This window comes from Rissa tridactyla, chromosome 22 (assembly GCF_028500815.1).
Source record: "Rissa tridactyla isolate bRisTri1 chromosome 22, bRisTri1.patW.cur.20221130, whole genome shotgun sequence".
Classification (NCBI taxonomy): domain Eukaryota; kingdom Metazoa; phylum Chordata; class Aves; order Charadriiformes; family Laridae; genus Rissa; species Rissa tridactyla.
In genome coordinates this window covers 6321447-6450309 of record NC_071487.1, presented here as the reverse complement: position 1 = coordinate 6450309, position 128863 = coordinate 6321447, and the positions used below count along the sequence as shown (strand labels likewise).

General features: G+C 54.1%; 4 protein-coding genes and 1 long non-coding RNA gene across 20 annotated transcripts; 2 read left to right on the top strand and 3 right to left on the bottom strand.

Annotated features, from left to right (window-relative positions):
- Positions 1-8028: 8028 nt before the first annotated feature.
- On the top strand, positions 8029-30356 carry BTBD2 (BTB domain containing 2). 2 transcript variants are annotated; one of them, XM_054181831.1, is made up of 9 exons: positions 8029-8639; positions 14775-14894; positions 18229-18385; positions 22032-22137; positions 22934-23131; positions 26337-26529; positions 28215-28302; positions 29360-29506; positions 30060-30356. In XM_054181831.1, the coding sequence occupies exons 1-9, from the start codon at positions 8029-8031 to the stop codon at positions 30219-30221; spliced, it is 1782 nt and encodes a 593-aa protein (XP_054037806.1). In that variant the 3' UTR covers positions 30222-30356. The 2 variants fall into 2 exon arrangements, with proteins under 2 accessions (XP_054037806.1, XP_054037807.1); XM_054181832.1 differs by lacking the exon at positions 30060-30356 and adding an exon at positions 29759-30047 and having other exon boundaries at positions 8154-8639.
- Positions 30357-35990: 5634 nt separating this feature from the next.
- On the bottom strand, positions 35991-82443 carry CSNK1G2 (casein kinase 1 gamma 2). Of its 3 annotated transcripts, none has more exons than XM_054181836.1 (13): positions 82195-82443; positions 52176-52672; positions 44398-44438; positions 43785-43854; positions 43211-43359; positions 42485-42719; positions 42179-42264; positions 41648-41732; positions 41393-41541; positions 40824-40910; positions 38968-39072; positions 37133-37239; positions 35991-36582 (listed from the first exon to the last, which is right to left on the bottom strand). In XM_054181836.1, the coding sequence occupies exons 2-13, from the start codon at positions 52360-52362 to the stop codon at positions 36528-36530; spliced, it is 1356 nt and encodes a 451-aa protein (XP_054037811.1). In that variant the 5' UTR covers positions 52363-52672; positions 82195-82443; the 3' UTR covers positions 35991-36527. The 3 variants fall into 3 exon arrangements, with proteins under 3 accessions (XP_054037811.1, XP_054037812.1, XP_054037813.1); XM_054181837.1 differs by lacking the exon at positions 82195-82443 and adding an exon at positions 64580-64872; XM_054181838.1 differs by lacking the exon at positions 38968-39072 and having other exon boundaries at positions 82195-82433.
- A 2996-nt stretch (positions 82444-85439) lies between these two features.
- On the bottom strand, positions 85440-107504 carry SCAMP4 (secretory carrier membrane protein 4). Of its 12 annotated transcripts, none has more exons than XR_008463332.1 (9): positions 107412-107504; positions 101566-101774; positions 101213-101268; positions 98293-98421; positions 95169-95325; positions 90497-90598; positions 89430-89547; positions 86946-88697; positions 85440-86907 (listed from the first exon to the last, which is right to left on the bottom strand). XR_008463332.1 is itself a non-coding variant. In XM_054181896.1 (8 exons), exons 3-8 carry the CDS (start codon positions 101217-101219, stop codon positions 88521-88523), a joined length of 690 nt encoding a protein of 229 aa, XP_054037871.1. In that variant the 5' UTR covers positions 101220-101268; positions 101707-101774; positions 107412-107504; the 3' UTR covers positions 85440-88520. The 12 variants fall into 12 exon arrangements, 1 of the variants encoding a protein (XP_054037871.1); XR_008463327.1 differs by having other exon boundaries at positions 101707-101774; XR_008463333.1 differs by having other exon boundaries at positions 101566-101777; positions 107412-107503.
- Positions 107505-107594: 90 nt separating this feature from the next.
- On the top strand, positions 107595-111180 carry LOC128900588 (uncharacterized). The gene is made up of 4 exons (XR_008463338.1): positions 107595-107813; positions 108736-108887; positions 110508-110582; positions 110711-111180. It is a non-coding gene; the product is annotated as an uncharacterized LOC128900588 (long non-coding RNA).
- Positions 111181-112785: 1605 nt separating this feature from the next.
- On the bottom strand, positions 112786-127927 carry LOC128900788 (nuclear receptor ROR-beta-like). Of its 2 annotated transcripts, XM_054182310.1 has the most exons (10): positions 127817-127927; positions 120297-120382; positions 120055-120196; positions 119290-119703; positions 117839-117960; positions 117375-117507; positions 116237-116344; positions 115813-115923; positions 115338-115450; positions 112786-114792 (listed from the first exon to the last, which is right to left on the bottom strand). In XM_054182310.1, exons 1-10 carry the CDS (start codon positions 127821-127823, stop codon positions 114631-114633), a joined length of 1398 nt encoding a protein of 465 aa, XP_054038285.1. In that variant the 5' UTR covers positions 127824-127927; the 3' UTR covers positions 112786-114630. The 2 variants fall into 2 exon arrangements, with proteins under 2 accessions (XP_054038285.1, XP_054038284.1); XM_054182309.1 differs by lacking the exon at positions 127817-127927 and having other exon boundaries at positions 120297-120596.
- Between the last annotated feature and the right edge of the window lie 936 nt (positions 127928-128863).

The window sequence follows — 128863 nt, the reverse complement described above, 5'->3', positions numbered from 1 at the left end:
GGCAGGGTCACAGTGCAGCACCGTGCCCTCTGCCAGCAGCAAACAGCGGCACAGAGGCTGCCCACTGCTGAGACCCCGGCCTGTTTTCCACCCCCCCTTATCTGTCAGCTTGTGGAGGGGTGTTGCAGATGGAAGTATTATGATTTAGCAGCGATTCAAAATTTATTAATGATTTGAAGGAGATCAAGAGGTTGAATTTTAGCACCACTGAATCATTAACTGATTTAAAGATTTACAGAATGATTTAACAAAATAATTGAACGGCGACTTAATTACAGATTTGAAGATGACAAGATTGGCACTGACTGACTATAAGGTGTAGCCCAAATCAATACATACACCTGTGAGCAAAAGCATATAACTCAAGTTAATACATATAAGCAAAAGCTTCTAAGCACGCGCACGTGGGTCTCCAACTGCTGGGATCAAAGATCTCTTAGTAGTGGGTGCCTCTCGCGCCCTTTTGACTCCTACAAACAGAAGAACGTCCACGTTCTGTAAAGCTAGTGTCTATATCAGACGCGTAAAAATGAAGATGTGGATGAAAGAAGCTAGCCTATAATTAAAAATTTCCCTTTTCCCTGAGTTTAGAGTAAATACAGTGCATTGGCATTCCTCAACGGGCAGTGACCGAGACTGGAGAGGGGTTGACTCGCCCTGGTCTAACCCTGGGGGTGTCAGCCTGAGGTGGCTCCTGACTCAGGGAGGGTGCTGGCCATCAGCCCCTGTGAGCCAGGAGAGCTCCAAGGGGCTCGCGAGAATTGCTCCTTATAGAATCTGAGATAATTGAATTTCAGCGGGTACTTTTGCACTCCGGCCCAGCTCAGACAGTGGAATATTCTGGTATTTCCCACCAGCTACACAAACCTAGAACTTGCGCGATCTTGGGGTCCTGGTATCCCCCCCTCTGTGGCCACGGAATCACGGAATCACAGAATCTTCAGAGTTGGAAGGGACCTCTAGAGATCATCTAGTCTAACTCCCCTGCTAGAGCAGGATTGCCTAAAGCACATCCCTCAGGGCTGCATCCAGGCGGGTCTTGAAAATCTCCAGAGAAGGGGACTCCACAACCTCCCTGGGCAGCCTGTTCCAGTGCTCTGTCACCCTCACTGTAAAGAAGTTTTTCCGTGTATTTGAACGGAACTTCCTATGTTCTAGCTTGTGCCCATTGCCCCTTGTCCTGTCACTGGGAACCATTGAAAAGAGCCTGGCTCCGTCCTCCTTAAACCCACCCTTTAGATACTTGTAAACATTAATCAGGTCCCCCCTCAACCTTCTCTTCTCCAGGCTAAAGAGTCCCAGCTCTTTCAGCCTTTCCTCATAAGGGAGGTGCTCCAGTCCCACAATCATCTTGGTTGCCCTTCGCTGGACTCGCTCCAGTAGTTCCCTGTCCCTCTTGAACTGGGGAGCCCAGAACTGGACACAGTACTCCAGTTGTGGCCTCACCAGTGCAGAGTAGAGGGGGAGAATGACCTCCCTCGACCTACTGGCCACAGTCTTCCCTATGCAGCCCAGGATGCCATTGGCCTTCTTGGCGACAAGGGCACACTGCTGGCTCATGGATAATTTCCTGTCTACCAGGACCCCCAGGTCCTTCTCCTCAGAGCTGCTTCCCAGCATGTCCGCCCCTAACCTATACTGGTGTTTGGCATTCTTCCTTCCCAGGTGCAGGACCTTACACTTGCTTTTGTTGAACCTCATTTGGTTCTTCTCTGCCCAGCTCTCCAGCCTGTCCAGGTCACGCTGGATGGCAGCACGGCCCTCTGGAGTGTCGGCCACCCCTCCCAGCTTGGTATCATCAGCAAACTTGCTGAGGATACACTCTGTCCCCTCATCTAGGTCATTAATGAATATATTGAACAAAATTGGTCCAAGTATTGACCCCTGGGGGACACCACTGGTTACAGGCCTCCAACTGGACTCTGTGCCGCTGATCACAACCCTCTGGGTTCTGTCACTCAGCCAGCTCTCGATCCACCTCACTGTCACCTCGTCTAGCCCATACTTCCTCAGCTTCCTAATGAGGATGTTATGGGAGACAGTGTCAAAAGCCTTGCTAAGGTCAAGGTAGATGACATCTACGGCTCTCCCCTCATCCAGCCAACCTGTTATAACATCATAGAAAGCTATCAGATTGGTCAGGCATGATCCGCCCTTGGTAAATCCATGCTGACCACTTCCAATAACTTCCTGTTCCTCTACGTGTTTGGAGACGACATCCAGAATGAGTCACTCCATTACCTTCCCAGGGACAGAGGTGAGACTAACCAGCCTGTAGTTCCCTGGGTCCTCCTTCTTGCCTTTTTTTATCCATATATTGTCAGGAGTGATCAATTATCGTTATTATTTTCAGATGGTGGGAGCCGGGCACACTAAGGGCGTCCCATAGTGTTCTGGTCCGTTGCTCTCCGCCTTTTCTTTCATGTTGGACCATTATGTGATGGCCCATTGTATTATTACATTGCCCAGGTGGGGAGGAAATCACGCCTAGTACCGAGGGGCCTAAAGGGAGCGGGGGTGGGGGGGTTGCACCACCACAAGGGAGAAACTGAGGCACGAGGAGAGTGTGTGGTGGAGGGCTGGGGGATACGGGCAGCAGCAGGGACTGGAGGCTGGTGATCAGGATGTGGGAGAAGGGCTGCAGGAGCCCTGCTGGGCTTTCTTCCATGGTTAGGGAAGACGTTGAATTTACTTTTTTAAAATATATTTTAATTTTTAAGGTATTTTCTGGCCTGGTATAAGTAAGTTTTCCAGCCCTGCTGCCACGCTGGGAGATGGAGCTGTGAGCCCTCTGGATCCTGCTGCCGTGGCTGGCGGGGACACCCCACCTGGCATTGCTGTCCCAGCAGACCCCCCCGTTCTGAGGATGGGGCTGACAGCTCTGCTGTGCACCAGTAGCTGCTGCTCTCAGCTCTACAAGCTGGCAAGGGTGGCTACGAGCTCTGGCAACTCACTGCCGAGAAGCCCATGCTCACGGCTTGATAAATGGCGCTGCTGCTCCCTGCAGCATCCAGAGCCAGGTAGAGCCTCCCCTCCCAGGCTGCTCCAGGATGGCCTGTGGTGGGACCAGAGCTGAGGTCCCCTGGATGCAGAGGACAAGAAGAGCATATCCCATCCCGCTGCGCTGTTCCAGCCTCTGTTGAACAAAGCTATTGCTCCCTCCTGTGCCTGCGGCCACCGTATTGTGCCCCTGGACATTTTACGAGCATCCAGGTCTCAGTTCTCCTTTTCTCCCCCCGTTGTGTACCCTGCTCTCCTTCCCCTCTTGCATGTTGTCTCACCTGACCTTGAGCCCTCGGCTGTCTTCTCCAGAAACCCTTCCTCTCCTGTCCCTTGCTCATGGCCTGTCCTGCAGCCGATCAACCTTCCAAGATGCTGGGTGGATCCCAGGCAGGTGGTGTCAGAGAGACCTTTGCTGTGGAGGCTGGTTTAGGTTTTAATCTATAAAATTTATTCATGTGGTCCCTCTTTCCCCCAGTCTCTGGCTTCACCACTCTCAGAAAGCACCCCATGGTTGGAAACCACCTCAGAGCATGTGCGGAGAAGGGCAGCTCTGAAAATAAACCGACACTGGGTTAAAATAACCTGCGCTGCTATGGTGCTTGAGCATTAGCCCAAAATAGGTTTCCCCGCTGGGATAAGGGTGCTATAAATAAGTCTGTGGTGATTTGCATTGGAGAAAAGCCCCGCAAGCAGGAGCAGTGGCGATGCCACCCACACCGGCCTGGTGGCACTGTGAAAGCAAAGGGGCCACTGCAGAGCCGCCGGGGTGGCCCGGGTGACGTAGCAGGTCATCTGGGCTTTGGGTGACGTGGTGGCTTGTGTCAGCTCTCCAGTTCTTAGGATTTACTTGAGCCATCAGGTCATGATTGGAGACAAGCACCCGTGGCACTTGGGTGGCCGATGGGGTCACACTTGGCTTGGGCACAGGGCACCAAAGAAGGTGGGCAAGCAGGCAAAATGTCTTCAGCATTTTGGGTCTAAGCCTGGCTATACTGGTGACAGGAGACAATCTGGATGATTAACCAATGTTTTGATTCACCATCAGCTCAAAAAAAACCCTGAAGCGAGGAACATCCATTCCCTCAGCCCCAGACTGCTCTCCTAAAGGGTCAGTGAGCCCCAAATCCCGCTGGGCACGCGGCGAGGAAGGTGTGAAGGGATCAAAAAAAGGTTTAATTTTTCCTTTTTGTGCTTTTAAAATGTTTCACAGGATGGGGCAAAACGCTGTGCATTTTGCAGTGAATCCCCACTCCTGTCCAGGCAATAAACACAAACCGATTTGGGCTGGGTTTTTTTGTTAGAATGTGCCATTTTGGTGTAATTTTGTGGCTGGTGTGCAGGTTCTCCCTCTGTGGCCATTCCAGGGAGGGACGTGCGCCCTGGCAGACCCCGGGTCTGGCCCTGCCCACACTGCCTGCAGTCAGTCACTGCTCTGAACGCCCTGTGATGGGCCGGTCCCTCTGCACCAGGACGAGCCTTGGTGGCACCGCACGGCACGGCCACCTCCACCGCCGTCTGGAAAAGGCCTTGGTCAGTCTGGTGTTTGGGGGCTCAAGATGGTGAAGTGTGGCTTTTGGAGAGTCACAGGTTCCGGTTTCCCACAGGATTTCAGCTCCAGGTGGAATTGCAGAGGCCCTGGGATCTGCAGTCAGTCAGCAGGAGTGGAGCAGTGCTGGGTTTTCCCAAAGCCCGGGAAAGCATCTCTGGCTATGCCCCTCAGAGACTCCTCTGCTGCCCATTGCTGGAGTGGGTCATGGGCCTCGCGATTCATTTTCTCAGCTGGCTGAAGGCTTAAATAAAGGCTTGTTGCTAAAGCATGGGGGTTGGCAAGTCCCACTGTAGCCCTCCTCTGGCTGACACCCAAGACGTGTCTGTCTTTGCCATGTAGTCGTCCTCGGAGCTTTGGTTTGTCTTAACATAACTCCTCTGAGATGAGCTGCTTAGTCAAGTAAGAGCTACCTCTGCATTCCCAGCTTTTGCTTGGACTACATATTCCAAATGTGTGAGGGTTTTTGCCTCTATGAGGTAAAGAAAGGCCACGTATCCTCTGCCATTGAACGCTGAGTGCTCCAGTCCCACTGGTTTCGTTCCAGCTGCTCACAGCTTGCCCTTGTGCAACCAAGACCCTTTATTTCCAGACCTGTATTTGGTCAGCCTTCATCTGACACCACCCGACTCACGCTGATCCCCCCACCCAGAGTTATTGCTGTAGTTAGGCTTTTTATCATCTTGCGATTACCCCATCTAAAACAGCACTGCCTTTTGCTGAGTGCCTAGTTTGTGAAGAAATCTGTTGGCTATCAGATCCAGAAATAACGGTGCCGTGCCATTTTTAGGAGCGTTTGTTCTCAGATTTATTTTGGGGATGTTAAAGTCTCCCACATGGCACTATTCTTGGGCTGTATTTCTTTTGTCTAATACACCGCTGATCACTGCTGTGTTGGCCCGGCGACACTGTAGCAAACACCTTGCCCCATCCCACAAAGCCAAGGTGGCAAGTGTCCCACGCAGATTTCTGCGCTATCCGTGTTGTCCCTTCTTGTTCCTTTACATGGGCCCTGAGCTATGCCTCTGGCTGCCGCCACAATACGATTCATCCTTCTTTATGTCACCATGCGCCCAATAAATAGGGTCTGTCTAACGAGCCGCAGCAGGGCTGGCATGGTGAGGCACAGAGAATGGTGGTGGTGCCAGAGAGATTGGCCTTGAATGGGGAGGGATCACGGTGCTGCAACACTTGCTGGAGCCCAGGTCAGCTGGAGAGCTCTGGTGGGCATCAAACCTCCTCCCCACATGATGGAGAACCATAAGTCCTCCCTGGCACATCAAGCCCCCGGAGACACCACTGTTTCTCAAGGGTGGCCCAGCCGTGGATTCGCTGGGATTTGGGAGCAGGGAACGCTATGGCTGAGAGGCTTCAGCTTCCACCACCTCCATCCCCACCAGCATGGGCTGGCCTGGAGGTTCCTGCACCTCCCGGGCAGGGCAGGGGGCTCTTGGTGACCCTCCTAGTAGCACTCCTGGAGCTGAAGGGCTGTGGGACCATCCAGCCGGTGCCCCCCTGCCCTGGGACCAGGGTCCGGGTCCCCCCTGCCAGAAATGAGAAGTGTCCACCCGCCCAGGTGGGCGCACGCAGCAGTCTTTAGCTCCCTCTAATGTCTACGGCCCGAAAGAAGCATCCGAAAGCTGAACAGGACTGAGCAGGGACCGGGCAGGCATCCAGATATCACGTTTGTGGGTAAAAAGTGTGACGCTGACATGCATGGAAGCAGCTCGGCCAGCAAGAGGGTGTGAGTGCGCGATGTGCCGAGCAAACGGCGTGGAAGACAAAAGGATGTTGTGTTTTTAAAAGAGAATAAGTCTGTATTTAATGCTCGGTTATTACTAACATAAGAAAGATTTCACAGGAAAAAGAACTGTTCCTACTCATTCCTGCATGCACAGACCGGATGCCAAAAGGGACTCTTAGGACGGCCAGCATAGCTGTGGCTACAGGAGCTTCCCAAACTTGTCCTCGTGAAGGGTAACACAGCCTTAAAAAATGCAGCAGAAACCTGCCAGCAGGTAAGGCAGCAGAAACAGGTATTTGATAACATGATACAAAACCAGGTCGGAAGCTCTCGATCAAAATCAGTGGTGTAACACCACTGCTGCCATGTGCCACGTCAGCGTCTGGCCATAGCGGTTAATCGGTGAGATCCCCGAGCCATACGAGGGTCTGGAGGCTTTGAATCAATACAGATAGCACATCTTTGTGTATCACAGAAACTGTAACACAAAGGCACAGAAAACAGAAAGGGCAGACGGGACATCTCCTTGCTGAATCAAGGACTACACGTTTGCTCCCAAACGCACCTCCAAGAGCTAAACATAGATGAGGGGACAGATAACAGCGAAAGGGGGAATGTAATTACCCCATGAAGAATAAATCACTTTAACAGTTCAGTTACTGAGATCACGGCAAGGCACTGGCACAGCCTCTTAATTAACCTTCTGCTTTTCAGGCTCGTCCTGCCCGTCCCCCCCCGCCATTTTCCACCTCACGCTGGATGGTGAGATGGCCATCGGTGGGGACCCACTGGCCAGTGCCTTTCCGCTGAGTGGATCTCACAGGATCTCTGTCACAGCAGGGCACGACCAGGTGAGGGATCAGGCCAGCGCGGATCTGCCTGTCCCCGAGGAGAGCTGCGGCTCCCTGCTATGCGCAGGGTAACACCAATAGTGCTCTCGGTAAGGTGGTGCTGCAGGCCCAGTGTCAGCAACGGTGGCCTGTCGGCCTGAGCTAATTATTCTGAGGAATTGCTGGGTGACACAGATCAGGGTGTCCTGGGGATGGCCGAGGCTTTAGAGGAAAAGCTGCTTTGTCAGAGCGGGAAGGGAGCGACCCTTGTCCCCTCCACATCCCCCCGTCCCCCGACCCTACCTTCAGCCCCCGACGGCTCCTCTCCCTGGCCCAAACCTCCCTCGCTCCTCAGCCCCCAGCACCAACACCCTTCGTCACCACAACCCTCACTCTCCCCTCCATTAATTGCTCCCCCTGGCCCCTCATCCCCCCGAGAATGACCCCCCTCATGGGATGGCCCCTTCACCCACCAAAACTGCCCCTCAGGGATCACTCCCCTTGCCCCCCTCCCAAATTGCTCCTTAGGGGATCGCCCCATCATCCCCCAAACTGCTCTTCAGGGATCGCCCCCTCGTCCCCCAAATTGCTCTTCAGAGATCGCTCCTCATCCTCCTCAGGGATCACCGCCTCAGGGATAGCCCCCTCTGCGATCCCTCACACTGCCCCTCAGGAATCGCCCCTTCATCGCCCCAGCCGCCCCTCGGGGATCGCCCCCTCATCCTCCTCAGAGATGTCCCCTCTTTCCCCTCGGGGGTCGCCCCCTCACCCCGCTCAGGGATGGCCCCGCTCCCCTCACGGCCCCGCACCCCGGCCCCGCCCGCCCGCCGCCCCACGCCTTCTCCCCGCCCCGCCGCCGCCGCTCCCCCCTTGGCCCGGCCGGCGGCGGCGCCGCGCCGTGCTCCATGCGCCGCTGCTGCCCGGCTCTCTGCATCACCACCCGCCCCGCCGCCCGCCGCTCCGCCGCCGCCGCCCGCCCCGCAGCCATCGCCATCACCGCCCCCCTCCCGCCCGCCGCCGTGTCCCGCCCGCCGCTCCTGGTGCTGGTGCTGCTGCAGCGCCGCCCCGCGCCGCGCGCTCCTGCGCCTCCGCCGCACAAGATGGCGGCCGGTGGGAGCGGCGGGGGCCCCGGGGGCCTCTCCTCCTCCTGCCCGCAGCCGCAGCCGCCGCCGCCGCCGCCGGGCAACGGTGCCGCCGCCGCCGCTGCCTGCACCAACGGCGCTCCCCCCTCGCCTCCCGGTCTCACCTACAACCAGTGCGGCGCCGCCAACCCGGCGGCGAGCGGCGGCGCGGGGGGCCCGGCGGCGGCGGCGGCGGCGGCTGTGGGGGCGGCGGGGGCCGGCGGGGGGGCGGGCGGCCCCGGCGGGGCGCTGCAGCGGGAGCCGGTCTATAACTGGCAGGCGACGAAGCCGACGGTGCAGGAGCGGTTCGCCTTCCTCTTCAACAACGAGGTGCTCAGCGACGTCCACTTCCTGGTGGGGAAGGGCCGCGGCTCCCAGCGCATCCCGGCGCACAGGTGGGGCCCGCCGAGGAGGCGGGGAGGGAACGTGGGGTGCCCCACGGATGGGGACCCGGGCGTCCGAGGTGGGCTGTGGGGGACAGGCGGGCCGTGGAGCCCTGTGGTGGCCTGGCCAGGCCGTGGGGGTGGCCCGTAGGCCGTGCTGCGAGGTGGTCGGGGGTCCCGGGCCTCGGGCCAGGCCGTGGAGGTGCTGTGGGGTGTCTGGGGGTCCCCCTGCACGTCTGGGGGGTGATGCGGGGCGGAGGGGGTGGTACAGGGTTCAGGCTTCCGTGCCTCCCTTAGGGAAGGAGAAAGGGGGTTTGGGTAACTTCACCCCATGTTCTACCTGGAGCTCCGGGGGATGCGCGGCCTCGGCAAGGCCCAGCTCCGCTCCCAGCGGGATGGTGGGAGGCACCAGCACCGGGGTCCCCCCAGTTTGGTCTGTGATGACCATTGCTGTCGCCTCAAATCTGCCCTAACCCTTGATCAATACTGTGTTTCTTCTTGCGGTTGCCAACCTGGGTGACGGGGTCCAGTTTTCGGCTGGGAGTGATTTCCCTGGAGGGTGGGTGCGACTGGGGCAAGCGCTGCGGGGAAAAACCCCAGATCCCTGGATCTCGCTCAAAAGCAACCCTTGGTTTTGTGGGTAGTGGAGCAGAGGAGGAATAGTCTCCAAGGCTGCCTGATTTTTGCTGACAGATACAGGGATTGGTGAGAGCACTGGGGATGGAAAGGAAAGAGCGATGATTTTAGAAGCCAAATTTCTGCCACAACATTTTCTTTTGAAAATAACCTTTACTGAATCTTTTCTGAAGCCCTGTATTTTGGAGGGGTAACCCGCTACTATGAACCAAACCCCACGATTCTGGAAGAGCTGTATTGAGAATGACATCTGGGCATGTGGTAACTGGTCAAGGTTAAAGGCCGAGCTGCCATTTAAGAGTTTGCAGCTTTGAGCTGCTCGGAATTTCCTCCACCTGGAAAGCGCAAACCCGATGTGGCCGATGGATGTTCAACTGCTTCTTGGGGCAGCTCCGGTGAATGGATGCATGCCACTCAACCCACCGCTCCGGGAAGGGCCTCCTGGGCTGCTCGGCTCTACCGACAGTGAATGCAAGAGCCTTTCGCTCAAAGATGGGACCTGTTTTAATTGGGGTGGGGGAAGGCTTATTTGGCGTCCTGAGCGCTTGGCAAAGGGAGCCTCACTCCAAACTATTTTGAACTATCGCTTTTCTCCTAAGTGCTTGCGCTGCTGGAATTTTCCCCTTCAGATTTCCTCTTTTCTCTCACTTTCTGAATGAAACACACTTCTTCTAGGCTGGTTTGAGCATTTAGGGTGTCAGTTCTGTTCTTTTGTAATTTGAAGCTTAATTAGTATTTGAGTAAGCTTGTCCCTGTCCTGAGAACTAGGCTTGCTAGGTGGGGAGGGGCGATGTTCAGCCCAGAAATAAATAGAAAATAAATGAAGCTTTTAAAAAAAATAGCCCCAAAGTGAAATGCTGCTTAATTGCTCTGAAATCCGTCTGGTGCTCTGGGTGGTAAAGATAGAATACAGTGTGTCACGCTGTGACATCCCACTTACGGATTATATAGATTTTAGTAAAAGTTGCCTGTATGATATTACAGTTGGGATATCCTGATGATTCATGAAGTACCGTGGTTATTTCAGAAGCAGGGAGCTTAAAATAAAACCACCCAGACCCCTTCTGTGCTCAGTTCTCCCACAGCAGCCTGACAGCAGAAGATATTTTGCGCTGGAATAGAATCTCAAAGCAGCCATGAGCTTCATTTGAGAGGCACTGTATTGCTTCAGCGACCGGGGCAGATGTTCGTACTTCGATGCTAGGTGTCTGAAATAATGCACAGTTAACAGGTAAGTATTTCTCTACTCTCTGGTTTTATTGTGTTAAATTTTCAGACCAGCCCAGGTATAAAGCGTGGCTGCAGTAGGAGCACATCCTAAATAGGGTTCTTGGACAGCGGCTAGTGGTGCCGCGAGGAGTGGTCTGCGATATCTTACTTGTCTCCTTGGCTATGGTTGCGTGGTATGTTAGAAATTGCCAGTTTTGGCGGCAAACTGGTTAGCACAAATAATCTGAGAGTTGCAGTCCTGCAGGAGCTGGAAGTGATAGTGCAGCTGCTCCCTGGTCAGGCTCCTTGGGAAGGAGCATAGCAGAGGTGGTGTATTTGTAGGCTGAGGTAGCTAAATGGCGTATATGTCGAGCGATCATGGTTGATATTGTCCACATGTGGTGGTGGTGCTGGGAGGAGGTTTCTGAGTGTGAGATAGCTGTAGGTTCAGGTGCGTTTCTAAGAGAGTCTGGCAAGTTCAGTTTGTATAAAGCAGACAATAGATATCTCACATAGCGACTAAGAGCAAATATTCATTTTGTGTGTGAAAGCCCTGTTAGTAGATAAATAGCATGAGTGGCTGTGCTGGGTTCAACTGAAGGTTTACCTATCCAAGCAACTGTCCTGTGAGGCACCTGCAGCCCTGAGAAAATCAGATGTTTTCCACCTTCATGAGGCTCCAGACCCTGTGGAAGTTGCTTGCCTACCCTGGAGCAAGCTCCATCCTTGAGTGTGTTCCCTCTTGCTGCTGAATCAGCCATGAAGAAGATGGAACAGCCTTAAGTTTTTTTTGATGTCAAGGCTAATAAACGCTGGACGGAGCAGGCTGCCTCGAAGCTTCACAATGCTAACGTGGCCAAGGTCAACGCATTGATTCGGCTGAGCAGTAACAGGGAAGGGGTTTTTTTGGTCTTTTTTCAGATCTGCTTCATCAAGCACAACATCAATGAGATTAGAAGCATCTAAACTTCATGAGCCAGGAGCTGCATGGGTGTGATAATTAACCTTGTTAATCGGCCAGAAAACATGGCCCAAAAGGGAACAGGACAAGCGTGTGGCGATACACCCCTGGGTATTCCAGCCTGGGAGATCTGGAGCTCAGGGACAGTCTGAGTAGGTTTTTGGCTGCTGTTTCCAGGCGTCTCTCTTCTGAGCTTGTCCTGTCTTTTTTTTGGATGTGTATTAACTTGCAGTACCTGCAGTGTTGTGTGCCGAGGTGTCCCAGCGCTCGACTCCTGGGGTTGCATGTGAGGGGCTTCTCCTGGGGGTCTCTGAACCTGCCTCCTGCTTGTTTCACCTGCTGTCTCTGGTCCTTGTGCTGAAGGATGCAGCAAGCAAACGATCCTCATTCATTAGCTTCTTGTCATCTATGGTTTCACCGAGCTCCAGCACATCACGTCTTGTTCTGTTCCTGTGCCAGCTCTTCTGGAATAGACATTTTAAGATTTCTCCACAGTGGAGCGGGTGGAGGAGGGAGGTGGTGTGCAGCGGTGGGATAGTCGTGGTTCTTGAGTGGTTTATTTTATTATTGGTATTACCATAGTGCCTGGAAAGGGAGCAGGGCTGTTGGGTATACAAATTAAACTAGGTGAAAGGTGGAGATGCCAAGGTGAACAAGGAAGCAGTGAAAACTGGTGGGTAGGAAGCTATCGGTAGTGTAATGAAAGACGTTTTCTTGCAGGCCTTCAAAAGCCTTCAGAGTCAACTTTGGATCCTCGTGAAGACAAATCAAATTATTAAGCTCGTGGAAGTTCCTGTGACTTGTTGCTGAAAGTCAGTTCACTTTGATTCTTAGACGTGCAGAGGGAATGATGAGAAATCAAGTGTTGCTTTCTTAGTTCTTTTGCTTCGCTTCTGCTGATTTCTCTGCATCTTTTCAGTAGTCTGCGTTATTATGTGCACCGTGCCGTTGTTTAAAAGTAACCCTCTGTTTGAATTCTTCCTGTGACAAAGGTGGGTTACTATGCTGAGCTTAGGGTACCTGCATTTCCCTTTTGAGAGTTGCATGTTTGCATCAGGCGGTGCACCCTGGGGTTAGGAGAGAGGCTTGCTGTGCCGTGGCCGCTACAGCGCTTCAGAAAATAGGAGGGGAAAACAAAAGAAAGTCCTGTTACTCTGCCAGTTTGGCTTAATAGTCGTGTTTCTCCCATCTGAAACAAACCCCGTTTCTTCCTTTTGCAGACCTGAGCAGTTGGGGAAAACTGTTAGACTGTGTAAGAGAAATGATGCACATCCCTGCTTTTCCTGGGGGGTCTTTAGAATAGCTTTAAGTGTTCGTTTTAGCAAGAGTAAGAAGACACCACGAAGGGAGAGGGATTTTCTTAGTTGTGTTCTGTTAATGTTTTAAGGAAACTTAAAATTCAGAGTCCTGTGTATCTCTGGCACCTACTGGGATCCCTTTCGGGCTCAGCAGTTTAAAATAATCAGGCTGACTTGTCCCCGAGTGAAATGGAAGCAAAAATTTGAGAGGTGTTTTTTTAATTAATGCCCTTTTCAAATTGTTTTTGAAGGCTGTCTGCTCATCGAGGATGTATACTCAGAGATAATGCCTGCTATTGTCTCGCCACCATCACTGCTTCTGTAGGAACAGAGATTTTTGTTTCATCTAGCAATTTTAGTATTGTGAACGAGTTTGGTTTTGTTTGTTTGTTCTAGACATTTTTCTTCAGAATTATTTGATCGAAATAGGCATGTGCGTACTTTGGGTTTTTTTTAAAAATCACTGTGGTTTGCCCGTAGCTCTCTTTAACTGATCAGAAACAATACAACCCGGCTTGTCAGCCCAACAGTCTGTCATGGCAAACAAGCCTGGCACGTCCACGGCGCTTCGCTGTATCATATCTATGGAAGACCTCCTCTGGATGGGAGGGGAGTGAAAAGTGAGAAAATGACAAATTTTGTTTAAAAAGAAAAAGGCTTCTGTGTCACTTCCTGCTGCAGTGAAATCTAACTGAAATTCCCCTTTAGTGATGGGCTTTCCTTGGGGTCCAACTACTGGAGATTTGTCTCGTGTTTTCTGTCCTGTACGGTTTTCTGCTTGCAGTTCCTGATGCTTCTCTCTGTGGAAGTGTGCGTCAAACTCCGCTGCAGCAAGGGCCCCTGAATTTTCCAGCTTCTTCCTTTTTGCAGTGGGTTGGAGAAGTGGCTGCAGTAATCGCTTCTGCAGCCTGGTCTCCTCCGCTTCCCCACGCTGCTGAGCTGTCACCTGCGTGGCCTGTGCTTTATGACACCAGGGACAAGATTGCTTTACTGGGAAAAACTCAGTTCTGCGTTTTCAAACAATGACAGTTCTCAAAATGTCTTTTCCAAGGCATAAGGCAGGTACAGCAGCTTAAATATACACAGGCCTCTCAGCAGCGCAGGCCTGTGCCTCCTCCTAAAATAGGAGTTGGTGTTTATCAGTGAGGGAAATCATCTTGTTTACATGGGAGTGCTGGAATATTATTTTTGGTCTCAAACCTGGTTTGTGGGAATTCTGGCTTCCTCTTTCTTTAGGGCCGATAACGTGCTTCTTGCCGTTAATTACCACATAAACTCACAGCAGCGCGAAAAGGGTTTGTGTGCACCTAGCAGTGCTAGTTTGCTCTGGGTGAGATTTTCTCTGCCTTCTAGGTTAAGCCGAAAACAGGTTTGGAACGGAAGGAGACAGCAGGAAGGAGACAGCAGCGTGCCTGGGGAAGGCAGCTCCTGTGCCAGCTGCTGCAGGAGGTGCTGGTGTCCACAGCTCCCGGTGACGCTGCCGGGGCACTTCGCATGTTTTGAGAGCTTGCCCTGCTGTCCCCAAGGATGTCGTCCTGGCATATGGGGAGAAGGGAGGAGGATGGGTAGTGTGTATTCACAAGTTTTCCATAAGCGTTTTCAGTACGTGACAGTGGGGAGTTGCACCAAGACTTGAGCTCTGTTCAATGGAAGAACTTAAATTCCTTAACTTTGTCCTTTCTTAGCTTCTCAACCTCGTGAATGGTCCATAGATTTGTACAAGGACTTTGCAAAGCAGCTGCATATATTCTGTTCCATAATGCACGAAATCATGTCTTTGGGGAACCATCACTGTGTTGTATACTGGGACGGGCTCAGAGTGAAGTCACTTGTACCTCTGGTGTTTTTGCAGTAAACGAGCAGAAAGCCTGACACTCCCTTCTGTTGCAAAACACTTTTGCTTTAATGCTAGGAATTTGCTTTCCCTTGGGGTTGGCCTTGGGGAATAGTAACTAGCCTGGGATTTTTTTGGAAAGTGAATATGGTTTAACGTAAGTTTTTGTTGTTTTGGTTTTTTTTTCCTTGTTTGTTTTTTAACGTTAGGTTTGTGCTGGCTGTGGGCAGCGCAGTCTTCGATGCGATGTTTAATGGTGGAATGGCCACAACTTCTACAGAGATCGAGCTGCCTGATGTGGAGCCTGCTGCCTTCCTAGCTCTGCTGAAGTAAGACTTTTCTGATGTACAGTATAACTGGAATGAACAAATTGTTTGTGGAGATGAATATTTTTAATGAAAGCAGCAAACCATTTGGTGAAGCGGAGGTCATTAAGTTTCTAAATAAAATGCCTCTTTGTTGATCTGTTCAAGGGCTGGTGTTAAACCCCTCTTTTCCTGGGTAAAAGTCTAGCTCAAAAACATTTGACTCGCTCCATGTTTTAGTTTAGCAATAGTTCAGTGAATATGCCCTCCTGCTGCTGCTCTGCAGTATGGGCAAAACCGTACTGGAGAGTTTATAATTTTATAAATATGTAGTTATATGTAGTTACACCATGCAAATGCCCCAACAGGGAGGTGTTCTGGTTAGCAATCGGAGTAAGTGCATGTGCTGGCCTTTGTAGTTAAGTTGATACTCACTTGTTCAGACATTGTCTCATAAATTCTCATTCGTGAATTGGTTTGATTTGATCCAAATGCTGTTTGAGAGAAGTGGGGAAAGGCGATCCTCTTAAAGCTCTGGAAGTTACAAATACTTGGAGCTCATTTAGGTTATGGGCAAACGAGCAAGTTATAACAGGTAAGCAAGGGTGTGAAATCAGCGTCAGCCATTCTGTGTGGTATCTCTCCTTGTGTCTGTTTTATTCCTCTCTTGGAGAACTGCTTTTGAATTTACATTTACAGCATGCATTGTAAGTCTGCGTGCTGGGGGAAGGAGGAGGAAGGGGCTGTAAGATGCTATTCACCAATTTCTTTAAGCTCGGCTGGTGCTGTGTAACACCCAGCAGCAATCCTGAATGTATGCTGAAAAGTCATTGTCCCATTTCTATAGGATTTCTGTAACCTACTTCCAGGGGTTTCCAGTCCTGTGCTCTTGACATGTTCCCTGCTTGCCTCCTATCAGGAGCAGTGTCTATATATAGCTTTGGCACACTTTTTGCTTTACCTTTAAAAAGTGCTTTAGTCGTGACTGTGCTATCTTAGATTTTACAATTGATCTTCACTGGAACGAAAGACCAGAAATAATAGGGAGCCCCTAGCCCCCTCCCTTTTGGCTCATTTTAAACCAGGCACCAGCACATGGGGAATCCCTGTAATTGGCACATGACTCTCTTATCAGCCAGGCAAATCTCTCTGGAGTGCAGAGCTAGTATCTGTCTTTAAAACTTAGTGAAGCTAAAATACTGAGTGAATTAGAGGCAAAGTCATGTGGTTTCCCTGCCAGTGCTGAGATTTCAGCACTTGTATAAACAATATGATAATTGAAAAGACTAAGGTGATGAGTTTAGGTGGATTTCAACAGACACATTTATATTTTGTATAGGAGAAATTGTGTGTGGATTATAACAGTGCCTCTAAAGTTTGCAGTTATGCTACAGTAGCCGTGCACATGGTCCAGTGATATCTTAGATGCTTAAATCTAGAATCAAACTGTCACTTCTAAAATGCTCAGAGCTTAAATGTGCCAAAGGAAGTTTGGGTGCTGCGTTCCAGTAGGAAGCTTACCAAGAATGTGGTATGAACCTTCCTAGAGTAAAACCGAACCTTCCTAGAGTAAAACCAATCCCTCCAAACACTGATCTGAAATGGCAGCTGATCCTTACATATGTACTGGGCTTGATCCAAGCCCTGACCTAATGTTGTAGGACCAGGAGCTTATCAAGGGACGAAGTGCCCGTCCTGAATGTTCAGCAGAAGGTCCCTTCTGGACACTAGATCATGATTGTATTTATCTGCCTTTAATAGGTCTGCTATAATTCCTTAAAAGATCCTTTTTTGTTATTATTGTCATTTTCATGATAACACAAAGAACATTTTTGATTGTATGGGGTTATAATCTAAATGTTCTTTTAAATTGATACTACACTTTTTCACAGTTCGAGCCTCTCTTGTTATCCCTCTTAGAGCACACTGTTTGGACTATTGTAAAAATAAATACTAACGTAGTCATTGCAGTAAATAGAACTAGTTGTTTTTAGAGCAAATGTTTTCTTTTAATCTCGTAATAAAAAGGATTACTTAGTGAAAGTAGGACTGGTGAAGGGGGATGTGTGCAAAATACGTTCGTGAGCCTGTGGCTTGATGCTGTTATTAACAGATGCTCTAGAGCGGCACAAAAGCCCGCTTTCAACAGCGACGAGAGCGCTTCCCTTCCTCTGAATCCCCCTGTCTATGCTCCTCTGAATTGCATCCTGGCCCTCTCTGGCTGGAGGACCAGGAGCTCCACTGCAGGTCCCTCCAGACGGGGACGCTGCCTGGCTCTGTCCCTGCTGCTGCGTGAAGCCTCCAGGAACAGCAGCCACACCACATGTTGCTGTGCCCCCTTCGGAGAAACACAGGAAAAGAAATTGCTGGAGTCTCCAAAATATCTTGTGGAATAGGAATGCCAAGCACAGTTAACAAGCTTAATATTACGCCTCTGTGCTTTGTGCCTTTCAGATCCTGATTGGCAAATGCTCGACTGGTTAAAGGAAAAACAGTAAACAAAAACCTCTGCATGGGATTAGGACTAACGTCAAGTGTGTAACTGGTTTTCCTGGGCTCAGCCTGTCAGTTCCTGCTGTCTCTAATCAGCATGCTTGGGTATGAGGCGGCTCAGTCAGGCTTCCTATGAAGACCTTTGTTTTTCCATGCGGTATGAATGTACTTCCTTGTTTTGGCCTAACGGTGACGGCTGATGCTTTGCTAGCAGCATGGCAGTCCTTGTTTTTCATTGCAATTAACTCTTGCTTTATGCTGAAATTATATTGTGTGCTGTACTTGAACATCTATACAATGAAATGAAACAGCACGGTATATAAAGTGAAGAGACGAGGGGAAAGTGGGGTATGGATAAAACACCTCATCTGCAGTGGATACATATGTTTGAGCTGATCGCTTTTGAAATAGTACGTAAAATGGAGCTTCTCTTCTGAAGTAGGCAGGGTTGAATTTTTGTCCTTGTTTAGTCTAATCAAACAGCCAAAACCGTTAATTTTAAGGGGTGCCCTTGGCCAGAGAGTGTTCTAAGCTAGCGTAAGTGGCAGAATAAACAGCTCTCTGGTTGTGGGATGCTAGGCAGTTTGACGTGCTTCAACAGATATTCCAGCTATTTCATTCATTAAAAGTTGTACCATAAAGAGTGTGTTTAAAAAAAAAAAAAAAAAAAAAAAACAAAAAAAAAACGCTTCTCCTTGGTAAACCAGAGTCAGTGGAAAGGATGTGAAAACTGTTCCATCTCTCAAGTATAGGAAATGGGGCCAGGATGATGAGCAGACAAACATGTTTTTTTATGCACTGCCAGGGTTTTTACCCTGTTATCTTCTTGGCTTCACTAGAGCAATGTTTGTTTGCATGCTTTCAGATTTCTTTATTCAGACGAAGTTCAGATTGGACCAGAGACTGTTATGACAACACTTTACACAGCTAAAAAATATGCAGTTCCAGCCCTTGAAGCTCATTGTGTGGAGTTTCTGAAAAAAAACCTCCGAGCAGACAATGCATTCATGCTGTTAACACAGGTGAGTTTGCAATCATTTGCATTAAGTCCCTTAAGCAAGGTCCATCACGGTAGGAAAACAGAAGTTTTTTGAGTGTTACGGAGTTGATCATCCGAAATGGAGCAGTTCTGTGTCATTTTGCATTCTTCCTTACAGAAGTCTAGGGCCGATGAGCAGATTCTTACAAAGAACAATGAAATACAGCAACTGTTGCTGCCATTTCAGATCTGCTTTCTGTTTTGGGGTGGCAGGCGATTCCTTCCATAGTGTGAGCTGGGGAAGAAATTAACAGGGTGGAAAAATTTCATCTGCCAAGAGGAAAAGTGAAATGAGAGGATTTTTGCTTGTTCAGATTCAGGAGTGATATAATAAGCTTTCTCTGCTTGCTACACCTAGCCAGTCAGACGTTCTTTGAAGGAATTTTTGCAATAGTTTCCCTGAAATGGGGGTGAAAGACAGAAGATGCAGCTTTTTCATGAGTGCTTCAGTTTATTTTCTTTGGAGAGGAACAAAGCCTGTTCCAGCTCACCCTCCCACTGTACTGAAGGCACGCAAACCTGCAGTTCCAGTGCAGCTGCGTTTCTTGACTCTCGGTGGGGTCGGTTGCGCATCCTTGTGCCCCTCTGTCTGATCCAATCTGTGAGGGCCAGACTCCTCCATATTCCATCTGTCTCTTCTAAGCAGCAAACTAGAAGACAGTGTTTACAATTTCTGCTTAGTTTGGAGATGATCAGACTTTGCGTGCAGGTTGATTAAATTAGCATCGGTATCCTTTCCGTTTTCTAGCCCCATCGTTTCTTTCTGGTCCCTGCCACCCTCTCTGCTGACAGTTGGTGACATACCAGTGACTTCCACAGCGCAGTGTGTAGTGTTGCCAGGGACGCCCTGCTCTGGGTGGTATAGGAACGAGAAACAAATAGGCATTGTGTGTGCGAGCTTCTTTCCTTTAGAGAATGGGCAATACTAGCTCTGGAGGGTATTTCTGATCAGCCAGCTCAGGAAAGCTGCCATGATTTCTGGTGTTAAACAAACCTTGCAGAGGAGTTTTCACAGCTGCCCTGATTTGGGACCCTGTGCACTGAGGTGGCCTGGCTCTGGGGGGTTGTCCTGCCTTGCCCAGCGTATCTGGCTGCTGGCTTTTTTCCTCCTTGTCAGGAGTACAGGCATCTTTCAGGGTCTGACTCTAGCTATCGCATCTGTGGCAGTGTCTACACCAGCAGTTTTCGCAGAAATTGAAGCAGCATTGGCCTGAAGCAGTCGCTGCTGAGCACTTTGTTTGTTTGCTGCAGATAGGCTGGGATATTATTTAAGTTTAAATATTTGGATCAGGTTCTTAAAGTAGTTCCACGTTCCATTGCTCTCGTAGACGCTCTTCGCTGCTAGGATTCAGCTAGTGCTGCAAAATACCGTGTCCCTCTTTACACATCCTCTTTTTAACTTGGCCCTTTTCCACATGCCGTAAACAAGCAAGGCAGCCTCTGAGACACAGGGGGAACCACACTGCATTTCCCTGGGGAAGATTCCAGACTTAAAGATCCTCACTTGGGTGATGGTAGCCAGATCCGCACTCCCTCAGATGCGTGGCAGGACAATTGTAACTCTCTGACTGCAGCGCTCCCATTCTTTGGGTTCAGCAGCCTGCAAGCTGAAAGCTCAGGAGCCGTTATCCAAGGGCTGAGAAGAGATCTTTCCTGTAGGCTGCGGTTTTGAAGAGGCATCTTAATGAGCCATCACCTCATGAGGATTAGCGGTGTCAGCTTTATGGTGGTACTGTTTTATGCAGGGATTTTTGCGGCATGCTACGTCTCTGCAACCTGACTTTGCAGCTTTGGCAAGGTAACGCTTAGGTTCATGGTGACTTCCTTACAAAGGTCCTTCTTTGACCAAAGGGGAAGGTGTTCCTAGTTTTTCAGGTATCAAAAACAAGATACTACTGCCTGGCACTCCATCAGCTGCACTGGGGCAGCTGAAATGACAGATGGAGACAGGCTTTCCTGGTTCCTTTTGTTTGCGGCTTATCCATTATGATTAGTTGTGAGTCGTGATTTGTATCTAGCTTATGTTCTAGTTTTGTAAACTAGACGTGTTCCAGTTTATGTCGTATATTGCAGTATATCAAGTCTCTAAAATGGTTGAGGCTGGTGTTCTTTGAGAAACCTATCTGTGTCTTGGGCTGCATAAGGCATCTCAGTGGATCTGTTCTCAAAATGCTCTTGGTTCTGGTCCTTCAGTGTGAAAATTGGCCTCTGTTTTCTGCTTTTACTGCAACAAATTGACAATTTGCGCAGTCAGTTGCAGACCTGAGATGCATCTTGTACAAAACATTTCCCAACAGGCTTCAGATTGTGGACCTAAGACCGTAGAGCCGCAAACCTCCTTTGCGTGTATCATTACTGAATCCTGCTGGTCCAGCAGCCGTGTCATCGACAGCGTTTCAAGCAACTGCTAATCTCTGGCAGAAATATCAGTGGCAAATAGCTCTCCGGATTGATTGTGCCTCATAGTAAACCGTGATCCTCTTTCATGCCAGACGTACATGCAAATGTCACTTTGATCAACAAAGAAATAATAGCTTGCCAAAAGCCACTGTGCAGTGAGAACTCTGCGAGTGTAACGTAGGTTCCTCACGTGTCGAAAGGGAGCCGCTACAGTAGTAAAGTCTGAATCAGTCGCAGCTCTTGGATGCCAAGAGTGCAAGGTGCTGGCAGGGCTCCAGCCCCAGGAGCAGGTGACGACTGCTGAAGCTTCCCTGCTCCCTGAGAAAATGGGGAGCTGTTTCAGCTCTCGGCATCGAAGGTGGGCCTTGCTGAGCTCTACAGCCCGTTAGCAAGTATGAAGTGTGATGTTAAGGGAGTTCCTCCCTAAATAGCAAAACCAAAGCATTGGAAATAAGAGGTCATCCTAGTGACTCTTGTGTGTTCCCACTGCCTTTCCAACCTGAACAATTCTATGATTCTATGTCTTGGCAGTCTGGGGGCGCCTGAAATGGTAGTGAAATTGTTACAAGACTGCAGTTACCTTGGGCAGAGAGATTCTGAGCCACTCTCCAAGCTGTGTGCAGGCTTTGTTTGGAATAGTAACCTATTTTGGGGGGGAGTTCTTCAAGGTAACTAGATTAGAGTAGCTGTTTCTGTGCAAAACGTGCGAATGCACTAAGCAGGCTGTGTACCCTGCAGGGTTTTGCGCATCTCAATGGGACACAAGCAGTGTGCCTGCTAAGGCGGTTTTGCTAATACATGAGGTCAGGGTGACTATATTCGTATAGAATAAGCTGTCTCCGCATATCCCTAGAGCGCGCAGGCCTGGAGTCGTTGGGCAGAGCTTTGGTCTAAATATAAAAACGCTGTAGTAAAAATTACTTGTGCTGGGCTGACATGGCCGGTATGGCGCTAGAAAGCACTATAGCCACGTTAACTGGTGTGATGCTAAAACAAAGACGTGCCTGAAGACATGTACAGCTCAACCAGAACTGATGCCAAGCGCAGATTTTTCTAGTGTTTGCCTTGTCATGCTTAACTGCTTGTGAAAGACTGCTGCAGCCCAGCGAATTCATCATGCAGTCAGGCATAGTATTGCTAATGAAGATGGGCTCTGGGAGGGAAGGGGGGGGTCCTTAGTGTAAACTTTAAAATACCTTTTGTGTTAACGACTGCTTCTTCGTTACTAGGCAAGACTTTTTGATGAGCCTCAGCTGGCCAGCCTTTGCCTGGAGAACATAGACAAGAACACATCAGATGCCATCAATGCGGAGGGGTTTACAGACATTGATCTGGGTAAGCTTTTTTCCCCTCCTCCCTCTCCATGCTTTCATAACAAGCTGGCCTCGAAAGTTATTACAGGTTAATACTTGGCACTTCTCTTTTGTGGCTTTGCTGTTCTGGAGCGATCTGTTGAACGGTCTGGCACCAAGTGGCTACAGACAAGGCATTTGCAAAAGATCATGCTTGCTTGCAGAAATATCCTGGAATCTGCTTACTTTGGTGCAACTTGAGTTTTCTGGGCATGATACAAAGCCCGTTTCCTCTGTTGATGTTGGCAGGTTTTGGGTGGGTGTAACTTGCCTTCTTTTTGTGGAGTTGGCATTGTTTCATGAGTCTTCGTCAGGTTTTGGAGTTAAAAAGGTGTTGCGTTTTTGGAAGCGAGAACTGGCTATTTTAATTATCATATGCAGTTTCCAAACTTGCTGGGCACAGTTAATAAACATTAAAATTCAGACTTTAACCTTCTTCTAATGAGATGGACCGTGGAGGTAAGGCACGGGTAACCTTCTGGCTTTCATGCTGCTTGCTTCATCCAAACTTGACGTCAAGTAAGTTGCAACTCCTTCTACTGCACTGCCATTAACATGCCAATTAAATGGGCACTGTTTGCTGCTCCAGCGAGTTACTTGCTTATGGAATATGCAGATATACCTTCCTCAGAGGCTGCAGGCAGCGCTTTTGGGAGACCCTGTTTTTCCAATTGCTTCTCTTTTACTTATCTTGGCTGTATGTAGGGTACTTCTGGCAAGGTAAAATCAGGTGATTTGGGTTAGTGCCTAAAGTTGTCACTGTCTGTCCTGCCTTGCAGACACCCTGGTTGCGGTGCTGGAGAGGGACACCCTGGGGATCCGGGAGGTTCGTTTGTTTAATGCAGTGGTTCGCTGGTCGGAGGCTGAGTGTCAACGGCAGCAACTTCAGGTGATTCCAGAGAACAAGCGGAAAGTACTGGGCAAAGCGCTTTCTCTTATCCGCTTCCCATTGATGACTATTGAGGAGTTTGCAGCAGGTAACTGAACAAAGGCATTTCTGGCAACCCTGGTCTTTGCTTTCTCTGAACTACAGAGGATCGAGTACATGAAAATGGATTTTCTCTGTGTACCCTGTAGTAACTTAAATTTGAGATTATCCTCCGTTCGCACTGATCTACAAAATGTACTGTGTAAACACTACTTTCATCCATAATCATTCACTCTTTTAAAGACTACGGTGCTCCATTGGGTAGGAGCAAGTCAGATCATAGCTGTTTGTACTCATAGTATGTTTAGATGGTTACTTTCTCATTCAGCTGAGAGCAAAGATCCACACAGGGGTTCGCATGCTTTCCTTTCTTACTATTCCAAGCGTTTAAACTACATGAAGCTAATGACTTGCAGATAATTGGTGTTGATTGTACCCTGCTCCTGAAGAGAAATGAGAATGTTTCTCCCCATCCTCTATTTGCTGCCGCCTGTGATCCAGTGGCGGCATTGGCCATGTCTTGCTGATGCCCTTCAGAGCAGAGCCCCATAGCAGAAAAAAACTTTCAAAATGTTCTTTGAGATGTAGGGTTGGCGTTGTTTAGTCTGCGTCTCAAAACGTTTTTCAAGTTTACATTAAGATCTTCATCTACAAAGATGTCTAAATCATTTAACAGTTTTAACTAAAGATTTTTTTGTTTTGTTTTCATGGCCTGTTGTCTTTAATTTTGTACTCTGGTGGTTCTCCAGGGACTGAAAACTGGCAATTGGCTCAAATAGTTTTCATGCTAAAAGACACTGTGGAGCCATTTTCAAAACTGAAACTTGTTTTAGGCTGCAAAGGAGCAAAAAGGGTCATTGACACCACTTCCTTTGCACATCACATCTCAAGGCAGAGATGGCGTCAGCGTATCAACAGTTAACGTACATATTTCAAGATGAAGATGGATATTAGTAAGAAGTAAATCTGTGGTTAAAACTTGGTACCCGCTTTCTATTTTGCCCGTCACAGCAGCAGTGCGGTCTTAGGGACGTGAATCTCTTCAGAAACAGCTTGGTCAGGGAGGCAGAGATTCATTCATCTGAACTGGGTAACTTTCCTTTGTGTTGGCACTGGGTGAAAACACGGCACATGCTGTTCCTCGGTGTGCACCGTGCCAAACAGCAGCTCTGAGCAGATCACAGCCTTGTGATCATACAAGCATAGAATGGTTTGGGTTGGAAGGGACCTTAAAAATCACCCAGTTCGACCCCCCTCTGCCCTGGGCAGGGACACCTCCCACCAGCCCAGGTTGCTCCAAGCCCTGGCCAACCTGACCTTGAACCCCTCCAGGGATGGGGCAGCCACAGCTTCTCTGGGCAACCTGGGCCAGGGGCTCACCCCCCTCACAGCAAACAATTTCTGCCTCACATCTCATCTCAATCTCCCCTCTTCCAGCTTCAAACCATTCCCCCTTGTCCCAGAGTCCCTCCCCAGCTTTCCTGGAGCCCCTTTAGGGACTGGCAGGGGCTGGAAGGTCTCCCCGGAGCCTTCTCTTCTCCAGGCTGAACCCCCCCAGCTCTCTCAGCCTGTCCTCCCAGCAGAGGGGCTCCAGCCCTCCCAGCATCTCCGGGGCCTCCTCTGGCCCCGCTCCAACAGCTCTGTGTCCTTCTGCTGTCGGTGCCCCAGCGCTGGAGGCAGAACTGCAGGGGGGTCTCCCCCGAGCGGAGCAGAGGGGCAGAATCCCCCCCTCGCCCTGCTGCCCATGCTGCTGGGGATGCAGCCCAGACTGCGGGGGGTTTCTGGGCTGCCAGCGCACGGTGCCGGGGCGTGTGGAGCTTCTCCCCCACTGACACCCCCAAGTCCTTCTCCTCAGGGCTGCTGTCCATCCCCTCATCCCCCAGCCTGGGTTTGTGCTGGGGGTTGCAATGACCCAGGTGCAGGACCCTGCACTTGGCCTGGGTGAACTCCATGAGGTTGGCCCGGGCCCCATCTCTGCAGCCTGTCACAGCAGAGGTAGGAGAGGGAAACCGTTCCCCGCAGCCCCCTCCTCTCCCCAAAGAAAAAGGATTTTTACAGACAGTGGTTTCACCAGTTTATTGTATAATCTGGTGTGAAATATGGGAGTTTTGCATGAAGATGTTTTAACTGGCAAATATGTCCCTCCCCTCCCTTAGAGCAAGTAATTTGAAACATTTGAGAATTGAATTGCAGCAACACGGGATAAGTTTAGACATGATCAATGACGGCTAATTTTTGCTGAGCAAAGTATCTGTAAGCTCATTTATCTGTTGGCAGTCCTTAAATTCTTTCATCTCTACCCATTGCAGCCTTGGACCACATTATGTCTGCATAACGCTGTGCTGAATTTAACCAACTACAAGTCGTTTTGGACCAACAAGTAGCTAGGCATTTGCTTCCCACACTAACGAGCACTTAATGCTATTGTTTCTCGGGTATGCAGTAGTCTTGTTTCTGTTAAAGTCCTTTTGCAAATAGAGATGCAGAGCAGCTTTTGACTCTTAAGCTAAAAGACACCCGGTTCCACTTTTGAAAGTATTCAGAGTAGTTTCCAAAGCTTGAGTTCAGCATCGCTTCAGGAAAAAAACATCTAATTACCAGAGAAAACATGAGAATGTGTTTTAATTCTTCGAAAATTGCTAGCTTTTTTTCCCCTAGATTCTACAATAAAGGTATTAAAAAAAAAAAAAAAAAAAACAAAACCAAACAAACCCCAAGCGGGGATTAAATGCCTGAGGGAAGGAGGGAGTCAAAGGTGGCACGAGCTGAACCACCTTTGTCTTGATGGAAAAATACTCCTGTACTTTCTGAGTTGATGGTAACCAGGTGACGTTCCCTCCCACTACCCCTCATGGGCTTTTGGTGATGCCTCGACAGTACTGTTACGAAATACAGGTGCAGATGTATGAAAATCCCTGTCTCTTACCAGTATTATCATCTCCCGAGGGAGTGGGGAAAGGATTAGCTGCATGTTTTTAGGTTTTTAGCCCAGTGCTCTGCAGAGCCGCACGCTTAACCATCATTTCACATACGTGCTGCGTACAGCGGCTCCGCAGTCCACGACCGGCGTGCTGATAGATGGCAGGCAGCACGTTTCTGCCTGGGGTTTGACTTCCCGGCACACCAGCGAGATCCCATGTGTGATGTGGGTTTGGCCCACTCTTAGCTGCAAGTCGAGTTTGCCTCCCCACGTAAATCCCCAAAGGATCCCTTCTGGTTTCTGACAGCATCGCTGCTTTCGTGCTCCTCTGCAGGGCCTGCCCAGTCGGGAATCCTCACGGACCGGGAAGTGGTGAGCCTGTTCCTCCACTTCACAGTCAACCCGAAGCCGCGGGTGGAGTTCATCGACAGACCGCGCTGCTGCCTGCGGGGGAAGGAGTGCAGCATCAGCCGATTCCAGCAGGTGGAGAGCCGCTGGGGGTACAGTGGGACTAGTGACAGGATAAGGTCAGCTTCTCTGCTAATTCTGCTGCTGATAGATTCATGTTTACTGAGCTTTGAGCCTACCCTAGACCCAAATCTGCAAGGTTATGTGCTAGACCCCGACTTCTACCATATAAACGTAGTGCGAAGCCTGAAGGGAAGGCATTTTGCTGGGCAAAAGCATCGCCTGATGCGTTAACCTGCACGTGCAGCTGCGGGCTGCCACTTCGCTTCGGTATTGGCAAAAGTTTCCAGCAAATGTGGCCCTCCAGCGCAGGCCTGCTGTGGGATTGGTTCGCTCCTTTTCAAGTGGGTTCCTGCAGCTGTACGGGCACGTAGCGGTTGGAGTCACCAGGCAGCTCCTGGCTTCCTCCTGGGCCTGGGTGTGCCGACTCCATCAGGTCAGTTCCCTGCGCTATTGTAAATGTGGCTTGTTGAAGCCCCTTAATCTTGCCTATTTGAGGGAAGGATTAGGATAAAATGTTTGCTGCGCTTGCTTTTCTGCGAGCCTCTAGTTTGTTTAGACCTAAGCTTGTAGAGAAACAGTAAAGCCCAGTCATGGTGACAGTGGCGTGGCTAGTGGGGGGGGGGGGGGGGGGTGTTGCAGGCTTTGAGTGGCCAAGTTAGAGCAAGACAGGAGGTAATCGGAAAGCCTTGGTTATTTCCTGTTTCCTCTTTGTCTTGGGTGGAAGGAGGACTTAGGTTAATACAGTTCTTCAAAATTGTCAAGATTTTTCATCAGTGGTTCTCTTGCATATTGATAGAGCTGTCGGTTGGATCTTTTGTCCATTCATCCTCTTACAGGAGATGGTAATCGGTGGAGCTGCCAGCTCCAAACGCTTCCTGCTCTCACATTCAGAGACATTTTGGAGCTTGTAGTTGACTTTAGCCGCAACTGCTGGCGGGGTCGGGGTCAGTCTCCAGCGAAGCTTGTGTGCAGTTTCAACACTGAATGTTTTATGCTGGCTGCAGAGCAGTGGTCTCCAGCCTGCCGCGGGTGTCTGGCCTTCAAAAAGGCAGGACCGAAAATGTTGGCAGATCGGTGAAGAAATGATGGGGGCAGTTTGGCAGGCACTGAGGGTTTCTGCTGCCTGGGCAGATGGAGCTGTAGCGGGGCAGCGGGGTGAATGTCCTCCCCTTGCTGCTGTGGGCAGCAGGGGTTGCTGTGTTAAGGAGCTGTTGAGTCTTATTTTCTGCTCTTGGCTAAATCTTGAGTGCAGCCACTCTGCAGCAAATACTCAGAAGCACATTAACGATTCTCCTCCAGCGCTCAGCAGTGAAATACCTAATGACACTTCTTGCTGTTACCTTGCTGGAACGGCTGCTGCTGCCGTGAGGGTGGGTGCTACTCCACGTGCCGCAGGCCTTTGCCTGGCTGGCTTTTTCGGATGCCGACTTCGTACCGCAACCTCGAAAACGCTTTCTGAGCCTGGGCTCTGAAGTTCAGTGAGGGGATTGTGCAGCTCTGTATTTTACGTGAGCAAATAAAATTACTGCTGGCCCATTAGGACAGTGAAAGGTGTAAGTTTACACACGATGGTTTCTGTAAAGGATTTCAGCTATTAGTAAGAGTTGCCCTAAAACTGTAGTATGTTTGACTAAGTCATAGGTGTAATATTAAAGCGAGTGAAGATATTTGTGTGTCATCCTTGTATGAAAACAGTACAGGAGTGGCAAGTTGGTCTGACTTTCCTGATCTGTTCCCGCAGGTTCTCAGTAAACAAAAGGATATTTGTAGTTGGGTTTGGATTATACGGATCCATACACGGGCCAACAGATTACCAAGTAAATATACAGGTAATTCTTTCTGCTACGTTAAAAATACTTGCTGCTGTAGGGACTAATTTACACACTTTAGTGAACATGCAACAAAATCTTAAGTCAGAAGGGACTGTACTTGTTCTCTAGATAGGGTGGTTGGCAGATGTAGTGAGGGACAGATGGGTTACCGGGGATAAGAGGGATTATTGCTCTCGATTTTATGCAACCTCCCGTTGCATGCGTCACTGCAGTATCTTCCCGAGTCCGCTCGCAGCCTTTGAAAACGCGTCTCGGAGAGTTGTGACGCAGTTTGAGAAGAAGCCACGCGTGTTTTCCCACACCGAGCAGGCCAGGCCAGTTCTGCCCTGCAGGTGCTGCGGCAGCGGTTGGGTGCTGCGATGGTGCCTGGGCCGTCCCTTGCTCTGAGCTGTACAAATGCAGTGGAGCAGCCACGATCCAGCAAGGGACGAGAAGAAAGCAATTGCTGGGCCTGTGCTGGGCCTGTGCGGTGCTGATGGGTGGCCTCGTGTCGTCAGTGTCCCATTTGCAATGACGAGTAGGACTGAGGGAGACTCAGTTGTCTGAAGTCCATCGTGATCTTGTTCAAAGACCAGGGTGGCTTATGGAAATCTTGTGTGCCTTGTTCTGGGTGCGCGTACGTAACCCTGGTCTGGATCACTTGGGAAGAACCGTCCCCAGGAAGGTTATTCCAGCACAGCACGGCTGATGTGATGAGCACAGTCTGTCAGCACCCCTTCCTCAGTTGTCAGGGTCTCCTCCTGGTGCCCCTGAGCTCTTGGAGGAGAAGGGCAAGCAAAGACCCAAGTGCAGGACGTCGGCCTGCTGTCTGTCCCCTGCCAGGCTTCAGGGTAAGCGGCGAGTGCCTTGGGCTGTCTGGGACCCCAACCCACAGTTACTCGCTGTGATCACAGTGGCGAAGACGGACAGAAGCAGTGGGGTAGTGCAGTCGTAACAGGGCTGGTCAAACCCCGAGTCCCTCAGAGTCGGTCCAGTTCAGGGGACGCACACCTGCGCTGGCACAGGGCAGCGTTCAACTAACGGTGCTGATTAAAAGTTACCGCGTGTCTCGCAGATCATCCACACAGACAGTAACACGGTCCTGGGGCAGAACGACACGGGGTTCAGCTGCGACGGATCATCAAACACTTTCCGGGTCATGTTCAAGGAGCCTGTTGAGATTTTACCCAACGTCAACTATACGGCATGTGCTACTCTAAAGGTACCATCCCGGGGTGGCGCGGGGGGAAGGGAGGCTTATAAGGATGGGTGGAAGCAGGCAGGTTCTTGCTCTGCGTTTTTCAAGGCCTGTAGTATAATCTCGAAGGTCTGCTCTTGTTGTCCTTCATCTGGTGGAGCGATGAATGGTTCACCCCCAGCATTCAGAGCTGGTTTTTAACTTGTCTTGCAAGCATACAGTAATTAACAGGCTACATCAGTGACGAAGTGACGGGATTTGTTTTGGTGCATACAGATGAACGGTCAGTTCTGCGGGTGTGTAACCCAGGGCCTGCCTGCAGTGCCTCAAAAAAGTTGATGTTTAACTGTTGAGATCTGGTTAAACGTGGTGTTACGTTCCGGCAGAGACGAGGACTTTGCTCAAAATACCTGAGGTGCGAGAACCAGAAAGCAAAGGGAGGTGCTGTGAGGTCTCCAGAGCTCGTCGCTTCAGGGCGGGCTGTGTGGCCAAACCTCCCAGAGTGGGCCCGGGCGGCGCAGTCCCGCGGGGCTGCGGCCCCTGTCTTGACCTGTGCTTGTTTCTGTGGCCATCGCAGGGTCCAGATTCCCACTATGGAACCAAAGGACTGCGCAAAGTGATCCATGAATCACCAACAACAGGAGCCAAAACCTGCTTTACGTTCTGTTACGCGGCTGGGAATAACAACGGCACTTCGGTGGAGGATGGACAAATCCCAGAGATCATCTTCTACACATAGTGCGGCCGTGGAGCTGGCTCTGGACTTTCCTGTTCTCTTCCCCGTGACCTTCCAAACTAAATTTCTGGCTGAGTTTGACCACACCGATTGGAGCCACACTAGCCAAAGGTCTCAGTAAAATCATTTCAAAGCTCATGTTTTGCCTTGTGCTAGTGATTCTGCTGCTATCACGTACCAGACTAACTGGTATACCGGTATCATTTGTAGGTTGTCTGTGGCTAGTCATTTTTCACTTTACTGATTAATCCTATCTAACAACATGCGTTTTTTTGACTGTAATGAATGTAGATGCTTTTCCACCGGTCAGAAGCATGGAAACGAGTGGCTCTGGTCGTGGTTATACTTGCTGTGAGGAGATAAGCCTGCAGAAGACAGCCCCGGGCTGTGTGGCGCGTCCTCTTCTGCTCTCGCTCAGCAGCGGAGGGGAGAAGGGCTGCCACGGCGGGGCTTGGCCGGCCTGTGCCTGGCGCCTCCCGCCCGCCATGGCACATGTGGCTGCCTTCAGCAAAAATTACGGAAAGTGGCCTTTTCCCTGAGGCTTTGCTGTTTCAGCGCGACGCGGTCTTGAGGGAAGACCTCAAAACTAGAGCGCCTCTGGAGAGACTGCGGCGTTTTCGTGCTGTTCTCACTAATTTGCGACAATCCTTTACCTGGGGCAGCTGGTGATGGCAACCTGCGGAGCCAGGCAGGGGCAGCAGCTCTGGCTGGGCAAGTTCTTTCCTCCTCCCCTGTGTGCCGGCTGCCGGGACGGGGCCGGGTGGTTGGTGCTTGTTTCGGACTCCGTAGCGCGTTTCAAAAGATGGGTGATCTCAGATAAGCCCCGGGCAGCTTTCAGCAGCAGGGAACCCCTGCTAATTGTGACTGCGCTAATCAAATCCTTCGCGGCTAGTGCCGGGGTTTGGCAGTTGCAGCAAGGAAGGGAACTTGCCTCCCCCTGTTCCCGTGCGCTGCTGCTGTTTTCATGCACGTTTCAATGCATTTTCTCTTCGGTCCTTTCCGTGCATTGCTACCCCCCCCCCCCGGAGCCACTTCAGACCAAGTAGGGAGAGAGGTTTGATGTGCAGCTGCCCGGTACCTGGTAACGCAGCAGACAGATGCGGATTTATGGAACAGTTTAGGAAACATTAAAGATTGTTCTCTTTGCCTGTGTACGTTTGCCCAGTCTGCCTGTTTGGACAGGCACGGGAGGAAGATTTACAAATATCGCCTGGCTTTGAGCATGGTCATCTTGCAGTCGCCCCCTTCTTACCTGGTTGAGGGCCGGTTGCTTTTCCCCAGGAGCAGGTACAACTTTAGCTGAGCTGGAAAGGTTTGTCCTGCCGGGGAGGAGGTGGGGGGTTTGTACCTGCGGCTGCCTGACCAGTGCGACGCTCGCTGCCCACCACGAAGACGACAAGACTGTTTCCTCCCCCTCCTCGGCAGCTTGTAATTAAAGCACCGCTCGGCAGCGGGGCCGGAGCCTTCCCAAGCCTGCGCGGGACTCGCTGGCAGGGGTGGAGCTGCCCCAAAGCTGAGCTTCCCCTTTTGCCAACCTCGGCTCCAGGCACGCGGAGCCCTTGTAACTCGCCGGGCAGCGCTTACCACCATGTTTAACTGCTGGAAGTCGAAACCTGGTCATCCTTCGCTGGAGCGGGCAGCTCAGTGCCTGCTCCCTCGCTGGGGAAAGGATGTCTCCTCCTCTTGCTCCCCGTGGTGGGGTCAGTGCTACCTGGCTCTGTCCTCATCAGCTGCGCAGCAGTAACGCCATCGGGAACACCCTGCACCTCCTAACCAGTAGCTATTAGAGATGTCAATAGTGTGTTACGTTCTCTAGGAAGACGGTGTAAGATGTGTATATTGTAAGCCTGCTTCGAGGTAGGATGTTTTTAATATGGCCAGTACTAAAAACAAAAAGATTAAAAAAAAAAAAAAAAAAAAAAAAAGAGATGGGTCCATGACTTAGTTATTGAACCCGACTCTCTGCGATGCAGAGGGTGCTGTGAGATGGATTTGACGGACCCGGCAGGCTCCTGCCCCTGTGGGAGGCAGCCCCTCGGTCTGTCCGTAGTGGTGAGCACTCCGGCCTCCGTCCCTCCAGGGTTGTGGGAGCTTCACTACGCGCCCCCAAGGACTGTGTCGGGGCCTGCCCCGTCCCTGGAGGGGTTCAGGGCCAGGTTGGCCGGGGCTTGGAGCAACCTGGGCTGGTGGGAGGTGTCCCTGCCCAGGGCAGGGGGTGCCACTGGGGGGGCTTTAAAGGTCCCTTCCCACCCAGACCAGTCTGTGATTCCATGATTCGCCACCTTGGGGTGTCGCTGTACAGAGGTGGCAATAGCGGAAATAACTGGGATTTGAAAGAAGCAAAGCTGCGCAGGGGGCTGTGGAAGAAGGGGGACGGGCGGGCGGCCCTGGCTTGTCCCAGGCGGGCGCCTCCTCGCTGCCTCTTCCCTGGAAGCATCTGGTTTTACCACTGTTCTCTTCCCCTCCTGCCCTTGCCCCACGTGGCAGCTCTGGTGGCTTGTCCTGCTGGGGGAGGCCGGGCACCGACCTTGGCTACACCTGAGCAACTTCTGTTCTTACGGCTTTTCTGCAGTTTGATGCAATTTCTGGCTTTTGTAGATAGATGAATGTAATTAATTGTTGGACATGCCTGTTTCCAAAAGTATGAGACATCCTGTTGTACCACGTCACCTTTTGAGCAGAGCTGGGACTGTCTTGACTCCAGTGCTGTATTGATGAATGTATCCGATGCTCTCGTTCAGTGTTCACACTCCGCTTTTGGCCAGCTTTGTGATTTGTAAATAGGAAATCAATAAAGACATTCAGGTTGTCTTTACAAAAGTTTCTTCATGATTTGAAGAGAGCTGGTGGCTGCTGGCGCGTCGGGGGGGGACACGTGGGTCAAGCTGGTTCCTCTGTGGTGCGTGGGATGAGCCGGACTCCTCAAGAGTCCTTGGAGAAGGGCGAGTCAAACCTTCTGGGGACTGAGGTTGTCACAGAGCCTGTGTCTCTCTGGGGGCAGAGCTGGGGGGGGGGCCACGTGTGCGTTTTCCTGTCTGTGTCTGTGATGGGTTTAGCCTGTCATTTTATGACTGAATTTCTTCCACCTTGATGGAAGGGTTTTTTGACAAACACTCACTAAAAGCAGCCCTGGCCTTTGCAGGGGTCGGTCTGGCTCCCTGAAAGCTGGGAGGGCAAGTAAAGGGCTGTTCCCCTGCCCTGCCTGTGCAGGCAGGGCTGGCAGCGAGAGGCTGCAAGTGGTGGGTGATGGCGCAGGACCAGGGCTGGGCTCTGCCTCCCCTGGATCCGCTGCAGTGCCCAGGCAAAGCCCCTTCCAGCAGCTCCCAGGTGCATCACTCAGCACCGTGGTGGCGCTGGGGCTCTGCCCTCAGCCAGGGAACACCGGAGCTGCCTGGTGACGGTGATCCCCTGGGCCAGGCTGTGGGAGCTGCCAGCCCTCGGCCTCTGCTAGAGCACTTGCATGGGGGACACGGGAGTGTCAGGAGCACCAGGGACCTCACCCTTGTCCCTCTGCTTTCGCCCTCCGCATACGCATTGGCGCTGTGCTCGAGGAGGGATGAGGGATTGTGTCCGTCCGGTCCTTCCTGCTCCTCAGCCACGAGGCCAAGGGCTCCCAGACCCGCAGCGGGGCTGTGGGCCTTCAGGCTGGAGCCCCATTCGGAGCCGGCTGGTGTGGGGGTGCTGGGTCGTGGCTGGGAATCGGCCTCCTGAGCCACCGACTTCCCAACCCATCGGCTTCTTACAGGAACATCCACCAGGAGCCCTGGGGAGAATCGGGCTGGGCAGGGTGATGCCCGCAGCCGTCGGCTTCCCTGCTGCGGTCCCGGCCTCCCCCGGCCGCTCCTCACAGCAGAGGGGAAGGAGGGCTGGGTTCTTCGCTCCAGGCCGTTTGGCAGCAGCACAGGCCAGGTGCCAGGGCCAGGCACCGAGGGGCCAAGGCAGCTCCCGCCCGGGGCCGGGGAACCTGCTGCTGGTCCAGCCCCAGCTGGAAAGGGGGTGCCAGCAGTGTCCCCACCCTCAGGGCTCTACAATCAAGCGTGGAAGAATGCATAGGGTTTTAAAGATTTTTTTTTTTTATTTTTTACTTGTTTTATTAGAAAAAAAAAAAAAAAAAAGCCCCTAAATTCTATGGCTTCCAGGAAGCATCAGAGACATTTAAATGCCGTTTCTGTACACTTTGTTTTAAAGCAGTAACTAAACTCGCCGTGGAACAAACGCCCTCCCGTACAATCTCAGTATTTGGACTCCTCGCTGGAAGGACAGGAATTCCAGGGGCCCTGCTGCCTCCTTGGTGCCCCCCCGGCCCCGCAGGCTGCGGACAGAGCTGGGCAAAGGCAGCCCGTCCATGTCCCATCCCCCCCCGCCCCCCACCGCGGCTCCTCTTCGGCCTCCGCTCGGGCCTCTCGGAGCCGATGCTCAGAACAGGTGCCGCTTCCAGTGGAAATTTAAGGCGATTTTTTTTTTTTTTTTAAACATTTTTTTGTTTTGTTTGCCTCGTTGGGGAAACAGGGTCAAACGTTGCACATCACACAACCCCCCCCCCCCCCCCAGCGGCTGGGGGACACGGGGGGGGGGGCTGCTCTGCCCCCCCCCCCCCCCCCCCAACCCCGCTGCAGCCCAGGAGAAGCCAAAGCCGGGGTCGATCCCGAATTTCGGAGGAGGAGGGGCTGTGGCACAGAGCCCTCCCCAGGTCCCCACGGGTGCCAAGGCAGGGCATGGTGACATCCCCCCACCAACCCCCCCGGTTCAGGGCCTCCAGCCTCGCCCCACCAGAGACGGTCAGTTTGGACAAATGTTTCAAAGCAGCCACAGATGGTTCCGTTCCCACCCCACCCCCCCACCCCCCCCACCCCCCCTCCCCCAAAGCCTCAGCCCCTCTCTTGGGGCAGAACAACAGGGTTTTGGTAAAGATAAGTGTGCCCCCCCCACCCCCAAATATGCCATGACCAATACACACAACAGCACAGGGGTTCAGTCGTGGGGAAGCTGCAGTGCCCTGGGGGGTTGAGAAATGGGGGCAGTGGGGGGGGGGTGTCTGTGTTGGGGGGGGGGGTCTGTGTCTGTGTGTCCGTGTGTTTGTGTCTAAGTTGCAAAAACTCCAGTCGTCCCTGTCCCTCCCGCCCCGTTCCCCCCCCGCCTCCCGCATCAGGCCAGGCGCTGGCACAGCTGGGAGGACGCCACGCCAGCGGCGCCCGCAGCGCCGGACCACCCTGACACCCTTCGCCGCGCTCATCGCACGCCTCCGCCACCCACAATGCCACCCACCCCGGCCACCGCCCCCCCGCCATGCCCGCGGCCACCCCGGGGGGGGCTCGGACACGCGGCAAATGGTCTGTAAAACCAAAGAGCCGACAGAAACGCTGCCCCTGCAAACACCTAAAGATGCGGCGGAAACACACGCAGCCCTCGGGCATCCCAGCGCCAGCGACGAGCCTGCTCTGCTTTCCCACCCTGCTCTGCCCCCGACGCGCGCGGGTCTCAGCCAGACCATCCTCAAGCCAGGACACCGCGTCCCCCAGCCCCTGGGAGTCACTGACCCGTTCCCGGCAGGACCAAATACGGCCTGTATTGCTAGCAAAAGTGCATCGGAAAAATGAACTGTAAACGCATCTCCTCCCTGGCTCCCCCCGCGCACGCCCCAGCACCGCTCACCGTACCGGAGGCTGCACCGCTCCGTCACCGAAGGCATTAACGAAGGGGAAGGGGGGGGCCCAACGGGGGACGTGGAGCAGGGGAGCCTAAAGGAAGAGCAGAATTCAGTAACACTGAAGATGACGGTCAAAGACTGACAACTCAGCACTCTGCACTGAGACTCACTTTAAATTAACTTAAGAGACAAAGAAGCAACAGGAAAAAAAAAAAAAAAAAAATCCTCCTTAGCCCACTGCTCTCGAAATTGTCTTCTGCTTCTTCTGACAGCGACGGTTCAGAGTCTGTAGAGTTGATCCCCATTTTCAAACTAGTTATAGACTCAAAAGCAAGTGACGCTGTGGATTTGTTTCCTTTTTTTTCTTTTTTTTTTTTTTTTTTTCTTTTTTCTCTTTTTGACAGACGCAGGAACTTCAGCGAAGTTGGGCTTGGTTCGAGTAAACGGCCACGCGCCAGGCGGGTGGCGGAGGAAAGGACAAGCAGTTTGGGGAGGCCCCGCTCCCCGCCTGCGCGTGGGGCGCTGGAGGAGGCCGTCCGGCTCGGCCCCCCCCGTCCCCGGCCGAACCGAGGGGCCGCCGCCGCCAGCTCCGCAGGTCAAGATCCAGCCGCGGCCGGAGGGAGAGGAGCCATCGCACTCGCTGCTCCACCCGGCCCGGAAGCTCACTTGCGACGCTTGGTGGTTTTCCTCTTCCTTCTCTTGAAGAAACAGCAGCACCTGGGGACGGAGGGGACGCCGTCAGCGCCCGCTGGATGCGGACGGGGTCAGCACCCCCATGGTGAGGGCAGAGCTGGGGGGGACACACGGAAACCCCTCGGCATCTTGGTGAGCCCCATGCGGGCAGAGCCGTTGCAGGAATGTCCCCAGCACACGGCAGGGGCTGGACAGCAAGCACCACGATGGCCACAGTGAGTGACACTGACCAGGACAAGGGACACTGGCCACGGCACACAGCGCCGGCCACGGCAAACACCAGGCAACAGAGCTGGGGTCAGGCAGGGGCTCCTGGCGAGGGAATAGCCCCGGATTTGTGCGTGGCCACCTGCGCTGGCTCTGGGCAGGACGCGTGAGCCCTGGGACCGGGCAGGGGGAGGTGAGAAGGGGCTGGGGGTGGTGGTGGCCCTGGGGGGGTCCCAGGGAGAGCAGTCATTGCTCTAGAGCCCAGCTGCTCCTCCCCAGAGGGGACGGGACAAGGCATCCCACGGCAGCTGCCGAAACCCTCATCTGTCCTGACCCGGTGCAAGGGACAGCGGGGCCGTGTCCTTACTTTGTATCGTCTGTCACCTCCACCTCGGTGGGGGCTGTGATGGGGGCGTTTGAATGTCCTGCCGTTGGGTCGTCTGTGTTCAGCTCTCCGTTGGTGGAGCTCATCACCTGGGGAGAGGCGAGCGTCAGCGCGGGGCAGCCCACGGGGCACGGGCCGGTCCTTGGCCTCGTCCCCCACCCACAGCAGCTGCATCCCGGAGAGGTGCAGACCCAGGAGGCGGCACAGACCCCCCCCCGTGCCGAAAGCACCGAGGTCCCCACGCAGGGCAGCAGGACAGGGCCCTCGCCCAGACACAAGTGCTCGGCCTCGGCGCTGAGCTCTCCCGAGCAGCCCCATCGCACAGAGGGGTTTGATCCCCTCGGTGTCTCTGGGAGGATTCCGGCTCCCAGGAACCCCTGCACACCCCACCGGGAGAGGGGCTTAGTGGCAGCCAGCTCCAACGTGCCCAGGAGACACAAGCCCGCAAAGCTGTTAGCTCCGAGGAGACCCTGCCATGGCCGAGTGACAGCTCCTGCTCCCCGTCCCCAAACCCCAACACCGCTGGGCCCTGCGGGACTCAGCCCAGCGCCCACCCTGCGGGCTCCCACCGGCATCGAGGTGCCCCTGGGCTCCTGCCCGCTCGTCCGGGCAGCGGGACCATTCGCGGTGCCAAGGATCCAAGTCACCAAAGCAAGGACGGGGTTGGCACAGGCAATGGGGACTTGCCTGAACCCCTCTCCTGCGCCCACTGCCCCCAGGCACAGCCAGGAGCTCCCTGGGGATGCGCAGGCCAAAGGATCGCCAAGCTGCTCGTCCCTGGCAAGGAGGCTCGGCCTTACCCAGACTCGTGGTGGAGCTGCCATCCGACAGCCACAGTGCCCAGCCGGCAGAGCTACGTCAAGCTACAGCCCCCCGAAACAAGCCCAGAGACCCCTGTGCGTCACCAACACCCCCCTGCAGTACTGGGCGCAGGCAGAGGACGGGGGGGGTTTGCAGAGCAAGAGCAGGGAGCAGCCGCCGTGGCAGGGAGGGGACACGGGACAGGAGGAGCTGGGCAGAGCGTGAGGATGGTCTGCCCCAGCCCTGTGATGGCAGCTGGGCCCAAGCCCAGGACCGAGCACTGGCAGAGCTTCACCGTGGAGCAGCAGGAACGAGCAGCAGCGGCGGGGACGGAAGCGGAGTCGGAGGAAGCAGCACAGGTCCAGCCGGGGGCAGCCCACCATGGATGCCCTGCCATCCGCGTGGGCTGGACCCCACCAGCCCAAGGGGGCCAAGCGGCAGAGGGCAGAGGGCTGCGAGGGCAGCGAGCACGCGGCCGACAGCACGAGCGCAGGACTGAGCGGGGAGATGAGGGCGAGGAGTGCTCAGGGAAAGGGCTCGAAGCCGTCGCTCCAGTCAAACAAGGAGGCAGAGGGAAGTCCCCACGTGGGATAAGGCCGCGGTGTCCGGCTCTGCTGGGATGAGCGGCACTGGGGGGCAGAGCTCGGTGTCCAGATGGTTGCTCGTGCTGCTGCGTGGCACACAGCCAGCGCTTCATCCATCTCTAATCGCCCTCTGAGTCCCACTGGCAGCGCCAAGGGAGCCCGGCAGCCCCTGGGAAGCGGCGCCAGCCTCGTCTGCGAGCCCCGAGCGTCACGCACCACGGGGACAGGGCAGCACAGTCCACGTGCTGCAGCCTCGGCAAGACCTTGGGCATGCGCGGCCCCGATGCTGCCCTGTGGCGGGGGAGTGGGGCTCATCCCCTGGCATGGCTGGCAGACAAACGTTGGCTTGTGCCCGGCTGTACAGGCAGGTCGCGTGGCGCAGGTTGGCTCTGCTCCCTCCCGCCCCTGCCCTCGGCGCATGGTTGCATGTACCTGGACGGACCCCCCGAGCCTGCCGGCTGCCAGGTGAGCTCCCAAAGGCTCCTCGGCAGGCTGCCCACTGGCCTGAGGATCCCATAACTCCGTCCCCTCGGGCGGCTGCTCGCGACAGGCAGGAGGAACGGAATGAAAAGAAACAAAAGAAAAGAATAGAGGAAGAATGGGGAAGAGAAGGGAGAGGTGGAGGGAAGGGGCAGGGAGAAGAGTGGCAAAGGGAGTCGAGAAAATAAGACATGCAAAAGCAAAAACATGACCGGAGCAGCTCGAGTTTGTGATTGCAGAGGGCACTCGCGCAGCACCATCCTGGCAGCTCCCCAAGAGCCATCCCTGCGGTGACACCGTGGGTCTGCATCCTCCCTGCCACAGACACACACACACGCCCCAGCAATGGAGCTGGGCTCTCCCCCCGCACCGGGCACGTCCTCTCCGGGCGGCTGAGGACACACCGCCCTGCAGAGCACAGCCAGCCCCGCGCAGGGCCGGCGGCTGCGTTTCAGAGTGTGCTGGGACAGCAGTGCCGCTCGCTGCGCGGGGAGATGCAGTCGGGCCGAGGAGATGCCGCCGGCCGCTCTCCTGCGAACGCAATGTTCTGAGGCTGACGCAGATCTTTGCGGGGCGATTGAGTAAGCGAGCTGTGCTGCTCCTCAAGGGTACCAGGCTCCTTGGCTCTCCAACAGCGGAGGAGCACCTGGCTGCCAAACCCTCGCCGCGGTGGGTGTGGCACAGCCCCTCCTCATCCCCGGGTTGGAAACTGCTCCCACGCTGTGGGCGTTTTTTGTGCTTTTCCCACTGCCCTCGAGAAGGGATGTCAAACATTTCTTGGAGGATGGAGGCCGAAAGCAGATTAAGATCTTCCCAGGAATGAACCAGAGACGCTTTGAAGATGTCACCCTCTCCCTAAGGAAGTGCTGCCCAGCGAGAGCCAGGGCTGTCCCAGGCTCCTCCTGCTCAGCCCACAGCAGCAAGGGGCTGGGCCGACACGTGGGTGAGGGAAGAGAGGGTGCTGCACCCTCAGCTCCAGCCCCTTTGCAGGTGCCCTGCTCCCTGTGGAGGTTCAAGGCAAGAGGATGAGGGTCTGTATGGGGACCGCTGGGGAAACGCGTGAGGTTTGCTCTTGATGGCAGCAGTCCCAAAGCCGTGTTTCCTGCACCAGGGTAGGACAGATCACCTCACCGGAGAACTGCCGGGCAGCTCAGCTTCTTTCCCACAGAGACCCAGGCAGGGAGCTGCCTGCACAGCTCTGTCCGTCTCCCTTCCCTGCCCTGGGCTGCTCCCAGCTCAGCCCCATGTGCCCTACTGGTTCCCACGGCAAAGCCAGCCCCTCTCTCCAGCACGGGGCCACACACTGCCCAAGCTGCCCCACAAATCCACCCCTGCGGCCCAGGCAACTCCCTCCCATGTCCCGTGTCCCCACCTTATTGATGAAAGTGGCACCGCGAACAGAGCAGCAACTTACTCCCTCGAGGATGCAGCACCCAAGACATTGTCCTTAGCACACGGTGGCTCAGCCCGTACCATGCCCACACCCACTGGCCAGTGCTAAACCCTGCAGCTTGCCAGCTGAAGCCCAGGCCTGGCTCTTCCCTGCCGTGCCACAGCCTCCCACGGCTGCTTCCTCCCGCTTCTGCCAGGCCACCTGGCTCCAGGGATGCCGCCCTGGTCCCCCTGCTAGCACGGGCTCAGACCTGCAGGGAGGACGCCCTCCCACAGACAGCACTGGGGAAAAAAGGATGCTCCAGTCCCTGCCACCATCCAGAGGCCCCACTGGGCTCCATGGGTCCGTGGAGCAGAAGCCCGAGCTGTGCGCGACCGTGATGCCGTGCCCCGGCTGGGGCAGTGCCACCGCTCACCTGGTGTTTGGTGTGTGGCTGTGCTTTGTCTCCTCTGTTCGGGGGCTGCACCTGCACCTCACTGTGCATCGTGCCGATGGGCGTGGGCTGGGAACACAAGGACAACATCAGCCACGGCACAGCATCCCTCCTGCCACCCCACACTCCCTGATCCAACATCTGGCCAAATACGCAAAACACCCCAGAATCAGGGCCTGATCCCAGCCCTTTCCCCCACCCAGCAGCTTCGTGCGTGGTGTTTGTCTGCAGCGAGCACCCGGAGGGTACCAATGGCAGAAAGCGAGGTGGCAACTCGACTGCTGGGTTCCCCTTAGCTCCAGCAGCTTCAAATTTCTGTGTCACAGCTTTAACTCATTGGCACAACAGCCCCAGCTTGGAACTGGCTCTCAGTGTCTGGTGAGGACTGGTGGAGCTGATCTCTTGGGCATGGATGTGCGTGGCAGGGATGACTGCCGACCTGCGTCCTCCCTGGCTGCTGCCGCAGACCACGCTGACTCCCCCACCATGCTGCCCACTGCTCCCTGGGCACCGTCTGCCACTTCGCCTGTCCCCGCTCCCTCGCCACTCACCAAGGGTTTTCCTGCCCAGTCGTATTCATAGTCGAACACGTAACCGTTCCTCTCGAACAAGTCTGTGAAGAGCTTCCGCAGGTAGTCGTAGTCTGGCTTCTCAAAAAAATCCAGCCGCCGCACATAGCGCAAGTATGTGGCCATCTCCTCTGTGGGGACACAGGGGGCTCAGTTGGGGCAGGGGGACAAGGTGCCAGGCCAGCAGGCTCTGGGGCCAGGCGCGGGCCAGGGACAGGCCATGCAGAGTGCCCTCACCTGGGAAGTTCTCACAGAGCACCTCCACTGGAGTGGCTCTTTTGGTGTCGCCGATCTTCTGATACCGCTCCTTTAGCGTGTCAGCCTGGCAGAGACAAGCAGCAGGTCAGCATGAGGGCCAGGCATGTCCCTGGGAGGGGGAAGGCACTGGGTGCCACCAGACTATGAACGGTTTCTTGGTCCCCCTTTTCCAGGTACAAGGGAGAGCTCATTGCCAGGGAATCCCCTTACCCAGGGCAGGTCTGGAGGACAAATGCCAGGGAGTACAGTTCCAGGACACCCACCACGAGAGCAGCTGGGATACCCGCAAAGTGGGAGGGACACAGAGAGGGGGACACTTACAGCCGCTCAGCACAACGAGGGCCTGGCACAGAACTCAGAGCAACAGCCCCTGTATCTGGTGGGCTGCCAACCCTCCAACACCCCGGAGGCCAAAACTTTCCCCTACCCAAACCCTGATGCTGCCCATGCCAGGGCAGAGCCAGACTCACGGGGCAGCTGTGCCCAGGGACAGTGGGAGCTGGCGGTTACCTTGAGGCCTTGCCAAGGGAGGCTCCCGCGGAGGAAGTACATAAACATGTGCCCTAATGCTTCCAGGTCGTCCCTGCGGCTTTGTTCTGCGTGGAAAAAAAAAGATATGGGCATGTTTCCACTACAGCCACCTTCTCTGTCCCTGCCAGACCCTGCAGCACCCCAAGTCCCCTGGACAACATCACGGGCTGAAGAGCAGTAGAGGCAGTCTGTCTCCAGTCCCACCTCTGGCACGGGGGAGCTTGCACTCTGCAGTCCCCTTCCCTTTCCCTTTCAGTCAAGAGGCAGGGCACAGTGTGCACACACCTTTCCCGAGGTGGGTGTTGATGCTCATGTAGCGTGCTGTCCCTGTCAGGCTCTTGTGCTCTCGGTAGGGGATGTGTTTTTTGGTCTCGGGGTCAATATACTCTTTGGCCAGGCCAAAATCAATGATGTGGATGGTGTGCTGCCGCTTGCTGCCCGGCCGCCCCACCAGGAAGTTCTCTGGCTTGACGTCTCTGTAGATCAGGCTTTTGGTGTGGACGTACTCCATCCGTGTGATCTGGGGGCAGAAGGAGACATCAGCACCATGGCAGAGATGCACCATGCATCCTGCATGCATCCCTGCACCCTCCTGCCCTGGGCCCAGCTCTGCTCTGATTGTCTTGTCCCCAGCCAGCAACCCTGCTCCTCTCAGCCCGTACCTGGGTTGAAAGGACGGGGACCCGTCACCCTGGGTTGAAAGGATGGGGACAACAAGTCCTCCAGCCCTGGAAGACACCCTCGGTCTGGCCGCATCTCGTCACAGTAAGAGATGCTTGGTTGTGCTCAGAGAGGGGCTGTGTGAGGGTGAGGGAGAGTCCTCCTACATCAGGGAGAGGGAGACGTATGGAGGGAGGCGGACGGACTGGGATTTGCCAGCAGCATCCCCTGCAGACTGCCGGGCACATCCCTTCTTCCCCTCTCCTTCCCTGCGGATCCCCACAACAGCCAGATCACCGTGCCAGGGTGAGCCACGCAGAGCTGCAGGCAAAGCCGAGGTGCTGCGCTCACCAGCTGGATCGCGATCATCAGGACGGTCTTGAGCGTGAAGGTCCGATCACACAGATCAAAGAGATCTTCTAGGCTGGGTCCCAGCAGCTCCAACACCATGGCGTTGTACTTCCCGCAGGGGCCAAAGTAGTAAACCTGAGGAATTCCTTCTGCAAGAAACGGAGCAGGGGCTGTCAGGGCTTCCCACAGGGCTGAGCAGCACTCAGCCATGCTGCCATGGCCATGCCATTGCTGGAGCCAGGATGGGGGGCTGCAGATGGGGGGATGTCTCTGCACTGCCCTCCCTCCGCGCCGCAGCCAGCCTGGCTCTGCTGTTGGCAGGAGGGAGAACGAGGGAGCTCCATCTGCATCCCTGACTGCTGTGGGGGCAGTGGGGGGAAAGAACTAAATAAAAAGGGATTAAAGATTAGACGTGGCTCCGTGTTAAAATCAGCTTCTCCCAGCCAAGCAGATGGGCAGGAGTCCCTCGTGCCGGGAAGCAAATTTGCGGCGTCACATTTATAGGAAGCCTCCCTTTCCCAGCCCTGTTGCCTGGGCGGGCAGCTCCCCGCGGCAGCTCAGCCCAGCCCCATACCTGCATTGCCGAGCTGTTTGTAGAACCGATACTCCAGGTGCAGCTGGGGGGCCCGGGATTTTATGGGTTCCTTGGAGGAGAGAAGGAGAACGGTTAAGGCTGTTGTAGAGAGCAGGATGTTAAGGAGGTCTGGGTGTCAGACACCTCCTTCACATGCTGGCAGCAGCTGGACTGAGAGCAGTTGGAGTTGACAAAAACCAGTATAAAATGGAGATGAAGCCTCAGGGGACAATGAGAGAAAACCAGCCCATAAGGGAGCCAGATCCACCCCCTCCAGAGAGATCGGGGCACTGAGGTAGACATTAATGGGAGCAGGTATCAGTGGGGACCACTCTCGCCTGGAGGTCTCTCTGCCTCCGGCACTGTCTGAGCTCAGCACAGGCCGCAGCGAGGTCCTGGAGAAGCAAAGACCCAGCTCTTCTCTCCCCAGGCCCAGATCACCCCACCTGCAGTGACGTGTGTTTCTTTGCCTGCCCTCAATTCCTAGCAGCGAGCACAGCCCCCCACGCAGCCACCCATCCATTACCTACCGCAACCCACTCTAACAGAAGGGCAAACAATCTCCTTCCCAGGTGGCCTGAACAATCACCACCCTGAGCACGGAGGGACTCACCAATTTGATAGCTACGTATTCATTCGTGTAGAGGTTCTTTCCTGCAGGGAGAGACACGAAAAAGGCAATTGAAAGCAAGTGAGCCTTTGCATTAACCCCACGTCGCACCCGCCACAGTCCCCTGAGGGCTCCTGGGCTGCAGAACATCCCAAACAGGTTCGGTGGCTCCCACAACACATAAACAGTCCTCGAGGCATGAGCAGGAGCAGGAACCCACTGTGGGAAGTTACAACATGCCTGTTAATTACCCCAAGATGGGGTACGTGGATTCCTCTGGGATGGGCAGGCTGCTGGGGGGCTGGAGCCAAGTCTGCTGGGAGGGGGCAGCGTCCCAGTCCGGGCCTGCAGGGATGGGACTGGCCAAGGCACGAACAAGGCTGGGACTTGCTGCTTCTCCCAGCCACATCCCTGCATGGAGAGGCGCCACGCTGCTCTGGGAGGGCTGCCCAGAGTTGGGGGATGCTGCTTTGTGGGCAGTGGGACCACGAAGAGGGTGGCAGGGAGGAAAGGCCCCCAGGAGCACTGGGGCAGCTTGAGGCATTGAAGACACCGCAGGTAGGTGGAAATCCCTTCCCCAGGGCTGGGGTCACTCCTGGGGTTGGCACACACGTGTGTGTGTGCACATGCCTGAGGCTCAACCTCATCCTTCAGGATGCTCCCACCCACCCGAGGGTGCAGGGGAAGCCAGGAGCAGACCCAAGCACGGCCCAGACCGAACGAGGAGGAGCTGAAGGCCCCGATGTGCCGTGGGGAGGGCCAGACAACTGTCCCCAAGTGCCCAGGAGAGCTGAAAGGGCAGCTGTGCCACCCCAAACCCCTGCAAACGACTTCCTAGAGTTATGGGAGTTTTCACACTACAGAAAGGCTGAACTAACGGTGTCTGCGCATCTCCCTCCTCACCCCAGAGAGCCAGGAGGGCAGGAGGAAGGTGTTACACCTGGGAAGTGTCAGTACAACCTCCGCCTCAGGTCCATAAAGGCAAAGATTAAAGAGGTTTGCAGAAATATCTGAGCGCCCTTCTGCCAGAGCCCCCAGGACACCGAGGAGAGGGGAGTTACCCGCAGCAGGTTCCCCCCCATGGCACGCAGAGCCAGCAGACGCGCAACCCCACTGCCTGGCATGTGCGTATCTGATGGAGCTGCATTTGTCTTCTCGGATTTTCTCCAAGCAATTTGCTCAGGGAACAAGCTCCTCCTGGCATAAGATTTCATCTGCTCCAACGGCTGCGCTCCACCTGAAGCAGCAATAAATCCTCGCCGGGTGACATCAGAGCCAGCTGCTGAGTGCCAGAGTCGGCGGCAGGATTATGGGAAGAGGGATGAATGGGAGATATTAATGGAGCGGCTCCTCGGACGAACAGGCTCTGCAGCCAAGGAGGGGTTCAATCCTGCTGCCTCGCTGACCCTCTCCCATCCCAAGGGACCTCTGCCAAGCCAATTTGTCTCCTGCCTCTGCAAAACCAAATGCCTTCAGAGCAATTAGGAAGTAGGTGATTAGGCAGGGAAAAACGTCTGGCTAACACAAGCATATACCAGACCCAGGGTTTCTGGCCCATCATGGACCCACATTTCCTGGGGAGGAGGTGGGACATCCCCCAGAGCCATCCATGGCTCCAGAGAGGAAACTCTCAGTTCATTGGGAACTTGACTGGGGCAGTGAAGAACTGAAATCCTGATGGACCCCAGTGCAGCCCCCTTGCCCCTGCCATGAGCACAGTCACCTCTCAATGACTTAATGGGGAGAGAAGGCAGCAAGCCGGCAGGGAGGAGAAGCACATGCAGGCAGCCTATCTTCCATGCACCGGGACCTCTGTGTTTTTCAAACAATCACAAGGGAGAGCAAAACAGCCCCACACATCGGCTGGGATGTAGGGGCAGGCAGAGCCCAGGCAGGCAGGCAGGCATGGCCCTGCCTGTGACAACGGCACAGCGTCCCCACATGCTCCCCAGCTACGGTGGCCTCCAGCCTTGGGGCCATACAGTTCAGTCCAAAAGAAAAAATCACTGCTGCCTTCAGTGCAGTAACATGCAACCAGAAAACTCACAGGTGGATTTTTCCTGAGGTTAGGCTGGGTCTGAAGAGGGAAAAAAAATAACACGGCAGGATGCCTGCCACCGCGCCAGAGGCGCACTGCAAAACTGGCCCAGCACAGCAAGGAGGGAGAAGGGAAGGAGGCAGGAGCATCCCCAGCAGGGCTGTGCTTGGAGAGGTCCACCCCTGTCCCTGTTACGTGGCATCTGTCCTGTTCCCACCGCGCTAGTGACCCTGTGGCTCGCCGGTACAGAATGCGATCAGGAAAAACACTCTGGGAGCTGGCAGCCCTCTCCTAGCCCAACAAATGGGTCCAAATCATTTGATACCCCCATGGTTCATTCCTTCCTGTGACACTTGGAGGGCTTGGACAAAGCTGCTGGAGAAGATGGGGGAGCAGAGAGAGCACGGACCACTGCTGCTGTCTAACCACCACCATTCTCTTCCCCTTCCCCGATAAATAAAAAGGTGTGAAGAGCACAACCGGCCTATCATGAGGGAAAAAAAAGCAACAGGGATGAAAAAGCAAAAGAGCAAGGAGGCAGGGCTGCAGGGTCCTTCCCCCAGCAGGGCCTGGCCCATGGCAGGGAACTCCTCGCTCCAGCTCCCGGAGCAGGTCCTGCAGTCACCCCCACGCTGCCCGCTCTGCCGAGCGCTCACTAACGATGATAACCTTAACACCTGAAACGTGTTGGAGTCCACAGACTGCCCCAGCAGGGGACCCAAGCAGGCAGCACTGCAGGCAGGATTCACAGAAGAAAAGGTGCTTTTGAAAGAGGAAAAAAAGAGAAAAGTGGCAAGACGAGCAGCAGAAAGCAAATATTTGCGCTTGCAGAGAGGCCTTTGCCCAGCTCAGTGCTGGCGGCGCCTCCGAATCCAGCTGCCAGCACCTGCAAGACACGGCGTGTCCGATCAGAGCCAAGCCAAAGCCACCCATTGGAGGAGGCGGCCAGATCCGGGCTCTGTATCCCATTTAAAAGTCGGACATGGCTTTCTCTTAACCCTGTGCTAACACCCAAATCATCCCCCTCCCAGAGGCGGATCTGGCAGCACGGGGATCCAGCACCTGCTCCTGCACATCACGGCGGCCTGAGGAGGAGCCAGGCTCTGCGCCAGGCTCCCAACTGGGTCCCCATCCAGTGCCGGCCCCTCCACCTGGCACTGCCACTCGGTTGTGGCACGGCACGGGGCACAGCACCACACTGATGGCACTGGGAGCCTCTGCATGCTACGGCCCGGCCTGCAGCAGGAGAAGGGAGTTGTGCCTGGGCACTAGGACTGGCAGTTTGGCTTCTCTGGTCCCCAGGCGATGCAGTTGAGGAGCGCGGGGGAAGGCGTCAGCTCGGTGCAAAGGCATCCAGGCACCAGCCCAGCACTGCAAGCACTGCAGCCGCGGCGAGACAAGCTGCATCAGCCCAAGCAATGACAGTTCCTTGGAGCACTGGGTTTTAAAAAAGTTATTTTAGAGTTTGACCTTCCTCTAGAGGAGGTTCTGAAAGACCAAGAGGAAAAACAACCACGAGCTATGAGCAAGGGAGACAAGAGGAGCAGTCAGAGCGTGGGCTCTTTTCTCCCACAGCCTCTTCCCAAAACACCCAAGAGCCGCCTCTGGCACAGGGTGGGTCTGTGGCTCCGACCAGCCAGCATGGCTGAGCCCTTCGCCATACGTGCACATGTGTGGAGGTCTCCATGGAGCCGAAGACAGAAGGGTGTCACATGCAGCGTGCTGACCCCAGCCCGCGTTTTCTGAAGGTACCTTTTGTGGACCCCGACAAGTTACCATCTGTGAGTAGCCGGGAAGATGCAGGCCAGGGGTGAGAGACACAGCTCAGGAGAGCTTGGGAACGTCCCCAGCGCTTGCACGTGACCATTCAGCTGGGACATGGCCCCAGCCCAGCTGTAGTAGTGACCTGCTGTCACTCATACACCCACAAGGACCCACCCCCCTTATTTTCCTCCCTCCAAAACACTGGTTTTACTTTTTAAAAACAAGTTAATTTCCAGCCTTTAACTTCGAAGGAAAACAGCTGCCATGTTTCCAAGCTGCCATTAGAAATGAATGCACCAGGCTCGGGGAGAGGGGTGAGCATGGGAAAGTTGCAGAAAGCACATTTACAGAAGCTCATTGTAGGAAGAACAGAAGCAGAAACCTTCGCCGGGTCCCTCTCCCTCCCCACATCCCACTCCCAGCCTGAGGCTGCCCCGGGGCAGCTCCATGGCACAGCCTCGGGCCAGGCTCAGGAGAAGGCCATCAGGGAAACCCCTGCCCGGGCAAGACAAACAGCAGCTCCTGGTTCCAAAGTACGGCTCCGAGGCAGCCCAGCATCAGGCAGAGCTCAGGGAAGGGGAGCTTGCATATCACCCAGCTGCTCTGGACTCAATTTTGACCTTTCTGGTGAATGTCTCGGTTTTCCTCCTCTCCTCTCCCCTATCCCACCCCACCCCAAAGCACCACCAACTGCCAAGAGGCATCTGCTCCAACAAAGCCTCCCTGCGAGCAGTATTTGCTGGCCTCGCTCCTGGGGGTGCAGGGAGCTGGCAGAGGCAGTGGCCATAGCCTGATGCCAGGGCACACAAGCCACCAGCCACGCTCCAGCCACCCCTCCTGCCTTGTGTTTCAGAGGGCAGCATTCACCCCCGGCATGGAACAGGGCTGGCTGCAGGCAGCAGAGGCGTAGGGGGGCTGCTCAACCAGGGCAGGGGGGAGCCGGGGGGCTGTAGGCAGCGGGTGCTGCCCTGGGATGCCTTTGGAAAGCCCCAGGAGGAGCTGGGCTGGCACTTGCCCACGGCTGCAAGCTGGCAGGGGGAAGAATGAGCACGTCAGATGTGCTGGCCAGGGCACAGCGTCCTGCTCAGCCCAGGGTGAAGCGGCAGGATGGGGTGCCCAGTTGTGCTCATACAGCGAGGAACCGGCCAGCAGCGCTGCCTGACTGGGACGGGGACTGGCACTACGTTTGTGTACGGCCTGGGATGCCAAGACCAGCATGAACGGGGAGGGGCTGGATCCAAGCATGGCTCTAGCAGCCAGGAACTCCTGCCCAAGTCATTCCCCTTCTGGCTTCCCACAAACGCCTTACGCCAATTTTTTTTTTTTTTTTTCAGTTTTATTTTTAAACAAATCACTTTTGAGTTTGGATGCCTCCGTAGCTGGGAAGACACCTGTCCCCACCTGGGGCAGCTGAGCTGAGGCACCCGCAAGGACAGAACGGGACCTGTCTCGGCGCAGTGGTGAAACTGGGCAAAGCGTTACCTGTTCCAGGAAGACAACTTCATCTTCCTCCATCCCCCAGCGCTGGGAGCTGGAGGAGTCACCTCCCAGCACGCTCTTGCAAGATCTCCTGGGTTTTTTCACTAAAGGAAAAAGTCCAAAGAAGATTCGGGAGCTTTTAAACACTGAGCTACACTTTGGCCTCTGCAACCAGCCTGCCCCGAGGACTGAAAAATCCATTCCCAGGGGAAAACTGAGTGTCCACAGCAAGCACCGGGAAACATCCCTACTCATGCCACCACTTCACAGCACAATCCCTCTGGTCCTTTGCCATTTATCTGCAGCTGGAGGAATCCCTATTTTCAGTGAAATCCTGAAAGCATTCCTGAGCCCTGACGCAGCTCAGAGGCACACCTAAGGAAGAGATGCGATTTGAGGAGAAAAGCCACATAGCTGTGGCTTCCACTGCTGTGAGATCTTGTGCTCAGGCCATTAGCACGTTACAGCCGGGCACTACAGGGTGTGCCGGGGCGGCAAAACTGCACAAAGGGACCAGAAGCTTCTCTTGCTGGTGGCAAGGACAAATTCTCGCAGCGAGAATCGACCGTTGCAGAGCCCAGAGCAAGAGCTCTCTGCTTGTCCCTTCGACCACGAGCAAACTGAGCCCGACTGTTCCCTGCAGAGGCTCTGCTCTGAGCAGCTCAGACTGCCTGTTTCACAGGTGCTCCTTGGATCCACGCGAGACTCGTGTCCACCTTGATGCTGTCCCCAAAACGTGAGGGGAAGGCCGTGGCAGGGGATTATGCCATCCCTCAGCGCTGAGCACAGCAGGCAAAGCGACAGCCATGGCCCTGATTGTTTCAGACTCCTGCTTAGAGCAGGATTTTGGAAGATCTCCCCCAGAAACACGTCCCCATTGTAAGATGTTCACTGGCAAACAGGGAAAAGGAAGTGGAAGGACACAGGTAGGCGCTGCACAGCTTGGAGCCCTCCGTCCACCCGCTCCCAGACAGCCCTGCAGGGAGGCACTGGCAGCATCCCCAGGGGCTGTCCAGATCCACCTGGGTAGTGAAAGCAGCGTTTGGCGCAGCAAAGTCCCTAAATACCTCTCCTTCCACAACACCTGGGTCTGGAGGAAGGAACAGAGCTCTTCACAACACCGGGAGAGACAGACCCTCCGCTGCTGAACGCGGGAACCACTTGGCTGGATTTTAAACACAGCATTTTTCCCAAGCTCTGCAATTAAGTGGCGATCCCACTGGCGAGTTCAGGAACAGGACGGTTTAGCCTGGCACCAGCCAGTCTGTCATGCTGGGAAGAGCTAACATTAACTCCCCACAGACAGAGGCGGCACAGCGAGGTGGGTAAACTCACCCCACCCTCCACGCGGGTGCCTGAGCTGGGGCTGCCAGCGGCACCTCCCGACAGCCTCCCACCTCCTGCTCCTTTTGCACACAAAGAGCCTGCCGAGATGACCACATTTACTGCAGGTTTAGCTCAGAGCTTGGTTTGAAAAGGCGCTGCTTAAAATATCACGGAGCAATAAGGCCTACAGCCGTCACAGGCTCCCAGCCTGCTCTGGGGACAGGCTCTCTTCCCTCTTCCTAGCGCACGAGCCCTTTCCCAAGGCACTCGCAGCCAAGGCCAAGGCTCCGCCTGACAGAGACTCCATCAACACGTCCAACACGCATTCCTGGAGACATCCAGACTGCACTGCTGGCACAGCAGTGCCTGGCACTGCCAGGCCTCTCACAGCTGCCTGATGCCAACCGAAGAGTTAACAGCTTGCTGAAAGCCTCCTGGACACAGAGTCCTTGGGAGAGGAGCAGCCTACCCACCCTCTAAACAAGAGTCTGCTTGAACCATTTCGTGATAAACTTGGTTCAAAATGGAAAGTGACCGTGGAAAGTGTTTGGGTTTTATTTAGCCCTCTCTCTCTCCCCCAGGTAAGTTTTTAGGAGTCTCTGAAACAAACAGTTTCAACAACCAGAGAATTCACCCAGGATTAAATACTGACTCTCTTCTCCAGATGCTCGCCCTGGCAGAGCCAACACCCCACAAGCCCCCACTCTCCATCCGCTGTCCTGAGGCATGCGGAGCAGTGGGAGGGCAGCACCCCTTGCACAAGTAGGGCAAGATCTGGCGAGCGCACGGTGGCGTCTCATGAAACACTACTCACTAAGCGCTCCTGGACTGGGGGGGGACACCCAGGCCTGTGTGGGCCACTGCCACTTCCAACAGACAGGACTGAACTGTAACGCTCTCCCTGACAAACCCGCAGAGCAATAGGTATGGGGAGGAGATGCAAAACACCTCTGCAATCAGTCCTTCAGGCTGCGATGGGCTTTGAAAGATCAAGCACAGCGTGAAGGGGCTGAGGAAAAAAGGAAACTGCGAAAAGGAAACACCATATGGCCAGTCAACACCCTTGGTGCCGACAGTCACAGGCACGTGCCCGCTCCTCCTGCTGCAGGAGGCAGATGCCGGGGCAATCCCTGCACAGGGAGTTATAGCGAGGACAGAAGAAGGCCCTTCTCACCTAGACGAAGCTCCCCAAAATTGCCGCATCCAATCTTCTTGCCGACCCGGAAGTTGGGACCCACCATTAAGACTCCCGAGTTGGTTCCAGCACTTCGGCTTCCATGACTGCTCCTTCCTCCACCTGTCTTGGACATCCTTTTACCTTCCTCCAGGTCCCCTTTCCCTCCTCTCTTATCAAAATCCATAAGTTTGTGATACCCCGGCCTCTCCACGGTTACGCTGCTGCCATACAAATCCCAGAGCTGCCGAAAATTGAGGGGTGAGGAGAAAAGAAGCAGGGTTGTTCTTGGTTAATACACCATCACGGTGAGCAGTGGGAGGGCAGGGTGTGGAGAAGGAGGGATAAGCGGCCGCCCACGGGTGCTGGGCTACTGAAATGTTAGTGCTTTCCAAGGTCCCGCCGGGATTGTCATCGTCGCCTGTTACAGGGAGTTCTTTGGTGGAGAAAACATCCTGCGGAGAGGGTTCTCCCAGTGTGGCTCCTCGGTCTCCCAGCTGTGGAAAGGAGAAGGAGAAAATTAGCACCAGGAAACAAGGAGGCAGAAGACAACAGGGGGTTGCAGGTTCTGGGCTCTGCAGAACCCCTCCAACACCTTCCCTGCATTACAAATAACTCCCACTACAATGAAGGGTGCCGCAACTGAGGGGTGGGAGAAGCTGGGGTACCAGGACTGTTGCAGGGTGCCCCATGTCTAAGATGCTGGCATAAATAAATAAATAAAAATCTGGCCACAGCAGCAGGCGAACTGCTTGATGAGTGTCTCCATGTTGGAGCCAGCAGAGAGTCAGCTGAGGAGAACAATGTCCCCACGGGGAAGGGCTGCTGGCAGCAGGGAGCCCTTCGGACGCACCTGTCAAGGCGCTGGAGGCCAGGCTGCTGCTGGCCAGACCCCAGAGTCCCCAGGAGCAGAGGACACACGTAAAGCACCGTGTTACGGGGCAAACCACGCCAGGCATGCAGTTTCCTATGAAGAGGATATTCTCCCCATGCGGCTGCTTGCTGGGACGGTCCCTGCGGGTCCAGAGGCTGTGGCCAGCTGAGTCAGAGCACTTCCCCCAGCACCAGCCTCCATTGCGTCTGGGACGGGACTTTTGTGCCCAGCGATCCTGCGCCAGGACATGCGGGAGAGGACAGGGTTTCTAAGGGGCATGTGGGGAATGACCACGCTCAGAGCTCCCACGACAGCCCTCCCAGGCCTGCTGGGCTGGGGTAAAACACACACCAGAATGGGAAGGCAGGACTGAGTAACAATCGTGGAGGCGAGCTCCCGATTGCCGCCGCTTCCTCCGCTCTCACTAACGAACCTTGATTTTAATTGCAAAGCTCGGAGTGAGGCATGGTGGGCAACAGGGCTGCTAGCCACCGCCTGGGCAAAAGCTGCTGTGACACTCACGGACAGTAACTGATGGCTGTGGATGCTCATTTGCTCGGCGGTCCTGCAGCACCTCGCCTACCTCACGTGCGCAGCTCTCAGCACTTCCCAGTGAGACTGGTGGGAAGCCCCAGGGACTCAGCCCCGCAAACAGCCAGGGCTCCAGCTCAGCCCCTTGAACCTGGGAGCCCATTGCAGGGGGGCTGCACTAGATGACCTTTGCAAGTCCCTTCCAACCCAAACTATTCAAAGAATCTATGACATCAGCTCCGCGCAAGCTCCCCCCCGTGCAGCGTTCACATGGGTACAGCCCACCATCGAGGCCAAATGGGCCCCTTGCTCCCTTCTGGAGGGGTGGGATGACGAGTATCATCGACCAGCTCCACGCTCAGGGAACCAGGTTCCCAAGAGGGAGCCACGCTCTCCCTCCATCCAGGACTCCCACCGGAGCTGCCCGAGGGGAGGTCATCCTTGGCTTCTCCTCACAGGGAGACCCATGAGGGAGGCGGATGGAGCGTGCCAGGAGCAGGACAGCCGGGAAGCTAAACACGGGCTAGAAAGCACAGAGGGTCAAGCAGGAGCCGGGTCCACGCTGGGAGGCCACGTGAGAGACAGACAGACAGACTGACCGACACACGCACGCACATCCTGCTTTCCCCCCAGCATTCATCAGCTCTGGTTTTGCTCCCAGCTCAGCCCTTGCTGCGTTTTGAGCGAGCCGAGCTGGGAGGCAGCCCCCACTCCTCCCTGGCTGCCCCCTCAGCCCTGCTCCACCTCTCACCACCTTCCTCCGCTCCCCTCTGGGCTCCTGTGATGCCCACCAAGAGCCCGCACTGCCGTGGCCTCATTACCTGTGGGTTAAACAACCAAACCCACACCCCTCCAGCACTCAGACTCCAGGAAATGAGCACACTGCAAGTCCTGACACTTAGCCAAACCCTGTAAAACTTTTTATTGGCGCTCAATAGCTATTAATAACAAAAAAAGGCTTCTTGTACTAAAGGGTGCATGGGGGGAAATGGGGGAGGGTCTAAGAGCAACAGAAGGAAAGAGACACCCAAGGCGGAGCTCAGCATGGGAGAAGGACCACTGTGTAAGGGTCCGTGAGCAGGGGAGCTGCTCCCTGGGGCTGCCCCGCTCCCAGTCCTCGTCTGACACCGAATCCTGGCCAGGGTCCACCACACTGTCCCCAGCATCCCAGCAAAATGCTGCTGCTCTCCAGGAGGGACCAGAGCAGCAGGCACTAAGGGTGCAGGGCCAGCACCTTGACGTTGTTGTGGGTGCACAACACCCACCTGTGGGACCTGCTTGTTCCAGTACTGGGGAACAAGGCTTTCACGTGGAATGGGAGCCCGCTCCTTCCCCCGCAGGCTCCGACCTCCAGGCCAGCACCTCCGAAGCATCCCCAGAGCACAGCAGCCCCAGCACAGCCTGGCCCTCCAAGGCCACCCGCAGCAGGCCAACACCTGGGGACCATCCTGCTGCACCCAGCACACCTCGGATGAGGGAAACTGAGGCACACAGAGCCTTCCAGCTTTCCCAAAGGCAGGCAGCCACGAGCCAGCTCCTGCCCTGACGCTCCCTTCCCTCCGGCAGCCAGCGGTTTCCGTCCCGTGCCAGCAGGAAGCGAGGTGGGAGCGGCAGCGGAGCAGGGCTTCCCTGCGCTTTGTTCTCCCCCAGCCCCGAGCACACACAGCCGACACGTGATATCCTGCTCATTCTTTGCTCTCCCAATAATTTCCGCTCCGGGTTCGGCACATGGCGGTGCCCTCCTGCCCGTCTCACGCTTCTCCCACCTCTGCTGGCCTCGCACAAGGGCACCAGGGAGCCATTTCCCCTGTGACCTCCCAGCTCCTGCAGCAGACAGCGCAGCACAGCCCTTCCAGGGCTTTTCGGGACCCACCTTCCCCAGACATGGTTCCAGTCACACAGCGGGGAAGGGGAGGCAGGTGGCAATGTGCAGGCAATGATGCTTCATACCCCATTTTCATTTTGAATCAGACCTTTATGTTCAGTCCCAAGGGATTTCAGGCCCAGACTGTTTGCACAGAGTCAGGCGGCCAACAGCCAGAGCAGAGGGAGCTCCAGCCCCACGCTTGGGATTATTTTTTTTTGGAAGAGTTATGGGTCAGTCTCTGCAAAGGAATTTCAGACAATGGAGCAAGACAGAGCCCTAACAGAAAGGAAAAAATAAATACGGTTTCCTACAAGCACTGGGAGACTGTCTTCCCCCAGCCCAAACAGGCAGCAGCGTAGCGTGACTCTGTCTTGGGAGCAGCCCAAGGCTCTTGGGAGCCCTGAAAGAGCCTGGCTCCAAAGCCCGATTTCGAGCAGCTGGGACAGAGCAACGACCGACAAGGCCACGGCACCGACCACTGAGCTGGGGCTGCGTGACAGCCAGCTGCCGTGCCGCAATTCCCCCTTTCCCAAAGCCAGGCAGTCAGAGAAGTCGCTGAACCGTGTCCGTGTGACTCACGCCAGAGCAAGTGATGCTCCTCCAAACTCTGCCCACCAGCCTCCCCCATGGATGAGCCATGGGGAGCTGAAGAATCTATTTTCGCATCCAAAGAGCGCCAAGGAGAGGCAACAGCTCGCTCCACCTCGGTACAAAAGCAGAACCCACCTCTCTCTGCGGTGTCAGTGACTGGTCAGGTTTTCCACTCTGTGCCATAAAGAGATCTCTGGCCTTTAAAATTGAGAACAACCTAATTAGAAACAGAAACCTTTGGTAAAATCCCAGGACTCCCACTGCTCTGGAGCAAACAGCCCTACAAAACCTGTGTTTGTTAAAACACAGCAGCCTCTGGATGGGCAACAGGGACCCAGACCTGCCCCGTCCCTCCACCCAGGGCAGCAGCACCGCAGGCAAGATGCCCCCGATAAAACTGGTGGCACATTGTTGCATTATGAACAGGAATCCTCATCAGCCAGGTCATCACATCGATGCAAGCCGCCTCATAAAAGCACCTTCTAGGCTGGATTTGTTGGCCTGGTATCAAATCTGATGCAAGATGAGACTAAGAAAACTTCTTTCTCTCTTTGGGGGGAAAAGGAGGGGGGAGGTGGAATAAAAAAAAAAAAAAAAAAAAAAGATCGGCCTGAAGTTCAGTAGAATAAATTCCAAAACAAGCTGTGGTCTTAAAACAAATAAGCACTGGCCTGCAGCGTTTGCAATGCAAGTGCTCCAAGCCAGGGAACCTGAAAGTGAAATAAACTGCAGACAAGTGCAAGTGACTTCAGCATCTCCCCAAAACAGAACCGCACAAACACTGAAAGTACCATAAAGGGGGCAAAAAACACACTCAAGCGACAATCTGAAACCCAAAGAAGGGGTTTGTGTTGGGTTTTGTTGAAATATTGGGTTCTTTTTATTTGCCATCTGGTTTTGAGCACGCCAGGCCTGCTCCAGTCACATTTACAAACTTTTCCCTGCAGCCATGAAGGTGAGAAAAAAGGATTGGGGGTGGGGAATTGCTTGTTGTTTCCTTAAAAAGAAAAAAAGAATAAAAAGCTGCAATTCTAGGGCTAGCCCTTGTCTCTAAGACCTGTGATTTGAACTCATATATCAAGGCTCAGGAAGTTCCTGGCCACATTTGCAAGTATAAAATGCTGAAAAGTTGTATTTTAAAAAAATTTCTTTCCTGTATAGCGAAACCTCGTGGCTGCCAAGAAAGCACTTGTACAATACCATCTGGGGCACATTGTTCTGGGCCCTTTATACACAGTGTTCCTGCCCGAAAGAGGTTACAATTAAACGGGGCAAGACAAAAGAAGGGAAGAAGAGGAAAAAAATAGCGACCCGGAGCAGGGAAGTGACTGGTGAAGGTCAGGGAGCGGGTCCGTGGTGCTTCTCGGAACGGAGTCCAGGTGTCCTGGACCAGGTGGCACCCCCGGGTGGCTGCAACGCTGCTACCTGCCACAGTGGCCTGACCGCACCGAGCCCTGATCTCCTCCCGCCTTCGGGATAGTTACTTGAAGCTGGTTTCCCCGTGTACTCTACACTTTGCGAGCAAAAGAGAAACGCAGCTGCATCCAGATGAAAGAGAAAGGAAAGCTTCCTGAGAGCACAAAAAAGAAAAGCTCTTGACACTACGCAGCTCCAAGTACAGATCACGGCCAATTAAAAGCTAAAAATAATCACAAATACCCTGATGTCCCAAAGGACGACCCATCAGCTGGCTCCCAATACAAAAATCCAGACCAAAAAGCAACTGGTGGCCTTACACAGCTGAAACCAAAACCCAATAAATTTTAAAAGTTTAAGAGGCAGATGAAGTCTTAGGAGATCAAAAGTCTTAAAACAAAGCAAGATCCGACATCTTTAAAGCAAGCTGCAGACAGTCCCAGATGATGTCTACAAAGGTTTGTAGTTCAAAATGTATTCCAGTCTTCAGTGCCGGCAGCCAACCCTGCTCATGACAAAACGGGGAAAAGCTGTGCCATGACACAGAGGCTTCCCAAAACAAGGGGTCACAGAAAGCCTCCTCAGGCTTCCCCAGGAGACCCCTGTAATGGGTACAGTCAAGGCAGAGGTGGGAGTGGAGGCACCGGAGGGACGCGGGGCAGCTCCCTCCTCCTGCGGGCGGGCAGGAGGATCAGGGCACCCCTATGCAGGCACCCCAAGAGCTAACGCAGCAGAAAGGCTGGAAGGCTCCAGCATTTGAGCAGCCCGCAGATGTGCGAGCACATGGAGACCAGCCTCCAGGCACCAGCACAGCGCTGCCGGGGCCCTCTCCATCTGCCCCACACCCCACATGAGGCCCCCAGAGATCCCAGACAAGCAGGACAACTCTTGGTACTCAGACATGGCTCTGGCAAGGGGCCTTCCAGATTGAGCAGAGTCAGGAGGGGAACAACTCATCTGGGGGGTGAGCAGCTGCAGATGCTGAAGCAGGGGGGGTAGGTAAAACACCCCCAGAATTCATTCCAACCTTATGCTATGAACTGTAGTGGTACAAAAGATACAAAGGGTCCTCCTGAGATAGAGGTTTGGGCCCACACTTGCATCCTCCATGGGGTCACCATTCCCATGTGGAGCAGAGGCCAACACAGGCTGGAGGAAGAGGACCGCAGCTTGCGGACAAAGGATGTTCCAGCTGCTCCAAAGGATGGGAACTGGCCACGAAGTCACCTTCTCCCACCAACTTCGCTCTGGACAGAGAGGAAACGAAAAACCTTCTGGAGCATCCCAGTGCAGCAGAAACCTGTCCCGCTGTGTCTGCGGTGTCCTGTGTTCCACAAAGCTGGCTGAGATCTTCCCTCTGGGCTGAAGCTCCTCACTTCTGCTCTTTCAACAGCTGAAAGCTTCGAGGAAAAGCCTGTCCATACAGCTACCACAAAATGGGAAATTCAGTGGATTTTCCTGCATGTAAAAATAATACAACTACTTCTCTTATTCTGGAAATTCCGTGTCCAAACCGTATTTGTCCAAGCCCAAGACTAGCACCTCTTGCGGGACAGCCAACATGATCAGCACAACCAGACAACCTGTACTGCAGCGACAGCAAGCACATAGACATGTGTAAAGACCCAGCTTGACCCACTGTTATTTAATCGACGTTTAAGAACAAATACAAGCAAACTGGAACTAGGCGACCTTTAAACTGAGGTGGGAGCATTCACCACCTTCGGCACCAATTTAACTTCACCAGCTCGAAATTCCTCTCTTCCACAACTGACAGAGCACTGTAAAGCTGGGCGGTGACTCACTCCCAGACCCGCAGCAGTACCAGGAACCCGCTCCCCACCACTTCCCTTCCCTTTTCTCTCTGCACACACCGACACCAGGGCTGCAGGAGAAAGCCTGGCTTGAGACGGCCGCATCAGACCCCATGATAAGCCCTGCTCCTGCTTCTACCTTGGAGAGGTGGCATCGTGCTCCAGAGCGTGCTGCTGAGCTCCCTGCAACCCAAGCCTTAACATTTATGAGAAAAATCCACACTGGGTGGATTTTTGAGGAAACAAGAGAACTGGGGGGGGGGGTTTGTGGTGGGTTTTTTTCTTTTAAATGAAGAGTCCTTCCAAGACTTGGACATGGGCTGTTTACAGCAGCCTTTTGCTTGGGCAACAGGAAAATCGTACACTGGAAGCGTAAGTTCCTCTCCCTGCCTTGTGCTGTCGGGCTCAGGCAATGCAACGGGCTCCAGAGGGATCTCCTGAGCTTCCTCTGCTCCTAGGCACGTGTCTCTTCTCCAAGCCAGACATGGCAGCTCACCATCAGCTCCTTCCCACAGCAGCAGACATGCTGAAGAAGCTCGGGTCCGCGGGGTGGGCTGTCCGCAGCTGCTTCCCCAGGAGGAAGTGGGAAACCTTGCTGTTTGGAGAAAAACCCACCCTGCCCCCCACCCAGGGCAATTTCCATGGGCTGGAGAGGCAATGAGGCTGTGCAGCGCTTGGAGCTCGCTCCACCTTGTGCCTCTACCACCTACAGCTCCAGTTACGGGAGACCCAAGCAAACCTATCGGTGCAGCAGAATATTCCTTATGGCAAAGGCAGATTGGCTTGTTCTGGCCCAATTTCCTCCCAGTCCCTCAGGAAAAGAGGAGACTGAGTGTTTCAACTGAGGATTTCAAGGCACCCGGCAGCAAAGAGAGTTCTGGATACAAGCATCTCACTTGCCATGGCCCAGAGAGTTGTGCCAACCCCGTCAGGACAGAGGACCGGCGTTGATTCACAGGGGACAGCCCCTGTGGAGGAGTAGGAGCAGCAGAGCAGGGGTGAAGGGACCTTTAGCCATCCTGGGAAATCCCTTAAAAATCAGGAAGTCCTGAAAGCAGCCACTTTCCCAGCAAGGCACGATGCCTGTACAGTTTCTGCTACTCGCAGCCACGAGAACATCATTCCCTGACCCCAGCAGGGTCGGGTTAAGCGGAGATGGCATCCAGGCCTCCTCACAACATCCAACGCTTTTCCCAGCTTACAGTGAGGCAGGAGCCAGCACAGCTCTGTTTACTCCGTTTCCTCCTTTGTGCGTTCATGTTGGTGTCAGCACAACAGGAAGCTCTTGTTAAATAGTTTGTTACTTAACTGCTGATGCAGAAGCCACCGGGGAACCCAGGCGTAACATGAAGCACGTTTGGAGAGGTGGGGGAGCCTCGCAGCTCAGGTTCAGGGCTGGGATTTGAGAGCTCTCGGCTCTGCCACCGCCTGCCTGCTGATTTGGGCACGTACTGACCTCCTGGCCCTTCACATCCCAGCCGTTACACTGGGATAACAGCTCCCCCACATCTGCCTTGTCCATCTGAGGTCCCCAGGGAGATGCTTGGCTCTTTCTCAGCTTTTGAACAGTGCTAAGAGCTCAGCAACCGTCCCCCTTGCCTCCTCCAAGGCATCCTTCAGGGAAAAGGCAGTAACTGGCTGAAGAAATTCTCCCACCGAACAGCAACACCATCCCGTGAAATCCCGCCATACCTGCACTCCCATTGCCCACGTGCCAGGTCATCAGCCCACCGGGGGGGAACACCCAACGGTCACAAATCTACTTTTTGGATCCTCACATCAAGCCCGCCAGCCTGCTGGTCCCCAAGAGCAGCCCTCGTCCGAAGCCCTGCAGCCCATCTCCTCAACTGCTTCCTTACAAGCCATTGCATCCCTCATCACACAAACACGGACACAGGTTCAGGTCTGTACAGTGCTATCAGCCTGAGTCATCGATTACATAGCAGACACAGTCCTATCACCATGGGCACTGCACCAGGAGCGTTTGAAGCGCAGTTTCCCCTTCGACACAGCGATGATTGTGGCTGATTTCCCCCTCCAGCAAACAGAGACACCACAGCACGGTTTCACTTTTGGCCCCGCAACGTTTACAATTAGAAATTTGCAAGGGGCAGTTTGTCCAAAACATGTTTTTTTCCCCCATCCAGGTTGTTTCTTGAAAAGAAAAAAAAAAAGCCAAGGCTAATGTTTCTACCAGAATTTCTACTAGTGTTCAAGGGGAAAAAAACAAAAACACCACAAAAAACCCTAAACTGTGGCAGCAAAGCTTTTAATCCAACATGATCCGAGCATCCTTGTTCCAAACCTCCCCTCCCTTCCTGGCTTCCAAGCTCTTCACTGGGAACACGCTGTGTTGGTGAGGAGGGAGGACTGCACCCGCACGCCCCGGCACAGCGCAGCCCCCAGCACTGGGTGCTCCCGGCAGCATCAGCCCCTGGGGCAGCGGGCACCACGCGCTCCCGGCAGCGTCAGCCTCGCCAGAGTCCTCCTGCTGCTTCCACTCGCTGCGCCCCATGGCCGGGCTCTCTTCCTCGAGGGGTCCGACATGGCTGCCCCTTGTCTTAGCACCATAATTAAAAAAAAAAAAAAAAAACAAAAAAACCCCAACCACTAATAGAGGAAATAATCAGACACACCATCACCTCCAGCTATAGTTAACACAGAACAAACAAACGAAAAAAAGACTTTTAGCAAACGAAGCAGGAATGCGTTGAGCCTCTGAGATTAAAGCATTTCCTGCTGCCAGCGCAGACCAGCAGCCAGCCCGAGCACCTCAGCGTTTCACCCCAGTATCCAATCGTGGCTCTTGGCCACGTCCAAAAAAATATCCAAGCCAGAAAAACACCAGGATTAAAAAAATATAATCCTAAAAATAATAACAATAATAATAAAGCATTTGGGTTTTTCCCCAGAGTTGAGCTGTGCTGTGAAGATGACGGATTTTTCTTCCTGGCTTCCTCTTCCAGCACTCACATCTATTAAGCTTTTCTCTAAATTCGAAGTGTTCTGTTGTTCCTGGCTATTCCCTTCCCCAGGAGAATTTTGAGATGCTGTGCACTCTGGTCAGCTCTTAACCTAAGACAAATCAAGCTCCAAATTACTTCTAAGTTATTTTCTCCCAGCTTCCAAACACAAATATAGCTTTTTAATGGATTCCTATGAATCTTCTATTTATTACTTTTTTTCCCCCCCTCTCTCTCTCTTTTTTTTTTTTTTTTTTTTTTTAAAGAGAGAAGGTTTGTGCCACATCACTCCCTCCATAATGATGAGAAGAGCAGAGTTTCAACATTGCAGCAGAGAACTGCTTCTACCCAAGAGGTGTCCTGCTCCACAGGTCAGAGGCCTCACCGATGCCCGGCTACAGCGAGTTCTTACAACACAAACCCAGTAATTTCATTTTCATTGAGATCTTTGGAGGATACCAGCTGACATATTCAAAACCATCTGATGCTTTAAAAGCAACATCTCAGCTGTCCCTCAAAACTCCAGCACCGCTAACGGTGCAGTTGGTGCTGGATGGGCCATCCATCCCAGACTCTTGCTGCCCAAGGAGCCATATGTGCTCACCAAGCTGGGGCGTGCACAGCATCCCGCTGATCCAAGTCCAGCATCCCAACAGCCCCAAAAGAGAGGAGGAACAAAACTGAAATCTGTTCTCTAAACATAATGATATTAAATAAGTAGTAAAAAAGAGGGAAAACCACTAGTAGCGGTGTGTTCAGTTTCCGATGGAGCCCAGAAGGCAACGCTCTGAAGAGCTGGCAGGAGCTCACGTGAAGGTGTACATTCCCTACGCTGTTGTGATTTTAAAACAGTTGCCTCCTTTTTGAGAAGAGCACAGAAGAGCCGTACAAGCCACTTATCAGAGAACAACCCTGGACTAGCAGCTGGACGACTTCACCCTGAAGTCTTGACCACTCACACCACAGCTCAGTGAGGAGGAGGAGGAGAACTCCCTGCCTGGCAGTGAGCGGGCAGGCAGGCAAGGATGCGGGTGTACGGCATCAGCTTTACTGAAGAGTCAGCTCTCTGCCAGCAGTTATTATTTTGCACCCAGAAATACCCAATGAGGAAACAGGCCCCACTTTAACCAACAGGAGTGGGGCCGTTTTGATGCGTGTTTGCCCCGGTTGCATAAGCAGAAATGGAAATCAATGTGGTTTCGACAGTCCAAATTCAGAACCACCCAGATCCTCAATGTTTTTTAACACAAACAAGCTTACAGAGTCAAAGAATCGTAGAATTGTGTAGGCTGGAAGGGGCCTTTAAGATCATCGAGTCCAACCATCAACTTAACAGTGCCAAACCCTCCACTACCCCGTGTCCCAGAGCACCACGTCTGCCCGGTTTTCAAATCCCTCCAGGGATGGCGACTCCACCCCTGCCCTGGGCAGCCTGGTCCAATGCTTGACAACCCTTTGGGGGAAAAGTTTTTTTCTCATATCCACTCTAAAACTCCCCTGGTATAAGTTGAGGCCAAGAGCTCTGCTAGGGAAACTCCTAAGTCTCTTAGTCACACAGCCACAAAGAAAACTTCACACTGCATCTCTCCACTGCTGTGAGCTGCTATGCAATCTGCAACCAGCGGATGCAGAATTTCACTCTTTTCGTTGGATCCCCGTCCAAAGCAGTTACACCTGGATGGAAAATATTAACTATGTTTTACCAAGGAGCCGGAAATACCATGATGGAAATTTCAGCAGCAGCACAGGAACCAAGCAAAAAGCTAAAAATACTTCTCTAGGAAAAATAATAATAGTAAATACACGCATGCTAAAATAAGATCAGGTCTGAAAACTAGACTGGAAAAGATCAAACAGCACGAGTCAGACAAATCCATCTGAGAACGAAATGCTTAAGAGAGTCTATTCACCTGTTTGGGTTCGTCAGCCACAAATTTAAACTTCCAACTACAGAGCTCATAAAGTCTACCATAAAACACACTGAAATTTATGAGAGAGACTGGAAGGGAAGCAGCTTTTTGGTTGACTGTACAGACCCCACAAAAGAGGTCTGCACTACATGCCTTGACCTGCCCCTTGTGTGACATGCGATTGGGCTCAATTAAGCCCCAGGGCAGCCACCTCCTGGCTCTCGAGCCACGTCCATCTCATGAGCCATTCCCACGGTCCCCACATCGGATCCACACCGCATGGAAACAGCAGCAATGCCAAACCACCATGAGGTGTTGGGAATGCAAAACCCCTGGCTGCAGGAATGAATCAGGTAGCAAGAGATGCCGAGACCAACGGAGGTCCCAGCTGGGGCTGGCCCACCTTCCCATCCTGCCGTTGGACCTCTGGGATCTTACCAGCATCTTCTACTTGCTCTCTACTCCAGTATCGTTTCTCCAAGACCAGCAACAGCTGTCCTCATGGCTGCTGGGCCAGGAGAGGTTCTAACACACTGCTGGAAGACAGCAAGATTGGCAAATGACCCAACTACAGCTCCAGCCTGCTGCCCCGCTGCTTGTACTAGTGTCGCTTCGGTGTTCCTGCTCACAGATGGAGCAATTTCTGTCTGAGAAACTGCAACGTCCTTCGCTATTGCTGTATGAGGGACACTGTAGGTAGCAGATGGGTAACCAGAGCAGTAAACCCGGTTCTGAAAAACAACAGAAAAGACACAGGCTCACCTTCTGCCCCTGCATGAAGTCAATTACCCAAGGCTGTAATTCTGCAGAACCTATCACATCTTAACAATTCCGCACAAAAAAAGCCAATTAGGATGTTGAAGTGGTTTCAGTTTTACTAACGTAGAGTTAGTAGTACTGGAAGAAAGGAAGTTCATTACAGACAAAGCCGAGTCTCTGGCTGGGAGACCTTAAAAGGACAGTAGTCAGAGTCCAACTCCCAGCTCTTCATCCCTTCCCACAGCCCATATGCTCCAGCGGTTTCTACGGGACGCACACAGGCACCCCAGCCAAGACGCTGACGATGCCTTTCAAGCCCCCGCTCGGCACCACGGGAGCTGGATTCAATATGGCATTTCATACACAGAGTCACTTACTTGAACAAGTGGTCTCAGCCATCAAGCCCCTCACATGTGCTGGGTTTTGCGGCTCTGCCAGTGGGTTTTCTATTTAAACCAGATAATACATCCACAATGCAGCAAGCTCCGGTTAGACACCGGATACTAATTAAATCCATGCTGCTGCTAGAAAGCAGAGCTGCAAAGGAACCAGCTGCCTTCCAAAAGTGCACTGCACTTGGCCAGCAAAGACCTGTTTACTAGTCCCATGCCTTCCCCTTCTCCTGCTCTCCCCTCCACACATTTACTGAGGTTGACGTAAGAGCAGAACCTGCTTCTTTTCCAACCAGTTCCATCCCGCCCAGTTCTTGCACTGATTTCATTGTCACAAGCATGCTCATCTTGGGACAGAGCCTGCAAAGGTTTTGCTTCTACAGTCAAGACCTGATACTGCTATTTACCCACTCACGCCCAGAGGATGAAGCCCAATTCTCAGCTGTACAGCCAACATCGACCCCAAGAAACTTCAGAGCAGAACAATCCAGACAGATCTGACTGACACACTGGGAAAGGTCAAGTCCCTAACGCTTGTCTACTGCAAAACCTGAGGTTTGCTTTCATGCCTGGTGACTCCTTGCAAAACAGGCTCCCTCTGCAAAGAGGTATCCAAAGAATTGTCTGTGTCCCAAATCACCGAGTCATGTTTGTGCCCTGGGAAACGGAGAAGCCCAAGGACAGCTACTGCTCAAACAGCTGTTGAGCAGAGACTGCAGAGACAGAGCCTAAAGGTGTTCTTCAGGGTGGACAGCCCCATTCTGTACGGAAACCTCTGCCACCAGACAGAGATCCTTTTTAACCATTTTTGCTTCAGCTGTAGGGAAGAAACTCTGACAGCTCAGCCACCCTTTTATTGCCCTGGCATGCAATACAGAAAGGGAGGCCGAACAAGGACAGATCCAGACGTGTCCCAAGCGACTGCCAGGCTTGCAGCACTGTGGGGATCCAGACGAAGGGTGACTGACTCACGAAAGCTGCGCAGTGCCTACAGATGTGGAACGGAAGCTGCACAAGCACGTCTGTAACAGGCATCACTGTGCCCTCTCCATCCTTCCCCCAGCACTGCGGAATCTTCAAGCGCAGGTTTAACCTCAGGTAACGACACTGGTTCAGCGGCGAGAGGCAGGCAGCAGTGGTGGAACCTGAGGCACCTGCAAAGCCTTTCTGTGAAAGGGATGATCCTACACTTGTCACAAACACACAAATTCACTGTCACCACAACCCAGTTCATCAGCCTGGTTGTGACAGTACCTGTCATGGCCATGCTCCAGGAAGAAGGCAGGAAAGCACTTCAGATGTCAGGTTTCCAAGTAAGGCAAGGTCCCTGTCCACCTCCTTCTGTCCCATCTCCAGAGCTCACAGCCTGCTTCGCAGTCACCAGGCAGTGGCAAAAAAAGAAAAGGCTTCTAGACAAATAGCTAATTTTCACCCAGCAGCTTGGAACAACCACTTCCATTTCATATCTCACATCTGAGGCTAGAACACCTCCTTCTGCCACTGCAGCCTGAAATAAGGTTAAGACCATCTCTACCAGCACGCTACTTCCTCAGCCCTGTCCCTGAATACTCCCATGCCCTCAAAAGCTAACACTTTTCATAAAAGCAAGATAAAGTGCTGCTCACCTTTCTCTTGATAACGGATCTTAGTGCACATCCGGCAGCAAGCACAGGACTGGATGTGAAACAAGAGTTGCCATCGGTTTCACAGACAGAACGGAGAAAAGCTCTCTCCCTGCCTCCACTGCAGCTGGAGACGTGCTGCACCTTTGCTGCGCAGCACCAGCCACGGCAGCGGAGAGCCGCCCTGCCTCCTGCCAGGCCACCAGGCAGGGGCTGCGCACCCTGCCCAGCAAAAGGAAAAGGTTTAGGGACAGCCTGCTGCAAGAGGACTTTGTCAGCAAACCCAGAGGAACAGCAGGTACAAAAGCAGGAGTCAGGAGAGGAAACATGAGAGAAGCATGCCGATAGCCCAGCAAAGCAGGGAGGGGAAACACTGCAGCAGCTGCGAGGCCATGATGCGCCCACCTGAGAGCCGGTCCTGAGCCCACCCGCTCGTCACCTTCTGGAGCCTGCGGCCACAGAGACCCACAGAAACAGCCGGCGCTGTTAACACACCTCACCAGAGCAGGAGAGCAGATGTTCTGGCAAGTGACCGTCCGTTTCCCACCCTGCTGTGGTGGGCCTGCTTCCCAGCCCGGCATCAGGGCTGCTTTACATTGCTTGCTGCTAATAAACTTTGGGGTTTTCCCTCCCTTCCCCAAATTTGCAGTTGTGCATGAGTGCACACACGTGTATTTAAACAGTAGCCTGAAGCCAGATGGTTGAAACACCAAACTCACAGAGATCTCTGAATCCCAATCCGTGAAATCAGTTCTTCCGACCAAAGCAGGGAGATGGGAAGGCGCCTTGCTCTCCCAGCCCTGTCACAGTCCAACCGTCACCACGAGGCCTGTCCATCAATAAAGCCTCATCACACACGTCATGCTGTGTATGGCGCCATCACTTCTCTCCACTCCCCCGAAGGCAGAGCTGGGTCCGCAGCCCCCACTACGGCCCCACTGAGAAAGACCTACAGCAAAAACTTCCTCCTGTTTATGCAACCCCAGACCCCTGAGGACAGAAAACAAACCAGGACATGACAGCAGCTATCCTCACCATAATCTGAGAACCCCACGCGACCAAGGGGCTGCTGTGCCACCTTCACTCCTTGTCAACAAGCTGCAGAACAAACCCCAGCCCATGGCAGGCAGCTCCAGACCCACACCCATCTGTGCAGCCGGTGGACAACACAACAGCTCCCCGCTTGCTGGTGACACAGCTCCTTTATCAGTTCCCATAGATGAGGGGGTCAAGAGCAGCTTTCAACCAGGCACCGAGGACGGGTGCATCCCTGCAGCCCCGAGTCACGGATTGCTCTGTACGAGAGCCTGATGGAGATAAACGGGCTCGCTGGTGAAGCGCAGCGCAGCTTCCCCACGCTGCCAGACTGCAGGCGAACCGCTCTCCCACTGCCAATGCCTGCCTCTCATCCGCCCCCCTCTTCTGCAGGAGCCACCGCGCTGCTATCACGGGCATCGTTGGAGGGGGACGCTGCCCATGGTACGATCCATGCCTTGCCACGACAGGATGAGGCTCCAGAGAAAGCCCAGGCAGAGGTGTTTTGGTGTGGATGAGTCAGAGGGTCCAACCAGATGGTGGGACAAGACCTCCCCTCACGCGCCCTGGGAGAGCTCCTCCTGGCTCCGCTTCGAGCACAAACCATGGCTGCATCCCACGGGCCAGGCAGCAGAAGACATGGGAAGATGCAGCCATCCAAGCATGGCCGCAGAGGGAGTGCTGTCAAGTGGTGGGAGACATTCAAGAGCAGAGGAAGAACGCGATCCTTTTGAGGATGTCCTCAGAGATCCAGCAGCCTTGAATCCCACATGCACTTCCTTCCAGCATTGCAAGTGATCCACTGTAGCTAGGACGAGGGGCTCAACATCTGTTCTCCAAAGGATAAGGACGTTTCCCAACCCCCTTCCTATTACAAAAACAAATTCCTGGATGCGTGTGGCTCCCCTTCCTTTCATTCCGCAAGCCTAAGCTGGGTGACAGTCTTAAAACCTTTCATCCACCTGGAGGAGATTTCCTCCCTGGGAGGAACTCGACTGAACACCAGCGTGAGTGAGCCAGGCACTCTCCTCCCTACAGAGCAGGACACCAGAGTGACACACCCAGCACTCTGTCCTCACAGCCTTCGGACAGGCTCCCAAATAACCTCAGGAGCAGGAGACTCGCAACAGAGCGCTGCCCTCAGACACTCACACCGCTGGTCTCCCCACAACACAAATGGCTTGAAACTGGCCGGAGCTGACTCAGCATCACCGAACAGTTCAGAGTATCCCCACTCGCTCACAACTTCCAGGGAGCGGGAGATCAAAGTTTAGCAGAGCACTAGCGCTCAGTACTTCCATCTTCCTTCCCTGCAGCCCCTAAGCAACCACAGAATGAGCAAAAGTGCTCCCTCCGCTCGCCATCTGTACGGCCTCCTCACGTACAAGGCACAGGGGTTCCCAGCGCCCCACAGGGGCTGTGCCCTGGAACCGGGAGGGAAAAGGCTCCCTCGGAGCAGGGCAGACAAGGAGCCCAAGGACTATCACCAGCACATTGCACCAGCCTGACAATTTATGTGTCAGGGCACAAACCCGCTCTGACAGCACGTGATGCTCACTCTTCTCCTGGACGTCACCATCTCTGGAGGGCAGGACATCCCTGCTGCCCAAACTGGAGCCACACTGCAGTCCACAGCCGACTTTCTTCTCTTCTCTGAACTGCAGCTTTCCAAGCGTCCCGGCATGAGATATCTCCTCTGTCCCATCAGACTCCAGGCTACCAGGGAGCTCTAGACAATACCAGGTGTGGACACTGCCATTTCAAAGTTTGTAATTGCCACTCCTGACCACAACTGTCATGCCAGGTGGGACACCCCAGAAGAGACATCCAAGACCCTGCGCTGGCAGCCATGCCATATGGCTCCAGGGGCCGGGCACACACCTCCTTCTCTCCCAGCAAGCTGGGTAAGAACACAAGCAGCAGCACTAGCCATCTTATCTTCCTGATGTCCCTTGTCACAAGCTCCAGGGACTTTCCATACGCCTCGTGCAAACGATAAATGCCCCCTGGTTCTTACACTACTCCTTGCAGGAGCTGGCTTGAGGTAGTTCACCAACGGAGTGTCATTGCAGAAGTGGGAGCGGAGGCACATAACTGCCTAATGTCACAGAGAAAGCAGCTGCAGAAGAGGGAGAAAAGCCTGGTGGTCCCTGGAGGCTGCTGTGCTCTCTAATGTCACCTGTGCAGAAGGTGTCCCTGACCATGGGTCCCTTTCTCCAGACCAGGGCAGTAACCTGGCCTCGTGCAGCACTGCCCGCTGGGTGCTAGGAGCGGGTCAGAGGCCTGGCTGCAGCGTTTGCCAGGTTGGGTTCAGAATTGTCTCCTGGTTCACATTTCCAGGAGGCGGATAGAGCAGACACCCGAAGCCAGCGCCTCCCTCCTCCTTGCCAGTGGAGCCACCCTGGGCAGCCACACCTCTTAAAGCCATCAACCTTCTGTCAGGGGATACAGAGGGACACCAGCAGGCATTATCTCCTGCTTCCCTCCCTGGTTCTGCCACTGCAGGGCTCTCACCAGGTAGCAGCGGGGGAAAGGAGGGGCTCCCAGCCCTGACAACTGGGGAGGGAGGGAGTATTTTCTGTACTGCCCAGAAAACTCAGTGCAGAGCCAAGGAGACGCTGGGAGCACTCGCAGTGGATCTGAAAGCTCAGCAGTGCAGCCTAAGCCAGGAGGAGACGCTGGCCATCAGCCAGGCAGCTCAGGGCAGCCCCGCTGCCCCAGTGAGGGACAGGGCCGGGAACTCTGTGCTGCAAAGCAACCAGCTCCTGCCAGGAGAGCACAAAGCCCATCTGGGCGGCTTTGAAACACCAGATGGTTTTTCCCACTCACCTTCATCAACACTTCTCATGGGCAATTGCTGTAATACAGATTTGCCTGGTACCTCAAACAACAGGGCTTCTTCCCAACTCTGCTTAGGGACCAGGGCAGGGGAGGAAGCGGCAGAGATGAAAGCAACACAGTACTGGAGGAATGAAAACCACAGCCTGTTTCATCTCCCACCTCCAAGATTTGGGATAGTTACTCATCCCGCAGGGAACGGGAGCAAGTTGAGCACACTGTGGCCTTCAGCTAGAAGGGGTCTCCAGAAGGAGTTACTAACAAGCCACTCGCACGCCAGCCACAGTTCACAGCAGGGAAACAGACCCACCAGGACTCCAACTCAGCAGATTCCAAGTGTACATCCAGCCTGGCTGCCAAAGGCTTGTGCACCGCAATGGTGAGATATGTGTGACAGCAGGGTTCCCCCGCTCCTCAGCCCATCTGGGGACTGTCACTCTGCAGAGATCTGCTTGGCCTCCTGTCATGCGTATCGCTACCAAACCCTTTTCTGTCAGCAGGATCTGGGTTGGCATAGGCACTTTTAATAGTAAGATATTTTTTTTTCCCCTTAACCCGTATCCTCTTGACAGAACCAGGTTACGAAGCACCTGCACCGGCAGATCTGGGGTAGCCTTTTGCAAGATAAGGGGTACCTGGATCCAGTTATCTCTTCGATCACCAAACTACAGCTAATTGCAACTTTCCCAACTCCCCCAGGGTCGCAAGGAAGGGGGGGACCAATGCCAGCTCTGCTCTGTCCCAGCCCAGTCACTTCACTCCAGAGTGGGCCCTTCACCCTGGACAGCCCCCAAGCAGGGTGGGCGGAGGGGGTGTCATTCCCACTGGTGACAGGGGCTGCTTCCATTTCTGGGTTGCAGAGCTGCAGCTCTGACAAGCCGAGCTGTCCCACATTCAAGCAAACACCCATTTCCCTCTCTGCTTTCTTCCTCAGGCTGCTCGAAGCCCCACACATTTCCTCTCAAATTACTGCCAAACCTTAAGAGTTAGGGGGAAAGAAGAGGGGGAGGGAAGAGAAGGCTTCCAGGGGGCGTTCACAGGGAAACCTCTCCCTGAAGAGCTGTCAAACTCCTTGTGCCGAGATGCCGGAATCACTTCCCTAGTGCAGTCACACAGGAGCTGCCTCACTGCTGCCCTGGCTTACGTATGCTGCTCCCAGGTCTCCACCCCAACAGGGACAGCCTTCCAGGACCGACAGCCCAGACTGCGAGGAGGAAAGAGCAGCACCGTGCAGTTAATCTTTCCTGCAGAGTAACTGGGGCAGAGGGATGCTCTGTGGCATGACAATATCCATCAGCTTACATGCAAGCGTCAGCAGCATCTTCAGAGAAGCAACAAGCGATCCATGAGGCATTTATTTTCCCGCCCCCCCTATTACAAGACCAAGCAGCTCAATCCATTACACATTTTTCCTTGCAACCTCTCTCGAAGGTAGAGAAGCGACCTGCTTATTTTACAGATGGGGAAGCGAAGCAAGATGAAAATCTAACGCATCTGTGGTCTCACAGAAGAAAAGGGGGGTAGAGGAGGGCGATTTTCAACTAACAGCGACTAACTGGTACAAATTCCTAAGACCTAGACAAATACCCTAGTCTCCTGGCTTGCAGGGAGGGATAAGCTTCAGAACAGAGGGGCCGGAGACCTACATCCCATTCCTAGTCACGCCACAAATTCAGGATTTGTTCAGCATCTTTTCACTCCTCCATCCCTCACGTAGAGGGATCAGATTCACAACCCTTTACTAAGCACCGTGACAGCTCTGTGGATTAAGGACTCTGTCCGGTTTGCCACCAACCTCCACATCAGAAAGCCACCTTCCGAAGGTTGTTTATCACCTTCCCTTGTTCCCCACCTGCATGTATTTTGCACAGGATCAGAAGGCCAGGACCAAAACAGGAACGCCACAGGAGTGGCTACAGGTGAAAAGACGGCTACAGAAGTAGCTGAAGGCTGAGAAAGGAAACTGTTCAAAGGGTTTATCCAAAAGACTACTCTCTCTCAAACAGGCAGATCTAGTGTGACCTCACTGATTCCTCCCTTTACCTTACCTGCCCAAGACCTGCTCCTCTGGGCCCTACACAAGGACCCAGATTTATAAATATTATAGATATATGTTATATATAAATGTGTGTATTAAATACATGATTATATAATATAATACCTATTATAATATTATATATAAAATATAATAATATCCTATATAATTATATATATAATTAAATATATAATTTATAAAGTCAGAGGGATCACCCACACACAGGATACACCCCCCCAGGAGAGCCCACTTCATCTTGCTGCTATTAATACCTGGAACATTATTTACCCGAACAAACTGTCCCTTCTCCCTCATTTCTGGGCTCTCACATCTCTGCTTTGTCCCAGAAACCGCAGCCAACACACGTTCATCCTTCTCTACTACACACTTCCTTCCAAAACCCAAACCTTCTCTTTTTTTTTTTTTGAGTTAATTACTCATGTTTCTAGTTCGTGTCCCCTCTTCCAGTCCCTGCAGACAGGACACAGCTCCCCTGGCTCCCTCATTCATCATGCAGCCAGTTTGTGGGCTTAAACCCATCAACGCTCATTATGGAAACGGGCCAAGACTTCCCACGATGCTGTTGGGTGCCTACCTGCAGCCAGTCCCGTGGGCGAGTGCTCAGAGGGGCTGCCAGCCACGTTCTGAAACATGAGCCCCTCTACGGCCTTTCAAACTGGGAACACAGACAGAGAGGGGCTCTGGGCTGCAGTGTGGACACTGACAGCGCCCTTGGGTTGAGTGGACACAGCTCAGTTATCACCGCTGAGTTATCACCACCACCACAGGTGGTACCAGGCACTTGCAGAGTACACAAAGGGGGGAAAAAGTCAGTTTTCCATCTTCTCATTCAGGCCTTGATCCCCCCCAAACTCCAGCACCACTCCACCCTCTGAGCTGGATGGGGCTCCAGCAAAAGCCTTTGCTTCCCCAGCACCAACCCCATCACTAAAAGCCAGAGCCGTGCTCCAGCTGGACTTGGCTCTCCTTAGCAAAGCTTCAGGCTGAGATCGCAGGCTGCCTGTGAGCCCTTTGCTACACCGAAAGGAGGAAGTTCTCAACCTTTCAGAGCTGGGATGAACCCCGCACACAGGAGCCCGGGCAAAGCCTTCCCCTTGGGCCGGCTCACAAACAGCTGCATGCCTTTAATTTTGCTTCAAGAGCAAACACGTTCTTTCTGTATCCAAGCAAAATTCAGCTAACATAGTCAAGGATGGCCAAAAGCATCCAATCAAGAGCACAGAGCAGAAGTCGGGGCAGAGGGTTACCATGTAGCTAAGAAGCCCAGACTTCACATCCAGACCCAAAATTATTAACCTGCCCTTTTCGCAGAAAGGGGCTGCCTCACCTACCTAAGGCAGCTGGGAACAGACAACCATGTCCTCCACCACTCTACCATCATGTCCTCACACACCACAACCAGTCCGTACAGCCTAAGGAGATGCCAGCATAACCTGACCTGAATTTTGACGTACCCCACAAGCGTCCCAGCACACAGCTCCACACAGACGCTCTCTGCCCAGAAACATGGGACAAGCTCAACACTGACCAGCAGCGACAAACACCCTGACACGTTTACCAGAGGCCACGCGACGGTGTTTGTGGCACACTGTGAGAAGGACCACACAGAGAGGTGAGAGAGGACAGGATAAGCCACAAACACCTCACTGAGCAGATCCAGGGAATGGGAAATCCTGCCATTAGCAGGATGCACTGCAGAGGATTTCACAGCTAATGAACTCTCACCACCAAAGACCACAGAGAGTGCAAAAGCAGCAGAGCATTTCTTTTCCGATAAACTGCTTTTATCATGAAGTTTACGCATGCTTCAGCCTGGCTGCCCACGCCATCCCCAGCTGGAAAGCAGCTCCAAACCTGTGCCTTTAAATCCTGCTTGGCAGCGGGAGTGCAGGACTGGGGCTGCTGGAGCAGACACACCCTGCACCGCTGCCTGCTCCAGCCCTGGAGCACACAAACATTTCCTCCTGGCCACTCCTGCGCTTCGGCTCCAACAGAGCAGCCTCGGTACCTGCTGGAGCAGGAACATAGGCCGTTTTTACACAAACCTGTAAATACAGAGACTTAAACTCATTTCCTGAAATTCCCCAGCAGTGGACATTCTTCCCTCAAACTTCTTCCTTCAGGCAAATATTTAGAGTCTAACAGGCATCCCTCATCACAGGCACAAGTTAAATATTGTCCCTAAAACAACAGCAAGTGCCTTTAAACGATTCTGGCTGGAGAATCAGTGCTCTGGACTTTGATTTCTGGCTCTGAACAAAAATAGGAGCAAAGCACTGAGTATTACACTCCTCCCAGAAGTCGGATTTCAGGCTCCGCACATCCCCTGCCAGGACCACAACCAGCAGTGGGAACCGTCCCCTGCTCGTGCATTATCACCCCTCAGGTGTCTGCTGTCACCGAGCCAAACCCGCTGCAGTGCATCCTCTGCGCTGTGCACAGGATTATTCTGCGTCTCTTTTCCAGGTCTGTGCTTATATGTACACACAGAGACAGAGGAGACCTGCTGGGAGCCATGGGCGCCATCCAGACTGCAGTGAGGGCATTTGCACGCGTTGCCCTCCCCTCTCTGGCTGCACCACCTCCATTCTCAAAGGCGCCCACCTTTCCATCCAGCCATGCCTGGCAAACTGATCTCTCCGGTGCAGAAGATGCTCTAGGCTGTTCCTGCTACGCAGGCAGCTCAGCTCCCTGACAGACGTGCTAGCTCTTGCAAGAAAATATCTCGGCATGGTAGGAGCCCAAGAAGTCAGCATAATAAGTGGGAGAGAAGGGTAAGGAGAAAAAAAATAAACTAATGCAGTGAGGTCAGTACACCTGAAGTACGGCTGCACTGGGGATCTGGGATGCTGTGGGCATTTTGCACACAGAGGAGGGGAGCAGAGCTCCCACCGTGACTCTGCAGCCAGCCCGAGCTGCCGAAGTCCCTGCAGCGCTGGCCTCGTCTCACCCCAAAGCAGCCCCGCGATGCCCCCGCTGCTGCTGAGCCAAACCCATAGGCAGACGGGGCTGCTCCGTCACCATGCTGCTCACACACCTCCTGCTGAAGGCAGGCTCGCTTCTGCGCCTCACAGCCGAGGGAAGGGAGCCCCTGCCAAAAACCACCTGAAATCCGAGTTTGCTCCAATGCAAGGGGTTTGCCCACCACTTCTCCATGGCAAAATGCCACAACAGAGTTACTCAGAGAGCTTTAGCTAGAGAAAGATTACTGCAAACACAGCACAGGTGTGCCTGAACAGCATGCTGCACAGTAACTCACATTCACAGTGTTTATTCTATAGTCAGCTGAATTCAGCATAGTGTGTTAAACGAGCTTCCCCTTCACTCTTCTGAACTTGGTGCCTGCAGACCTGGTAAGCCCAAGGAGCACCTGGCTCAGCTCTTCCCACTCCAAGCAGCAGGTCTGGGAGGAAGAAGAGGGGCCTGAGCTGCAGAGAGCTGCTCCCTGGCAACATCCCCTGCTATCACGTGAGATGGAGAGCCGTGACAGTCTGCTGTGCTGGAATTCCTCTCTACTCCCTTCCCTGCATCAAAATACCTAGTACCTCAGGCTGGAGAATCTGCTGGGGACTCTGACAATCTCTTCTCGGGATCCCCTGATCAAGCAGAAACCTCTATGAAAACAGCATGCATTTAAAATCAGCTGCAAGTTACCCTGGAGGAAAATGTTAAAGCTCCATCCCTCCAAGCACTTCCTATTCCTTCCTCTGCCACTGAAGCACACTGAGCGACAAGCTCCAGCAAGCAAGTTTGAGCAGGAATTCCCAAGGCTCAAAGCGGAGACTAGTCTGTACCTGTCAGCACCAACACCTCCGGTGCCTGTCCTGTGGCACTCTGACCCCACACCCACCAGAGGCGACTGCTGCTCCTCGGGTCCCAGCTGCGAGCAGTCCCTTCCAACATACAGACCGCAGCTCCTCTTCCAGCGCTTGTTCTAAGTCGTGTCCTTAACATTCTCCGTACTTGGGAACACAAAAACCAGGCTTCAAGTCAAGCCTGCATCGCCTTCAGGATAAGAGGAATTGGGATAGCTGGGGGTGGGGGGATTCCAGGAGAGCCTTCGCCTGCCCCTCGCCCACACATACGGCACAGAAGATGCTGGAAAGCACCATCTTCTCCCTGCATCACACTGGGGAAACCAGGCAGAGAGTATAAACTTCATCACTGCCAACAGCCCATGCTAAAAAAAGGAGAAGAAAAAGGGTTTCTTGCTTTGTTGCTTACACCTCAGTGCTATCTCAAAAGCAAAAAGCAGCAAGATTTTCTACCAGAAAACATCGGGAAATGACAAGAGTCTGTAAGAATGGAGCTTCCGAGTAGTACAAAACCATTACACCTCCATCCCGGTTTTAACTTGGATTACCGCAGACCTTTCAGAGCCCATCGTTGAGCCCCCCGCACCCAGGCAATACCACTTAGACTTTCCAGCCTCCAGACTGGGGAGGGGAACAAATCCCCAGAGAGGTGACCATGCTCCCTCCTGCACAGGTCTGCTCAGCTGCAGACCGGTGGGGCTGCAGAGCTCTTCCAAAGGAAAGCTTCACAAAATCCAAGTTCAAGACCAACCTTAACCCCTGTTTATTAACTTAAGAACATCCCTCTCAGGCTGACAAAGCCTGTGCATCACCTGCCAATTGTCTAATTCACCACTTGGAAAGCAAAAGCCAGGCCTCCCTCATTAAAAAACATTACATAACATTAAGTAACAAAGGGCTACAGGACACTCTCTGGTTGGTGCACATGTAAAAGTGAATGATTAAAAAACTAACGCTTCTTTCCTCCAGATTCTCAGTGTCTCAAACACCCTGGGAGCCCAACGAGCACCTTATTTCAAGACCTGGCTGCAACAGCATCTTGGCTCATCCCAAGCACTGCTCTCGCGTTCAAGTTACTGCCACCGCTGCCCACAGACACTAAACAAAACACAGCACTTCCCAGCTCCGTTTCAAAGCACTGTCCCCACCAGACGGCGGTGGAGCTGTATTCTGCTGCCTAACGTCTGACGGTGTAGAGGAAGCCGAGATCTCAGCCTGCAGCACAGGTAACGCTTCGCAGGCCTGAGGCTCAGCTCCTCCAGACCTTGCAGGAGAGAATTCCAGCTTCCTTCATGTCACCATCTTAGTGCAAGTCTTTTTAGCAGATGAGATCATGGAAGCACTTGGTTTTACTGTCACAGGTGAACCAGCCTCAAGACATAGAGACCTTCATTTCCTACAAGTGAGAATGTTTATGCTGCAACTTTTTAAGTGACACAGGGCTGACTGCAGGAGAGGGCAGATGTCAGCAGGTTATCGCTTGGAAAACGTGACTGTCACCAACCTTCCAGCAGAAGACTTCATGGGCACTAGGAAATCTTCCTGGACACAGGGTGCACTTCTGACCATCACCTTTTTGGAACAAAGGAAGTCAATTTAAAATCTTTCAAGGACTAATTGAATTCCTCTACTCCAGAAGCAAACTCTCCTTACTGTGAGCTGTGAAAGAAATCATGAACATCTTGCTCCGTGTAGCATTTTAAAACGCCCTGCAAAGTCTGACCTACAAGTTTCAGCTTACCTGCTTACCTGAAGCACCATTTCCTAAATCGCACAGCATGGGATCACCTCAGAGCTTAAGAGTGCGCTGATCTGCTGCAACGTTACCATTGCAGCAAGCGGAAGACAGATAGACTTTCTGTGGTTTTACAGGCACTGTACTTGCACCCAGCATGCGCTGTACCACCTCACCCTCCCCATCACAGCAGGGCTGGTGGAACCCGCAAGCCATGGAGATCACAGTTCTGAGCACCTCACATTGAGACAAGCCATGAAAGGGCAGACCCATGTCTCATGCCGGCTGCCAGAGACATCCGGCAGCTGGCAGTGTAGTAGAGCTGTGGCAGGAGGTATCCTGGAACATCTCAGCTCAATGCATGCTCTGCAGTAAGCTTTTATTTAAGCCAGTTATTAGGAATAATGCAACATAACATGCAAGGTGGGGCTGTCAACAGGAAGGGCTGCAGCCTGTGCAGGGATTTAGGAGAATTCCCCAAGAGATGGAGGGCAGTTAAAGTGAATCTGGGAGCCAGACGGAGAGCCCAAATACTCTGTGTTCAGCTGCCCCAGCAGAAAGTCACCTTTACACTTTCCTCACAACCGAGTCCTGCTTCATCACTACAGCGATGGACCTACCGGAGACACAGACTGCCGGCAGGAGGTATAAACATCCATTCTAATAAAACCCCAAGACTATTTATAAGCACATAGCTTTTCTAATGGGAAGATAACTTGTTCTCCAGCAGAATCCCAGAGTTGCCGAAAGATCTGCTCCCCCTCCTTCCCATCCTGGCTCACAGGGTACAGCAGGACCGAAGCAGGCTCTGAGCTGTGCCACAGCTGGGCCGGAGGAAAGAGGCTCAGTTTCACAGCTTCTCACCGCACCCAGGACAAGCCAAGTCTGCCTAGTCAAAGCCCAATTACAGGGCTGTGGGCAGAGTTGTTCCCACAAGCTCTGACCAAAAAGCCATTGTAAGCACACAAAGGAAGCTCCTGCGTTGGCACCCGAGTCTCTATCCTTCTCAGCAGTACTATGAGGGGAAGAGGCTTTGACTCCTGATGCAGCTGGAAGTCACAGGAGTAGCTCAAGGCAAACCAGGCCGCTGCGTGCTGGGACCAAACCCCAAGTTGACTAGCTCTGCCAAGCAAAAGGAGAGCGTCTCTTCTACAGCCCCGAGGTCTGCACCTCTCCTGCACACTCCCAGGAAGGAGCCAAAGCACAGCAGGGGCTGCTGCTCACCAAAGGCTTCCTCAGCACCTCAGATAAGCCTGTAGCACCTGTCGTGCTGCAGTTCCCCTATCCGAAAGGCAGAGATAAACAGCGTCCTACCCAGACTGGCTCATGTGAGGACCGGTCCTTTTAGCAGCCTGTAACGCCCCCAGACCGGAGGCTAGGCACATACCTGGATGGACCAGCCAAAGGAAAGGTCTGTTCCAGCACAGCTCATCAGAGCTCCTCTTAGCTAGGAAAACCACGGTGGGGGGGAGAGAAGGCTACAGAGCACAATCTGGCCTGAATCCAGTAAACATGTTTATTGGCAGTTGCTCTCGGACACCGTCTCTTCCAGCCCACTGGGCTGGAGGGGGTGGGGGGAAAAATACTGATTGTCCATGAGCACAACCCTCATGTCATTCCCATTGATCCGCTGAGTCACTCCCGTATTAACAGTTTTGACAACACTCAGGCTGCACAGGAGCTCGGAAACGGAATACAAAACAAGAGGCAAGGCGAAGCCTCTCCATGTACCAACACCAGTGGAGAGAAGCACTCGCAGGGCAGAATCCAGAAACCCGCTGAACTGCAAGTGCCAACTTCCTCCTCTCCACTCGCTCTTCTGAAGAGTGCTGCAACAAGAAAACCAAACACAAACCACGCTGCAAGGGCAGGAACACAGAGCTCCATTCAGCGCGCCCAGAGAAACTGCCCAGAAAAAAGAGTATCCCCAGCAAACCACCACCAACTGCACCCCAGTCATTTTGATGCACGCGCAGACCAGAGCGGCAGCTGTTTTTGCAAAGAAACTACAGAACTGATTTGTAAGGCCTTACAGATTTGTAAGCTAACGAGGAGGAGATCAAATCCCGAGGCAGACTGACATGGGAAGGCAGCCGTTTCTACGAGCAAACAAGACAATCACCCCCAGGGAGGAAATTGGGGGCTCCCGAAGCGTGCACACCACCACAGACCTGACAGAAGCTGCCACACAGCTGCCAGGCAGCTGGGGTTAGACCATCCTTGTCTGCACCACAACACTACAACCCATCCAGAGCCCCAAAAGGTGCTAAGCGGCGATAAAGTCATCACCGAACAACATTCCTATCTGTAACACGCTGAATTAAAACAAAACCAACAAATCTTTGGCAAGTTCCTCACACAGCAGTCAAGCCTACCCCGCCACAGAGAAGGCCTCGCCACAGGATCCCCATGGAGGCCTCCTGCCCTAATTTACAGCAATTCTTTTTCAGACGCACTAGCAAACACCAAACGTTTTCTCCAATCTGTTACATAAAGTCCCAATTTTTAAACCTCTGTGCGGGCAGTGGGGAGATGGGGGCACGCTGATGGGACAGTCCAGCTGGCAGATGAACTTACACGCTCCTCAGAATTCATTCCCAGATATTCAACCACTTGTTGTACAAAAGGAAAACAAATGGATTAGTTAATGAGGCAACTTCCAAATACATTGGTGCAAACCACTTGCATGCTTGCAATCATTTTACACGTGGTTTAACCTGGGTCCCGGTTACCTCTAGCTTGTTTAAAACAGACTAATTTCATGATAACTTGGAAAAGGTTTAACAAACTTCATTTTTTAACTTCAGAAATACACCTAACATGTCCCCATGCCGCCCAGACCACAAGCCATTCCTCAAAAGAAAAGACACCTTTCTCAAACACCCCCAAAACTTCACACTGTTTGTCCCCTTAGCTCCAAGAGCCTCACTCGGTTCCCCTCTGCCAGCCACCAGACAGGAACCACAGGCCTCTGGTGGCCCAGCTCCACAGGAGCTGCTTCTCATCTGCAAAGCTCTCCTCTTGGCTGCCTTAGGAACAGCTAAAGTCAGCTCCTGTCTGGTGGGGGCAGAAGGAGGAGGGTATTTTTTCCTGTTTCTCACATTCATCCTCACCAGCTTTGCTAAAGAAAAAGACAAAGCTATTTTAAATACCAGATTCAGCACAGTCCCTTTCCCCAAATAAACACTTCCCAACCCCTCCAGAGAGAGGAAAGCCACATACAAAGGAGCCAACATCCTGCGAGGCTCCAGCTCCAGCGGCAGGCCAGGGCTGGGTGCAGGCCCGGAAGACACAACCGGGGGAGGCCCGACCCCCCCCCTTGCCACCACCCCGGCCTCAAACGGGCTTGAGGGGGGATTGCGATCCCGGGCGGACCCGGACCCCCGCCCAAGGGCTACGAAACGGGCATCGCCGGGAGGAGACGGACCGAGGCGGCCCTGGGCCCCCAGCGCCACGGCCCAGCCTTACCCCCACAGCCCCCTCAGCCTCCCGGGGCCAGCCTGACCCACCCAGCCCCACCTGACCCCCTCCTCAGCCCCACCATCGCCCCGGCCTCTCAGCCCCCCTCCCAGGCCAAAGCTCGGCCTCCCCCCGGCACCTACCTCGCCCCGTGGCCCCCACGATGCCTTCCGCCCTCCAGGCCCTGCCCGGCCCCCACAGCCCCCTCCCGGGCCCGGCCTCCGCCGCCCCCGCCTAAGGCGCCGCCCGGCCCGGCCCCCCCCTCCTCTCCTTCCCCGCCGCTGCCTGGTCCCGGCTGGGGCGAACCGCAGCAACAGGGCAGCCCGGCGCGGCCCCGGTTACCTCGGCGGGCCCTCAGCGGCGGGCCGCGCTGCCGCTGTCCCGCGGCCGCCTCCCCATGGCGGCGCCCCCGGCCCGGCTCTCCTCACGCCTCCCCTCACCACTCCGCGGGCAGCGGCCAGCCAGCCACAGCGCTACGCCGCCGGCGTAGGCTCCCCGCGCACCCATGCGCCCCCCGCCACACCGCCGGCGCAAGCGCCTTTCCTGAATACCAACTCCGAAGCGGAGAGGCCCGGCGGAGCTCGGCGCAAGCGCAGCCGACGGGAGGGTGGTGGCGCAACGGCGTTGGCGTAAAGCGCGTTCGAGAATAGGAGGTTTGAGGCGAGCGGCAAGAGGGCGGGCTTGCGGCGGCTCGGGGCGCTTTACGGCAGCGCCGCGCTTGGCGGCTACCGGCGCGGCCCCCACTTAACTCCCTGCAGCCCGGCGCGGGGGCTCGGTAGGGGGCCCAGGTCCGCTGTGGGGACAGGCCCCCACGTTGCTTACATCCTCCTGTGCGGCGCAGCCCCCGGCATAGGGCACAGCTTCCCCATAGGGGCCAGGCCCCGCTATAGGGTATCCTATAGGGGTGCAGTCCTCTATAGGGGACGGGTCCGTCTGCAAGATGTGGCCCCCGGTAGAGGGGAGAGCACCGCCAGAGCAACCGACATCCCGTGTAGGGCACCGTTCTCAGGGTGAGGTGCCAGCCCCACTGCGGGGAACAGGCCCCAGCATAGGGCACACAGCCCCGCTATCGGGGGCAGGCCCCGGTGCGGTTATATCGACCCGGTTACAGGGGACAGCCCCTAATACGTGGCTGAGCCCCCCCATTAGAGTACAGCTTCCCTCATGGGGTGCACCCCCCCATAGGGGATAACCCCCGATACAACATACAGCCCCGCTATAGGGCCCAGACGGCACTAGGGCCTGGCAGGGCAATCTCCGGGGAGGGCAACTGGGTCTGGGGGGGTCCTGCCGAGGGGGTGCGGCTGCGGGACGGGTGGGCAAAGTCCCACAGACTCCTCCGCCCCACCCCACCCTGTGGGAGCAGAGTGAAGCCAGGGGCTGGGATTTTATAGACGTTGAAGCCTTTTGGGGGACAGCGGCGCCGAGCAAAGTCAGCGCCGTCCCTGCTGCCTCCCAGGGGACAGAGCTCCAGGCTGGTGGGACCCGCTGGAACAGGAGCTGGGCGGGCACACAACCCCAGTGCCACCTCCAAAAGCCTTTCGCCTTCAGTTTTGGAGTTATTCTGATAAATCATTTGGCCATAAAAATTCTCTCCCTGCACTCATTCGGCCAAGGAGGGCACAGCTGGGAGAATCGTTTCTCTCAGTGGCACGAGAGCAGCCTTTCAGGGTAACGTTGGAGGGAGGAGGCACCCCTGTACGATCCCGCTACTCTCATCTTCTTCATGGGACAGACTCACCCCAAAAATATTTTCAGGCAATGGGCAAATAAGTTTGTGTGGCTTTGGGTGAGACTCAAGTCTTCAGCCACCAGCATCACCCTAAACACCCATTTCAGCGTTTCCAGCTGCTTAAATGGATTCTCTCCCAGTTCCAGGGAAACGCTCTCCCCCCAGCATTTGTCTAAAGTACTTTTTTCCCCTATAGGTGTTTGCTTCTGGAAGAAAACGCTATGATTGTAGAGAATTGGGAAAATAAAATGAGCTTCTCTGCATGCAAAGCCCAGATGTTGCTATCCTGGCCCCATGCTGTGACACGGCACTCCTGCTCCCGGCTCAGGAGAGCAGCCAGGGGCTGTGACCCATATCCCACCGCTGGAGAGAATAAAATTGCCCCCGAAGTACCCGACAGCAGAACTGTCCTCCCATTTCCTTTTTGCACCATCCCACCACCATGAAAGAAAGAGGCAATTTCAAGCACTTTGAGAACACGCATGAGAAATGTTCAGACATTTGGCTTGAGAATTTAACCCATCCTCTGGAGCTGGAGAGGGAAAAGCAAAGAGTTTTGATTTTATTTCAAGGCAAATCTCCAGCGGTGAACATGCGGTGTGCCAGGCATGGTCTGCAGACACCTGTACAGCTCATGCTACAGAACTGGCTCAGCACCGACGAGTTAGCAAGAAAAGCCAGGGAATTTCTGTGGGGAAGGCATCCAGCTATGAACCCTGCCCTCCTCCCGCGGGCACGAGTTAATTAGGGCTAATTTGCAAGCAGACAACGCAAAACTAACCACTCTTGATCATGCACGGGAGAACGAGCTGCTCAGGGGCGGGCAGACGAAACCTTCCTGCCGTGAAACATTTGCGTTCAGGGCCTGGGAAACTGAAGAGTGAGAGAAACACATCAAGAACCGGACAAAGAAAAAGCCAGGCCCCTCGCCGTGTCCCGTCCAATAAACCCCAGGTGAAGAGCCCCCACCCCACGCGGGGGATGCTGAGCCCTTTAGGGAGCGAACAACCCGTCGCTCCTGAGTGCCGAGGACCTGCCCGAGTAGCGGCTGGAGCAGGAGCTTAAAGCTGTGCCTTCTGCTCAGACTTTTGAGGGCCTGGAGTAAAGAATTTGAGCAAAAGCCATTTCATCCTCATGCTCAACACATCACTGGCACAGCAGCGAGCAGTTGTGGGAAACCACCGCCGGTGGAAGCGAGATGCTGATGGCTGGGCAGGGGGTGCCTGGCACAGGGCTTTGGAGATAAGGAGGACACTGAGATGAGCAGATGTCGTATCGAGCAGCTGTGATGAAAACAGCTCTTCTAGGATTAAATATCTGGTACAGAGCGGAACTGGGGTATGAAGCCACAATATGGTAGTTTGGGGCGATAAATTCAGCTACACACTAAACCGAGTGATTCAACTCACCTTCGCTGTCAAACAGCCCGTTTACTCCAGGGGTAACGATCTCCTTCTGGGCAACAAACGGGAAAAGGCAGCAGCCAGCGCTGCAAGGAGCCGGCACGAGTCTCTGCACCGCTAAGGAGAGGCCAGGACACAGACCTCGACCCTCGGGAGATGCAACTTTCTCACCGCCACCCACGCCTCTGCTCTCCCTTCCCTTCGTTACCAAATGAGAATAATGGCAACGCCTTTGGTAAATGCTTATCAGGCATCTGTAAGAGCACAAACCACAGCGTGCCACTCTCACGCCGGTCGCCAACGCAGAGGATGGGCTTCATCCGTAAACGTGCTGTTCTTTTAAGGAAAAAACAACATGTGGTGGGGAGACTTTGGAGGAAAATAGAGATTTCGCCATTTCCCTCTGCCAGATAATTCTGGTTACCTAGGAACAGACACACTTCTCTAATGCGGCCAGTTCTTCTCATCAAGCACAGGATGAGCATTTATTGTCTTGTGATCAGGAGAAAAACATAAACAAAACCCAGAGCTCCACAAGTGACATGAAACATCGCACACATACACGCCACATGATGCCGAACAAAACCGGGAGCCAGGTCCAGGTTAATTGTGTTAAGAAGTCTTAGAAATCTAATGTAAACATTTAAAAACATACAGAGGAGTCCAAAAAAATAAGCCACAGTAGTTCAGGCAGCGCGTTGAGTCAACTTTCTGGAATTACGGTTTCTGGCATCAAAGAGGATGGAGGGGGGATGAGGGATCTGGCAGATCCCACCCAGAGAGGTTCGACAGAGCTCTGTAGAGACCTCCAGCAGTGACTGCTAATGGGGTGCGATTCTGGTGTCCAGCTCTAACCATTTTGGCGGGCAGGCTCCTAATCACCCTTCTGCTTGCATCAAGCATTTTCAACATGACTCAACGTGGGTGCTGCAAAACAGCCTCCCAGATTATCCAAGGGGAGAAAAAAAATAGAGAAGCCAAGCATGGAGTCCCCGGCAAGGCTTCTCCTTTTGGTTCCTTTGAAATCTCCAACCTGACACACTAAAAAAAAAAAAAAAAAAAACCAGACAGACACCAATCGCTTTTGAAAAATTTTGGCAAGAGGCTGAGGATAGCGAGGGGCAGGGCTGAAGGGAGCGTGATACACGGGTGCACCATGTTTTGGTTTCCAGGCACAGCCAACATCGCGTTTGGCCCCGTTAACCTCCCCTCGCTCCCCTGTAGTGCAATCGTATTTCCAGGGAGTTAATCGACAGGCAGTTCTTTTATCACTCTCTGATGGCAAGCAACAAAGAACACTTAAAATCACACTTGACACGTGACAAAGGCACCTAAAAGCTTGACAACGCGATGAGGTCGTGTTCTGTTAAGAAGGCTTCAAGCGCTCGTACTTACAAGCACATTGTACACTCGCAAGAAAAAAAAAAACCCTCGTGTTTGGAGCACATTAAATAGCCCAGACCCAGCAAACGGCTGGTTCTGCAGCAGGGCATCAGTGTTGCTTGTAAACTGAAATTCAGGGAGGTTCTGCCCTCTGATTCATGTTTGCTTTTGCTTTGGCCCTAGTAATAAAGGTGTCATGCAGACTCCAAGCTGTACTTCACTTAGTATTTACAGTATGACACAGGAAAAGTTAACAGAGCAAATGGGAAGTTCTGCAGGGGCAATGCAGAAGGAAGAGTTCTCCTTCGTGAACTATTATTTTATTAGATAAGGCACATATAGAGACAGTTTTCAAAAGATCACTTGCAAATCAATTCCACCTAGCCAGGACAGCCTCCCTGTCCCTTGCCAGGAGCCAATTTTGTTTTCCAGTTACTCAGTGTGAATTTGGAGTGACTCCACTTCCACCATAACATCTCCAGCATCCCATCCGCCAGCCGGCCAAGCTCTGGGGCTGACCGAGGGGGTGCCCAACACCTCCCGGCTCTGGGGCTGACCCAGGGGGTGCCCAACACCTCCCAAGTCCCCGCGGTGGAGCACTCTGTCCTTCACAGGATCGTTGGCTAAAACTTTCAGAGCCAAAGACTCTGAACACTCACTCCTTATAAAAATATTGGGAACTGACCTCCCAGTTTTGACAGGTTTGAAAAAATTCACAGCAGGCCGTTGAGGGAGAAGAAAAAACTGCAGCCTTTGCTGCTTGGATCACTGCAGGACACGGGGGAATTGGATGGCTCAGGCTACAGGAGTCCTGATGTACACGCACAGAATGGAGATGAAGGACGAGACGGATGCTAGCTCTCAGGGAAAACAATCCCTCCCAACAGCTTTATCCTCTCTCTAGCCGATTCTGGGAGAAAGGCAAAAATCTCTCTCTCCCTGCTTGTACCTGGAAGGAAAGCGCTGCTGGCTACACAGCCGCAGACCTGGTCTGCGCCGCTAGCATCAGTTACGAGGACTAACAAGCTTTCCTTGGTCTACCAGACCCCACTGCATAACATCTGGATTTCAACTACATCAGCAGAAAGGAGAATTAAAACTATTAATTGTAACGGAATTCCTCCCAAACCACATCGGGGCCCCAGATCAATAGTTATCTTGCATCCGGCTACTGGCTGGGAGCCCAGAAAAAAGGGTGTCCCAATGGGGCCAGGTGTGTCCCAAAGAGCATTTGTTGGGTCAGCACAAAACCTGGATGGAAATTAGATGGTGTAGAGATCTCGTGCTGCCTACCTCTAACAGGGTGAACATCCCCCAGGTAGCCAGCTCCAAAGCCCAGCTTTCCAATAGTTTCCCGTGGGCTTTGAATCAGGCTTTTAGCGAGCAATCATTAACCGAACGAGATGAATCTGCACCTTTGAAGCACACAGATCCAGCAAAAACTTTTGGTAGCAGAGAAAGCAAGGCTTCTAGCATAACAAAAATCCTAGCCAGACAAATGAGGACTCTTGTGGACTTCACATCTGAACAACGCTCACCCACAGCAAGCACCGCTATCTAAAGGATTCTTCACCAGAGAGTGCAAGCAAATGAGGTTGTGGACTTTACAAATACCTTTGATATCACTAGTACCAAATAATTTAGGTGTCGCATTTCCCTTAGAGTGAAAAATTCCAGATTATTCATCCAGGAGAGTAAACACCAGTTGCTACTAACGCTCTGATTGTGTTAGTTACAATTAGAGACGACTTGGCAGCATCCTGTGCGTGTGATGAAAACTAAGCAGGGAGGCAGGAGAAGGAGCAATCGCGGTAGTGTTCATCGTCGTGGGGAAGTCAGCCTTGTCCACATCTGGTCACGAGAGGATTCCCTCAAGCCAGGGCAGTGAATGGTTGGTTCCTCAGTCTGTGATGAGGCAAATACTGGTAACTCAACACAAACAAAAAACTTTCCGATATGCCGTGCAGAGCTCCGGAGGTGGCGAGGGCTGACAGCACGTATCTTCTGCGGTGATGAGCAGACAAAAACCAAAAAAGTCCCCAAGATGACTGGGGTGCTTGGCAGGGGCGGGAATGCAAATGATCTTTTCAAATAACAATAATAAAAAGACCAAAAAGAAGAGAATCCAGGCAGTTTGCAGCTGTTGCTGCTTAAGGCCATTGGTTTCCCGGGGGATAGTTGGGCACTGTGGGATACTCTGGCAGGCTGTTCCCAGAAAAATTGTTGTACTGGGCCTCCCTGCTGGGGGGGTTCCTCCACGTGCCACTGTTCCACTCGTCCTGAGCTTTCTGAAAGCTTCCACCACCCCCTCGGTAGATTTTATGTACCTAATGAATGAGAGAGAGAACAAGAGAAAAACCAGTAACAGGCACCCAAACCTCCTCCTTAGAAGAGCTACAGTCACTTTGTTACTGTATTGTGTGTTTGTTCCTCTCTCTCTGTAAAGAACTGTATTTCTAAGGAACAAAAGCACTAAAAAGGTAATAATATAGTGAACAGAGGTGCAAATAGATAATATCAACCCAAGACTTCGACCCATTTCAGCCGGACTCCTGGGATTCAGGTTGGGAATCCCACAGCAAGGCAGCCAACCCCGGCCAGCGGGCTGAAACCTCTGTAACACTGACACTGCTGCTTCAGCAGGGCTTCTGTCTTCTCTCCTCCTCTGCCACCAGTCTACCAAAGCTTTCCAGACAGTCCTACTTCCAAATCTTTATTTCTGCAGAGAACCGAGGACCACTTCCCATCCGGCCATGCAGTCCCCACTGCAGGCCACCTCGAGATGCTTCACCTTTACCATCAATGACCATCCCCAGGAGCAATGAAGTGCTTCAAGTGATGTAAAGGAACATCGCCACATGAAATGGTGACGACACTCAGCCCCAGCTGTCTTGTGTTATCCGGATTTGTCCTCTAGATACTCTGAGAGACACCAACTGACTACACTGTAAAACCTGTAAAAGCAGGGATGGCTTACGGTGGCTGCTCAGCTGCCCGTTCACGTTATTGCAGCATGAATTGTGGATACTCCAAGGCAGAGAGACATCTGAAACACCTACCCTTAAAATGCAGATGAGCATTGCGACCGCCGACATTGTAAACATAATGGCAGGAAACAGCATGAACACAGCAGCTGCCACATTGGCGCTGAAGAAAGTAACGGCTGCCAGCCATCCGCTGGAAGAAATAGAAAGAAAAAAAACAATATAGCCCCCTTTATAAGTGTCCTTATTATAAGAAAAACTGTTTATTCACACCCAGAAATTACCAGGCAGCTTTAAAGCTCTTGAAAATGAAAAGAACAATGAAGAAAATGGACAGAATTAAATACAGGTATTTCTCCAAGACCTCAAATCTCGCTTGCCAGCATCCCTCGCTAATCCAGTCTCAGTCCTTTAGGGGACTGCACAGACTTTGGGAAGAGAAGATTTATTCCCAAGGTGCTTTTGGTTGTGCAGAGGTCGAGTGTCTAGAGACCGGGACTGGGACCAGGGAATAGGATTTCCACTGCATCTCTATTCCTTTGATGGCAATAACCAGGTAGGGCAACTGGAGAGCAGAGCACTTAAGAAAACAAAATGCTATATGGAGTGCTGGGACTTTCTATTATTTGTAGTTTCAGCAGGAATTGCTCCCAAGTCTCTAGAGACAGAAAGTTAAAATGCCAAACATAACATAACCAGGGACAGACACTAAAATGCTCCCGTTTATTTTAGGACGACTGTCACAATACGTGCTCTATAGGCCAACAGTGAGTCATCACACACTGCTCACCATGTGCTGCGAATAATTTGAGGGCAATGCTAAGGGAGGATCAGATGAATCTTGAAACTGGCTGGTTAAATGGTAAGAAGAAATGGACGTTGTAGGAAGGTGCTAAAAAGAACTAGCAGGTGAAGGTACCCGGCTCCTGCCAACACAAGAACTCTTGCAATAACCAGCAACGGGAACAGAATTGTGCACTCCAGAATTATGCCACAGAGGAAAACAGAAAGCTTCTTCCCCTCCACCCCACACAGACTCCCACCAGTTTCTCAAAAGTTGATAGAAACAGCCCGTAGCCTGAAGCTCTCAGGCAACGGGAGCTGAGGGCTCAGGTATAAGGCCGTAGGAGCATCCTGCTTACCAAGCTCCCCATCCAGAGAAACCAATCGCCTGCAGGATCGTCAGAATAAACTGCGCGCCAAAGACGAAGAAAAAGGCCATAAAATTGAACGAGCTGTCCGACCTGTGAAGGGAGAGAGGAAGTTAGGGGGAGACTGGCACCTCGTGTTGCTTCACGCTGATGTGTGACCCCATCACGTACAAACCCTCAAACGTGGTATCTCCGAAGAGATCCCTCTACAGCTGCATACTTTGAAGGCGACTCCTCTTTCCCTGGCAGTGAGAGCACACAGATCCATCAATCATCAGCACCGAATCTCTTCCAGTAAGCCTGGTTCCTGCAATTGCTCTACCCAAGTAATCGCATATACGATGACACCCGAGGAGAGGCCATCTCCTGCAGAACACAGTGCCCGAATCGTTTCTTTCACCAAATATCTGAAGACGGCACAGCCTCACACCTGCGCAGCTCAGCACTGGCAAGGAGGCACAAGGGGGCCTGAAAAACGGCAGGCAGAGTTTGCCCACACGCTAAAAGTGACCATTGAGCATGAGAATTCCAGCTGGGAATGTCTCAGTAGCTGCTCATCATCACACTTACACACCCACGGTCAATAATGCAGCACTGGGACACGGCAGGAGGAGAATCAGCCACGTGAGAAGCGGGTGGTGCCCTGGCTGGGGAAACGCAGGAGCATGCTTTCACACCACTGCGGGCTCCACACCTTCAGGACGTACAGGTTGAGAGGGTCCCGAATATGTGAGGTCCTTTAATCTATGCAGGTATAACAGGCAGCACGAATATGATCCCAAACAAGACGGCTGACAGGTATCTTCACGGTCTCTCCGCCATGGGTGCACAGCACAGTCTTGCCCAAGTTTTGGCTCTGCCATAGAACTGCAGCAGAGCATCTTCATCCCATTAAACCAGCTACACTGATGAGCCAGCCTCTCACTTGTAAGCCCAGGCACATCTACAACTCCCCACATTATTGTTTTTTAATGCTACAAATGATTCCCATCCTCTCAGGAACTCAAAGGGCCCAGATCCTCCTAGAAGCTATGCTAAGGCACATTGAAGACGTGGAGGTGATTCGAGACAGCCAGCACGGCTTCACCAGGGACAAGTCCTGCCTGACCAACCTAGTGGCTTTCTACAATGGAGTGACTGCATCAGTGGACAAGGGGAGAGCTAGGGATAACCATCTAACTGGACTTCTGCAAGGCCTTTGACACGGTCCCCCACAACATCCTTCTCTCTAAGTTGGAGAGATATGGATTTGATGGGTGGACTGTTGGGTGGATAAGGAACTGGCTGGATGGTCGCATCCAGAGGCTGGTGGTCAAGGGTTTGACGTCCAGATGGAGAGGGGTGACAAGTGGTGTCCCTCAGGGATCCGTACAGGACCGGTGCTGTTCAATGTCTTCATCAATGACATAGACAGTGGGATCAAGTGCATCCCCAGCACGTTTGCCAACGACACCAAGCTGAGTGGTTGCAGTTGATGTGCCAGGGGGATGGGACATCATCCAGAGGGTCCTGGACGAGCTAGAGAGGTGGGCCCGAGCAAACCTCATGAAGTTCAACAAGGCCGAGTGCAAGGTCCTACACTTGGGTCAGGACAATCCTTCGTTATCAATACAGGCTGGGGGCTGACGTGATAGAGAGCAGCCCTGCGGAAAAGGACCTGGGGGTACTGGTGGATGAAAAGCTGGACATGAGCCAACAATGTGTGCTTGCAGCCCAGAGGCCAATGGCATCCTGGGCTGCATCAAAAGAACCGTGGCCAGCAGATCCAGAGAGGTGATTCTCCCCCTCTGCTCTGCTCTGGTGAGACCCCACCTGGAGTGCTGTGTCCAGCTCTGGAGCCCTCAGCACAAGAAGGACATGAACCTGTTGGAGCGGGGCCAGAGGAAGCCACAAAGATGATCCGAGGGCTGGAGCACCTCTCCTACAAGGACAGGCTGAGACAGTTGTGGGGGGTTCAGCCTGCAGAAGAGAAGGCTCTGGGGAGACCTTCCAGCCCCTTCCAGTCCCTAAAGGGGCTCCAGGAAAGCTGGGGAGGGGCTGTTTGCAAGGGCATGTAGCGACAGGACGAGGGGAAATGGTTTTAAACTAGAGCAGGGCAGGTTTAGATGAGACATTAGGAAGAAGTTCTTTACGCTGAGGGTGGTGAGACACTGGCCCAGGTTGCCCAGAGAGGGGGTGGAGGCTCCATCCCTGGAGACATTCAAGGCCAGGCTGGATGAGGCTCTGGGCGACCTGGTCTAGTTCAAGATGTCCCTGCTGACCGCAGGGGGCTGGACTAGATGGCCTTTAGAGGTCCCTTCCAACCCAACACATTCTAGGATTTACAGAACAGATTTACAAAAAACACTTCAGTTGCTTATGAGGCAGCTTGGTGCAAGGGGGGATTTACAGAAGAGCTCCAGTCATTCCAGCTCCTGCTCAAACCCTGGAAGTATTTAAACGGCTATTATTGGAATTATTAATATCTTAATGTTTATCAGTATTATAATTCTATCCCCTAATGCCTAAAGAAGAGATGAGGGAGGCAGGACCCCCAGGCTCTGGAGAGGTCAGTGCTGTGGAGCCTGGCTAGCCTGGGACAAGCGGAAAAGCCTCCAGCCAGACCCCTGCCGCTCTGAGCCGCGTGCTGCGACCTTCCATTACCTTCCATCTTCCCTGGCCACAGTGATGCTGTGAAAGAAACATGCCATCCCTGGAGCATCCTCACGACCCTCCCCCCCGCCACTTAAAATATCACCTCAGAATACAGCAATGTGAAAGAAATACTTTAAACATGGGCTGTTCACAGTAGTGCCTGTCATAATCCAATTAACAAGGATTAAGCTCGAAGCTGAGCCTTCAAACAGACTTTCGCAACTACGACCTGAAAGGGCTGCAGGAGTCTTCATTTGAAAGGATATGTGGGAATTAGTGAGGATACACAGAAAAGGTGATTTCTGATCCAGCTTTCTGGTGCAGATTTGCAACAGCTTTGCCCTAGCGCCAAAGCTCTGCAGCTAATTTAATTTTGGATGCAGATGTATGACGAAGGTTTTACGAAAGCATCCTCGCAGGACATGATACCAGTGTTGAAGGGTTGCCCCTTCCCAGAAGCAGCACAGCCAGTGGGTCTGACCCGGCTTTCCTGAATCACGACTAGCTGCGATCCCCCACGGAACAGCGCTGCCCCACTGCAATGTTTTCCAAGCCTCTTCTACAACTGATGGCAAAGTCAACGCTCTCTGGGCTTGCCAGTCTCTCCCTACGGCTTATTCTTTTTTTAACTGTAGAAGTCTTTAGACAGGGTACCCTCAGGGACCTTTCAGTATTCAGTTGCATAAACACATACAAACAACATTAAAGAAATAATTAGAAACGGTCCTTGTGAAGCCCAGAGGAGGTCAACGGTGAGGAGTAATTTTTCCCAGACTTCAGAATGGAAACTGCTCTTTGAAGAGAGCTCTGGCTGGCACTCGGAGGCCCTCGGGCTTCTGCACTAGGGATGGGGACAAAACCCCAGCCCCAGAGGGCAAGAGTTCAGAGCTGGTACTTTCACGTCTTTTAAAACTTTCAGATGAATCCGACCCAGCGGCCTTCCGTTTCCATCAGAAATAATCCTCTCTGTACTCCATGATGTAGAATCACAGAATGTGTTGGGTTGGAAGGGACCTCTAAAGGCCATCTAGTTCAACCCCTAGTTGGACTAGGGTCTGTACAACACTGATGCCATTGTAAGCACCACCGTTAACTGCCCAGTGTTGTTATTATACAAAGCGTAAATTTGGAAGAGCATTTAAACAACTAACTTAATCTGTGCTAAACAGACAGCACCCACCTGCCAACTCCCACTTCTATCGGCTGCTTTTGCCGTTCTCTAACCCGACTCAGCACAGAATCTGGTGAATAATAAAAATCCCACGCGTTCTGGTAACAGGGAACCAGAAAGAGCTTCACCTTCACCCCTGACTGGTGCGTGGGGTCTGCTGGTGACACGCAGTGTGACGCCGGGCAGGTCCCTCCCCTCCTCTGTGCCTCCTCCCCCTGCGGCAGGCTGGAAACTGCTCGGGACCTTCACGGCTCTGACAAGCATTATGCATTAATGTCTGAATAACGCCTCGTGATCCACAGCAAGCATGAGCAAATGCAAATGATTATTAATTAAAGTGAAAATGTAGGATGGCTTTAAATATTTGTGGAGTTTCAAGAAGGGCTCGCTCCAGGGAACTGCTTTTATCTAAAAGGCAAAGCTGCCAAGCTCTCAAGTATCTAGAGACAAAAAAACCAGAAGAGTTCTCAAAAACTAATAACTTAATAGTCTTCCATCAAAATAAGCCTCAATGAAGCTTTACCAAATTAGCATCTATCTTAATGTTATACTGATATGAGGGTGCTGCTAAGCCTGAAATATTTAAGTAAAACGTGAATTTCATCCTCAAACAAATCCTCATAGCAAACTACTCGCTGCTGCTCACCTCCAATCCTAGGCAGGTGACCCTCAGTCCTACATCTAACATTTAAAAGTAGCCGCATTCTTCTTCATCTCAAAAGTAAACAAGACATTCAGACATCAAGCCCTTAATCTTTATCCCAGACAGAGAGATCTCCATAGGGGCACTTCCCAGTAACAACACATCTCTCTCCCACAGGAAACCCAAACAAAACTTCCCCGTGGGCTTCTACTTACCGAAAGGCTTTGTAGGCAGGTCGGAACCAGCAGACGTAGCCGCAGGGGCTGAAGAGGATAAGCCAGAGGATGGCCAAACCAAAATTGACCCCGTAGCCTCCTCCGATCCACCACGCCAGGCAGGCGATTATATTCACCACCAGCGTCATGCAGTAAACTGTTAAGAGGGCAGAGGAAAGAACGTGAGGCTGTGCAGCTGCATGTCTGTGCGCAAAAAGGAAACAAACGCCCGGTCCTGCAAATAGGAAGGGTCCACACTGCAGTGGGAAACTCGAGCCCAATAACGCGGGGGCCAGCAGCACGGGGACATCCATCTCCCTCTTTTGGGACCTGCCAAAGGATGGAGAGCTGGGTAGCGACCGATGCGACCAATACAAGACTCAGGCCAGCATTATTAAGAATTACAAGCAAGGTTCAATTCCCATTTGTAGCAACACCCCGTTATGAGAGAAGAGCAGTGTAAAACGCTGCCCTGCACCCATCCTCCATACGACTTTGGTCTCCGCTTGCTGAGGCTGCCTCGGGAGCTATTACAGAGCCAGCTCAGTGCCTTGCGGGCTCGCTCTCTGCTTCCCTGGGCCTCTGAGGAAGCCTGCGAGTTAGCTTCAGGGCTTGTAAGTGCTGCCTCGAGCGAGGGGATAAGCAAACTCCAATCAAGCTGAGAACACGGGACCACAGGGGTGGCTTAAAGGCCCTTTCACATCCCTGTTCCTGCCACTTGGATAAAAAGGAACCATTGACAACAGCCCCCAGAGCACACCAGTGCTGCGCCAAGGAGATGTGCGTGAAGCGACGCTGCTCCCCCTTTTCCCTGGAGCTCAGCATCACTGCAAAGGGGGGGCTGCGGACTTCCTAGCGTCCGCAGGCTGAGCTCAGCCCCCATGCTAGGGGCTCCCCGCTTTCCCCTCAATACTCCAGGGACTCCCTGCACGCCCCAGGCTCTGCCAGCGTTGAAGAGGCTTAGGCCAGTTACAAGCTCATACTTTGAAAAACAGTTGGCAGCTCTTAAAAAAACTTTGCAGTAACCTGTACCAATTAGCACAGACAAAGAGAAACCAGAAGGCAGAGGGTCCAAACACACCCTTCAGTCCTGCCTGGTGACGAGCTCACAGCACCACTTTGGACCCCAGTCTCATTTATTCAGTCTAAATTACATCCCAGAATGTCTCTTCGCCTGTGGTAAGTGAACAAGCCCTGCCCATTCCTTGCTTCACTACCCGCCGTGGCTCTGCCGCACATCACTGCCTCGGTCCTCTGACGCCCGACGCCAGCCTGGCCTCTCCCGACTCTTGGCGCAGACCCACCTGCCTTCACGCTGCTGAACAGCTCCAAAGTTGGGTGGTCATAAAAAAATATTGACAACACAGTCAGGAGAATTTAGCGTGGAAAGCATGCGAGCCCAGCCGCTGCTTCTGACACACAAACTACGTGAGAGTTAAAATAAAAGATTGTTTTACTACAAAGAAAATTTCTTCCGAGTAGCTAACAACAAGGCTTTATACGCGATGGTTTGGGTCTATCTTAATATTGGTGGGAAGAAAGAATTTTAATTATTTAAATTTAATTTATACAGTGATTAGCTGCAGTTCTAATTTTTCTTTTCAGAAGTCATTTACTCTCTACAAAAACACCCCAATCACCAAGCCAGGAGCATCCATAAAGTTTTGAGGAACTTCTGGCTCTCCCTGCATGTCAGGCAGGAGTTCGTTCTCCAGTAGTGGGAGCTCTGGTACAGGTTTCCCCAAACCATCATCCACCTTAATAAAACATCCAATTAAAGTAATGAGCATTCAACTTTCCAGTGATGACTTCGGTGTTTCTATTTTTAACACCGGCCTTTTCTTGTTTACCGCTTTCCCTCCATATGTGTCTCTCTCTCCATCCCATCCCAAAAAGTCGGGGAGAGCCCAAAAGCAAGCGTGGGCAGCTGGAAATTTTAAAACTCCTGGTGAAAATGCCAGGTCTTCTCCAGCCACGCCTCGACTAGTTGCCCAAATGGCTGGCACCTTTCCAGCCTGCCATTAACTTGACTGAGGGACGCTCTGTTTGGGGAGAGCCGCAGACAAAGGCAGCTTTACAGCGTGCAACATTTAACCAGTTAGTCTGAAGGGACAAGCAGTTTCTTCAGGCAAGAAAATTACAGAGCTCATTTCAGCATCTCTAAATAACAAAAGAACAATGGAGTGATAGATTACGCTATTATTTATGCACACAAATCTCTCTCATACACACATCCTATGCATCTGGAAGAAAAGCCATGCCACCAAATGCATATCTGGCAGAAAACAAGCTTTCCTTCAGTGAGGAGGGTAAATAGGATGACAAGCATTTAGGGGGAAAAAAGATAAGCAAGGCAAAAAGATTTTTAATCTTCCAAAGCATTCCCTGTGGTTCTCTAGCCCTGCCGCACCATTTTTCATCCGACTTCATTCCTTGGAGAAGAATGGTCAATATTCATTACTGATTTTTTGAACGGCTGAGCCAGCCGGCACGAGCCCAGAGCCAGGAGGTCTGTTCATACAGAGCATCAGCAAATCACCAGCTGTGACCAAGAGGATCAGCGCCTTCTCCAGCAGGACAGGGAACCTTCTGCAGGCTTACGGATAGCTGCAGAAGAGACGGCACACGGCTAGAAGACACTGCTTCGATTGGGAAGGGAAATCTGTGGATGGCACAAACAAGGGGGAATTCTACCCTTCCTATAGTGAGGTGGGGAGACAGGTAGCAAGCATAAAAGCCACGTTTATTTTCTTGCCTAAAATTCTCCTGTTCATCTTATTTTAGGCCAATTGGGAATTACTTTAAGAGTTACGTTTTGGGGAGTAAAACGTCACTTGCATTAATAAAGGATTCAAATGTGGTCTGCTTTTTTCCCCCTCAGATTTACTAATAGACTTTTCTAGCACTGTTACTCTCTTCTTTCTTCAACAGCTGCTCTGTGGCAAAGATTTAAGGTGTGACAACTTAAAATTTGGGCATAAAGTTATAGTACAGTATTCTATGAGGAATATTGTTTCTCATCAACTAATTGCAGTCACAACTTTAAAGCACACGAGTCATTGAGATGTATGGTCTGCTACCACACATACATGTTTTCCCAGCACAGGTTTCTTATTCAACTTACAGATCCAGACGTGGTAGATTCTCTTCACCAGAGACTGATAATCGATGGGAATTTCATCAGCAAAATTCTGGTAGAAACATGGTTTCAGAGGGATAAACTTGGGGAGCGGTGGGAAGTTATTCACCTTTTCTACAACGCAGAACACAGACATTAGCTGAACGCAGAAGCATTACCATATGGCTGAGCAGGTGTAATACCCTCCACACCTTCCCCACACACACCCCTGGGCCCCAGGGTCGAGGGGACTCGTAAGAATCAAAAGCGAAACCCATCGCCAGCTCTGGCCATTCATCTCCATCCTCACCAAACACCTCGTTCTCCTTCCTCGGCAGCGGAGAGGACACTTAAACTAGCACATGCAAAGCTTAGAGCAAGGAATAGAAACGAGCTAATGAGCAACACGTGGATTCGATCCCTTTACTCATCAGTGTGAAGCTGTGCAAAAGGCACTGCAAGACAAAAAAACCTGAAAGTAAGCTCCAGGATGAGGTTCCCCAGGAAGTGGGGAGAGGCCAGCAACATCTGGGGGCGGGGGGGGACAGGCTGCACGGAGGTTTTTAATTACAACCTCTCCAAAAACCAAAGCCAGAGGAAAGGCTGGCCATTGTCCAGCCAAGCAGATTTACCTACAGACACAAGCTCTGCACAGCCAGGCTCGCCGGCGCGTGGTGGCAGGGATGTCCCTGTCACAGTAAGGAAGGGTGCCTTCGGAAAGCACCTCCCAAACTGGAATTTAGTACTTGGATATCATCCAGTTCAGGGAAGGCACATCAGATGTCAGGCATGATTGTGTTGTGACAAGACGCATGAACGTACCTTTTTTTCTTTAACAGACATGTTTTTCCTTTAAGGTTAAGCCCCAGCAAAAAGAAAAAAAACCAAACCCACCGCATTCAGATACAATAAATCAGCAAATGCTGACAAAAGCATGGCATGGTGAAGAAAACCTTACCTTGGTAAGAAATTGTGTTTATAAATCAAGTAATTAAATGCCTAAATCCTCTGTGTTTAAGCTGCTGTCAGCTTCTAAACAGATGCGCAGATTTGTCGGTGTATCTGTGTGTGCCTGGATGTGCGTTTCTACATGTTTGGGAATGTTTGCTCTTGCCTTCGAGTGCTGATTAAAGTTTGATTCCAGGGCATTGTGACTAATTGTCTCTAGTCTACTTCAGCCCCAGTAAACAGAATTAAAAACAACCAGAGGAAGAGATGAAGAATGTCCTGGGAAAACCTCCAAATGGCACAGAAGATGAGAGGAAATGTCTGAACAAGAACTGTCAGCGCAAGAGTTCCCCTTCTCTTGCCATTATCTCCCTGTGAGAAGACATTTCGCAGGAGCAGCTTCCTAGCTTCATTTGAAGGTTGGCAGGGAAGGAGCTAAAGCTGTAAGCCAGGCTTTAGGAGAAAAAAGGCTTTACTTCGTGCAAAGGAAAGACATCTTTTCACACAGAAAATACGGTGCGGATAACGCCCACCGTGAGTACACCAGAATTAAATATGGAATAATGTCTGAAGTCACCAGCTCAACTTGTTGTTTCATTAGACTTTTCCTCATAAAAACAAATATTAAGTCTTCTGCCCCTCCTCGCCCATCTCCTCTAAAAGCATTTAACATTAGTTCAGGTGCCCTTTAAAGCTGGTATTCGTTACTGGATAACACCTACAGCCCATCACATGTACTGCCGATGTCTTGCCGCTTTCAAAGTCCATAGGAATTTGGACTTCTTAGGACTTATTTTTTGTTTGCTATAAACACCTCCTGAGCTTTCTGCCGGACACTCTGTCTCAGCAGCCTACAAAAGGACATAACAGTGCTGGATCAAAGGAAGGGAAGAGGGCTCCGCTTTTAAAGCTAACGAGACAGCTCTCTAGGAAAGTCAATAAGACCAAGATTAACCGACCACAGTAAAAGCAGATTCTCTAACAATCTGGGGGGGTGGAATTTGAGGGATGAGGAAAATTTTGTTCTGTCCCTCTTCAACAGCCAAAACTGCAGGTAGTTACTTCGGTTCTGTTCTCTTCTCTTTCCTCTCTCCTACAGTCCAGCTCTGTCGTGGGCAGTAGAGCTGCTGCCAGCCTCTACTGCAGAAGTTCCCAAATGGTGGGGACAAAACCAACTGGCCAGCTGGGCACCAGCCGCTGCAGTTTGTTATTTTTCAAGCTCACAACACGCTCCAAGTACTTCCACACTTGTTTGCTAGGTACACAAAGATCGGGATTACACCTCTTCTCTGTGGCTGCCCAGCTGCAGGCAGCCAGATGACCACTTTTTCCCACCCAGAGACCCTGTAGTTTTCAACTGTTCTGGGTTACTTCCAAGAACAGACAAAAGAAATCAAAGGAAAATATCCCCTTTCATGTTGGACCGCATAGCTTGGAGTGCTACAGCACTCCCGTTGAGGCATGGATCAACACAGTAGATCAGCAAGCACAACCCGTGCTTTCACAAACTGAACTGTATTACCAACGAACAGCAGCTGTATGCAAGTCCCTGGCCCTCTCTTATCTTAAAAAGGTTGGGAGGAATTGTGCTACTAATGTCACCAAAGGTAAAATTAAGATGTATCAATATCAGTAGTACAGCTAGGAACGCTGTGGAAAGCTGTTTAGCCTCCGTAAGGCAGGAATTCTTCTCATATACTTTTTTGTGAATAAATTCCATCCTCGCAGAGCTTTCAAACGAGTCACACCTTTAGGGGCAGAACAGTAACCCCAGCTGACAAATCTGCAGTGGATGCAGCATAAAAGTGAATGTGACCAAGGCAAGAAAAGAGAAGTAGCTGAAGAGCTTTCGGGATCTCCAAGATCTCAGGATGGGATGCATGTCACATACCTGATGCGTTACAGCCATCACAGCACGCTGAAAAAACATTCTCTGAAACCTGTCTCCCTACATCGCTGTATTTTGAGGTGCTCTTACCTGCCATTTCTATTAGGAGTGTTCCCTGGTGAAGTTTCAGACAGATTGCAACAGATCTAGTGGAGAAAGAAAAGCAGGTCAGCACGTGTCACGAACCAGTGCCCCAAGAACCTCCTGGGTTCAGGACTCTCTCTGGCACAGCGTTTGACAGACTACAAGCCCAGGCTCCCACTACAAACCAGTTGTCTCCAATTGCCCAAAGTAGACACGCTGTAACCTTACAGAAGGGATCACTGTTTCTCCTTGTTCATATAAATCTCCACCTGGTAGCATCTCATTCAGCACAACCCAACTGTCAACCACTTTTAAGGCTTGGATTATTCAGCAGCAAACAAATGCGCTCATAGCGGTACCTGGCAAAGGCTGAGGACGCGGAGGCAGCTGCTGCCAGAACACAGGGACCTCCCAGCTGCAGCCAAACAAGCCGAGGCAGCCAGGTCTGGGTGGGACCCAGCAAAGGGCACGCATCGGAAGAGAAATTTGTAGGAGCTCACCAGACTCAATGCCTCATTTAGGTGCTGAGATGATTCGTTGGCTTCTGGCTCTCTGCAGACTTTCCCAGCTGCTGAAACAAAGAGATGGGCACTGTTAGCTGGGAAGTAAACTGCTGTTCAAAAAAAATAAATAAATAAAAACAATCAGCTGGTACACAAACCCCAGTGTCCCTCATTATTTTAATAATTGTGCATAACCCTTCTTAAAATACAGGTTCATTCTTTCTGTTACCACCATTGAAAACAACCGTAATTCTGGAAGAATCGAATCCTGTAAAGTTTACTCAGCGTCAGCCGTGTTGCTGATTTTGGCAGAACCGATCACACAGATGAAAGAGATGTCTGTGCTCAGCTTTGATTCTACCCTCTTTTCCGTTAAGGATAAAAACACCCCGTGCCCCCAATGCAAGAACAGAACACCACAAAACAACCCTTTAAACCACCACTGCAGGGTCTGACAAAAGTTATCAAGACGAAGGAAGTCTAGACTAAAAACTGCCCCGACAAAAACCCAACAAACACCACAAGCTGCTGCCAGCACCGACAGCAACCACAGCGCCCGGGTCAGAATAGCTGCGTTGTACCCAAAGCCCTCAGGATTTACAGCAGCTCGTTTCCCTTTTCTGCACCTCTGTGCCGTCCCGCGCGCCCCGCGTATGGTCTGGAGGTTGCAGAGTTTACACTGGTGCAATTATTTTGTTGGGGTTGCATTTAATTTCCCTTTTAAATGAGCTACTCTGGCACAGTCCTTGGTGGAGAGAACGGCACTCTAATAAGCGCGACCTGCACAGGCAGCTTATTCTTGCTGTACGTAGAGATGCAGTTATATACATCTACATCAAGAAGAACATATTATTTTGCTTGTACCAGACTGAAGAAAGCAACAGAGTGGGGGCAGGAAAGTCCTGAGCTGCTCAGGGCTGGGACTCCCTGGTTAAAGGCTCGCACAAGGGGCCCCGTCGCAGCTGAAGCCTCCGGGCTTTCCCACAACACAGACGTTACCCAGTCTCTGACAGGCGTTTTATAACCTATGATTTAGAAGTGGAAGCATTTTGCTTTGCCTTTTTTAAACGTGTGAATAGAAAATAAAGTATGAAGACGGTTCAGAATACAATTAAAACTCCACCCCACCCATTTGCAGCTGCTCCCAGCTGAGATCTGTAAATTTTGGGGCAAGAGCAAATGACACACAAACACTAGTTACACGAATGCACTAAGAGAACAGACTCTCACTGAAAGACGAGCAGATGAGTAAGATTCACCTTCAGAAGAGGAATATTTAGTTCACGCACTCCAGTGCCAGTGTCTCGCAGCTGCAGAGCGGTGGGAGGCGTCAGTCTATCCCACTGGAAAAGGGACCAGAAGGAAAAACCAAGGGACACCTTCCTTGGCTTGAGGGGGCCATAGTGGCCAAACAGTAGCTCTCCTGAGCCCCCCCTTCTCAAGAAAATAATTGTGGTGAAGCTGAGTGGCTTCAACTCAAATAAATAAGTAAAAAACAGTAGCTCTCCTGAGCCCCCCCTTCTCAAGAAAATAATTGTGGTGAAGCTGAGTGGCTTCAACTCAAATAAATAAGTAAATAAACAAACAAACAGGGAAAGCAGCATTCTGGTGATCCACTCCCTTCACATCTTCCCCAGTTGTTCTCATTTACCTGCTCCTTTCCTAATAAATCTCAGCCATGGTTTAATGCTTTGAAGACAAAGTGCATTATCACAGAAAGAAGCTACGACAGAAACTACCAAATATTTCTCTCTCCGTCAACCTTTGCTTTTATGAGTAACCTCACAGAAGTTCCTGGCACAACAACTGTCATTTCCCTACAGAGAGATGTGTTTTGGAACTGCAAAGCAGCATTAAGAATATTTCTTTTTGCAAAGACAAGCACAAGTGACCAAGTTTTACACTGAATAATCAGTTCCTGAATCACTGACCTTCCACTGGTTCAGCTGCACTGAGACCCCAGCCCAGCTCCCGGGGAAAGGGAGTTTTCCCCCACGGACACCAACACCAGCAAGCTTGAACCTTTCGCAGGCATGAATTTAAGACTCCAGGATCCAACCCAATGCTATTTTTGTTCAGTGCTCCGAGATCCACTTGCACAGGAGTCGCTGTATTCATACCTCCCCAGCTCACCGCTTAATTTGGGCAGGATTTCTGCAAACTCTTTTTAATTGCAGGGTCTTGGGATAACAGGCCTCAGATGTACAGTCAAGGAAAAAATCTTGTGGCTAATAAGCGATGACATTGCCCAGCTCGGATGGTCAGTGGGGAAAACGTCACTGTGCAGCCTAAACATCCTCCAGTCAGGCTCCAATAGTGAGATCCTGGCATAAGGAAACAGATTTGCAGCAAGTGCCAATAAACGGGTACATAAATGGGTATCAACAAACCACGTGAGAATTTGTGCAAGATGACAACACATAAAATAAGCTCTCTATTCACCGTAACATTTGCAGTTTAATTGGGAATAGATAAAACCCAGCATCTCGCACTCCACTGCAGAGATTTCTTCATGTATCATCCAGTATTTGGGGAGGGAGGAAAAAACCACCCAAGCTAAGGAAACTGTGGTGTGAAGCGAACTTCCTTTTTCCACTGTTGTCATCCACGGTCAGTGAATAACTCCAAAGTTTACAGTCCAACACACATGACTCACAAGAGCCCACTGGAGACAGTCGGAGCTTTTCTTCACCAGTGTTTCAAAGACAGAACTGCCCTGTGTCATTTTAAGAGACATTTTCCTTTTAAACCAAGACGCGTATGCAAGCAGCGCTGTTTTTTCTAGGCGGACAACAACATGATTACTTTCAATGTGACTTCAGTGTGAAACACATTTCACCATCTCAGATTAGGGAAAAATTTGGGAAAAAATACCTGTGTCAATCTGCTTGAGGCACGCTGCATGACTGCATGTATGTCACTGTTTTGGCCCCTTGTTTGATATAAAATTTGTTCTACCTAGGTTACAGTAAATAGTTTTAAAAGTTTCAGTTATTTCTCACTACTTCTTTCTCCAAAAAGAGAGAAGGGTGGTAAGGGAAATAAATAAAGGACAGGCCAAAGGAGGAGTCCTGACACAGAGGTGGGAGAGCTGGACTCATTTCTGCTTTGCCATAAACCCACCCTAAGGCCAGATTCACGGGACACCGGCTCCTCTCGTGTCATCTGCGCATGTCCCAGCCAAACCCAGAAGAACCCGACATCCTAAGCTTTTCATCCAGCAAAATTCACCAGCTTCTGAAGTCTTGCTTTAGGGTATTTTCTGTACCGCTTTTATATCTTCATTCCGCTACGATAACTGTAGCGAGGCCTAGAGCTTCCATGCAGATCTGTACTCAAGGGTTTAATCTCGAGCACTTTGCCGAAAGCAAATAGAGGGGCAGGATCCGTATGTCATGGCAACGACAGAAGAACTTGCCAACACTCACTCGTAAGACAATGACTTCATGATTCGAGCACAAGTGGAACGAGAAGACCTGGGCACAACACGCAACTGCTGGAAGTGGTCTGAGCTCACCCCTCCGGTGAGGGCTATCACCAGGGACCAGGCTTTCAGAAGTCACTTCACGCTGCGAGCCAGCAGACCCCAGACCTTTCAGAAGAGCAAGTGGCCTATAAGCAAGGACACCCCGCAGGGATCTAGGAGACGTGGATTTGAAACCACCAGCCTTGGCAGGGAATAACATGTCCTCCAGTGCTCCTGAGACAAGCGAATGCCTTGCTCATATGCCTCTCCAGTTGCATTTAAAGAGAAAGTGGTGACTCTGCACTGGTTTTAAGAGGAAATGATGGGTTTGAGTCTCATTCAGATGTCCAACTCTTATCAGGAACTTCCCAGAGAGCCCAAGGCAGCAGAGGTCACTCTGCAAGGCACCAAAATGCTCAGCTCAGCACTATGAACCTAGACTTTGTACAGCTGATACAGTTTGCTTTTGACAGTGTTTCCTCTCCACACCGTGCATGGACAACCCAGCGGAGCAGGACACTGCCCCTCCAGCGACGCCAGCGCAATGCAATGCCGTGCTTCAAATTACATGGGGCGACCAAACCAGCCAAAAAATTAATTCCAAAAGCTGCCTAGCATGACCAGTGAGAATGAGGAAACTGTTTAGGGCAGCACTGCTGCTGAGAAATGCACAGGGAGCAATAAAGGTAGCAAGGGTTAGCCTCCTCCCACGTCAGTCCAACGGACACAGGGGACACCCGGCTGTACAGAGGATTTTGCTGCTCCCCTCCTCCATCCTGGAGCTGGTGAGAAAGCACAATCAGAAGCAATTGCCCTCAGGTGTCTCCCAGCCTGTTTACACAGCCACATCTACTGCCACAGCAGATGGGCAGAAGCCTTAATTTAGGTACTACGGACAAATGCTGACTTTGGTATGACCGCTTCCAGAAGTAAATCGTGGCTCTCAAGGCCAGAACCACAGAAGGCTCAAGAGAAAGCACAGAAACACGCATGTTCAGGGCACAAGCCTATTCCACCACTTGTCACCTACTTGGATTGGCCTCATAGAAGACCTGGGCTGCAAATAGTAGCAACAACATTAGTTGGCCCAGAATAACACTAAAAGGAAGATAAATTAATCTGTCAATTACCTACCTAATTTCTAACTCACTGCTCTCTTCATCACAAGCTCAGATGAGTTTCTTGAGCTAGTTAATGCTCACAAAAAACTAAGACCAGAGAGGGGGAAATAAAATTAGAATTAATCATAGAATGATCACAGACTGGTTTGGGTGGGAAGGGACCTTAAAAATCACCCAGTGCCACCCCCTGCCCTGGGCAGGGACACCTCCCACCAGCCCAGGTTGCTCCAAGCCCCCTCCAACCTGCCCTTGAACCCCTCCAGGGACGGGGCAGCCACAGCTTCTCCGGGCAACCTGGGCCAGGGGCTCACCACCCTCACAGCAAACAATTTCTTCCTCAGCTCTCATCTCACTCTCCCCCGTTTACAATGAGGAAATCGATCTAGTAATCTAAATCTACCCTCTTTACAATGACAATGTCCGCGATGTATTGAGGGCAGTATGTGAAAGCACTGGTACGCAAACCACCCACGTCCAGAAGCTTCATCCTCGCTCCTCACAGCTCCTGGACGATCACTTCCATGGACTCCCCCAGCAGGAGCCGTGCAGCCGCCCTGTGTCCCCCTGCCCCGGCCTCAGCCCCTCGGCTTGCCCTGCGCTCCCCGGGCAGCCCCCGTGATGGGGACAGTGGGGACAGGGGGGGATGGAGGGGGGCGAGTGGCACAGCCGGAGTGCTCGGATCAGCCCCGATACACCCGCCATCGCGCTCCGGGGGGGGGCACGGACCCCCCTCCCCCCCCGCCGGCACACGCTGCCCCCGACAGCGGTTCCCAACGGGGCTGACCCCAATCCCGGCCCCGCCGGGTGCTGGCCCCGATTCCTCCCCACACCCGCGCCGCCCCCCTAGACCTGTCCCCAAAACCTCCCCGACACCCCCTCGCTGTCCCCAGGGCTGTCCCCGTCACACCCCCGAGCCCCCTCCCCGAGCAGGCCCCGTTACACCCCCAGGGCCGAGCTGGCCCTGTCACCCCCGGGGCCGGGCCCGCCGCTCTCCCTCACGGACCCGCAGCTCTCCCCCCTCCCCGCCGCCGTCCCCCAACCCAGCCTCGCTGTCCCCCCCATCCCTGTCCCCATCCCTGTCCCCGTCCCCATCCCCCGGCACTCACCGTACCCACCTCAAGGCGCAGCGGCCGCAGCCCCGCTCCCCCGGGCCCGTCGCGGGGTGCGCTGGGAAATAGAGTCCGGACAATGGCGGCCGCCGCCGCGCTCCCGCCACCGCGGACTACACTTCCCAGCGTGCCCCGCGGTAAGCCCTCGTCACGTGAGGGGGGCCACCGACCGTGGGGCGGGGAGTCCGCTACGGCGGCCGGGAGGGACAGAAATGTGGGCGGCAGCGGGGGGCGGTGTTCGTCGTGGGTCGGGATTGGGGCGGTGCTGTCTGACATCGCTGTCGGCGACATAGACGGTGCGATCGAGGGCACCCTGAGGGATTCTGCCGACGACACCAAGCTGAGCGGACGGGTCGACGCGTTGGAGGGACGGGATGCCACCCAAAGGGGCCGGGACAGGCTGGAGGGGTGGGGCCGTGCGGACATCATGGAGTTCAACCAGGCCAAGTGCAGGGTCCTGGAGGTCCTGCAGGTCCTCCCCCTGCAGTGCTGCCTCCAGCCCCGGGGCACCGACAGCAGAAGGACACGGAGCTGTTGGAGCGGGGCCAGAGGAGGCCCCGGAGATGCTGGGAGGGCTGGAGCCCCTCTGCTGGGAGGACAGGCTGAGAGAGCTGGGGGGGTTCAGCCTGGAGAAGAGAAGGCTCCGCGGAGACCTTCCAGCCCCTTCCAGTCCCTAAAGGGGCTCCAGGAAAGCTGGGGAGGGACTCTGGAGCAGGGAATCTAATGATAGGATGAGGGGGAAGGGTTTCAAACCGAAAGACGGTAGATTTAGCTTGCATATCGGGAAGAAATTGTTTGCTGTGAGGGTGGTGAGCCCCTGGCCCAGGTTGCCCAGAGAAGCTGTGGCTGCCCCATCCCTGGAGGGGTTCAAGGCCAGGTTGGAGGAGGCTTGGAGCAACCTGGGCTGGTGGGAGGTGTCCCTGCCCAGGGCAGGGGGGTGGCACTGGGTGATTTTTAAGGTCCCTTCCCACCCAAACCAGTCTGTGATTCTATGAATTGTCAGGGGGCAGGAGGGGTGTGGGTTGTGCCAGGACATGGTCCATGTCCCTGGGGGGTGGGTTTGTCACAGCCCATTCACCAGACAGGTGCATGGATGGCCCCCAAGGGGTAGGGAAGCCTCCACAGTGGCTGAGGGCCGAGGAGAGGCCACCATGGCGGGCGGGGGGGGGGGGGGGGGAGCTGCAGATGGGCAAGGCCCAGCCCTGCACGGGCCTGGGCCCCCATCGCCATGTCCCCTTCATGGCTGTTAAAAACCCCAGCAGTGAGGCAGTCGCACCCCTCAGCGTGAGGAGGTACTGTGCTCTCAGTGTTGGTATCGTTTTATTTTCAGGTAGACAGAGCGGGTTTGGGAGAGGGCGTTTGTGCCTTGCCCTTCCTGTCGGCGCCCTGCAGAGGAGCCGCTCCGGAGGCACCCGCGGGCTCCATCTCCAAACAGCATTACGGCATCCAGCTGCCGGCTCTCGACAAACTTTTGGTTCCAGGGTTAGTTCCAATAGTCGATAGGTGAAGGCTGGATTTGGGAGCCAGGGCTGTGTGGTCATGGAAGAGTTTGCTGTTTATAACTTATTCCATTAAGTGCTGATTTCACTTCTGAATAAGTCGGGGAAATCATTATCAGCGGCAATGGAGCTGGTGCCCGGTGCTTGTGTGACTTCCCTCCTTCTGCAGTTCAGCAAATCGGGGTGGGGAGGGTTGAACAGACAAATCACTCTGAAATTTTTGTGCTGATGCAGCCGCACAGCGGTGCACTGGGAAGTCCCTACCCAACCACACCGACAGCTGGCCTTGCACACTTTCTGGATTTATACACTTTTGTTTGGTTCTGTAGCTCCTTAACTCCTTATTTGCACTGCATTATACTCCCTAACACAGGTACCAGTCCATCTTCAAGGTACCAGCTCTATGTAAATGCTGTTAATTTGGCTATATATAAACCCTACTCTAAAAAATACTTACAAGTCCGGGGGCTGTGGCTTCTGTGAACGCAGCACTCCCAGCTCTGAGCTGTGTGACTCAGGCTCACCCCCCTAACATTTAGCTGAGCAAATGCTGGGGCCTTCGCACCTCTAGTCTGCAAAGTTTCCCTAAAATATGGGTTTGGGGGTTCATTTCTAGGCAGGCTGCCCCCCCTCCGCTGGGGACTGCTCCCCAAAGCGGGCACAGGCAGTATCTGCTAGCTGGGCAAATATTTTTGGGGAGGGAAGGATCAGGCCACCATTGATCTAGAAGCATCACAGAAATGCAGGAAATATTTTAGCTATAAACCAGTAGAGGTCACTCCGCCCCAGTAAATCCAGTGCTACTGGAGGCGTTTGGCCACCAGTAAGAGAAAGGGAGAGCTTACTGGGGAAAGGAGGGATGGGCAGCAGGGACGGGGACACCGGGCATCCCGGTCACCCTGGTCCCGGCAGCTCCTCGCTGTGTCCCCCTGGGACAGACACCGCTCGGGGCGTCCCGTCCTGCTGCTTCTTGCTGGAGGTGTTTGGGCTTGTGGGGGCCACCTGGACCCGTCCTCCGCTGGCTCCCACGGGCTGCGGATGTTAACGCTCCTCTCGGTCATTCCCAGCATCTCCCCTGGAACTGAAAGGCCTTTTTTCATAAACATGGTTTGTTTAAAGAGTAGTTCTTCGCAATGTATTTTTAAAACAGATTTCCTATGATTTAATTTTATTATTTATTTTTTAAAAAAATAATGAAGAAACATGATATTGGTGGAAAAAGACATCTTTTTAAAAATGAAAACCAAATAAAAGTGCCGGTGTGCAGCAGCTGGTTGGTGCCATGGGCTGTGACACCCACACCGCTGCCGCAGCTCCGGCTGGTCCCTACATGCTCCCTGCAGTCCCGGCCACCCCAGCCCCGCTCCCTCCTTGTCCCAACCCTTCCCCTTGCCTCCACGAGCCGTGCCCTGTTTCTGGCTTTTCCCGACGCTCAGTAGCAGCCAGGTTTTATCCTGCAATATAAAAACTGCGGGTGGGAACGCGTGCTGCCTCCAGGGAGACAGATGGGGAAGCGGTCGGGGAGCCGGTGAGGCGAGACCCTGGGATTTACTGACCCCGCTGGTGCAAGGATCCCTTTTCATTATTTTCCTCTGCTCCACAGCTCCCGGGCAGTTCAACTGCTGCTGCCGAGGGACACAGCTCTGGATTTGCGGAGGCAGCAGGGAGCATACACCAGGTGAGATTTTTCAGGGGAAGCAGAGGGAAACGAGGGTGAGATTTGCACACAGCGATACCTTTGAGCTGACTGCATCCTGATGGAGAGGAGTCCTTGCATCCCAGTCCTTGCATCCTTCTTGTCTCCAGGGCATGCATCTTCTTTCCTTCCCTCCTGGGTACTGTTTGAAAATGAATCCACGTACCTCCTGCCCTGAAATGCGTCCCCAGTACGCCGGGTGCGGTCACTGTCCTCAGCTTGGTGGCGTCTGAGCAGAGGTTTCCCAGATGAAGCCCCTTCCCAGATCTTGGGATCCTTCCCAGCATGTGCCCAATGATACCTTACACAAGGTAAAATCTAGCCTTGTGTCCAAACCCCGCCCTGCGTCAGGGCTTCTGGTGCAGCAGGTCCTGAGCCCGCTCCAGAAACGACAGGCTTTTCCATGACTTTGAGGGGTTCCCTTTCCAGTCTCACCCTTTGCTAAAATTTGGAATCACAGTCACTCTCGTCAACATTACTGATTTTTTTTACCGTGTAAAACAGACTTTATTTTTCTTCCTGTAAAGTTTGTGCAATAGACATCTATATACCTGTAGAATACACCTCAATAAAAAGTTTTTCGTCCATACATTATATTACTTTTTATTTAATGTCATGAAAAATTCAGACAACGCTTTTGTCCTTAAATAAACATTTCTCCCTCCCCTGCCCTCCCTTCCTAGCTGACTGGTCCGAAAATTTAGTTATTTTCTTTTCTTTAAAAAAATAGAAATTACAATCTTACAAGACAGAACATTCAATGAGAACAGAAGCAGGTTCCTAAATCTAAAAAGTAAAACATTTCCATAAAACCTGTCGGTATCTACAGGTAGGGGGGGCAGGTGGAGGGTGGTAAATGGAAAAAAAATGTTTTCCGTTTTCTTCCTTTCATTCATATAGATAAAAAATAACATAAAACCGACTGAAACGTTATATATTTTTCTCTTTTTGCACCAACATTCACAAGAATATATATTATATATATATTTTATCCATTTTTATACACAGTGTGAGGGTTCTGGAGGTGGAAATGCACACTCAGCTAAACTGCCAGAGCAAACAAACACAAAAATTAATCTTCATCTGGAAAAGAGCAATCCCTGGCGGCTGAGGTTGCCCTGCTCAAGGGACCCACTGCCGAGGTCTGTTTAAAAATAAAGCGGCAAAATGTCTCGTGGCCGGTGGGACGGAAACGTTTGCGAGACGCCAAGGACCGAGCATCGAAGCGAGTCGGGGCTCTTGGGGTTCCCGTGAGTCATCTCCGCCGGCCACACGCAGCTCCGGCGCAGGGGAGAGCGGAAATCTCCCTTTTTTCAGGCATTTCGACCCGGGTTTTTTTTGCTCGCCCTTTCCCTGCAAGCTCGATGCCTGGCTCTGCCGAGCCGCTGTCTCTTGGTGGCACAGAGGGAGCGCGAGGGACCTTGGCACTGCCACTGCCGCCTCCGGGTGAGCCGAGAGCAGCGGCTGCAGCCCCCAGAGGTGCCGTGGGGGGGGTTTGGCGCGCCCTTGCCCGTCCGTTTCGATGCACGCCGCCCGTCCCAGGCAAGAAATCATTTAATTGACATTTAATCATTTATCCCCTCCCAAGAAATCATTTAATCGACAGGTTGGTTCCTTTAAAGAGAACTTAAAAGTGCAGGTTCCCGCAGTTTGGCAGGTTGAGTTACACATGTTTAATACTTCCAGTCTTCCCTAGATTCCCATGGGGGCTTTTATTGCTCAGAATCCAAAATCTCTCCCATGAGGTGGACGCTGTGTCGTAAGCCGGAAAAATGCAACCAGGGGCAAGGGCTCAGTCTTTTCCTGATTTAAGGTGCTTTCTTGGTTTCTTTGCCGGATGAAATGAAAATGGTGACGTTGACCATTGCTGCGTGTTGGCTGACGAATACCAAGGACATAAAGAAGGGTGTGTGCTTTTTTTCTCCCCCCCCGCCCCCGCCAAAACATTTCAAAACACCCGCGGCTGTTTCCTCCAAGAAAAGGAGTGCTGCTGTCCTGCAGAAATGGAGGGCGAGAGCCCACTCCGCAAAGCACATTCGTTTTCTCAAGTGCTTTTCCCCCACAGCGAGGAGCCGGGAAGCGAACGGTGCTGTTGGAAATGATGCTTCAAAAAAAAAAAAAAAAAAAAAAAGAAAAAAAAAAAGGCACAACCCTCTAGATGAAAAAGGCAGTACTGACTTCTCACTTCACACAAGCTTTAGGAGCCGAGAGGGCAGGAAACGAGCATGGCGCATCCCCACCCCGGAGAGCGACGCATTGGCACTCGACATCGCGTGGGGCCGCCGGGAGGGTCGGCAGCCTTTGCTGCGGACCTGGGCTCTAACGCCGTCGGGGGAGAGGAACAAGGCTGAGGAACTCCGACATGCTCCGAGAAGCAGTTCAGACAGCAGCTAGCAAAACCAGAAAGCGCACGCCGGGACACTGCAGACGGCAGCTGCCGGGGAACAGCACGGTCCCAAGTTTTTCCTCAGCCTTATACCGAAGCAGAAATCCCATCGGCTTCCTGGTGAGTCTTCCCTGGTCAAGGCTGGTCCATGGTCTTTCCTAGGAGGTCTTTTAACCGACAGCGTGGAAATCCTCTACCATAGCTAAGAAAGCTGCTCGTTAAGTTTAAGGGGTGCAATTATGGAATTAAAGGTCTTCAGCTTATGCTCGGGGATGATCCGAACAGACAGAGGACGGGGTTGGACACACGAAAAATCAACACGAAGCGGGACGGGGCTTGGGATTTTAGCCCTTTGTCAGCAGAAACTGGGGCTGCCTCGGAGCAGGTTTTTCCCTTGTAGCTTTTTGGCATTTTCTGCAGGAATAGGGATGGAAAAACCATCTGCAGAGCCTGGCCGGAGAGTCCCTCGAGCAGCCCTGCCGGCTGCAGGCTATCGCCACATTGCCCCACAAATCCATCCCTTCTTTGCCTTTTGAGCCTCCCAAGCTCAGAGCAGCAGGTCCCAACCACAGCGCGGCTTCCCGGGCAAGGAGTACAGACCTTTCACTTCCCCTTCACCCCAATGGGCAGTTTCTCTCCATAAAAAGCTCCCAGGTCCTGCTAAATAGAGAACAAACCCCAAAATAACAGTTCTAAAGAGCTCCTTGCAGGGGAAAAGCCTGGGTCCAACTCAACCAGGGATTTGGCCACAGTCACAAGGGCAAAGTCCCTCTTCAGAAAGCGCTCGGGAGGCGGAAAGGTGGCATGAGGTGGGCAGACCTGCTGAATCGGCTCTGAAAAGCCAGGCAGCTGGCCAGCTGGATGGGGAATTGGCCAGGCATTTGGGAAAATGCCACAACAGAGGGCATGGAGACGCTGCAGAGCTTCTCCCCCACTGCGCTGGGCATCCTTTCCCCTAGAACCAGCCTCCTCCATGGGGAAATCCTGTGCTGAATCCTCCCCCGGCCACAGCCAGGTCTTTCTTGGCCAAGCTCCTGAGGTCACCCTGTGTCCCATGGGAGAAGGAATAAAGCAAAGGCTCTGCCTTCACCCTCTCCTTGGCTCCAGCTGGGAGCCCAAAGCTGCCCCCACCAGCCCGGCTCGCCCCTATCCGGCCGAGTCTGCATTGCCCCTTCTTTATCCCATTCCTTCAGTTTGGGTGAAAAAAAAAAAAAAAAAAGAGAAAATAAAAATAATTCTTAAAAAAAAAAAAAAAAAAAAAATCAGAGATGGAGAGTACAGCCAGGACGGTGGGAAGGGCCATGCCGCGGGCGCGGCGGCACGTGCGTGGCATGCGCTCCCCTGGATCTGTGCACTGCAGGGAGGAGTTGGTCCCTTACCGCTGCCGGGAGCATCTCCTCTCCCGAGTGGAGATTTCACATTCATTTCACTGGTATGGCAAAGTCTGTTTGCTTTTTCCTTCAAGGTGCTTTACATTCAAGAGCTATTGCAATCCACAGCGAGGAAACGGGGCCGGGGAGGTACCCCAGCCCGCCGGCTTCTCTTGAGTTTGATTATTTGATTTAAATAAACTGCCCCGAACTTCTGAAGTTTAGTTCGTCTCCAAATTTTGGGGGACTCGAAGGGGGCCAGCGGCTCCCAGCCTTAGCTCTCCCGTGGGTCGCTGTACTGAAGCTCCGAGTTGAAAACCTCCTTATAGAGGGGTGGGAAGTTCATGGCGGTCTCTGGGTGCAGGAGACGGAAAAATTCCAGCTTGTCCAAGTGCAGGTTGCAAATGGTCTTCATCAAGGGCAGCTTGGAAACCATCTGCAGGGAAAGAAGCCAGAGCTGGTGACCGCGGGGGGCCCGGCCAGCATCCCTCAGCGCCGCTGTTCCCCCTCCCCTGGGGACAAGCGGGGGGACTTGGGGACCACTGGCTCCGTCCGGTGCTGGGGGCACCAGCTGACACCCCCCAGCTTCGGGCAGCCTGGCGGCATCGTGGCCTTGTCTTCAAGCCCATGGCTTTCCACAGGACAACCAGCACCTGGGAGGGTGTGAGAAGCCCCCCCGGTGCCTCCCCATCCCAGCTCCATCCTGCCCAAAGCCTTCCTGAAACAGCTCCCCAGACCCCCACTGCCCCATGAACTACCGGGCTCAGCGGCGTGGGGCTGCCAGTGGCATGGCTGCCTCTGCCTGCACCACGATGGAGATGCCTGGCCCTTGGAAAGAGAAATTCTTCAACAGGTCCCAGGGTTTGCCCCCCAGAAAACGCCCGTGCGTCGCTATCGAGCTCCAGCATAGCCACCGATTCAGGTATCTCCCCGTGGCACATGTACCGGGCCCCCCGCGCCGCACGTAGCCGGCACCGCTACCTTCGAGAGCTTGTCCTCGGCAGAGTGTTTCTTCTGGATCTCGTGCTGCAGGGCCACGTAGATCTTGTCCTGGAGCTTCTGCACCTTCTTGGACTCCGTCAGCCACGGGCGATCTACGAGAGATGGCCACTGGCCGAGTCAGTGCCATCTCCCCTTGCTCTTTTAACCCTTCCTGCTCTCAGGATGTTTTTGGGGATGGTGGCAGGGCCGAGTGGCCCCTCTCCAACCCCCCCACCCCACTGCAGGGGGTGCAGCTCCTCCTCCCACCGTGGAGTTTTGACAGATGCATTTTCAGATGCAATTTTTCCCCCAAACCTCCTTTCCTGGGTATAACTTAAATCATCCACCAAGGAAGCAGCGCTGACATTTAGGGGTCAGCTCTCCCCAGCTTTGGCATGAGACCCCCCCCGCCAGCTGGTCCTGGCTGCGGTGTGTTGTGTCGTGTGTCCCCCCCCGACCCCGAGACCCCCTGTACCCGGGGAGAGCAGGACGGCGGCGGTGAAGAGGGCGAGCTCCTCATCCGACAGCTGCAGGCGGCACAGGGTCCTCGCCAGCTCGAAGACGGCGCCAATGAGGTCGTCACAGCCTGATGGGGGGACAGCGGGGGCAAGAAGGGGACGTCACAACTCTGCACTGCCCGGTGGCACCCAGGGCTCAGAAAGCTTGCCGAGACAGGATGGGTGAAGGGGGGTCCTGGCAGAGGATGCCCAGCATCGCCGGGCAGAAAGCGGGTCCCAACCACAGCACACATCAACCCGATCACAACGGGAGCGGGAGCAAAGGCGTCACCCCCTGCTGCCCCCCAGGGATTTAGCCCAGCCACATTTCCCCTGGCTGCAAATCCTGGCCCCGTCCAGGCATCGAAAGGAGAGCCCCGAGAGCAGCCAAGCAGCTCTTACCGAGCGACTTGAACATCTGCACGCCACCGAACTTGCCCTCGAAGAGGATGGTGTTGTTCAAGGGGTTGAACGCCCGGATCATGCGGATCAGGAGCACCTCGAGGCAACCTGACGTAGGCAGAGAGAGCGCAGACCAGGGCAGGGCAGGGCAGGGGGGTTCCATCATCCCAGGACCAAACATACGAAAGAGGAAAGCCCCCAGTGCAAGTTTAAGGTCCAGATTGTTCATTCCCAAGAGCAGAATGGTTATTCCAATGCACCCAATTTGGGTTTGGGGTTTTTTGTTGTTTTGTTTTGGGTTTTTTTTGTTTTTTTTAAGGTTTCCAATTGCGACCACAATATTTCACCAAAGGGAAATATCATCCAGGTATTTGCAACCGGACGCAGGGATCAATCAAGGTCATGGTGGAGGACCGAGAGAGGAGAGGGTGAAAACAAAATAAATAAAAAGAAAATGGAAGGAAGAATTGAAAGAATGAGTTAAACTCCAGCATATCAGGCACAGCCAGCTCTGACTTCGGGGCCCGGCACCCTGCGGGACGCCAGCACACGTCCCCCATGCTGGGTGAGGCTCTCGGCTCCCCAGTCCTGAAAGTTTACAAACTGGGCAGTTTTTCCATCTTTTTTGGCATTTTGGGGGTTTTGCACATCCAGCTCCCTCACCTGGGCGCAGCGTCACCGGCTCGGGCAGACACACAGGCTGGGGACGTGCGTGTGCTGCTCTTGTCCTCTCATCCCAGTCTTTTGCTGGGAGAAGAGGCCAATCCTTTCCTCCCTCCTCCCCTTTGGGTTTGGCACCCGTTTTCCTGGGGGAAGACCCCCTGTGCTCCCTTCCATCCCGGTTCCCGGTGCCATTTGGTTGAGGGGGACCATGGCCTGGGGCAGCCACTCCCCGCTTCCCTCTCTATTCCATCGCCTTTTAAACGTGACCTTCCGCTCCTTCCAGCCCCGAATCTGCTCCCCGGGCACCGATGCTGAGCCCGGGGGCAACTGGAGCAGCGAGGGAGGGGAGATCCCAAAAGGAAAGCGCCAGCCGAGAGAAAAGATGGGATTTGCCTTCGGCACCGCGGCTGCTGCTCAGGAGAGGAGTTGGGGACGCGAGGGGGACAGCGGGGATGGCAGGGTCCCCTACTCTTACCGGCTTTCAGGAGGATGATTTGGTCGTTCTGGCAGAGCTCCATGAAGCCGTCGATGCGCTTGGCGAACTCCACCACGTACTGGATGGCGTTGGAGATCTGCAGTGAGCACTGCTGCCACATGGCCTCGCAGCTCTGCCAGCACAGCGGGGACGTCCCTTAGGGCTCGCCGCCACCCCATCGCCCTGTCCCATCCCCCCCCCCCCGCCCCATTGCACGGGGTAGGGAGGGGACCCAGGTGCCATGTCATCCACAGGGGGGTGGTGGCACTAGGACATCTGGGATGTGACCTGCCACCACCACCCCCGCCCTGCCCAATACTGGGCTTTTGCAGCTCCCAAAGCACTGAAAGACCCTCCTCATCCTCCTCGCCTTCATCCCTGCCACAGCACAGCACCGGTGGCCCTTGCCGCAGTGGCTCTGGCGGTGGTGGGGAGCCGGGGGGGGCGGGGGCAGCAGCACTCACCTTGCTCTGCAAGGCGCGGACCTCCTCGGGGGAGTAGAGGCTCCACGCCAGGCGCTTGAGCTCCTCTGTCGTGTACTGGCACGTCTCCAGGTGTGACTTCACCACGTTCTGGGCCACCCGGTCTGCAAGGTGAGGACAGCGGGCGGTGAACCCCCGGGGACCCCGCCGTCCCCTCCTGGGTGTCCTGGGGGGCGGCTGGGGGCTGCAGGGGGGCTCACACGTGGTGTCACGGGGATCTGAGGACAGATGGGGCGTCGGGGACTTTCCCTGGGGCAGAGTGGGGGATGCTCTGCACAACCTCAGGTGCACCGAGGTCCGTCAGTGCTCAGCCTGGAGTATTATTGGTTTACAGAATCAGAGAGTAAGAGAATGTCGGGGTTGGAAGGGACCTCTTGGAGATCATCTCCAACCCCCGGCCAGAGTAGGGTCACCCAGAGCAGTTGGACAGGAACGTGTCCAGGTGGGTTTGGGATGTCTCCAGAGATGGAGACTCCACCACCTCCCTGGGCAGCCTGTGCCAGGGCTCTGCCGCCCTCACAGGAAAGAAGATACTCCTCATGTTCAGACGGAATTTCCCATGTTCCAGCTTGTGCCCGTTGCCCCTTGTCCTGTCCCCAGGCACCACCGAGAAGTCTGGCCCCATCCTCTTGCCACCACCCTTTAGATATTGATCAGCATTGATGAGATTACTGCTTGCTTTTTCTAAAGGAAGCCACTCCTACCTTGCAAGAGGAGATTCTTGTTGATAAATACTTTGTTCCAGTGTCTACTGAGGCCATAGCTTTGACAAAAGTCACTTAGGACTATACCATGACACTGCCCTGCACATGCCCTAATGCTGTGCCACAACATACGTATAACATTTATATATAACTTTGAGCAGAAACTGAAACATGGGAGGTTCCCTCTGATGGCAGCGGGGTGGGAACTAGATGATCTTCAAGGTCCCTTCCAACTCTAACCATTCTGTGATTCTATGATCAGGAAACACGTTTTAACGTGAGGGTGACCGAGCACTGCACAGGTTGCCCAGAGAGATTGAGTATCTCCACCGCTGGAGACTCCACAAAAGCCGTCTGGACGCAGTCCTGGGCCGCTGGCTTTGGGTGGCCCCCTTTGAGCAGGAGGGTTGGACCAGATGACCTCCAGAGGTCCCTTCCAACCTCTGCCTCTGTGATTCTGCAAGGGGATGGGTTTGGGGCTGCTCCGAGAGCTGAGGCTGGGTCAGTCCCTTGCTGTGAGTGTGCCTGGTGCTCTGTGGGCACCCAGGGCTGGATCGTAGAATCATAGACTGGTTTGGGTTGGAAGGGACCTTAAAGATCATCTTGTTCCAACCCCCTGCCATGGGCAGGGACACCTCCCACTAGACCAGGTACTGCACCGAGCACCGTCCCCAGGGCTGCACACCCTGAGCGTGCCTGGCATCGCGCCGGGACCACACCAATGCTCACCAATCTCGAGGACAGAGATGTCGGGAGCCAGCTGGCCGCCCTCCAGCCCACCGTGTGCAAAGAGGGCCGGCTCCAGCATCAGCTCGTAGATGGATTCCTGCTTGATGAGCGTGGCATCAGCCACGTCCAGGCTGGACTGGTCGGGCGAGGGCTGCGCCGAGGCGAGCAGGTCAAGGTTGTAGTAGGTGCTGCTGCCGTCGGGGGTGAGAGGGAAGTCGAAGAGGAGCCCGTCCGACAGCGTGGAGATGTCGTCCAGGTCCGAGAGCCCGCTGCTGATGCTGGTGGTGTAGACGCGGCTCAGGGGCTCGGGCTCATCCTTGGTGCCGCCGCTCTGCTCCTGGCTCTGCTGGTGCTTCTGCACCTCGGCGTAAAGGCTGTCCCGCTGCTTCTTCGACATGCGGCCGAACTTCACGGCTGCCCGGGGAGGAGAGGGTGGCTACGTCAGGGCAGCTTCGCCCCGCCAAGCGGCAGCCGTGGCCTCCGCCTGCCCCGGGAAGGGTCCTGGCTCCCGGGGGAGTGTGTGGTTTGGGGCTGTATGAGCCCCGAGCCGGGCAGGGGCCCCCTCGGATGCACCCTCCCACCCCGGGCCAACCCTGGATCGAATGGAACAGAAACGAATTCAATTTTCCCATGAAAAACTCAAACGCATTTCTTGCTTCCCCAAACCCTCCTTTCCCTGGGCTGTCCCCACTGGGGAAGAAACTTCAGCCCCGGTGGCCCAACTCGCTCCAAGGAGGAGCGGAAGGGACCCCGGGTGAGACTCACCGTCGCGGGACATGCCCAGCGCCAGGCATTTCTGCAGGCGGCAGTGCTGGCAGCGGTTGCGGTTGGTGCGGTCGATCAGGCAGTTCCTCTGCCTGGAGCAGGAGTAGCTGGCATTGTTCTGCTGGCTCCGCCGAAAAAATCCCTGCGCAGGATGGGGAGGTGTTGGGAAAGCGCCTGGCGGGATGCCAGCCCCGGCAGCCACCCACCCGCTGGCACCCGTCCCCGGGTGTCCCCAGGCTCACCTTGCAGCCTTCGCAGGTGATAACGCCATAGTGGATCCCCGAGGACTTGTCTCCGCAGATCTTGCATGGGATCACTTCAATTTGGGCTGCGGCGGAGGAGAAAAAGGGGGCAGGAAAGGCGTAGTGGTCAGTGATGGGCATCGCTGAACCCAACGAGGGAGATGGGCCCCCTCCTCCGCGACGGCCGCAGCCCTGCTCAGCAGCTGGGGAAACTGAGGCACGAGATCTGGACGCGCTGGCAGCTCAGCCCTCCCCGCAGACCCCACAGGGATGCTTGAGCCTCAGAGAGGCCCCCGAAAAGGCCCACGCAGGGCGTGACGTACCCCCACCCACACCCTCCATCGCCCAGAGATGGGCAGAAAAGCCCTTTGAGCCACGAGGGTGCAGCTCGTCTGTGCACCAGCCCACCCTGGAGCCCATTTTGAAAGCATTTCCCTTATTTTTCAGCTGGGGGGGGGCACCACAGACAGAGGCATCCTCGGCACAGGGACCATCCCTGCAGCACAGACGCTCTCCTGCTGGAGGTCCAGCCCAAGCGGAGGGTGTGGGGGCTCCCTGACCCCCCACACCCCCCAGCAGCTCCTTAGAAAACCCAGGACCGATATAGCCATTGCTGGCTCAAGGTCCTGGCCCACTTCCCCCTGTAAATCCGCTTCCCTCCCCGCTTCTGCTTCGCTGGCACTGAGCTGCTAATAGGCTTCGTCCTCCTCATTTTCCAGCTGCCCCAGATCTGGGCTGTCTCTGCCCGCCCCGTGTGCGCCGGGGGCGGGGGGGACGTGGGGCACCCCCAGGACTCGTACGTGCCTCCCGGCATCTCTGCACCCTCTAATCCCCGCTTCAGCCCCCCGGCCAGGCTCAGCCGGGTGTCGCTCGCGAGGGTGCTGGGCAGCCGCTGCCGCGCCAAAATAACCCCCGCAGCCAGATTATGGTTATTTCAAATCTCCTGGGCCCGCGCAAATCCCCAGCTCGGGTAATTTCCTTCTGCCTCTCCTCTCCCCTGGGAGCGACCAGTTCTGGTCGAGGGACATGTTTGATGGGTTGGTGTCGGCCGGGGCCACCTCTGCGGGTGACGGTCCCGGTGCTCGGCCAGCGCCGCCTGCACCACGACACCCGGCAGTGCTGCGGGGTCCCTCACTGCTTTGGGTGAGGCTGGGTCAACACGAGCCTCGCCACGCGGTGGGGCAGCCAGGCTGCCATCGGTCCACCAGGGATGCCATCGGTCCCCTGGGGCTGCCATCGGTCCCCTTCCCGGCGCTGCCATCAGATCTCGGGGCTGCCATTGGTCCCCCCCCCACCCCCGGTTAGCTTTGCTCCCAGCCGTAGTGGGGAAGGACTCGCCCCACGTCTGGGTGCAGGCGGAGGGATGGATCCCTCCTGTGTCCATTGACTCGCTGCTCAGATCCTGCCCCAAATGCACGAGGTGATTTTGGGGCTCACCCTTCCTTCCCGAGCCTGCTGAGCCAGGCTTTTCCCAGGGCTGTGAGTTGTGTCCCCCATGTCCCACCCCTGCCCCTCCCCAAAGCCTCTGCCTGTGCCTCCGCTGTAGTTTTGGGTACTGGGGCAGCAGCGCTGACCCCCCCGCAGGGTGGGCAGGGAGCAGGCAGGGACGTCCAGGGCATCCTCACATCAACACCAGTCCCAGCCCCCCCCAGGTGCACTGGCATCCCAGCCCCGGGGTCACCCCTTTGGTGGGCAACAGGGTGACATGTGGCCACCCCCATCTCACCAGCCGGCTCCAATGACCAAGACACCCCTCCAATTTCCCGGCACCTTCACCCGTGCTGCCAGAGAGGGGTGAACCTGCAAACCGTGGGGTCCCCTCCCCGCCCCGATGCTCTGTCCCTATCGCCTGGGGATGGGACAGAGGTGGTGGCACCACGGGGGGCACAGGGAGGTGGTGCCACCCCCGGCAGGAAGCCACATCGCTTCGTTATGCAACGTAATTGCAGCCACCGGGTGATGCATCGCCGTCGCGCCGCACCCTCACGCCTGCGGCCGATACTCCCGCTGCCCCGCAATTACCGGCAAAACAGCCAGGCTGAGCGCGCCCGCCGGCACCCGCCGTTTGCCAGCTCGCGACGACAGCGGTGGCTTCACGTGACGGCGATGGCCAACGCCTGCCCCCGCACCCCCGGGCCCAGGCTGAGGGGACACCCCCCCCCCCTCCCCAGCTGGCGTGGGCAGTGCTAAGGGGACGTGGGGACGACGCTTTCTCCCGGCTCCTCTGGAGCCGGCCGTCACCCCTGCGCGCCGCGAAGGAGGAGACCTGACCACTCACCCACAGCATCTTGGGGCTCTAATTAGCATCCTGCTAATTAAACAGCCGTGCCCACCGCCGGCACCTGACCCGCTCGTAAGACGTTCGCCCCAAATAACTGACGTAGAGATACGGCCGTAACCCCGGTGCGATGGCAATTACAGCCCAGAACGGCATTTAATTGCCACTCTGTTCATAAGCCCCAGGTGAATCATGGTGCCGTCTCCTTTGGCGTCCCCTTGTGCCGCGGACGTGTCTCCCCGGGGCCGAACATCCCCCCGGGGCAAACCCAGCGGGACATGGGTGCCGGTGGGGTGGCTGCAGCGGCACCCCGCAGCCCCCAAAATCCCACCGCAATGGGGGGGAAACACCACAGCAGACCCCATGCCCCAGGGCATGGCCCCCCCCCCCCCCCGCCGTGCCTCAGTTTCCCCATCGAGATGCTGGGCTCCTCCTCCTCCCACCACAACCCTGCCAGCATCGGCCACGCTGTGTAAAAGGAGGGTTATTTAGATACCGCGGTGGGGGGACGGACGGTGCAGACAGCAAAACTTCCGCCTCCCCGGGTCCAGCACGACTTAAATAGGGGACAGGAAAAAAAAAAAAGGGGGGGGGGGTTTAAAAATTAAATAATAATCTCCAGCCAGCAATTAAAATGTCCCAGCTGCGGTATTTGCTCTCCTCCCAACATAAATACTTCTTGCCCAACTCCCGTCCCGCTGCCACTCGCTGGCCTTTATGTAAGCGGCACCGCGGCACGGTCCAGCCACGGGGCTCGGCCATGCCGGCAGTGGTTGCCCCCCGTCCAGTGGCAGCGCGTGGCCCCGTGGCTGGAGCCATCCTGTCCCACTGACACACTTTGCGCTGCCTGTGAAACGCCGCTGCCGTTAACCCTTCCCACGGCCGCCGCCACAGCTGCACCCCGACCTGCCGCGGGGGTATTTTGGGGCGATACCTAGCGCCAGCCCCAGGGACACCCGTTTGCCTCCCCAAGCCGCAGCTCTCTGTAGGGGACGCAGGTCCTTCCCTGCGTGTTCCCCAGGACACGGGTCCCGAGTCGCCCCCCGGCCCCACGTGTGTCCCCTCCAGCCCAGCACTGCTTGGCCCGATCGGGGCAGGTACCTCCGGTGGTTTCGGCAGAGCCTGAGCCGCCCTCCCCAGAGCAAGACTCGTCCTTCCTCCCGCGCCGGCAACACCCTCCTCTCCATCACCTCCACCCCGAGGGCGGGCATCCCTCTTGCACCCCAAAACAAGGCAGATCCCGCAGGATCTGGCCATGGGCGTCTGCACCCCCCGCTCTGTGGCGCAGGGGCCACAGGTGGCCCCAACCTCCTCCTCCTCCTCCCCACCCCTCCCCTTGGCAATATTTTCTTGCCGGTGGGGGGGGATCACCCCAAAACCCTCAGCACCCCACTCCGCCCCGGGACACGCTGCAACCCCGCAGATGATTTTTGGAGCTGCCCCTCCCCTGAACTGGCCCGATGGGGCTGGGTGCCCCCAGCTGAGGGGTGAGGACTCCCGGGGAGGGGGAGAGGGTGTTTTGGGGGACACTGGCAGGTCCCTGCAAAGCCCTTGGTGCAGACACCCCCCGGGACGAGCCCACGTACCACTCCCCCACAGGGCTGGGGTCAGGATCGATTTGGCCACCCCATCCCCTGGGTGGGCGACAGGAACAAACCCACGCCCAGGTCCTGGACGCCCCTTGCTGGGGAGGGGGCAGCGGCCCAGCCCTGTGTGTTTCGGAGGTGGCTCCGTGCCCCGGTGGCCGTCCCTGCCCCAAATACCCCCTCGGCTGCCGGGGAGGGAGCCAGGGTGGGCGGCTTACCCGGTGCCCTGTCTCATTACCCAGCGAACCTGCTGGGAAAGTAGGTCTGTGCCCCATCCCGCTGCCACGATCGATGCCGCAGGACGGGCACCTCCGGTAATTAACGGCAGCCCCGCGGCCCTCCCTCACCTCCCCTGCCCCAGCCAGGGCTCAGGGATGCTCCGGCGCTCTGCCCCCACCCCTGATGCTCTGCCCCCATCCTCCCCCCTCCGTCTCAGCACCCCCCCGGTGCACCCGGAGCAGGGGGAGGAGGATGAGTCCAGGCTGCACGGGGACACGCGGGGGACCCACGATGCCACCCCACCTGCCCATCCCTGCCCCAAAACCTGGCTCCACTCCCTCGTTCCCTGCAGCAACCTCTGATCCCAGGGCCCGGCACTGCTCCCGGCTGCATCCACCTCCAGGAACCACCACAGCAATTAGCGGCTGTTGTATTTTGGGAAGGTGCCCATGGGGTAGGGGTGGCGGAGGAGGAAGAAATAAGTAAATCAAGGGAATGGTCACCCTTTTACATCTGGTTTTGCTTTTTAACAGGCTCCCACGCTGCGGCGCCCCAGGGTCCCCCCGGCATTTTGGCTGTCACCGCCGGCAAACCCCATCCCCGTCCGTCCAGCCCGTGGCTATCCCCAGACGTGCCCGGGCCGCGCGAAACGGGTGATTTGCAGCACGCAGCTGATGTGGCCCCAGTGCGATGCGCAAAGCTCCGGCTCCGGGCCACAGGGTCACCGGCAGCATCGGGGCCGTGCAGGCAACCCATCGGCTTGATAAGGAAAATTGAAATTACACAACTCCAGCTCCACGGTGGGCTGCGGTGCTGGAGGTGGGAAACGTTTTTTTAACTGATTAGCAGAGATTTCCTGGAAACTTTGGACCAGAAAGGGGCTCAGCCGCTCTCCCCCTGCCCCGTGGCAGCCCCCGGCCACTTTTCCTTGTGGCCACGTGGATGGTGGCCTCGCAGCCGCCCCGATCCCCGGTGAGGTGCCATTTTCCCCTGTCCTGTGGCACAGTGCATGTCCCCAACGTGGAAATGGCAGCAAGCAGTTCACCCCCCCGGCAGCAGCGGACGGGTGGGCACTGAGGCTCCCCGACGGCCACCCTGCCCCAGCTGCGCCGGATCACCGGCTCCACGCCACGCGGCACCGCGCCAAGGCCAGCCCCGCCAGCGCGGGACGCAGCCCTTTGCACTTTGGCTGGTGCAGGAGGGTGGCAAAGGTGGGGCGGTGGGGAGGGGGACCTGCCACCGGCCCGGGGTGGGGAGAAACCAGGGTGGGAGAACCCCTCCAGCCCCGCGGATAAATCGGGGGGAGAATTATCTCCGTGGGACTAAATAAAGGCAGTGAGAGCGGCTCCGCTCACCACATCCAATAAACCGCGCGCGATTTAGACATTAGCGGCTCTTTAAATAGCTGCTGCCGAGTTCAAAGTTGAATGTGACAGGGAGGAGGAACGGGCAGGACGGGCAGGGGACGCTGCCAGCGCGGCTCTGGCCGGGCTGTGGGTTTAACCTGCTGCCACCCGTGGGGACGGGGACCAATGTCTCCCCGTCACTGCGCTTTCCCCCTCCAGGTGCTGCCGCTCCCTGGGGTTATCAGGGTTGAGGATCCCAAATTCTGCCGGGATCCTTCAGGACCCCACGCTGCCGGTGGGCACCTTCCCTTCCTCCTCCAACCTTATTTTTGGGAGGTGAAGGGCATGACCATCCGTCCCCATCCCGCGGTACCCGGGTCGGGGCGCAGCTGTCGTGCGGGAGGGCCGGTGGGTGCCGGCTGCCTTCGCCCTCGCCAGCGTGCGCGCACCGCCGAAACGGGCAGGGAAGCTCCTCCTCCGCCCTCTCTGATTTTTTCCAATGACAGATCTAGGTCACTAGGACAAGTCGGAAAGGCTGCCGAGCCACCGCACGCTCCTCGCCACGCTGCTTGCAAAACAAGCGAGCGGGAGGGCTGGAAACCCTATAGGATTATACAAGGCAAAGCCTCTTGCCCGGCCCCAGCACAGCCGCAGCGCGGGGAAGGACAGGAGCGAGGAGCCGCTGTGGCCCCCAGGGAAAGGGGCAGAGCGGTGGTGGTTTTGGGGAAGAAAACGGAGGTTGAATCAATTTAGCGTCGCCATGCGGCACTTGGGCTTTGGCGAGAGATGGGGACCCTGCGCCAGGCAGGGCTGTAGGAAAAACACCCGACGGGGGAAAATGATGTACTATCAGGGGGGCTGGCCCTTAATTAGGGCCAATACACAGTAATTGAGGGGGGAAAAAAGGGAAAAAAAAATTTAAAAGAAAAAGTTCATCCAGCTGCTAATTAAGCCCGGTGCCAGCTGTGCAAGAGCTACGCAAGAGCCAGGCGGTGTTATTAATTAGGCAGACGTTAATGCTTCCCTCCGTACTAATAAAGGTGAAATGCCGGGACGTCGCAGGGCAGGAAGGGAACGCGGGGGGCTCCCATCGTCCAGCCCCGGCCCCACCGTTACACAAGAGTGCGGCGGGCGGCAGAGCCGCAGCACCCGCAGCCGCAACGGCGAGGGAGGAAAACTGATTTGAAGAGCTCAAAGATGTACGTCCCCGTGGGTACACCCCAAAAGACATCTAAATATTGCACCCAAAAATACACCTGAATACAAGCACCCCAAGAACCACACCTAAAGACGTGCACAAGGGGGTGAAGGGCTCCGGCATGGCAGACGATGATGGAAAACTGCTTTAAAGGGGGATAAAAATCCCACCCCGGGGTGTCGGGTCCCAGACGTGCTCCCAGCAGCTCCGCCAGGGACAGACACGGGGACAGCTTGGTCTGGCCACCGCTGCGTCACCATCACCGGGCCCCGCTGGATGGTCCCACTGGAGCCTTCCTCCCTCCATCCTCCTCCCAACCGCCTGCTTTGCGGAGCAGAGGGGTGAAAAGTAGGAATCACCTTTAACAACGGATAAAATCAGGCAGGCACTGGCGAGACTCGGACCCTTCCCTGGATAAGGGGCACCCGAAATCGCGGCTGGTCCCTCTCCTGTCCCCCCAGGAGCTTCCCTCTGGCCCCAAAGCACCCCCCGAAACCAAAGGGAGGGTGAAAAGGGGGAAAATAAACACAGTAAATCCAGCCCTGGTGGGAGCAACATATTGAAGAGGAGATTAAGGGGTTTAGTGCGAGGAAAAGCTTAAGAGCGGGTCTAAGCCGGCATCGCAAAGCGAAGCAAAATAAACAAGAATTTCATTCCGAATGAAGGGGGGAGCCGGAGGGGCCAGACCGACCCGGCGGGGCTGGTGCCGGGGTCCCCCCCCCCGTCCCCGGCAGGGCTGATGCGGGTCCCCCCGTGTCACGGGCGGGGCTGATGCCGGGTCCCCCCCCGCCCCAGTCCTCCCCCGGGGACAACTTTTCCCGCTACCCCCCACCCCCACCCCCGCAGCCGGGGGGGTCCCCCCGCTCCCCGCAGCCCCCCCCTCCCGCACTCACCTCTCATGGTGGCCGGCGGCGCTCAGGAGCGCGCCGGGGGGCGCATGGGGGGGGCGCGGGGGTCCCTGCGGCGGGGCGGGGAGCGGCGGCACCGGGAGGCACCGGGCGGCACCGGGAGGCACCGGGAGGCACCGGGCGGCTCTGGCACCTGCCCCTCCGCCGCTGACCCACTTCTGCCCGAGCATGCGGCCGTTCACATGACGAGCCCGCCCCGCTCCGCCCCCCCCAAATCGGTTTCACTTCCAGCCCCACCTCCTGCCCTTCCTCCTCCTCCTCCTCCTCCTCCTCCTCCTCCGTCCCCGCCGGGCCGGTGCCCGGTGCCTCCTCGGTGCCGGGGGTTGTCGTGCCGCGGGGCGGGGGCGGCCCGGCTCTGCCGCGGGGTGCTCGGCGCTGCACCCCCGGCTCCGCCCGCCCCGGGGAGGGTCCTGCCGCTGCCCGGCCTGTCCCGGCTCGCCCGGGCACGGGGCCCGCTGCGTGTCCCGCTGAATCACCGCGGCTCCCGGCGTCACCCCGCTCTCCCCCCCCCGTCTTGGCACAGGGACCCCCCGGCAGGACAGGGTTTGGGGTGGGGGGGGGACTCTGGAGAAGGTGCAGGCACCCAGCGCTGGGGGGAGATGTAGGAAGCGTGGGGTGCCCCGAGCAGCCCCCACTGTGTCCCCATGCCACAGGGCAGATGCCACAGTGCGAGGGGACATCCCGGCTGGGAGACCTGCGGTTCGGGAGGCGCGTGGGGGAAGCAGCAGGGAGCTTTGGAGGTGACAGGGAGCCATTCCCACCCCATCCTTCACGCTGCGATGCACACAGAGGGCTTTGGGGCCCGGGGTGGTATCCTGGATAGCTGGGTGCTCCAATGCGCTGCTGTAGCTAATGCAAAGAAACGCTGGCTCTGGACCACACGACGCCGCGCATGGTGCAGCGCCAGAGGTGTCGGCACGGGGCAAAGCCCCACGGCCGGGGTTTGCAGTGTGACTCTTGCACCAGGTCACCAGAGTCCCCGTGGTGCCACATCACAGGGGTGGAGACGGTTGGTCCATGTCACGGCCAGGC

Coding starts and splice junctions, on each gene's coding strand:
- LOC128900788 (XM_054182309.1), bottom strand. CDS start 120,437: ATGCCCATCACTGACCACTACGCCTTTCCTGCCCCCTTTTTCTCCTCC. Junction 117,961..119,289: donor CATCTCTGTCCTCGAGATTG/GTGAGCATTGGT, acceptor CTCACCTTGCAG/ACCGGGTGGCCCAGAACGTG. Junction 114,793..115,337: donor CCGAGGACAAGCTCTCGAAG/GTAGCGGTGCCG, acceptor CTTTCCCTGCAG/ATGGTTTCCAAGCTGCCCTT.
- BTBD2 (XM_054181831.1), top strand. CDS start 8,029: ATGCGCCGCTGCTGCCCGGCTCTCTGCATCACCACCCGCCCCGCCGCC. Junction 8,640..14,774: donor CAGCGCATCCCGGCGCACAG/GTGGGGCCCGCC, acceptor TTTTAACGTTAG/GTTTGTGCTGGCTGTGGGCA. Junction 26,530..28,214: donor GGGACTAGTGACAGGATAAG/GTCAGCTTCTCT, acceptor CTGTTCCCGCAG/GTTCTCAGTAAACAAAAGGA.
- CSNK1G2 (XM_054181836.1), bottom strand. CDS start 52,362: ATGGATTTTGATAAGAGAGGAGGGAAAGGGGACCTGGAGGAAGGTAAA. Junction 44,439..52,175: donor TTTTGGGGAGCTTCGTCTAG/GTGAGAAGGGCC, acceptor CTCTCCCTGCAG/GAAAGAACCTCTACACGAAT. Junction 36,583..37,132: donor GAGGTGACAGACGATACAAA/GTAAGGACACGG, acceptor CTCCGTCCCCAG/GTGCTGCTGTTTCTTCAAGA.
- SCAMP4 (XM_054181896.1), bottom strand. Junction 95,326..98,292: donor AATCTACCACGTCTGGATCT/GTAAGTTGAATA, acceptor CCCTCTTAACAG/TTTACTGCATGACGCTGGTG. Junction 88,698..89,429: donor TGCTCATCTGCATTTTAAGG/GTAGGTGTTTCA, acceptor CTCATTCATTAG/GTACATAAAATCTACCGAGG.